The sequence below is a fragment of the Nesoenas mayeri genome, assembly GCF_963082525.1.
Source record: "Nesoenas mayeri genome assembly, chromosome: Z".
In the NCBI taxonomy this organism is placed as follows: Eukaryota; Metazoa; Chordata; class Aves; order Columbiformes; family Columbidae; genus Nesoenas; species Nesoenas mayeri.
In genome coordinates this window covers 75608018-75729913 of record NC_137542.1, presented here as the reverse complement: position 1 = coordinate 75729913, position 121896 = coordinate 75608018, and the positions used below count along the sequence as shown (strand labels likewise).

At 42.3% G+C, this 121896-nt stretch overlaps 1 protein-coding gene across 1 annotated transcript; it reads left to right on the top strand.

The window, feature by feature from the left end:
- Positions 1-22188: 22188 nt before the first annotated feature.
- SMAD2 (SMAD family member 2) lies at positions 22189-70266 on the top strand. Its single transcript, XM_080362852.1, has 11 exons — positions 22189-22225; positions 32909-33201; positions 56156-56245; positions 57417-57610; positions 58089-58223; positions 61315-61389; positions 62592-62645; positions 63283-63495; positions 64905-65042; positions 65206-65350; positions 68853-70266. The coding sequence occupies exons 2-11, from the start codon at positions 32966-32968 to the stop codon at positions 68974-68976; spliced, it is 1404 nt and encodes a 467-aa protein (XP_080218978.1). The 5' UTR covers positions 22189-22225; positions 32909-32965; the 3' UTR covers positions 68977-70266.
- Positions 70267-121896: the final 51630 nt, after the last annotated feature.

The window sequence follows — 121896 nt, the reverse complement described above, 5'->3', positions numbered from 1 at the left end:
AGCCCCAGCTCTCTCAGTGTTTCCTCATCAGAAAGATGCTCCAGACCCCTCAGCATCTTTGTGTCCCTCCACTGGACTCTCTCCAGTAATTCTTGTGCTTCTTAAATGGGGGAGCCCAGAACTGGACACAGAACTGCAGGTGTGGCCTCACCAGGGCAGAGCAGACAGGGAGGAACAACCTCCCTCCACCTGCTGGTCATTCTTCCTCATGCACCCCAGGTACTCTTGGCCTCCTTGGCCACAAGGACACATGAGACGCAGCCATGGCCACCAATGCCCCTAATCTGGCAGAGATATCCAAAGCACAGGACATGGTCATGTCACACACACAGGTTTCTTGCTTGCAGCAAACATGAGCGTCTACCACGCTGAAGCCCGCAGAGGTCCACACCAGCCACTGCTCTAAAGGCCCATATGCTGGGCCATATGCTCAGCCCACATGGGTGGATGCTCGCGTGGGCCTTAAGGGGAGGATAAGGGACATCTGAGCATGTGGAAGGAGGTTTAGAGAGGGCCCTGGGGACCGGAGATGCAGAGACGGGCAAGGATGCTCGGCGGGTGTTGGGGAAGGATGCTCAGCGGGTACAACAGCCCACACGGGAAGATACAGGATGCATTGTACCATGGCCAGTGGCAGCCCCCCGATGTGAAGGAGCTAAAAAACAAGCTGGAAGATGTGGTGGTACCACTGACCCTTTTCCGCTGGAAATCTGAATGTGTTGGGTGTTTCTGCACGTGGGGAGCATGTCCTGCCTGGGTGGCAGCAATGGGGTGGATGAAGGAAAGGGTTTCACTTCATCTAGGTCGGACACCACAGCAGAGATGCTGTCATCTCAGCTTGCTGTCTACGTTCCTCCTGTAATCAAGGAAGAGAGCAATCCCTCTCGAAGTAAACATCTGAAATGAGTCAAATAAACCACATGTCCAAAGCGTCTGTTGCTCTTTGGTGGCTGGGAAGGGACAACCTCTGTCCCAAGTGTGCCCTCTCAGCCTCCTGCCATGCAGTCTCCACCTGGTCCTTTGTACAGAGACATGATTATAAACTCTGCTCAAAGCTTTCACTAATCACCACCGGAGAGCCTGACACATTCATACACCTGGGATGGGATATTTCACGGTACTAAAGGCAAAATTTCCTGTGTGGATCAGCAGAGCAGAGAGGCAGGAGGCTCCGGGTGTGCTCGCCGCTCATTAGGTGCCAGATGAAGGGCTAACGAGGGCCACGACCAGCTGAAGGTCCACAGGTTCAGCCCAAAGCACTGAAAAAGGGCGCTAGGCTGCCCTGAGTTAATCATAGTTCTCCAGGGAAAGGGAGGGTGGGTTTTGCACCTCCTTCAGCTCTCACCATGGGGGGAATGGGGTTTCTCCTTCACCCTTGGTAGCTCAGCCAGATTCATGTGATGAAGGATACCTGCATCATTCAGAAGGTTAGTTAAAATGTTTGAAAAGCTGCTCTTTTTCCTTGGAAAAACTCATAATTTATTTGGATGAACTCGAGTCTTGTATTCAGACAAAGCAGGGGACCTAAGCCAGGTTTAGAACCTCCCATTATGTTTAATGAACTATCTTGTGTCCTCTCTCACCAGCCTACCCCAGGCATGGTGTGATCCCAAGCCACATCTCCTGCTTAGAGAGAAACTCATTTCAGCTGAGTTCAGGACTGAGATTCAGGTTCCTTGAGGGAAGGTGGTTAATCTTTCTGCCTTAGCTCCTCTATTTGTAAAATGGAAATGATGACTTTATCCATCTTTGTGGGATGCGGTGAGGATTACTGCTTAATCTGAGTCTCTGCTGCACTGTGATGAGGGAGCTCAGGGTAAGAGCGTGTATTAGCTGTATTGATTGGGATGCTGCTGCCCTGCTATGGCCATAATTGTTCCGAGGACGTGGTGGGATTTGCAAATTGAGAAGGGGAGGGATTTGGGAGCTAATTTGGATGTCAGGGTGAGCAGCAGAACTGGCACTGGTGAGGCCCCACCTTGAATCCTCTGTTGCATTTTGGGACCCCCATCATAAGAAGGACATTGAGGTACTAGAGAGAGTGCAGGGGAGGCGACAAAGCTGGTGAGGGGCTGGAGCACAAGTGTGATGGGAGCAGCTGAGGGAACTGGGCTGTTCAGCCTGGAGAACAGGAACTGAGAGGAGATCTTATCGCTGTCTACAACTGCCTGAAAGGAGGTTGTAGAATGGAGGGTGTTGGTCTCTTCTCCCAAGGAACAAGTGATAGGACGAGAGGAAATGGCCTCAAGTTGCACCAGGGAGGTTTAGATTGGATATTAGGAAAAAATTCTTCACAGAAAGAGTTGTCAGGCATTGGAACAGGCTGCCCAGGGCAGTGGTGGAGTCACCATCCCTGGAGGTGTTGAAAAGATGTTTAGCTGAGGTTCTTAGGTACATGGGTTAGTGCTAGAGTTAGGTTATGGTTGGACTTGATGAACCTGAGGGTCTCTTCCAAACGAAATGATTCTATGACTCTACAGGCTCATCCTGTCGCAATAGGACAAGGGGTGATGTTTTTAAACTAAAGGAGGGAGATTCAGGCTGGACATGAGGAAGGAATTGTTGTCCCTGAGGGTGGTGAGAGCCTGTCCCAGGTTGGGCAGAGAGGTGGTGGATGAACCATCCCTGGAGACATCCCAGGCCAGGCTGGACGGGGCTCTGAGCAACCTGAGCTGGTGAAGATGTCCCTGCTCATGGCAGAGGGGGCACTAGGGGAGCTGGGAAGGTCCATTCCAGCCCAGCCTATCCTATGATTCCTGTTGCCAGCTGAGGAGCATCTTGCTTAGGCAGAGATAGCGAAATTTAACTATAAGGAGACCTGAGTCTTTCTGTGTCCTTAACCTGTGTGTGGGTACTGATGCACAGTGTGTGACTCTATGATCTGCCAAGACATGGGAAATATCTCCAGGTGCTGAAAAGCATGAGAAATGCAAAAGCTGAATTGAGGAGATGACAAAGAAGCTGTAAGAAAAGGCAATTAGGGAGCTAGTGGGACAGCAGGAGTTTTAAGAGCCTGGAAAGGGGAAAATATCAGGAGATTAAGGGAATGGCAATGATGTGCAAAGTGTCCCAGCTTCCTTTTAGAAAGTTTAAGACTAGGTGTCCACAGTCCTTTCTGTCAGGCTTCTTTTTGGAGCTCTCTCCCCTTGGAGAAAAGCTCAGCCTGCTCCAAGATTGTTAATTCCTAGGAGATGCTTAAAATCCTAGAGATGCCATTGTGTACCACTAAGTGAAGCCATAGAATGGTTTGGGTTGGAAGGGATCTTAGAGATATCTAATCCCAACCCCCATGCAACAAGCAGGGACACCTTTCAACAGATTGAGTTGCCAAAAAGCCCCATTCAACCTGGTCTTGAACACTTCCAGGGATGGGGCATCTGCAGCTTCTCTGGGCAGCCTGTTCCAGTGCCTCACCACCCTCACGGTCAATAATTTCTTCCTCATATGGAATCCAAATCTCCCCTCTTTCAGTTTAAACTGCTACCCCTCTTCCTATCACTATACTCCTTGATAAAGAGCCCCTCCCCATCTTTCCTGTAGGCCATCTTTAAGTACTTGAAGGCCACTATAAGGTCTCCACAGCCATTGTTTGTTGTTTGCAGGGACTTGGACACTTTGCAGAAACTGACCCCAGTATGGGATTCTTCTGGTTTGCTTCAGGTTTGGAAACCTGATCAGCAAGGAGAAGGTGAATTCTTTTAGTAATGCATTAACCCAAGATGTGTAAATTCTGCACTCAGTTCTCTGCCCTGCCCAGACTTACAGCGTGAGCTGGGCTGTGTCCACCTCCAGCCAACAAGGCCTTTGGGATCTGACCATGCATCGTTGGGTTGGATGGACAACGGGGCTGGATCATCTGAGCTCATTGCTGCGGCCTCCCCAGGTAGTCACTGTAAATAAATAGGCATTTTTAGGGCATTGTTCTTGTCTTCATTTAAATTTAAGGGATCCAGCTGGGAAGTTTGGCCTTGCACACATGAGCATGGAGGAGGAAGAGTCCCCACAACACTTCGAGCGTGTAAACACCAGTCCTGCCTGTGTGAGAGATAAAAACGACAGAAAGCAGAAGGACACAAAGATGCTGAGAGGTCTGGAGCATCTTTCTGATGAGGAGAGACTGAGAGAGCTGTGGCTGTTCAGCTGGAGAAGAGAAGCTGAGAGGGATCTCATCAATGCTGATAAATATCTGCAGGGTGGGTGTCAAGAGGATGGACCAGACTCTGTTCAGTGGTGCCCAATGACAGGATGAGGGGCAATGGGCACAGACTGAAACACAGGAGGTTCCATCTGAATATGAGGAGAAACTTCTTTCCTTTGAGGTGGCAGAGCCTGGCCCAGGCTGCCCAGAGAGGGTGTGGAGTCTCCTTCTCTGAGACATTCAAACCCGCCTGGACACGATGCTGTGTGACCTGCTCTGGTGACCCTGCTTGAGCTGGTGGGTTGGACTGGATGATCTCCAGAGGTCCCTTCAACCCCAACCAGTCTGTGAAAGTCCAGCTGTGTAAGCCTTGAGCTTGGGTAAGGCAAGAGGACAGAGCTGCAGTTGTCTCTGTTGATGGAGGACCAAAGCCTAGGAGCAGCATCTGCATGTTGTCCTCTCGCGTCTTCATAATTAATCATGGTATGTCTGAAACAAGCTCCCGGCGATGTTTTTGTTACTGCCTTTAAAATAGGATGAAGAAGGAAAGGTTTATGGGAGATAATTCATTTTATTGGCTCTTCTGCACCAGAATTAATTGCAGCCATATTTATTGCTCAGGAAAGTAGAGATGAGGTAGATAAGGGAATGTCTTTGTTTAGGGCAATGAATAATTCATGTCATAAATCCACCAGAACCTTGAAATTTGAAGGGCTGATTTTTGCTTCCTTCTGTGTCCGTAGAGTGAGACTGAGCCTTTACCCTTGTGTGTGACTGATGTTTTATGACTTTCCCGTCACTGTGATCATCTGCTCAGCCTTCTGTAATGCAGAATGTACAATGTCCCTGTGTAGGGTGGCTTGGACTATCTATAGGGTTGGCATCCAGGCGACTTGTGTGCAGTGGTGAGAGGTGTATCCACGCAATAACCCATCCTGTCCTATGACAAATGTCGAAGGCAGAATAAAACATACAACTGGCTACAGAGGGAGCTTTGACAAACAGCTTTGACGTCTAATTTCCCATCTGCCAAGACAGGAGTTATGTGTCAAACCCATTCTAGTCGAGCTGGAAAAGATGGTTTTAGAAAGACACCCGGAACAACATCCACTAAAAACCTCCCAAATGTTACTAGAAAGTGGCAGCTTCTTTCCCAAAGTGACTTTCCCCCAGGCTGTAGGCTCCTGATGAGTATTAGGATTTGTGTCCTAGGAAATGCCTCATATCTGCAATGTCTATTTTTTTCTAAGAGGACAGATATGTCAAGACCTATTCTGTCCCTGGGGTGGACGCCACTACCTGCCCACCGCTCTGAGACCCTCCACAGCTGTGCAGATGGCACATGTCCTGCTTCCCAGGCTGGGAATGAGACAGTTTTGTAAAGCTTTTGCCTCAGAGACAGAGGATGAATATTGATTTATTAGCCTTGCCTGCTTGTGCTCTGGAGCAGAGCTGGAAGGCTCTCGATCATGCGTGTGTTGGTGTCCCTTGGATGATCTCTTGCTTCAAAATGAGAGGGGTGAGAGGGAAAGACAGTGAAAATCAGAAACTGTAGCTTCAAAGACAAGCTGGGAGCCCGTGCCAGCTTATGAGGGGAAAAACAGGGATGTTTTCAATTAATGAGAAGGTAAAACACATGGTTAAACTGAACAGCAGTGTCCTTTCATAGCTAAAAGAAAGGACAGTTGTGGGGGACAATGGCGTTCTGAGTGGAAACTGTTGTGCCTTGGGAGGAAAAAGATACGTGTTTATTTTAATCAACTGGGAAACAGGTCTATAAATCCTTCTGCTTTGGAGAGGCCCTGAAGCAGCAATGATAGCTGGACCCTCTGCGTGACACCAGTGTTACCACCTCTACAAAGGAAACGACACTGGTAGCAAAATTGGGTTAAAAAGGGGACTTTGGGGGAGGAAAAAAAAATCTCTGTGACTCAATCCTCCCTCCAGAGAAGCTAATGGTGTGCTAAAAAAATACCAGCTGCAGAGTGGTTGTCCAGGTGTCCCAGTCTGAAGGGAGGTCACCAGCAGTCCTCTGTTGGATCTTGTTCCATTCAACATATGCAGAAGTCTCTTCAAAGCATGAAAATGAGGTGGACAGGCCTTTGCAGGGAATATGTTTTTCTTTTTCAAGGTAGGTGAATACAAAAAGTAGCAGAGGGCTCATGGTGAAGAGTGAGCATGCCACAGGATGGCAGAGGAAACTCAGGCTTGGTAAATGACAAGTGCTGAATGTCACGGTGGGGAAATACAATCAAAGCAACTTGGCTGGTTCAGCCAGAGTTGGACTGATGATGATAAAAATCAACAGTGGCTGAAAACAGGTATTCAAGGCTTGGATTTTGGATGTGGACACCTCAAAGGGGATTCTACTGCCTGATTTGGTAGCAATTCATCAAGAATTGCCGTAAGTCTGGAGCACAAGTGTGATGCGAGCAGCTGAGGGACCTGGGGGGTTCAGCTGGAGAACAGGAGCTGAGGGGACACAGGGACACACAGAAACGGCCTCAAGTCGCACCAGGGGAGGTTGAGGTTGGATCTGGGGAGCAATTTCTTCCCCAAAGGGCTGTGGGGCATTGGAACAGGCTGCCCAGGGCAGTGCTGGAGTCACCATCCCTGGAGGGGTTGGAAATGCACAGAGATGAGGTTCTCAGGGACATGGGGCAGTGCCAGAGGTGAGTTAACAGTTGGACTTGATGATCTGCAGGGTCTGTACCAACCAAAATGATTCTGTGACTCTGAGTGTGGCCCCTGTAGTGCCAGTTCAGTAACTCAGGCCCCTGTGTCTGGTGGTGCATGTTGCCCTTGCTCTGGTCAAGCCTGACCTATGTCCTGAAGCCCTCAAAGGTTCCTGCTTCTAATACCCATTCTCACGTCTAAGATACAGCTGCAGCAAAACACAAATAATGAAGGGGAAAATAATCTTGCTGTTTTCTATTTTATTTTAAAAACAAGCTTCCAGGTCTTGCTTTCCTTACTTGGAAGAACAAGGAAGGCACAAACATGTTCCCCCTCCTTGCCTTCAATTTGCAGGTCAGCATTCATCCAGCAGTTGAACTTCCAGCTGTCACAGCGGTGGGGAGTGGGGGACTCAGATAACTAAAAAGTCACCTGTGGATCAATCACAAGCAGACAGCCAGAGATGGAGGCTGCTGGGTGAGTAATTCTCACTGGCAGAAGTGACCAAACAGTAGGCATCATTTTCTCTTGCTTGGCATTGAGGGTTGTCAGATGGATGGTGAGATGGTCTCGAGATGGTGCTGGAAACATCTGGGACTGGAGAGGTAATTCTTCAGCTCCTGCCGTGTGTCAGCCCTCAGCTTTTCTTGTCTTCCTGGACACGGCCTTGAAACTCATCTTCTGTGGACATGTTAAAGCACCGGATCCTCAGGAGGATACACTGCAAGAGCTGAGTGTGTGTCAGGGTCTGAACACCCAACTCCTAGCTGTGCATCTCCCAGACCTGCTAACCACATCCATGCTATTAGCCTTCCCTTCTCCTTCAGGCCTCAGTTTTACCTTCAGTATTTTTAACTCCTATTTACTCTAGTCTTCAAACCCAATAATTACCCCTTCTTGGCTACATAGACAGCCAAGACTGGGTTATGTTGCTTAGGAAATAGTAGATCACAACTTTTTGGGCCAGTTGGGAGATGGGGAAACTGGAGGAGGGTCTGGGAAGGGTTTGAGGACTCCAGGTTAGCACTGGAGCTGGGCAGCAAGTTCTTCACCTTGTCCCCAGCTGGGGAAGGATGTGGTTGGAGGGCATGGGAAGGCATGGATCATCACAGGTAAAATGGTGATAATATCTGTTCACCTCATCTCAGCAGGCTGTGGTTTACACAGAGGCTTCAGATTGGCAGGAGGATCATAGAATCATAGAATGGTTTGGGTCAGAAAGGACCTTCCCAGCTCCCCCAGTGCCCCCCCTGCCATGAGCAGGGACATCTTCACCAGCTCAGGGTGCTCAGAGCCCCGTCCAGCCTGGCCTGGGATGTCTCCAGGGATGGTTCAGCCACCACCTCTCTGGCCAACCTGGGACAGTACTTTACCAACCTCATCTTAAAGAATTTCTTCCTCGTGTCCAGTCTGAATTGATGAGCATGCCAGCTTGCCCCAGGCTTAGATTTTGGTCTAGGGGGGGATATTCCCCAGCCTTAGGAAGCACCACGTCACAGGCACAACCCTCAAGTCACCATTCTTTTGGGTTATAATTTATTTTTTCTTCCTCAAACCTGAAATAATTCTCAAGGGAAATCATGACATTTACCATATTCTTGTATAGGCTGACACAGGCTCATGTGCTCCTTAGCAAAGCTCAGACCTGTTTCTCCCCCTTCAGTGCCCAGCCAGCCATGGAGAGGGTCTGCAAAGCCTTCCACTTGATGCGTCCATCCAAGGTTCTTCAAGCTCATCTAGGACAGAGAGTGAGGGCTGAGCCCAGCTGTGCTGTGGGACTAAACTGCAGCCCCCATTGCCAATGGCCAACAAGGTGGTCTCATTGTGTTGCATGATGTCTTGTCTGGTGGGCTGCAACAAAAACCTCCAGTGATTGCAGGCACTGAGGAAAAAGAAATTTGGAGTTACGATAGCGTTGTGTGCCAATAAGAACTTCATCCACAGCCAAGTGCGTAATTTTGGTCCAGCCACTTTGCACAGCTTGGATCTGGGGCCAAAAAAATGGTCCAAGTCCAGACAGGTCATATGAACTTTGGGTCTATCTTAACACACACCCTGATTTCCACTCCTCCTGGTGACTGCAGAACTTAAACTAAGTTTAGAACCAAGCATAAGCAAGCTCAGTCTCGCGCTTCATGGCTAGCATAGCATCTCCTCGCTTCTATTGTGTTGTACTGGTCCTCAGCTGGATTTCCTATGTGCTGCCTCACTAGAACTAGTTTAACAGTGTCTCTGGACTAAGCGTTAGAACAAGCTTTACGGTGTCCATCAGAAAAATGGTTGGCTACAGCCTCTAACACAACCCATCCATGTCTGTCTATTTTAATACTTGGTGCCTACCTGGACCTCTCTGAAGTAGCCAAGATGCTAAATTCACAAACCAAGGTCTGGTAAGGAAGCAGTTGGCGTTACATTAGCACCAGGCTGTACAGTGGCATGTTTTGTTTGTTTGTTTTTGATGTTGGAGACTAAAAATAGAGACCAAATTTGGTTTCGATCAACCAAGACAACAGATATTTAAAATGCCATAATTAAAATAATTGCAGTTTAAAGTAATACTCCAATGAAAGTTAATGGCAGATAAACCTATTCTGAATGATACAAAGGAATAAAGGGAGTAATTACTTAGCTAAGCCATAATTTCATTCATTGTTATTAGGTGGATTTAGATTACTTGCTCGCCTGAGATTAGAGATTTGAGGTACACAGCTGAAATCCTCTTTCGAATGCAGAATTGCTAAATCCTTGGCTATCTCTCCATTATGACACTTTGATTTGCATCTGTGCTCATGTTCAGGGTATAATTTCATTTCTCTGCCAAATATTTGTTCCTTTCTGCTCCCCCAGACATAGTCCCCTGTTTTGCTGATAGCAAACACCATAGCCAAACCAACAGCACCAACTCCTCCCAGGTTCTCCAAGGCTCCCAACACTTCATACCTCGCAAGGTGCTGTAATTACAAACTTCAAAGCAAACGATAATTAAATTCATTGAAATAAAAGATGCCAACAACATGAAATCACATGGAAAAAGTCCTTTTTATAAAACAAAACAAAACTTTAACAAACTTGTGCACAGACTTGATGGCCCTCCTTGTTTGGGTTGCTGCTACCAGAAATTAAATCAAACATTTGTGCCCAACTTCTTGGTCCCTTTGGCCTTGCCAAGGGTGTGTGGATGTGGTGAAGGAAGGAGCGAGAAGATGGACCTGGTCCTCTAAGAAACAGGGAGCTCAGCCAGTCAACTGGAGTGGCCCCAAGAAGGTCAGCAGAGTTATGCCACCTTCTGGTAGGGAAAGACTTGGTCCTTCATTTATTTGGAAGACTATTTCTAGACCCTGTTCCTACCGGTTCTCGTATAAACCCATTCCTCTTGGTGATATAAGCACTTGGGGAGCTCCACGAGGTGCTGTCTGTCCTCATCCTCATGAGGAGAAGTGGTGAGTTATCTCTGGGTGAGCACTGAAGAAGACGGAGTAGGTGGTGAATTCAGTTTGCGCAGTCAACGGAAAAGCACCATGTCCCTGATTTTGCTCGCTGGTGTTCAACCCACGAACTACTTTGCGACAGCAGGATGTTGATTGGTGGTCATTGCTGCAAATGAATCTCTCATCAAGACTGGGAGCGAGGAGCTAATGAGGTGTCAGAGCAGAAATGGGGGGATGGTGTTCAGGCAGCTCTTGAACTGTGGCACTTGCTAACCTGCTCCTTAGTGTTGCTGGAAAAATAATCCATATTTTCCTATGTAAAATCAATAATTGTATGGGAGGGGGAACAAATAACAACCAAACCAACCCACAAACATTTTTCAACTACAAAAAAAACCCCAGTCCAGTGGAGATTTAAGTCTAGTCCTTTTGGTTTTGAAGCTGTTTCAATGGTTGGGGTGCAAAGGGAGTGGTTGGGTGCTGCCCATAGACGTAACCACACCAGCCAATGTTTCAGTGCTCAGTCACGTCTGGTTTCTGGCTGTTACCTGCTCTCGCTCAACTGATTTTTAACTCACTTGGCGTTTTCTGTGCGTGCAAGATGTTTGGTTAGATCCCTTCTGCTGCATGTGTGGAAATAAAAGGCCAGCTAAGAACAGACAAGCGATTAGGCATTAGGTGAGGTATAATCCTTCATAATCACATTTCTAAACCCGGTAGTTGGAGGTAGGATTAGAGTTATTAACATGCGGATGCTAAAGCATATAATTTATTTAACAATTACTGGCTCTTTGCGAAGGGAGGCTCTGCACAAGCTACAACCACACATCAGCTCCTCCATCTCATGCAGGATGGAGCTGCTGTCAGTGACGAAGGCAGCAGATATGGCTTGTTGTCCACCAGCAAAAATGCCAGCAAAATAGGAATATAAGCAGAAGTAAATCCGAAATCGCCTCGAAAGACCCCTAGGAGGAGCATACCTGACATCTAGATGTTAAAAAATAAAATATCACAGGGTGAAAAAAACTTATCCAGTGTTTCTTCTCTTTTCCTGAACATACTGTAATACAAATGTACAATAGCTTTAAAAGCTGGAACTCATAGGTTGAAGAGCAGGAGGCAAAGGCAACAACTGGCAAGTAGCGATGTTGTGCAAGAGCAGCAGGGAAGGGAATTCCAAGCCCTGTCCTGAGCATGCCGTAGTTTTCCAAGCTCAGCCGGTGTTACACCAGTGATTAACATGCCAGATAGACACCCTGGTAGTCAACAGATTTGTATTTTAGTTCTTCAGTCTATCATGCCACTGTACCTGTCTGCCTTTGGAGAACTGAGGTTTGACCTTGTGGTTGAGCTGAGGATGTTTGAAACAGCAGATTTTTTTACACAACTTATCAAATAAAAAATAAAGCTCTGTGCCTCAGCCTGTTGCCTGGTAGGTATTAACCTACTGAATGATGGTTCCAAGTTGCTCTAAGAAGGGTGTCAGGTCTGCTCTGCAGCAAAAGGACAGGATGCCAAAGCCTGGGTGGAGCTCAGTTTGATCCCAGGACTATGTAGATGCAGATGAGCAGACCCAGGGAAAGCCCAGCACATGCAGCTCCATTGTCCGTGCTCTTCATCTGCCGTGGTCACAGAATCACAGGCTGGTTGGGGCTGGAAGTGACCTCTGGAGATCACCCAGTCCAACCCACCTGCTAAATCAGGTTAACCTAGAGTAGATTGCACAGGAGCCTGGCAAAGGGCCTGTTGCATCTTCCAGACAAACCTTGGGCATGGTTTGGGATTTAGGTCAGGCCAGGGACCATCTGCAACAACATTTTTTCATCTGCCCGCCCTGTTTTGAAAGCCGAAAGTCTAGTACTCTGGGTGTTGCTCATTCCATGGCGGTTGGTGTGGTACGTACACCATGAGCTGCTCCACACTGGTGCGACAGATGCTATGGACAGGTTTAGAACAGGTTCCAGGCTTAGGCCCCACAGGTTTAGACCTCACGTGCTCTGCTGGGGGCCTTTGATCAGGCTTGCAGATCTAAAGTGTTCTGAAGGACCTAAAAATTAAGAGGATCCCTGTAGAGTCAGTGCAGAATAAAATAAACTATGGTTGGACTCGATCTTAAGGGTCTCTTCTAACCAAAATGATTCTATTCTGTGACTCTATCCCACCTTGAAACAAGTTCTAAAATAGGCCACGTGGACTATCCTCTAGAGGGACCTCTTTTCCTGATGACTGTAGAAAGTTTAAGGTGACTAACTTGAACTTCAGTGTCTAAATTCTAGCATTTGGTGAAGTGCATCCAACAATCCATCTGCACGGATGAGGGACTGGTGTTGGAGGGGGCCTCAAGATACCATAGGCCTGTAAATCCATCAAATACCTTTTCATATGTACATTACAGAGCAAAACCATCTTCAAAATATTATTTTCTGGGCTGTATTTATACCTGCATAGCTGGAGAGGTTGCCCTCGTTTCTACGATCTCCCTCCTCTGGGCTTTGTTCTTGCCCCAGACAGAGGTCATGAGATGCAGGTCCTGGCTCAGAGCACGGAGATCTTCCATATAACACCTTTTATGAGCCATCTGACAGCTTTACTAACATTTCCAGCTGAGACTGTAGCTGGGCCATGTCACAGATTTGAGTCATATCACCCGCTGTTAAGTCGTCATGCTCAAAAAAGGGCAAAAAGTCAGGGGAGGGGAACGGCAGGATCCCTTCCTGGTGACAATCTTATCTGTCTGGAATTGTAAATGGTGCTGAGATTGTTCTCTTACTCCCCTCCGCTCCTCACTCTTTTGCTGAGAAGCAACCTAAGAAAAGAAACCGGTGATCTGTTTCAAAATGGATGTTTTTTGACTAATCACTAGCCTTCATTTTCAAATGTATGCCAAGTGTAAAATGGGATGGCTTTTATTCTGGCTTTCTCTACCAGCAGGAGACCATTATCTACTGATATTACCAGTTAAATAAGTGTAAACTACCGGTAACTGCAGCACTGCCTGTGCCTGGGGAATTTATGTAAACCTGAGCTGATACCAGGGATGGACTTTGGACAAAAAAAACCTGGAGCATCTTGAAGAGCCAGAGTTGATTAATTAAATCATGGCTTCATTGGAAAAACACTGTACCTGCCGCTGGCACAAATAACCTCCGAGATGATGACTGAAAGAAGATTCACGGGGAAAATACTCTCCCCTCTTGTTTTGTTAACTTTGTGTGTTTGACAGCCCATCGCCCCACGGGGATGGGTTCAGGGTGGGCTGACAATCAGATGCCCCACACATGCTCTTCCTCAGGATCAACCAGAGGAGAAATAACAGGAATATCAGCTGAGGGATGAGAAGATAGCAGCCAGGAAGGGATAATCACAAAGAAGGCCATGCATACGGGCTGTCAGTTCTCCGAGCGTTTCCAGGAGAGGACTATTCATTCGTGGAGCATCAGAGCTGCCCACCAGCAGAGTCATTAGGGTTTGTGCTGGAAGACCGTGGGCGGAATGACTCCTGGACTCAAAGCGTGCTCAAGGCATCTCTACACCGTGTTTCTGAAGGGTGGAGAGGGTTCAGACTGACATTCCCCAACTTTCTTCCTCCCCAGACGGTGCAGTCACCTGGAATGCCAAGTTTGGTGTGTTGCAAAATCCACCCGTGACCTGGGGAAAGCAGCCAGCCCCAAACGCCATGTTAGTCTGGTTGCAGCACTGGCAAACCCTGAGATATTGAGTTAAATGAAAAGATTTTTCAACCTGGAGTAAATTATAGACACAGCCTGGAAAGGGCTTTCCAGATGATTCTGCTGTTTTCTTTAACTTCAAGGGCACTTTCTTCTCGCTGGTGGGCCAGAGGCAAGTTGTGCTTCACACACAGAATTTAACAAGAATAACTGTACCCAGCTCAAGGTCCTTCAAGGCTTTGCATTATGATAAAACTCACTCATCGGCGTCACTTGGGGCGTCACAGGGCCAAATTTGTCAGTCTCTGTCCTGCAAAAGCACAAACATGACCCGGGTAGCTGAGCAGGAGCCCATGGTGACATTCAACAGAGTCCAGGTCAGAACTTCACACAGAGGGTGACCTGGGTCTTTGAGTCCAAAAATAAGCCAAAACTTGCCTTAAATCCTTACCATCAGATTTAGCGTTCTGGTTCATGTAAGATACTTGTATTCATGCTGCAAATGAAGACACAACGTCCTCAGGACCTCTCTAATATCACGTCTTGCCAGTGCTTGAGGTGCAAACTACTTTTTTTTAATGTTTTTTTTTTTTGCTTTAATCTTGGGGAACAAGACACAGCTTCTGAGGGTTGTGACTGTTTCTCTTCAGTCGCTGCAGATTACAAATTGCTGCAGATTACTGTTTGTATAGACTTGGGAAGCGATTTATCTTGGAATGAGCACACACAGCGCTATTATTGGACATTAGCCTCTTTCATTTGCTTCTTGCTCTTTGCAGACCACTTTTATTTCTGTTGTATTCTTTTTGTGCACGGCCTGCATCTTATGTGTTTTCAAAGGCTTTCATCTCTTGTAGCTCTTTCTTGCCCCGTTCCTTGCTGTGACATATATCAGCAGGCTGATTAAGTTCTGGATATGACTTTTGCAGCTCATGTGCTTTGCTTCCCTTATCTCCGGTGCTTAGAACTATACGATCTGCAATAAGTTTGCCTGCAGTCCTGTCAAACTTGCAGGAAGGAGGTAACCCAGCTAGACCACAGCTTCAGATTTCATTTGGCCGCACCTACCAGAACACATACCTCTTTATTTCCATTTTCACCAGCAATATTACTCTAAACGGTTTAAGATCTCATTATTGCCTGGCCTTCCTTCACCTGTAAACGCTAAGGTCTGAAAAATCAGCAGCCGTCCTTGCCTGTGGCTGTAAGCTGGGGTTCTTTTCCTACTGCCATGTTTCATAAACATTGACAAATTGCTTTTATAGAGCGATCCACGTGGTGCAGTAAATGTAGTCACCGAGACCGGTGGTTTTAAGACAGCTGTCTCGAGGAATCAAGGCTGCACATCTCAACTTCAAGCGCTGGGACTGTGCTTTGGAAAGCAGCGACTTTAAAAAGGATTTACGGGTCAGTGTTGAAAGCACTGTGAGCATATATCCCTGGTTTTACATAGTACAAGAAATAGGGCCTTTGCATCCATAAGCAGAAGGAAAGGGAATAAAGGCAGAGGAGTGTTATATAACGCTGTAAATGTATTTAAACTATTCGTGATTTCAGTGCCCATAATTGAGAAAGGGATTTGTAAAGGTAACGAGGATTTGGGGTAAATGTGGAAGTTTGGAGACCCTCATTGTGGTGAAAGACTAGAGAAACTCATTATAATTTGCTTATGTCAGAAAACCACTGAGGTGCAACCGGCTCCCAGTCACCAAATATTTATATGCCATAGGGATCTCAATGTAAAGGCATCACACTGGCAAAAAGAAAACCCAATGAAAAGGCATAATGAGATCAAACAGCATGAAGTTGAAGCTAAACAGATCATTTATAGATGAAAAAAAGTTCTCATTTTCAGCACATCACACATCAACTTACCACGTAGTTGGTGGTTCCTTTGCACCACAGGTTTGTAATCGGAGTCGAGCCACCTTTTCCATGGCTGAAATGGAATAGCTCAAAGCTGCAAAGGTTACGGGCTCAAAAAAGGATTCTGGGGGGAAATCATTTGGCCTTCGAAATGAATAACATAGAGTAGATGGTTGTAATGGTCTATCTTAATCATAAATTTGAAGACTCTGGTAAAGTGTTGGTTTTTTACCCTCTCAGTGCTTTAAATCCCACAGCCAGAATGTGGTGATGGGACAATATTCTCCCAGATATTGGTGAGGAGCTGGTCTGTAGTGCCAGAAAGGCACTTCCTAAGTACAACAGGGCAAGATTCACTTTTGCGGAGAGTAAATCTTGCTGTGCTGAGAGACATGTGCCCAGCACCATCTTGATCCCAAACTGGAGGAGGACAAAACCAGCTGATTCTTACCCCAAATGGCTCCTCGAGTTCTTCCCAACCTCTGCTGTAAATACGACGGATGTCACAGTGTCACACCACAACCGTCCAGAGCAAAGAGCTTCTTCTGTCACGCCAGCCGAATAAATCAGCCCGGGTAGTGCATCTATGGATTGAGACACTAACACAGAATTCCCTGTATTTACACACAAAAAGCCATCCGTTGGCTTCAAGCGTTGTTAGAAGGACAGAGATTTTATTTATTTATTTATTTTGCATCCGTTATTCATCATGATAAATGTCAAGAGCTGAAATAAACAACACGACAGTTTTGTAATGATAAAGTCCTGGTATATTTTTAAGGCCTGATTTTTTTATTATGGCAACATTTTTTATTCGGTGACAGCTTTACCTGCGTAACAGTAATATATGGTTTATATCTCTAAACAAAGCTAAGCAAGAAAGGATTGTTCTGGTTCTTTGAATTCTTGCTCGATCTATCCTGTCCATCAGAATAACAATAACCTTTAAAATTATATTGTCATAAATCAACCAGTTTTTGAAAGCACAAAGAGGACGTTCTGAATCTGTAACTGAAGCTTTGCAAGACCAATAATAACAACACAAATAAAACTTTTACCTCAAAGGATTCTAAACCCTTCATCAACTAATATAAACAATATATACAGAGATCACTTCCAACTCAGCTACCAATCTTGCACAGATGGTGTAGAAAACCGGGGTAAATCTCATTGAGACTAATCTATACAAACATATGCTTAATTAGCATAGTGCATCTTACACAGTGTAAAACAGAAACAGACTGTATTGCAATATCTGATCACAGCATAAATTGGTTTATTTTGATCCTTCCTAGGGAGGCAGTGACTATTTCTTATTATTATTTTGCAGATTTCACCGTAATGAATTAATTTCAGCTTGCTGGAAAAAGCAAACAGAAAAAAGAAATAAGGATGATAGAAAAATTAATCATATAAGGTTTGAGTTTATGCTGAATTTTGTTCCTATGACTGATCCCGCTGCCTTCAGCTGGTTTATTCACCCTGTAGATTTAAACACTCACACAAATCCTCTGGACCAGGGCCTACCATTAATTCAGAAACAAAGCTATTGTCCCCCAGGCCTACTCATAAATTACTCTTGTTTATTTAAGTCAATAAAGATAAACTCGTGTAAATCTCTTCGTAAACAAGGCTATTTCACTTTAACGATGGCTTATTTGGGGTTAGCATAATTGTGTTTCTAATCAACTTCGACTAATCCAAAATAAAGGATGTTGGTAGATGAACGGTGTGGTATTTGGAATAATAATAGAGAGGGATAACCTGATAAAAACCCAGAAATGCTGATAACGTGAAATGCTTCTAATATATAAAAATCAGGAAAATAGAGGAAAGAAAAGCCTGTTTTGGTGACTCGGCTTAACAATGCAACCTCTGCTGCAAGCTAACTGTAATTAAAAAGTGTTCGGAGTTCTGGTAGTTTAGGACATTAAGACATCACTTGGCAGTGACTGACCACACCTAAAGTCAGGTTTAAAACTGAGCTTTTGAAGGCAAGAGACTAGTACAACACCTGTGATTGCATCTGAGCTCCCTAGATGGATCCAGGCATTCAGGATTTTCCTGTAGCGAGATCTTTACTGTCCAGTTGTGTGAAAGCTCCCGATTCACTTCAGCACAAAGTCAAGCAAGTTAATGCAGCAAAATAATTCAAAATTCAGGTGTCTGATGGTGCCAAAGTCGTCTCAACTCACCCTGCTTGTGATTACTCAGGGTAACTGGGTTTATGTGCAAATTAAGGTTAGTTAAATCATTTACTCATCAGAATTACACAGCGTGAACGAGGAACGTGACCAGATACCGAGATCTTCTCATTGCGTTATGGATTTCTTACAGATGTCACTTGGAGGGATTACTGTCTAACTCCATTCCATCTGATAAATGTAACGTACTTCATAACATAAACACCAACCGGTTTATGCTACAACAGGTCAGAAGGGCATATCTTTGCTTTTAGAGCTTTATTTTGAATGCCGGTAATTTCTTAAGTCCGCTTTGACAAGGGTATAAGACAGACACAGCGGGCTTACATCAAGGGCTGTCTATTTTATGTGTGCACTGTGGGATTGTTTCCCTTTTTTTCCTTCTTTTTTACTTTGAAATCTCCCAACAGCCCAGCCTGAAATGACAGTGATTTATGTAATATTGGAAGCACACTTCTGCATTTCAGAAGAGGTAGCAGACAGATTTGAGTTTCAACATTTCAGGGAAATTTCATTACTGAGAAGATAAATAAAAGAGCAGAAACACGAAACGCCTTTTTAATGTATTTTTGCTGCTACACCCAGCCCTCAGTCACAGCTTTTTTTAAAGTTTGCGGAGTACTTGGCGTATTTAATCTACTACACACTCGCACGTATTTAATCTACTATATTCTGGCATGACTGAGTAGAAGTTTCTACTAATTTTGACAATTTTTATGCCCTGTGCAGTATCTTCCTTTTCATTTACGATGCTAAAGCTCTTTCTCTAGCCACTTTTAGGCCTATTTGGACAGTACAACACCAGCAGTTAAGTCGTCTTGAAAAACAACGACCACACTCCTCATTATGGATGGGAAAAGCACGGTGTGGTGTCCTCTTTCACCCTCTCCGTGCTGCCACGAGAAGTGGTTTATCCCATATTTAACCCACCGAGGCCAAGGGAGACACAACCTCAATCCTACAGGGGTGTTTTCATGCTGTTACCTACACCGGGGGGATGTTTTTGGGAGCGTTGCGCTATTTGCCTCTGCGGCTCTTTCATCCTCTTTTGCAGATTTGTGGAAGACAAAAGCTACCTTCACGTTCAGAGAGAAGACAACGTGCTCAAATGGCATTTACAGTAAGTGGATTGCTGATGGAAGAGACAAAGCACTTATTGAAATATATGTCAATAGGGTGAGTTAAGAAACCTGGGTGCATTTAGCAGTGGTTCTCCGTGGATTTGTGGTCATTTCTGTCACACATTATTTCCTGTCTTTGTGTGTCGCAACACTGTTCAAAGCTCCTCCTTTTTTTTTGTCAGTTTAACAGATGACTTTGACATATTGGTAATAATGATACTGGTAATAATGATCACTTCACACTCGTCTCCACCTTCACGCAGTGATATCTGATAGTGATATCTGGTCATTTAGAAACCCGAGGTGTCTTTGAACTTATCTGATGTCGGTGTTGTATTTCTTTTATCTCTCCGAGAATTTGGCCACAGCCTTTGGGAAGTCAAGGTGTATTCTCTGTAGCACAGTGCAGCCAGCCACCGTTTCATCATGTTTTCTTTAGATCTTAGATTATTTCCCCTGTTCTTCCTAGCAGAGAAGTGACTATGAGATACCACCGCGCTGTTTCTGACCCTCTGTACAAAAACGTTGTTTGTGGGGACGCTGGTCCCTCTGACACCTCAAAGCACCTTGTGAGAGATGCTGATGCTCTCACACAGCAGCTTCACATCCAAATGGGACTGTCAACCACCTGCTCCCAACCACCCACATCCAAAACACACTGAGTCGCCTGGTTTATAGTACCCAGCTTTGACACCAGGGATTGAGTTTTGCTGTTGCTTTGTTTTTACCAAATCAGGGACTATTTCTGTCGTTGCAGGTGTGTGGCCGGGAGCCTTTTCCGGAGCAGCGTTTAAGTTACAGATGAACAACTTCTCCACGGCAACCACGCTTCTCAGGTAACTTATGGCCCTGGTGATTTGCAGCCCCGCCACCACTTCCTTCCATTTGCTTTATTTCTCCTGCCGCTTGCAATATTCTTCCATGAAGAAAGATTTATACAATTGCTTTAATATATTTTCTTTTTGTCCAGTATAAGCTTGTCAACATTTTGACTTGTTTTGACCAAACGGAGCTTTTGGAAACTCAAGGTCTGCCAAGTTTCACGGCAAACGGCGGCCGCGATAGGAAAGAAAAAGCCTTGTTGGAGCCGTCCCTGGGAGAAAGGCAGGGAAAGCTCAGCCTTATCAGTGCTGTTTGGCTTCCTTGGCAGTGGAAACAGTGGGCAGCTGGCCAGCCCCTGAACTAGCCCTGGCATGTGCTGCTCCGTGCCCCAAACTAAAGCCAAAATAAAGTAGATTGGGGACGTAGAAAGGAGCTTTGGGTATATCAGCAGTCAGCCTTGGAGATAGAAAAGGAGAGAGGACTGTGGGTTTATCGCAGCGGAGGGGTGAAGGGAATGTCTGACACAAAAAAAAAGGAGGTTAATTAATTTGCTGTTCGTAGAAGAATTTCAGTGAAAGCTTCACAAAGCGAGTGCTGTGCTGGCTGAATAGCCTGGACCTGTTTCCAGGTGCAACATGCCTGGAACACCTCCTTATCTTTCGAAAACATGATGGTAATCTGTTAGCAGCTCCGCATTGTCTGCAGAGGGAATCTTCTCTGCTGAGTTTATTTCGTTACCGGCTTGAATCTCAAACTGATGGAAGAAACAAAACAGAAAGAAAACAAATAAGCTGCATGTCTGGGAAAACCAAGGACTGACAAGGCAAGATGGAGGTTTCTGTCAGCCCACATCTATCATTAGCAGGAGGGCCCGGTGGTGGGAGAGGTGTCTCACCTGGCTGGGGACACCAAACCTGTTGAGGTGGGAGACGTGCCCAAGAGGCTGAACCACAAGCACCCGTGTCACCAAGCACAGAGGCTGTTTTGGTCCGTATGAGGGACAATAGCCCTGGAAAGCAGGGTTGTACGTTGGTGAGGTGGGACCTCGGGTAGAAGTGGTCTGCAGGTGAGGTGTGCGGGGTGAGGACAAGGAAAAGTATCGAGAAGTGGAAGCAAAATAACCCCGGAGTGTCTCCAACAGACTAACAGCAAAGCGGGAACGGAGCCTTTCGCCCAAAAAACCCCAAAGGATCCCTGTTAAACACACGTCTTGTGGCTTCCATCCCTGGAGGGGCTGAACAGATGTGGAGATGAGGTTCTCAGGGTTAGAGACGGGGTGGGTTAATGGTTGGACTCGATGATCTTGAGGGCCTTTTCCAACCAAAATGATTCTGTGATTCCCACTCGTCACATCAACAGGGGCTGAAAGCAGGTATTCGGGTCTTGGATTTTGGATGTTGACGCCTCAAGTGGGATTGAGCTGCACAGTTGGGCAGCGACTCAATAGTCTGGAACACAAGTGTGATGGAGCGGCTGAGGGACCTGGGGGGTTCAGCTGGAGAACAGGAGCTGAGGGGACACAGGGACACACAGAAACGGCCTCAAGTTGCGCCAGGGGAGGTTGAGGTTGGATGTGGGGAACAATTTCTTCCCCAAAGGGCTGTGGGGCATTGGAACAGGCTGCCCAGGGCAGTGCTGGAGTCACCATCCCTGGAGGGTTGGACAGACGGACATGAGGTTCTCAGGGACATGGGGCAGTGCTGGGGGTGGGTTGTGGTTGGACTTGGTGATCTTGCGGTTCTTTTCCGTCCAAAATGACTCTTGTCATTCTGTGGAGAAGCGCACTACTTTTTCTCAGCTCCCACCCGCGCCCGGGGCGGAAGGACCCTGGGCCGGTAGCGGTGCAACCACCACCCTCCAGTGCGGCTGCGCGCCCACGGGTCACACAAACCTCCGCTCACCGGCCAACCACCCCTAGCGGGCGCGTGGGACAGTGAGTGACAGCCATCGCAACCAATGAGCGACGCCTCCACGCCCCCGCCGCGCGGGGCACGCAGCCCCTCCCACCCGGCTCCATCTCCCTTCTCCTCGCGTCTTTTTTTTCCTTATTTTTTTTTTTCACCGCGGGCACTCGATTGGCTCCTCCATCCGCCAATCGGCGGCGTGGGCGGGGCCTCCGCTCCTTTCCCCCAATCCCCACTCTGTCTGTTCTCAAGCGACGGGCACCGCAGCCAATGCGCCGCCTCCCCGCCTCCCACCGGGGGCGGGGCGCGGCGGCAGCCAATAGGCGGCGCGGAGGGCGGGCGCGCAGGAGACGGCAGCGCTGAGGGAGGAGGCGGCCGCGCAGCTCGCCGAGGAGGAGGTTGGTCCCGGGGCGGTTTCGGCGGGCAGCTCGGCCGCGGGAAGCGGGGGGTACGCTGGGCGGCCGGTCCGCGGGGACGGGGAGCCTCACGGGGTGTTAGGGACGCCGGGCCGGGGCAGGGAACCGGGGGCGCCTTCCCACGCCCTCCTCCCCCTTTGTTGTGGTGGGCCCGGGCGGGTCGCGGCCGGGGGAGCGGGAGGGAAGGGCGGCGGGAGGCGGGGGGGTGCGGGCTGGGGCTGCGTGACGGGAATCGGGGATGGTCGGTGTCACCCGCCGCCGCTCACACGGCGGAACAGCCCCCAGGGGAGGGTGGGGAGGGTCGGGTTGTGCCTCCCTGTGTGTGTACGGGGGGTAAACGGGGAAAAAAAAGGTAAAGTTCTGCTTCTTCCTCTCCCCAGCCGGCTCTGCGCTTCTTGCGGAGCTCAGGTGTGGTGGGCTGGTGGAGAAAGTTTAGGAGCGAGTTGTAAAGAAGCGTCGAGGGTCGCGAAGCTTCGCTTGAACCCTTTTGTCTGGTCCTGTCCTGGTGCAGAGCCACGGGTGTGAAATACACGCTGCCTACACGAGGAATGGCCACGCGAGTGGAGAGCAGTGGTTTTCTTCATGGCTCTGGTTTTGATGCTCTAGCTGTCCCTATGCATTATAAGATGTCAACAAACACGATCTGTTAAGTGTTTCATCTACCCTGATAACTAGAAGTTGTGTTGTGATAAATGCAAATAGTCGGTGTTCCTGCAGAATTGTAGAGTTAGTTCCTAGTTGCGATTGGTTTTTTTTTTCTGTGGGGATTGGAAGGGAAGAGAAACAGTGACACTGTGGTATTTTTATTTTTCAGTCCTCACTCTGGAGAAATAGAAGAAAAAAAGGGTGAAGAGCCCTTGTGATAGTCTTGGAGAGCTGTTGAATTGAACAGCTGGGATTCAGACTGCAGCCTAGTCTAGTGTCTTTTTGGTTGTCCATCATAGTTTTTGACTGAAAAAAAAAAATAACAAGCGTGTGTTGTGCTCCTTTCAAACACTTAACAAGCAAGTAGATAGTGTTAAGAAAAAGTTTTATGTGCTGGATTTACCAAATGAGTGTTTCTAAAAGTGCTGCAACCGGTTTATATTGGATGTAGAGCTCATGTTATCACAGCTTATAGGTTATAAACGAGTCAGATTCCATCTGTAGCATGAAGTATATAATGACAGCTTATTAGGAGACCGCACGTAACAGCAGGTTTGTCTGTTCTTTAGTGTTCCTCTCTTAGCCTGGAGAGCTGTACTTTCAAACCGATTCATGACATTATTTCTGTGGGGGCTGGACTCTGTAGTGAGAGACTGATTAGTCTTTACTTTGTTTGCCACACTGGAAAAAAAGGAGAAAACCCAAAACAAAACCTCTTGTCGTTAAAGCTTCTCCTAGGCAGAACAAGGTTGTTTTTTAGACTTTCCAGTGTTTTGTCACGGTGTTGGAGCTTGCATGGTGTGTGAATAAATTGTTTGTATTTGTTCTGAAGTGAGCTTAAAAACTGTAGCATTTATAAAATGTAGGGAGCTAGAGGGGAATAACAATGTAAATAAAGAGGAGGTTTTGAAGTTGCTTCCCCCCATTTGTTTAGCACTATCCTGATGAAAGATAACATGAGTTACAAATGCCTTTAAAGAGAAGGAGGTGAGGATCTCATTTAAGGTGGTTTAAACTGAACTCGAAGGTGAGTCTAAACATACATTTGACAATATATTGGGCTGTTTAATAGAGCAACCTGGTAGTTGATTGTTTTTTGCAGTTGTGTGGGTCAGACTCAGAGTATCCTGACAGTCACCAAAAAGAACAAAAATGTTTGAAGTTACAGTTTTCTTCATGGGAGAAGCTGGATGTGTGTAGTATAATCTTGGAGAAGAACTTGTCAACTTCCCTGATGTTTTGTGTGATGATGAAGAACAACATTGAAAAAAAATGAGGTTAAAAAATTGGTCTTTTAACTAATCTCTTCTTTTCCTTCCTCCAGAAGTTAGATTCATGAACAAAATCAAATAAGTTTGAATTACACAGTGAATCTCCAAATGAAAGGTGCTCCTGGGTTCTCCATTTTCCTGTTACACTTGATCTTTCAGAATTGCTGAGCACCAGTTGATATAATTGAATTTATTGGAGCTTAAAGAAAAATCTCTGCTTCTGAGAGCAACTTTAAAACCCAAAACTTGTTTTCATCTCTCTAATCCCTTTCCCACAAAAGTCCTGGGAGAACAGGCTTTGTAGTAGGTTCTGGATAACAATGAATCTGAGCTCTGCTTGAGACTGAAGAGAATTCCTCAGTTTTGTTTGTATAAAGAACAGTACGCAAAGTTTTAATTATTATAAAAAGTATTCTAGAGTTTTCAAATGTATTCAACGCTGCCTTAATGATTGTGCATGTAAATGCCCTGTAATTGAAAGCATCCATTTATGGGCCTGACTTGCTAAGTGAGCTGTAAATTCTGCTTTTCAGATTGGATTTAATGACTTTTATCATAAAGCCACAAACTGGTTGTGAACTGTGCCGAGAGGCAAACAATACCTAAGCTTACTTTGCCAAAATATTTGTAATTGTTGATTTGTTAAACTGAATTGCTGCAGGTCATGCGATGGGATTAGGTTTTTTGTAATAGAATGGAGAGTACAGGCAGCCCTGTGTTCAATCCTCTCTGGGCCAGAAGAAATTGGCTATTGCAGAAAACCCTCCTAAATGCTTTTCTCCACTTCCAGTAGAGAAACTGTGTTACAGGCGTCATTCCAGATGATATTTTATTATGATTATGTGCTTTTGACAGCCATAGTGTGAAGTAAGACCAAGAAGAAGCTGCGGGAGAGCAGCTCCTGGGTTTCTTATCAGTTTAGTCTGGGGCTCAAGCTTGATTTAATTACACTGGAGCAATATGAGCTTAACACAAGATGCTCTTTGGTGCAGAGTGAACTCTGCTTATCAGGGAGTTGGGGGGGCTGGCTTGTTTGAAGAACATTTACCTTAGGCCTGTATTGAAAGTGAACTTTCATTAACTAATGGTTAAATGCAATTGTTTGTGGTTTAAGAAAGTGGAGAAGCTGCTAAGCTATACAGAAAAACTGAAACAGGTACCTGCTAATCAGTTCTGTGAATATTCCTGTCAGATTTAGGCCAGGAGTAGTTTTATTTTCAAAAATAGTGGAACTGACACTTGCCTGTTACACATGGGAAATTTTAGTCAAAACAGATGAGGTGAGAAGGGCTTCAACTGCTGTGGTTTGAAGTGCTTATTCAGTGCTTTTGTGGGGCTATTAAGGTATTTTAGTTTTAAGAAGCAATATTGTGAGGTTGTTCATAATACTAAGTAGGTGGAAGAAGCATGGTGCTTTGCAGAGACAGCTGGATTGACTGACTGCTGTTGTGGTAATTTTCCTCTTTTGTAATTCTAGGAGAGTTGCTAAAATACATTGGTCCTATTAGTAGTTTAATCAAAGGTCAGTAAAATTAACATCTCTTCTTTCTCATGTCTCTAGTTGCATGCAATTTTAGTATACCTTGAATACATGTGTAACAGTGTGCTAATTTTCTAATAGCAATGTAGGGGTTTTTTTATTACATTTGTCTGTAATTTGCCGCAGTCCTTAGTAATTGAAGAAAAATCCAGCTTCTGAAGCTTTCATAACACCACAATGAAGCTTCTTTTAGTTCTGTGTATGAGAAACATGAGTTTTTTCATTTGATTCATAATCAAACTTCATGAAATGAGTGAGAGGAAAAAAGTCTACTTTCAAATTAGGTGGGTAATTCTGCTTTCAATGAGCTGTATAAAGATAATACAGTTACGCGGAGTTTCGAGATGCAATAGTAGAGCAAAATAACCTATAAATTCTTGTGGAAATTGAGTGTGTAGATAGGCTCGTTACAAAATCCTCATGCTAAAGCTGACCCAGAGGAAGAATTTTCCTTGCTCTTGTCCCCACAGATGACAAGCAACCTGCCTTGAACTTCATCAGCTCATGTCAAACCTTCAGAAAAGTATGTATGTGACTGCAGGTTTGAGCTTCTCCACTATGACAAAACCAGGTCTTTTTAGTATGTGTGTGTAGGGAAAGAAGAAAGAATTATCCTTTCTGAAATGTCAAAAGACAGTTTTTGGAGGGGGTGTGGTTGCAATAGAAGTGAAATACCTTGTCTTGTCAGTTCCACGGAGTTATTTAACTAGAGCGTGTCCTATGTGAAAGGGAAAAGACTGGCTTGGATTTTAGTTCTAACTTCATAGAGAATTCAGATGTCCTGTGAGTAGAGATCGTGAACATTGGGAAAACTTTCTCAGATTCTGCTGTGAATAAACTCTCTTCTTGTTGTTTGGAATAATACAGCCTAAGGTATCCAGGAATGGATCATAAATTAGTTTTGCTTCTGTTCAAGGCAAGATGAAATGCTTGTTTTATCATTTCTATCAGTCTTAATGACTTTTGATTAATATAGAAGACATATGCACTGCTGCATAAGCTATGCCCTTTAAAACTTCAGCTCTCAGTACTGTTTAGCCTAACATAAGGTCTTGATACTGCCTTAATTAGATGGTGCTTGAATTAATGTGGCCTTATTCTGAAACCACTAATATCACAGGGATGCCTGTGAAGGGAAAAGGTGGATATTTCCTCCTCTCCTAAAAGATCTGAAATACTGTGCACTGGGTGAAATCAATAAAGAATCTTGTCCAAATTCCAGGACTAATGAAAAAAAAACATAGCCTTTTCAAAAAAATCACAAAACCAGGACTAAAATAGGGAGGAAATGAACTTGTAGACTCTCTCTCAAATGCCACAAATTATTTTCCTCGATCTTCTTTCCTTGGGAGCTTAACTTCTGTCCTCTTTATTCCAGAAGAACTCTTGCGAATGAAATTCCTCTAAGCCAGAATACTTCTAGTAAAACCAGAGAAGATCAGATTTCTTTATTTCAAGTTTAAGACGAATAAGCAGACTGATATGAAATATGTTGCATAAGGCTTTGGAATAAATTAGCCAGAAATCACTTGATATTTTTGGTAGCACCAGTGTATTTGTAGTGTGTTCCAGACGCTCAGGAAAGGAGAATTTCCCTTGAAGATTTTAGTCTACTTAGCATGCTGCCCTTAAGGATTTCTTTGTCTTTTATGCTTAGTTATTGCTGGGATCATGGGCTTAATATTTAATACTTGTTCCAGAGAGCCACAGTAGAATGGAATAATAGCAGACATGACTCAAACTGTGACTTTAAAAGTTGCCAACTATGACACCGTTTGACCTACTATAGAAACACGTGTGCATCAGGAAGCAGAGATACACAACAGAGGCAGAGATGAAACAAATACCACCAAAGTTAGGCAAATTGTAAATTTTCCAGTTTTAATCCGTTGGGAATAACAGCACATGCTCCCTGTGTTCCAGCAATCTGGAGACACACTCGGAACTCTCTGAGTAACAGAGTGAGTCCTCCTTCGAGTATACAAATCTGTATTTTTAAGACATAATCCAGAGAACATGGAAAGGGATAGGATAGTGGAAGTGTTGTTTTTTTTTTTCTTCTCTGTATCATCCTGCTACCTTGATACTAGTAGTTCAACTGTAGTTGAGCTCAGAAAGGGGTCTCAAAAGTCTACTTACAGTTACTCACAGAGTCCCAGAATGTCAATACGTTGTAGTGGGAATAGTACATAGGAAGGTAAAAGATCAGATTTGGGCTGTGATGTTGGGCCTCACTAGAAGAGAACGAGTAAAGGAGAGGCAATGCAAAGAATAAGCAGTGGCAAGGCACATTTAACGTCCTTAAAAGCAAAGGCTGTAAATGGGTACTTGGTTTTTGGAGGTGGTTGACTGTAGAAGGAAGTAACAAAAACTATATTGCAAGGAGGAAGGCATGTTACATATCAAGCATGTATTTAATCTGTGGCCATTTTAGCAATGTGAAAATATTTTTGGCAGTGTTGCCAAAGATTGTTTTCTGGGTGCATTTGGGGAAAAAGCAATCCTTTTTTTTTTGTGGATGAGGAAAGTGTGCATTGAAAAATACTAGAGGAATGTTTTTAGTAAGAGGCCATTGTCAAAAGACAAGGTGTGACAGGGTGATTCTTCAGGAACAAAGATCAAAACTCTTTATATTACTGTATCAATTTGAAGGCAAAAGTTACAGGTGATGAATTGAAACCAGATTTTACTGTTCAAGAATGAGCTGCAACAATGACTCCTGAATCCCTTAGTATAAACATTGTATCCAAGACCATCTAGGTCGATAACTTTAGAACCCAAGGCAAATTTTTGTTTGAGCTGCTGCCAGATGTTCAGCAGCAGATACAAGGTGTCCACCTTCTGTCTCCAAATTCCTTGTGAGGTGTAGATTGCTTTGTGCTTTTAATTGTAGTGTTGAGAGCTTTAGGGTAATATAATTAAAAAAGATAAGCAAAAATATAACTGTAGACTGATAGGGTTTTTCTATGGTCTTCAGATCAGTCCTTATGCAATATCTTCAAGGACTTGTAGTTAAATTGAAGTAGTAAAGCTTTCAGACTTGAGATCTGACCAGAGGAGCTTCCAAAACTGTGTGTGCTGCATTCAGATACTTTCTTTGTGACAAAAGGCTAATAGTCCTCTCTTAGAGAGAGGGACGTGATTCAGATGTACAGAATCCTGAAGCTTGTGGACGATGTGAACACACATGATTCTTTAGCAAAGCTTGCAATAGTAGAACAAAGGCCACTTTCTGGTGCTAGAAAGAGATCAAATTAAAGCAACCAAAAGTACTTCTTGAGACAAGTGGGCAGTTAAACTCTGGTGCTCTCTGCCACAAGAGGCTGTGGAAGCAGGTTCAAAAAGTGGTTAGATGAATTTGTGGACAACAGGTCCATAAACGGCTACTAAAGGGAATAGATAGGAATGGAGCCTTTAATTTCCTGCTGGAACAGTTTAAGATGCTGAAGAATTACGAGGAGAATGGACACCATGTAACAGCCAGTTTCATGCATTTTCCTTGAGTAGTGAATCCTTTTGCCACCTTTGGAGACAGGACTACCCAGTAGGGTATTTCTTCTTAATTTCTTTCTTCCTGCATTTTCCTGGCATAATTTGCATGGATCAAAATTGCTCAGAATTCAGCCTAACTGTGCCTTGTACTTTGCAGTGCCTTCTCTAGGCTTGGAGCAGAGTGTCACTTTTGCAGAAATTAAACTGGCTGAAATATTCTCCTGTAAGCGCTCATCACAAGTGGCTGAAGTATTAAACCAAGTGAAGTCCTGCCCTACTTGTGTCACATTCTCTCTGCTCAGCCTCTCAAAGACATGGGGCCAATACAGGAAGAATTTAGTGAAATTCTTATTGATACCCCTGGCAAAGCCCTGGCATGGCAAAACAACAGCTAGAAGGAAAAAGTTAGTTTAAGCTTCTCAGATTTTTAGTCTACAGCTGTGGTGTATGTTGATTTTTTTTATTTTATTTGATTTTTTTTTAAACAGCCGCTAAGCTGTAATAATAATTGTAATAAAGAGCTCTTTAAGCATGTCCTTTTGTTTTTTTATTTCTTAAAATCAGATCAACTTGTGCTTTCTGACAGCTTCTGCAGAAACTGGATGAGCAAATGTCTGTGGGGGAACTGGTTAAAACCAAGTATAATATTTGGAAATTTCAGATTAGTTATGTCTGCATGGACAGTCTTTTGGAGATGGGAAAAGAAAGATTTTTATTTATTCTTTTTTTTTTTTTTTTTTAAACCTCTAAGTATGTCAAAATACTATGGGAATTCAAATGTAAAGGAAAACAGAAACGTATGGAGTTTCTAAATTTTCTTCCCTGCTACATGACTTAAAATATGCATTTGAAGCAGGAAAGCAAATCTTAGTTAAAAAAAAAAAATAGAGCACCAGAGAATCCAGAAAATTGTATATAGATCAGTGTTATGTCTTAGGGGAGAGAATACTGCAAAATTGGACACCTCATCACGAGGGGTGTTGTAAAGCTGAAAAATTAGATAAAAGCAATGAGGATGTTTAGAGGGCCCAGAGGAATAGTCAATTTACCCTGGTGGTAAATGAGGCCCTTCTGAAGTGTGTATTTTATAAGGCTGACAATCAAAGGAGTATTCTGGGGAATTGAAAGGTGTCAAATTTGAAGCTAAGGAGTAGGAAATATGTATATTATGTGTCAGTGAGCTCAGCAAACAGGAGAAGAATTGGTGTGTGGATAAGCAACGATACTGGGACTTGGTTGCATGTGTCTGTCATCATTGAATTCATTGTTCAGATGTTAAACCACCAATTGGTGGTGTTCAAAGCGGGATCTTTGCTGCGGAAGAAGTTATCATCTTTGATTTGGTGTTTTTTAATTTCTTGCCTCTGAAGCTTTCATGTTGGCTTTGCTCACTCAGCCAAGTCTTTATAAAGTGACCGTGGTTCATTCAGGGAAAAACAAAACAAAACACCAAAAAACCCTCAGTTAATTAGTTTTTACTTAGTTATCTACCTGAGTCTTTCTGGAAAGGTGTTAGCACTAGTGCTGAGGTGGAAGGTATGGGCACCTGGGCTTCTTATGGCCAGAAGCTGTTGTATTGGCTTGGCTCTCCTTGAAACCGTTCACTGAGTGTCCTAGTCAGTGTTTAATTTGAAAAAAATTGGATATTGAGTTTATTTTTCTTGTGTTAGTAGCAACCAGGGCTCCTGTGCGACACTTTTGTGATCTGCAAAACCTGTAGTCTGAAATATTTGGGACATTTATGTAATAATGTAATATTACTCAAAGAATAAAGGTTCTTTTCATATTATAGTCTTGTGAGGAAGCTTTGACTTTTTACCAAGGCCTGTACTGACAGGACAAGGAACAAAGGTTTTAAACTGAAATACTAGGTTTAGATTGGATATAAGGAAGAAATTTTTTACTATGAGAGTGGTGAGGCATTGAAACGGGTTACCCAAAGATATTGTGCATGTGCCATCATTGGAAGTGTTGAAAGTCAGGCTGGACAGAACTTTGAGCTACCTGATCTAGTGATCCATGTCAGGGGGTTGAATTAAATTATTTTTAACCTAAACCATTCTATGGTTCTCTAATTTGGAATAAATTCTTTTGAATGACTTGCATAAAGTTAGTGTTAATCTTGACTCCCTCTTAATGGGAACCTCTCTCTCCTTGACCCCAGAAAACTACAATTCTTGCTTCAGTCATATTTTTAGGTGCTCTCAGAAGCTCGTTTTTGGAGGTATATTTTAGTTGAAACTGAAATGTCATTGCTGCTGAATGTTCTGTCTCATGGAAGTTGGAAAGTTATGATTTAAAGTTACCTGTAGAATATGATTTAGTGTTAGTTCGACCTGTCGGTCCTCACTGAAACTGCGAAGATATGATGAGGCATAAATTAGCCATGAATACTGTAGCCTGAAGTATCCCAAATAATCCATGCTGTTTTGCAGATGGAAAATTTCAATAGGATGAAGTTGGTACATTTTGGGTAGAAATGAGGCACGCACCTGTACATGATGTGGAAATTTGTAAGCTGCTTTCAAATCTCAAATTAAGTAGCCTGAAGGTAGTGTTAACTCTTAGCTAAAACGAAATATTTTCAGGTGACCGAACTAATTTATACAACTTGGAAATAAGGTGACTTTCTGGACATCAAATACCCATTTGCTGCTTGGAAAGAAGGTTGTTTTTGACTTCAACCCATAGGGCCATTATGTCCTAAAGCAATTTCTAACAGCTATCTGCCTGAAATAATACGGTTGATTTGAGGCTTATGTTTTAATACCTCAAACTAGCCTAATAAAAGCTGCAAAACCAATATATGTATATATATATATATTTATTTTTTTTTTTTTTTTCTAAATGGCTGTCATTTTTCTTTAAAATGATTCGAAGTGCAAATTGCAGTGAATGCTAAACATAGCCCAAGTTTTGGCATCCCTTCTAATCTTTCATTTTATATAAACATCCTGATCAGGTAGTTGATACTATCAAAATTGAAAACACAGTTCTACTACTCAGGTGCCTGCAAACTAAGATTTTTAGATATCCTTTAATGAATTTTGAAAAACTTGATGATTTTAAGTGCTGCCAGTTGAGAAGTTTCATTTTCTGTAGGCAGTTGAACTCTAGAGTGCAAGACGGGAATAAGCTTATTACCAGATTTGTGAGAGAATTTCAAATCAGTGTCCTCAGTGAAACAAAAGTTGGTAGTTATTTAAAATATAACAGGCAAAATGAGAAAAGGCTTGTGAAATGGCTGGCTGTCGGAAGACTTCTATCAAGCCATAATGACTAAATGACATTCAAAATGCAATTTGGCTTGCTAAATATATTTGGAGATGGGCAGAATGTGCATATATGTGTATGCAGTGTGTCAATCATGTGGAAATTTTTAATAAATGGCTAAAATGAGCCTGCCTCCATGCAAAGTTAGACTCAAGTTAACTTCTTTGTTTTCTGGAGTTGACTTTAGGCAGAAAAGACTTGCAGAAAAATTAAATGTAATCCAACAATAGCCTTAACTGTTGAAGAGTCTGCAGCAAACTTGCATTTTAACTTTAATGGTGAAATTCTGAACCATGATGAAGACAATTTCTGAACTATTATCTGCCTTGTTTTGGGTTGCAATGTTCTGTGGCATTTAGTAATGAAAGGTCCTAAGCAAGGTATTAATATTTGTTTCATGTGAAACCTCAGTGCTAACGTGTCTGTTTTGTTTTGTGTTTTTAGGGAGCAGACAGGAATCTCTAATTTATTGCTTGCTGAGCGTTCTGTCTGCTGAAAGTCATGTCATCCATATTGCCATTCACTCCACCGGTGGTGAAGAGACTCCTGGGGTGGAAAAAATCTGCTGGTGGCTCTGGAGGGGCTGGTGGTGGTGAGCAGAACGGTCAGGAGGAAAAGTGGTGTGAAAAAGCAGTGAAAAGCTTGGTCAAGAAGCTGAAGAAAACAGGACAGCTGGATGAGCTCGAGAAGGCAATTACCACTCAGAATTGCAATACAAAATGTGTGACGATACCAAGGTAAGTACTGTTGTATTTGAAATTGTTACAACCACTTAAGAAACAACTACATGGATATTTAGGCCATCCCATGAACAAATGACTAAAAAAAACATCAGTTGCATGATTTTGATTCTTTAAAACATGTTTTGGTTTTACATAGTGCTTGCTTTGTAAAGTCACAGTTTCTAATGGTAACTTTATGTTTCAGTTTTCATTATTACATAGATTCCAATTTGTGTTGTATTCTGGTGGTGCATAGCACAGCTCCTAGTTTGTAGTTCTGCCTTATGCTTTTATTTAATAACCTTGTCTGTGTTCAGAGGGGCAAACTTGAATCTATGCTTCTTTAAAAAAAAAAAAAAGACTAGTTTTTCCTTGGTCAATACTTCAGTCATCTAATTATTTTCAGTTGTATATAGTAGTTTTATTTTAAGTTGTACAAGCTGCATCCATTCTCCATTTTGAAGGAGAATTTTCTCTTTAGAGGCAGGTTGCCGGAAGACCAGTTTATTTACTGTAACTATTATTTGTTATTGGTTAACGGAAGTGCTTTTTATTTAATAACCTGGAGTATTTATAGAACTGCTCTTCTGCTCCTGATATGTATATACAACTAGGTGAACGACTTGCATTTTACCCCTTTGAATTTCTCAACTTAATTCACAGCAGCTGCTGTGTGAGAGGCAAGGGTTGTGTTTGTCAGTATAATGCAGTCTGCTCTCGATTCACGCCGTACAGAAATCCCACTAAGGTGCATATGTAAGCTCATTATGTGTGACATAAGTGTTAAATCTCTTCACAGGTGTGTTTTTCTAGGAAAATTTAGAGGATCTGGTGGCACAGGAATATTCTGGGCACTTAGCCCGTTGTCACTTAGAATACTTTCTAGGGGAGAGAAAATGCATCTGGTTTATGAACTTAATTTCCCCATTAGCACATTTGCCCCAGCTACTTTTAAACTTTGTATTAATCATAGCGCAAGCTAGATTTGACTAGTGTAAGTAGTGATTTCCATATATCAAATGTGTTATAGCTGTTAGATCTGATAATGGTTTTAGCATTCTCTTTTAGATTTGACACATCTTTCTGGGAAAAATCATAAGTACGTTCTGAATGAATGACGACTTGAATTCTGTTCTCTCTCTTTTCTACTCACCTTTTGTTTCCTATGCTGCCCTCTGCTTGCATTTTCTTCCCTAGGGTAGTCCCAAAATTCTCTGGGTTTTCCTTCTGCTTCCTTCTTTTTGCCAGCTGGAAAAAAAATCAGAAATAAAATATTTGAGTTTTCTCGTCTTAAGTGTATATCAGCAAACTGAGATTGGAACCTGCAGAGACAGGGACTTTCTGAGTTGACATGCTATGACTTTATGATTTTTAGCAAGTATCTACTATGACAGAGACAAAATGCTTAATTGGAAGGCATTTCATATGACAGAAGGTCCATGTGTCATACAGCACTTCACTTGATATAAAATGTATATCTAACTTTTAGAGTTCTTAGAGAGACTTCCTAGAGCTCTCCTGCAGAGGTACTGGGGCAGTAAATGTTACTACTTCAGAGGAATTCTTGTTTAAATGTAATTTTGAAGATGATGTTGGGAGATACAAACGAAATGCCAATTTCATTGTTTCCATAGTCTACTTGTCATCTGTATTTGACTATCTCCTCCCACATGCGTGATTGTTTTGCGTTAAGGTAAATATAGTAAATAGTTCTTTAAAACAGACTACAAAACTCAGTTTTACTCTGTATAGGCTCCATATTGTGACCAGCAATCCTTGCTGGGCTGTGATGGATGATCTTCCTCTACCCTCTAGTCCACTGTACAAAGGACTGGACCTGCATTTTGTTTTTCTTTACTACCTCAGGAGAAGCTGGTAGCCTAGAGAGCTCTTCGCATGGTTTTAGTTATTACACAAGGTTTAAAATTAAACTAAGAAATGGCTTTGGTATTAAGGGGTGAGGTATCAGCGTTGCCAGCAGCACTACACAGAATTCTTGAGTTTCATGGTTGTCTTTTGGACTGTTGATATAATTTAACTTTGACAGCAGTAATCTGGGTTCCCAAGAAAGAGCAAATGTCAGCTCAATACTGTAATGACTTCTGGAGATTCTTGGTCTTGGATTTAGTAAGTTAATGAAACTGCTGCTTGAGACCAACTTTAATGAGTGTCTTTAATGATCTGCAGATCAGCAGGTTTAAATAATAAAATGCTGAATTTGAAACTTTTTGTTTTCTTCCTAGTCAGCAGGAAGTTTGAGGTGCTAAGCTGCTGAGATGTGGTTCTGATGTGACCGACCTTTCCACATGTTCTGCGTGGGGAGGGTTTTGTGTTTAGTTTTGTGTGTGTGTGTGTTTAGCCTTAGATTTAATTACTAGTACTGCATAACTCAGTGTAGATATTGCCAAATGTTGTGGGATGCTTCTGTTTGCAACTGCTGCATTATTCCCTCAACAGAAGTTTCAGTCCTCTTGGAGATTTCCAGTGAATTTGATACAGTACTTTATACTTTATAATTGAAACCTAAAACAATGCCTACAAGCTTTTTTTTTTTTTTTTTTTTGCTTAGAAACTGAGAGCAAAAATTGAATTAAATTGCCCCTTAAGAAATCTGAATATTGTCATTGATAACCGTGCTGCGATTGGGATTGTTCTGTTTCTGCGCTGTTTGTCCAGGTGACTACGCGTTCAGTGAGGCTCATACTGTGTGTACTATGCAAAAGCTGCTCGTTTAGTAATTAACACAATGCGGGCTAATAGAGGTTCCGAGAAAGCAGAGGCAAACAGATGGAGTGGGTGTTGGCATCGCGCAGCAGGGGTGCTGAGCTCTTCATAAGTGGGTCAGTAATCTAGAGCAGAGGCTAAATAAGTACAGAGGTCCTTTTGACACTGGCCCTCTAAGTAATTTGTAGTTATCTTGCTGAATCCTTCCAGCGAGCCAGTGGGATTCTAATTGCATAATCCCTGTGTATCCTGAAACTAAATATTGGCATGTGAGTTCACTTTTCTAAAATTTATGATGAATTTGGTAGATTTTAAGATGACGTCTTTGCACTCTCCCTTGCAGTTTCGACACAAATAGAGCACAAGAAGAAGTCAGTGAAGAAACAGAGCATAAGCATCCGTTTATGAAGTAATTCTTAGAAGGGAGCAGTTTCTTCCTTATTAGCATGGGTTGTTCTGTTGAAATAAGTACTTTGTAACTGGGAATAGCTAAAATCAAGCCTTTAACCAAGCAAACCACGTAGTGAATAGTCAACAGGCATATTCATAGTCTGTCTACATTATTTAAGAAGTCATTTCAGTGGCGACAGTACAGAGTATTAGAATCCAAAGTAGGGAAACACAAATCCCTCTTTTCAGTGTCCCGGTGTTTTGGTATTTCTGTCTTAAAAAGAATACAGACATGCTTCATGCTTGCTTCTTGCTGCCTTTAAATGAGACCAAAATGCACCTGTTTTTGTAAAATGCCTGATACTGTACAAGTAACAAGAGTTTAGTGGGAGTAGGTTTGGGATAATGTTGATCTGGGATGTTGTAGCTCTTCTATTTTTAAAATGTTAAAAAAAAAAAAGCTTAGGGAAGCATTGAGTTTTAAGACTCCTTTGTGATGTTTTATGTTCCTCTAGAGCATACATATCTGAAATCTAATGCAGAACTGTGTCCTTCCTAAGCTGTCCATCCATATCACATGTAGAATTCTCCTTCCATGCCAGCATTTGGGAAATTTGACAACTGTGGTAGGGTCTCTTAAAAGATGTGTCTATAACATTTGTTTTTCTCTTCCCAGATGTTTGTGTGCTCATGTCAGTACTGTAGAAGGGTTTAACACAGCATCAAATGACATCCTGATTGGTAACTTCAGAAACTTTCTTCTTGAACAGATAATTTTTTTGTTGATGTTAATAGTAGTAGTTACATTATAGTTTTTACATAAACTTTTGATGTAATGTGTGGAACGGTACTTAACACCTGAATCTGAGCTTTAATGGGAGATCCTGAGTTTATATGAGGAAGTTAAATTTTATCACTACTTTATATTAGAGGAAACTACAGCGCAAAAGCAGAGCAATGTTGAAGGTTGACGAAAAGTGATCTGGCAGTTCACTGGCAGAAATAAGGTTTTTAGACCAACCTGCTTGAATTTCAGTTCAGAGAGTCTTTGCTGGAGCACTAGTACCATGCAAGTGCTTTAGATTCTTAGGTGGAAAGCAGCGGTTGCTTCCAATGCGGAGAGAAGAGTAATTGTCTGTCAAACTCTTGCTTTCCAGCCTGCTGTGCAATAAGAGTTTTATAAAGTATTTTCTGAAATACACTTTCTCTTGCTTAACAGTTCAGTATGTATGTAGGAAATGTAGTCTTATGTGTGCCCTCTGTCCTTCTTGCTTAACATGAGGACAGCACCCCTGTGCTATGTTTCCTGTTTTTCAGAAGCTTACTTTTTCTTTATTTTCTGCAGCCGCCCAATTCTAACTTAAGTGGGAGTGCGAGAGGGGCTCAAATCCTGCTATTGTTTTTTGAAGAGTGTAGTTGATTTGTGGGACTTACTGTCAACAATTAGACTTTGGAAGCATCTGACTTCTGCTTCAGAAAAGTTGAATTCTGCATATTTTCTTATCCGGAGAGGAAACTATACAATGGGTTCCATGGTTTTGGGAATATGGAAGATCTTCAGGGAGTGTTGGAAATGTGAAGCAGACAGACAGTTGCAAGTGAAGTGATTGGTTGACATTGAAAGCAGGAGCTAATTTCTGACCTGCTTCACCATTATTGCTGTTTCTTTGAGCTTGTTAGGATGAAATGGTAGTATTTTAAAGCCATAACTGTTGCGTATCTTTCACTTCAGCCAATAGTCAAAGTGGATAACTTTTAAAATTGCTGTTACGGAATAATAAATCACACCCTGATTCTCCCAAAGAAATAGCATGGTGGTAGTTTTTAAGCATTGTGTTCAGAATGCCTTTTTAATATTTTTTCCTTAAGAAAGTAAAAATGTGATAGTCTGTGTTGACTGCTTCTGAAGGCTGTAATGTGGTGGGTTTTTGTGAAGCAAAAATCTGCAGGGGTTTCTTCTCCATGTGATTTCTGAGGCTAAAAGGCTGTTACTGGTGTTAAAATGAATAGTGCCATTGGCACTTGACAACTTTTCTCATACTTGTTTAGGAAACAAATCCAGTACATCTTAATGTTGTTGTATTTCCAATGTACCCTACAAGGATTCAGCTATTAAGACTGCAGAATCTGGTGAAGGTTCATCATACATGTGAGGGCAAGACCATTTGGCATGGTCAGAATTCCCTACATAAATGTTTTTCTCTGTTATTCTAGTGTTATTCCTTTGCTTGCTTGTCCTGTAACCCCTTGTTCATTCCTTGCAGTGAATTAATGCTATGGATAAGACTTAACAGCCTAAGCATAGTTTACAGCACATGTTAAGATTGTTTATTGAGGGCTGACTCTCTTTATTAGTGTAATAACAAGCCTTCATACGTGGAACTTTTTTTTTTTGTGCTGATTGAAGTGTCTACAAAGGAGTTAAGAGCAGAAGTAAACTGGGCAGAGAAAATACCTTTTTCAAAAAGGGACAGTGGGCTTGACTCTGCTGTATAAAAGCAAGCAGATCTTTTTAAATTATGGCACTTTGACGCCTTTTTCTTCACATAGCTGAGTAAAAAGTAATTTCTAATTTAGGTGTACGAGGCACAGTTTTACTTGAATATAACCTGTGCTACCAGTTAACATGTCTCTTTGAATTCCTTGGGAATATTTGTTGGAAAAGTGATCACACAGGTGTATGCAGTAACCTAGTTTTAAGGATGCTTTTGATCACCCATAGAGCAGAGTTGACAAGCAAATGTGGCTTCTAGAATAGATTGTTTTCAAGCTTTAAAATCCTTCCCCAAAATAGGTTACTTCAAAGGATAGCAATACAGAAATTCCTTTGTTCCTTCTCAGGTTAAAGCCATAGGAGATGGGTGATTTTGGAAATTACACTGCAGGGGGAGATTCTTCTGGAAACTGTTTGAGGAAAGTTCCCAACATCTGCTGCTAAGCTGTGAATTAATTTAGCTGAGCTAGTTGGATTGGCACAGCAGATCCTAAAATAACATTGTTATCCAGACAGAGGTGAAATCTCTTTTCCCAGAAACAGAATTTGACACTGTAGGTTTGTAGCAGAGCTGGGATAATTCACTCTTCAAGTTGGGGCTGGATGTTGATTCTTAATCTTCGGTCACAAGTTGTGAACTGGTATGTATTAGAATATAAATATAAATAATATAAATATAAAGAACGTCCTCAAACCGTATACCATATTTCAGTCTGGATGCATTTGCTTAGATGTAAATTGGTTCTATAAATGTTTGAAGACTATAGCTGAACATCTTAAGCTTTCTAAAATATGTATAGATATGTATATGTACATTAGAATACACCAAAAGCACAATTTTTATTGCTGAGATTACAGGAAGAGCGTGTTTGCAAATTGTTTTTTGATAAGCTGACTCTTTTTCTCATAGGATGCAGCAGAACCCCTTCTGCTTTTCTCTTGTTGGAATTTCAATAAAAATAATGCTTTAGAACAAAGCGAGAGGGATCTTTCCTGGAAGGATGTTTGAGATTTTGAGGAGCATTGACCCAGATTAGCTTCAGAATCCCCTGATCCTCATGACACCTGGTGCTGTGAAGACTGGATGGTTCACTGTGTTCCGTCCTGTAGTTACGGTGGGACTTGAATGTTGTTTCTACATCCTCCATAAAAGACTAAAAGATGTTCTTGGTGCTTTCTAAGTGTCACGCCAGGCTCTGGCCTCTGCAGAACAGTAAGGACAGAATGATGGTGCTTTGCGGTGGTTTCCTGTTCCATGTGACATCTCCTCATCTCAGAGTTGGCCCGGTGCGTACGTACTCCTCTGACAGATTGCTGTGTACCTTCCTCTTATAAATGGTTTTGAGCCTAGGAAAAAGCCAGGTGGCTGCTGGCCAGGTGAACAAAGTACACCTGCATTGCCTGAAAATAAAATGTGAGAAGATGATCCTGCAAGAGAAACAGTCTGTTGTTGCTGAAAGTAGCCAGTGGAAAGCAGTTGACTCCAGAGGTGTTTTTCTGACTTTTTGCAGTGCCTTCTAATCTGAGTTGAGAGTTTCTTTCAATAATTTTAGAGTGACAGCTTCCAACTGGTCCATGTTCTTTAGTGCAGAGAGAGAACAAAACAAAGGGATTCTGAGAGATTGCACCAACTTCAATGAAGTCTTTCTCGGAGCTGGTGTGGCACAAGCAGGCACCTGGCTTTCCAAGACCTTTTCCTGCTTAAAGATAAATGGGGCCAGGTCTTCTTAGTTTCTAAATGTTCAGGATGGTATGATTGTAGACAAAAGGATGCTGGACTTAATTAAATATGTGTAAAATGATGTGCAAACTCTAGGTTGCAGGACACCTTTAGGTGCTGCATGGACATATAATGCGAAATTAAAATTCATGTCAAGTTTGACATCAAGGCTCTATGAAAATCAGTTTCTAAACCTGAGGTTAGCAATAAGTAGGACAGTGTTGGTGACGTTACCTGTATCTGTTTAAAAACTACTTTTACACATTAACTACAAAACTATATTAAAAATTGTACCCTCAAGTTATGTTGTGCTTGCTCTCTCCTGTTTGATTAATAAAATCAGTATATTTGATATGTAGAATAGGACACAAGATTAATATAAGCATAAGATAATGCTTTTTTTTAATACCTTTTTTTTCCTCTACCAACTGCCTTCTAATGCAGTGTTGATTGAAATTAAGAGGAGTGATTGTGTTCAAGTGTGAGATTTTATCAAAGGTACTAAAACATAATCGTTGTTTTGGTTTTAGTTTAGACATAGCTCAGGTTACAGCATCTTATAAGATTGATGTCATCCTGAAAAAGGAAGTCTTAGAGTATTAAACAAAGAAACTTAGGGCTGCCAGTTTTAAGCTCGTGCAATTCAGGAAGCCACGTGACTTACCCACATCATTTCTCACAGAGTCGGTGTGCCAGGCAGAAAGTATTGGCATGTCATTTGGGGTAGGTCAACGAGTAAAAAATATAAGTGTGCAAGATATTTAGCCAATAGCAAAGTGCTGCATAGTTGCAAGAGCTTGCCTGGAGTCAGGAGGAAAAATTGCTGTCAGTTTTCAGTCTATAAATTGAGATTAATTTTTCTGATAATGCCTTCACCTCCCTGATCTAAGCTGAATTATTTGGTTAGGGAGTGTAAGTTTAAGGCATTGTTCCCATCGGAGTATCAGTGATATGGAAAGCAAATTTAGGGGTGTTGGAAGTTGTTGGAATATGTGGAAATTCTTTAATTTCAAGGTGCTGTTGCTCCTCGCTAGGAATGTTCTAATGGTAAGAAGCAGGAAGAGTTGGAATAAAAATATAAGTGTTTAAACTTGGTTGGCTTTATATGCCATTAATTGTTTGGTAGGAAAACAACTGATGCTGGGGCTGTTGAATTTTAAAAAACTGAAAAATATCTACTTGTGGTTAATTTAGAAGTGTATCTGCTCAGCGGATCCCGCTACTGAGCTCTAACTAGGGATGGTAGTATCTGTATCTGACATTTCATGCTACTGTTAAGAAGACACATTCATCACCCAAGAAAAATAAGTTGACTGTGCTTTATTGTCAATATTGAGCCCCAGATTATCTTGGAAATAGTACTTATTTTTCTCCAATAAAAGAATCAGGGCTTTAGTCAGCCTAAGTCAATGCTAAACTATTCCCTGGCTTACTGTGGTAATTAATGTCTTTATATATGGTGAAGATTACTCTCTTCATTATATTGTGGTTTTGTTTTGTGGTGTGATTGTGTTTTGGTTTTTTTTTTTTGGTAGAAGTCAGCCAATTTCGTTTTCTTGGTACTGCTTTTGCTCATGTGAATGTTTTATGACAACCAGAGCAATTTTACAGGAAAAACTTCCCAATTGTGTTGCTCAGGCTGTTAGTTTGGTAAGAATTTGTAGGATAAACAACATGCTGCAGTTATTTAACTGCTGCAGCTTTTGAACACAAATAGCTAGTTAACAGGTTCCCTACTGATTTAATCCTGTTTGGAAGCGATACCTCCTAATTTAATAAAACTAATTCCCCATGTTTTGTTTACTGCTTGTTTCTGTTCACTTACTCTGACTTGGTTGCAGTGCTGTTTGGCGGAAAACTTCTAAAATTTACAGTATACAATGCCATAATATCATCACGAGCGGCTTTTGTTGGCTTCTGTCACACTGCATTGTTTGAAGCAGACCGGCAGGATACGAGAGAACAATTGGGAGCTGGAGTAAGTTCACATCTCGCTGTGTATGCTTCAAAATTGGCAGAAGAACAATGAAATTGGGGAAATCCCCGCGGACAAGTGCTGCGCAGTAAGCCGACTTCAACTTTTGTTCAGAAAAGATGCCCCAAATTGTGGTGGTTTTTTATTCTGAAATGTACAAGCGAGTTTCAGTTGGTCAAGAACTGCAAGCTTTCATTCAGTTGAGTCTTTTTTCCATAATTGTAGCAAAACTGATCATTTATTTGGATGCTTGGGTTATCTTTTCTTAGGTACTTGATAGAGAAAAGCTTGATGCAAAAGAAGTATACTGAGTTTTGCTTAAATGCAGAATTTTGAACTTACTGTGTGGCTAAATTGGAGAGTTACATCCCAGAACTGGTGTTCACTTCCTCTTAGTTTTGTGGGAGGCTTCAAGTCAAGTTCCTCTGTTGATATTTGAAATAATTTTAACTCATGCTGTAGTTTTGAGATTTTGACTCAAGGGTGTGAAATCTTTTAGCTTCGTGGCCTGGAAAGTTGCGTTTAAAATGGTGTTTTGTTGAAAAAGTCTTTTCTTTTTAGTAGATAACTCAAATATAATGTCATGGACTCCAGCTACAATTTTCAGGAGCACCTTGCTGTGTTTGTGTAGCCTATAGCAGCGCAGCTTCCAATCACCAGAGCTTATTGATAGTTCTTTACTGTCCTTCTGTAATAAATCTCCCCTTCTGTTATAGTGGGAGGACTTAAATGTAAACTTCATCACTGTATCAGGGAAAGAATTGAAGTGTGCCCATTCTGATGAATTCTGAAAAGCTAATATGAAAATACCTTTAGTTCCTTTATATCTAAATTTTTAGTGTTTTGCATCCTGTGTACCTGTCTTGCGGACTGGCGCCTTGTCTAAGCACGGTAAGTAACCAAAAATCAATGTTTTGCTGTCCCCTGTATATCTCTATTGTAAGCTGCGTTGGTGGTGGCCATTTTAAAAATGCCGTAATAATCTCTTCAATGGTAGGAAGACATTTTTACTGGAGCTCAGTGTCAGCATGGTTGTTCATCCTGTGGGAACCCTTCAACGTTTTGGGCAATAACCACATACATTCCAAGAAGGATTTAAGCAGCTCTCCTTGTGAGAAGCCAGGTAACCATTTACTTGAATGCTAATGGTCCTAAAGCCTTTGGAATTCTCTTTTATTTTTGGCTGCAATGGGAGAGAGAGTGAGCAGGGCAACTGCCACCTCAGCAGAGTGCATATGGTGGTAGATCAGAGTTGATTCTTTTTAGGTGGAGTGAAGAAAAGAAGCTTTTGGATCTCCTGGGAAAGTGCTTCAAGTGTTAAGCAATTGCATGTGAAGTAAGAGGGCTTGTGGGCATCGTCTTCAGGTGCGTGTTGTGGGTGTGGATCATGAGCGAGATGCCGAAAACTTCAGGACTTGATCTTAACACATCCTTTCTGGCCAGCTCTAGGCAGCAAAAGTCTGGAAATAGATTTTAATTCTTCTTTTTCTAATAGTGTACCCTGCATACTCAGATTTTCTGTCAGTAGTGTCTAACATGGGGTCCTGTATTCTGCTCTGGGCCTGAGGGGAGCAGACGTCTGTAGTTGGGCAGGTTGGCTATTAAGTTAGCTTGCTTGATTTTTGCTTTTGCTAAGCACATAAGGCAATATAATGTCTCAGCAAAAAGGCTAGGTTAATTTTAAAAATAAAATACCAGTTGCTTGTATCTTTGTACCAGTTGCTTGTATCTGAAGACTGAAGCTCTTCAAGCCTTTTAATGCTTCCTTGCTAGTTGTGAATTTTCTTTAATATTTCTCATAAAATATGGACATTGCTGTGAGTGGTGGTAATGTCATCATCTGATTGAAGTTTTTGCTTTTACTTATTTATGAAAATGGCACAAGTGCCGTTCAGTTCTCTTCCCCAATATGTTTCTTGGGGAACTGTCCTCTATGGCTCAAACTTAATTCGAAATATCTTATGAGAAACACTGCATGCCTTAGTTATATAACAGTTGATATTATATATTCTGTGTTCATTTTTCCTCCTGGGTTTCTTGAGACGGGTGTGTAATTCATAAGAAGCTTTCCAGAGGCAACTTCAGTTTGAGAGGAGATATTAAAGGTTTCTGTAACTGTTGTTCTAAGAGTAATGTTTTGCCAAGTTAGCATAGTTTTCAAGCAACGTGAACAAGATAAATGTCTTGCAGAGCTAATTCCTCCCCCTCACTCCTGCAAATACCTACTAGTTGGAGAAGGTTAATCAAAATGTCACATCTTTTTTCAGCTGTCCATTAGTTGCAAACCAGCCCACTCGTGCAGTAGCATCAGCCACTCGCCCACTTGGAGGATGACGGACTATTTCAGAAAAATTATTTGACGTAGCCCTTGGTATCTGTACCTTTTAGCTTGTGGGAAAAGCTTTCACCGCACCTACTATGACTAATAGTGGTTAGAGAACTTGAGATAAAGGTTGTTTTTTTAATATCTGTCTGGTGCTAGTCCTGAAATGTGTACGTTTATGTCTTTTGAAAGTATGATCTTCCATGAGATTCCTTTCTGCTGTTAACAAAGCAATTTGTTGTGGATAGATCAGCCAGTATTGTGAGTATATCTTCCTATAAAGATCCTCTGTCCTTTGATACTTCTGTTTAGGGCTGTTAAGGATGATAGAGAGTGTTAATCTGCGAAACTGCATTGGGTGTCATGTTAACCCACTGCGTGATACCGCTTACTAATACCAACAAGCAAAAAAGAAAAAGTAACAACCACATGTGGTGTGAAATGAAATTGAGATTAATCTGTTGGGTTCTTCATTCCTTACGTAACTTATAAAGACGATATTAACAGTTTGACGTTGTTCCTGTCTGGAAGACCGTACAAGTCATCTGTCTCTTTAGTTGGAACTTTTCAGTGGTAATTCAAATATTAGAAAGAATTGCTTGATCAGCTGTTTTCATAGGCATGGCATAATGAGAGTGGAAGACAGGTGGTTATTTCTTCGCTAGACTGAGTTGCTGAACACACCTGCTTCATAACTGCTTGGTATGTGACATGGTGCAACATCTCACTAGATATCCAGAGCTCTGATTCTTTTCCTAAACGGACGTTTTTGGAGCTTGTGTTCCTGGTTATGCTCCTTTTGCTATGATAGTATAGTTTTGATACTTTATTTCTTTCAGAAGGTGGTATCTTGTGTTCTTTGGAAAGCTTGTGTAAGAAAGTCTGAAGACTTCTTCAGGTGTGATGTTCTCAGATGAAATACAGATAATTAATGTTGAAGATAAGTTTGCTCAGACACATAATGAACACAGTGCTTTCAGCTGTGGGAATTTCAAACTTGGAAGCTTCCATCCCAGTTGAAAAGCTGTATTTACGTTTCTGAAGATACTGTGAGAAATTGAAAAATAATGCAGCAATCAGAAAGCCCTTATTGGATATAATAGTGTAAAAGAAGAAAGCAGTAGGAGCTCCAGGTTATCATTTCAAGAACGCCATCTTAAAGTACAAACATGCATGTCTTCAGAGCTTGTGAGCCCACATGACAGTCTTTGTTTTTAAATTAATAACTCACCTTGTTAGTCTGGGGAGCTGCCATTGTGAATGATGTTGTACTTGCCATCCTCACTGGATGCAGGACATCTAGAATCACAGGATGGTTTAGGTTGGAAGGGACCTTCCCAGCTCCCCCAGTGCCCCCCTGCCATGAGCAGGGACATCTTCACCAGCTCAGGTTGCTCAGAGCCCCGTCCAGCCTGGCCTGGGATGTCTCCAGGGATGGTTCAGCCACCACCTCTCTGCCCAACCTGGGCCAGGCTCTCACCACCCTCAGGGACAACAACTTCTTCCTCATGTCCAGCCTGAATCTCCCTCCTTTAGTTTAAACCCATCACCCCTTGTCCTGTCACAACAGGCCCTGCTCAAAAGTCAGTCCCATCTTTCTCACAGGCCCCTTTTAAGTCCGGAAAGGTGCACTAAGGTCTCCCCGTAGCATCTGTTCTCCAGCTAAACACCCCAACTCTCTCAGCCTGTCCTCCCAGCAGAGCTATTCCAGCCCTGCATCATTCCTGTGGCTCCTCTGGCCCCTCTCCAGCAGGTCCATGTGGGTCCTGTGCTGAGGACCCAGAGCTGGACCAGCACTGCAGGGGGGGTCTCACTGGAGTGTCACTTGTTTAGATGGCTTTTTTTGAACATGTGATTGAGGGGAGAAATAATGAATCAGTGTTGTGGTTCATCCTATCTCCACTAAGACTGTTTCAGAGTTTGTGTGACAGAAACTGCAGCTGCTGAAAGCTTTGGTGTTACGTTGAGGGTAGGGAACTCCAGGGCATGTTTCCCAGTGAAGCTCTTAGCTCATGATTTGCATAGGTGTCTTTTGCATGCTCCTTGTCTTCAGTCTCTCTCCATAAGACTTGTGACCAGCTCCCTGCCAAATCTTGAGTGAGACTGAGCTGTGTTGCATGCCTTTTAGTACTCAGTCCTGAACATATTTCTGTGCTGCTTGACCTTGCCATTTATAAGCATAAAAGTTTGCAGGCTGCCCTCCACCTGGCCTTGAACAGAGAGTAAACACTCCGTGGTAGGATCTACATCTGAACAGACCATATGGACAACAAGAACAGAAAGAAATATTTTACTTCTGCTTGGTTTCCATGGCATCCTGGAAAAATCACTCTTGAACTTTGAGGTGCTATCCTTCCAGTATCATGTAGTATTGAGAGAGAAATCAAGGTAACACTGATTGTTGGCTGATTTATTTTGTCTGACAGCACTGGGGTAGCGTGTCAGGATTTGGGAGAAGGAAGGAAGATACTGCAGGGTCCCTCCTACTTTCTATATTTTTGCTTTTGCAAGCAGTTTGTCGCACATGTGACTTAAGAAGTGTGCCTTTAGAAAAGGCAACAGAAGCATATACTGTTTGTCAGGACAACTTGTTGGCGCTCTGCAAAACTGGAAGAAACCAGCTCCTGGCCCTAAAATGAGCAATGGGCAGCTCAGATGTTAGGCTTTAACAGAGTATCTTTTGTACCTCATGTTCCACTTTTGCGTCCCCTGTGGACATCCTTAAAGTTTCAGCTGAAGCAAAGGGGAGTTGTGCAATGACTTTTTTTTTTTTATTTTCCCACAGTGTTAGAGAGGTTAATTGTATCCTGTGCCTCCTGCTTTTCTGCCTGTTTTGATGTGTTAATTTTTTAGCATACATCCATTTATAAGTAGGTTACTTAAGTCATTTTCTTCGGTTCTGATGCTCCATTTTGTATTTGATGTAGTAGTTTTGAATGTGTTGTGTAAAATTCTATGTAAACTTTATGTGTAAAAGGCTTATGATTATGAGGAATTGTGCAGTGGTTCCTGGTTTATAGTCCACTGAATATGCACATACGTAAAGATTTCTTTCTTGGATCTAGTATGTCCTGAATGTGTGTATGTGGGGAGGAGGGAGGCAGAGGGAGAAGGTACAGTTAATGTTTTGAGCAAATAATCTATGTTGCATATGTTTGGTAAAAATGTCCGCTTTTGTATTACAGGGGAGAGGGAAAACTAAGCGCTTTTTTTTGTTGTTATGTGTGTAAAACCAGTTGCTTAAATATAAGTAAATGTAAGGGGTTGGGGATGCATTCAGAACTGTGGGAGCTGAGTGTCCCAGCTGCCAGTTTTACTATTGTTTTGTTGAGTTTGTGCTGAGAGAAACCTGGGCTTTCAGTTCTGTGAGAGATTTCTTTTCTGGAGTCCAGGGCTCTTTTAGACATTACTTAATATCCTTTTCCTATTTTTAACAGGCTCTGTTTCTCCTTTGAAGAATGGGAGAATCTTTTAACAAGCTAACTGCCCACCTGTGCTTAAACATGTGTAAATATCCATTTACTCTGGTTGCTTATATTACCCTTTAACAGAACTTTTCTAGAGATTTGCTTTTCTACACCAGTGTTTATTACAGAAAGGTCTCCATGGAAGAACCTTGTCCAGCTCCTCTTAAAGATGAGTTTTTCAAAAGAATTCACACTTGTGCTTTTTATTTGGCATGGTTAAGATATTAGCTTATCCCTCTAGTAGGTGCTTAGAAGGAAAATTATTTCATCCTGAATTAGTGACTCTTTACATTTTCTGTGGCAAGAAAATGAGATCAGGACCTCTGTGTTCGCATAACTCACAAGCAGAAATGAACTGTTGTAGCTTTGAGTCATGCCATTTGATGAATGTGCGTGCCTGGTTGTGTACATTTAAGTAGGTAAATGACATTCTGCCACTGTAATATGGGATGATGGAAATGTGAGTAAATAGATCGGTCATTTCTGCAGGGATGCAAAATGCCGTGAGATTCAAAGAGCAGTAGGGCAGATATAAAAGTAGCTTAACATTTGCATTGTTATTGCAGATCTCTAATGTTTTCTAGGTGAGCATAGTGCAAATAACCTTTTCCCTGCCAACCCCAGCATGGGGCAAAAAAAGAATCAGTAATTGAGACACTTAGGCCAGCAAACCTACATTTTATAATAAGCTTTTGTTCAGACAACTGGCTGTACAGCTAACTGAGGTGCTTTTTGCAAAGACAGGTAGTATAATTCACATTGCTACTGGCTGGTGCAGAGACATTTTAGGCTGTAATAGGGAGAAATGCTGATTGCCAGTACATAGAAAGGTCTGTCAAGTCAGAATATAAAAGCAGCTGCATGTATTTTCATTTGAAATCCAGAATTAAAGAAACCATTATCAGGCAGATTTGGTACGATCTGTTGTCACTACTGAATATAATACTATATGTAAGCCAATGAACTTCTAAAATTGTTGACTTTGTTTCATCTATATTACAGCTAAGCCTTTCAAATCAGTCTGTCTTATTACTGTTTTCTTTGAGACCCTCTCTGAGCTAGTTCCAAAGGTTTGGTGTATCTCCTCCCGTGCCCCCCCAGCTTTTTGGGTTCTTGAACCCCACTTGCATCAGGAAAAAGATAATTTATATGAGAGGAAAGGTTCTGTCCTTTCATCCATCAATTAATTGCTCCTTTTCTCAATTTGAGTATCAGTGGAGTGTAATGGACAGTGTCTTCACAGGAGTTTAACTTCAATCTATCTACACCAGCGATGAAACAGAGCCTAAGGCAATATTGAGGTGTTCCTGCCTTGGGTTCCTGTTCCATATGTAGCTGTGTGAGGTCTTGGATCTTACATAGCAAGATTTGGGCAGGGGGGAACAAGTTAGTACACAAGGTACAGGTCTTCAATCTGCAGACGTTAACCTGCTTTCTCAGGCAAATTTTATAGAAGGAGCCATGTGCAATGCTAAAGTGATGTAATTTACTAATTTTTAATGAGAAAATGGGATTCCCTAAATCTAGTGGCCATTTTTTACTGCTCTAACTCCATTTTTGATAGCTTGGTGTAGTAATTGAAGCAAATTCTGCACCTTTTTTCTGCCCCCCTGGCAGAATCTCAGTCAAGGCAGTAAGTCCTATAAATGTTAGGCTGGTGTAAATGTGCGTGTGTGCCTGTGCTAAGTGACTTCTCTAGCTCAGGTGAGAACCTGATTGCTTCTCTTATTGTTATGTTTTTCTTCTTTACTCTTTGAGTGAAAACATGAGTGAAAAAAAGAAGTGAGGCTCACATCTGTAAGGAAGACTTTGTATGCCAAGTCTAGAATTTGAAAAGTAACTTTCATTCTTATCCCCCACTTTAAAACGGATACTTGGGGTTCTGTCTCAGTTTGCTGAAATTATTTTTCAGCTCCAGCGCTACAAATGCCTCTGAAAACGTCGTGGTGGTCAAATTAGACTAATTGGAAGAAAGGCTCGTGATGCAGGAGACAGATAAATAGAGAAGATTGCCTTGAACATGGACTTGCGAACTTGTTGGAAGCTGTAGATTCTGAAAGACGAAAGATTCAGGAAAAATGTTAGGTTTTCAGTGTAATACTTCACAAATAAGTGAGTTAAATATCCAAGACCATTCTATAATGATTCCTATATAATATGGGCTTTGACTAGCATGATGATATTTGTGTTTTGGATTTTATTTGTAATTTTTCTAGTGCTGCCACTTCAGGTAAAGAAGAGGCTGTCAGCCGAATTCTGTGCCTTTTAGCTCCTTTAGAGCTGTTCTTCTTTGCAGGACTTTAAAGAAGAAAGTGGGATCACAGTTATGTATGAATTGTGACAATATTTAACAACTTCTGTATAGAGTTTCTGGTACTTCATATGTCTTTGAAGTGGTTCTGCTTACTTTAATCTGATGGCGTACTTGTTGCAAGCACTTCATTTAGTACAAAAAATACCTGGAGCGTGCAGCGTTGCCAATAGTGTAGCTAGCACTAGTGGCAGGATAGTTGTTTGATTCATTCTGTCTCGGTAAAAACTGGTAATAAATTCATATTAGCAACAACCTGTAGTATGTAAATACCAGCCTAAGCACATGTGTGACAGTTTTGGTACACACAGCGTACTGTTTAAAACTCTTCTGTCTTCAGGTTCTTTTGACTACAGCCTCAAATAAAACTGCTTCTCTATAACTGAGTATTATTGACAAGACCTACCACCTTTATCCCTGGTTGTATCTTCTTTTTGGCAGATGCACTTGGAGAAAGTACAGGGACATCTTAGAGTGTGTGCAGTGCAGTGCCATGCTTGTTTGGACAGTACTTGCTTATGTGTTTTTGGATCTACAAATCCATACACCTGCCTTTTAACTGTGCTGAAATTAATTATGATAAATGGTATGGTCTAGATTGAGTACCAGCCTGAGGTGGCTTTATTAATTGGCATTTGGACATCAGTGAGGGGACTGTGGATCATTCTGTGTAGCTGCACCTCCATCTACTTAAGTTTTTAATTCAGAATTAGTGCCACTGCAAGCCAGGCTTTTCTGTATTCAGTAAGATGAGGTTGTACTGTCACAGATTTAACACTAATATGCTGCTTGGCAATGGTCATTTTATCTGGTTCCTTTTTTTTGCCTGGATAGGTCAGCATCCTTTGCAAATACAAGAATTGTTTTTTGGGTAGTGCGTTCCAGTTGAGATGTTGTCCATCTGTATTTTTGGACTCTTGAAAATGACTATGGTGTGTTCCTTTAGACTCATTCATCCCATGTAGCTTATATCTGGTCATTACAGATTTTGATAGGGACTTTGATTTCTCTAATAGGGATATAATACATTAAAGCAAGCAATCATATTGCTTACTTATGAGTTTCCGATGTTTATTCTTCACGGGAACATCAATAATTCATTTGTATTTTAACTGCGACTTGATAGTCCAGTTTTGTAGTAGACTTACAGATACCATGATTCCACTAAGATAATGTTCACTGATGCTGATTGAGAACATAATTCGTGATATGTAGACGAGACAATACAAATACTTTTTTAGTTATCTTTGATATTTAGGTTTTTCCTGTGTCCACATTTTTCTTGCGTGTGTCACTGTTTTCTGTCTTATTCAAGAAAGGCAGTTTTGGCACTTGGTCTCAAAATTGTGCAGCATTGCTGCAGCTCTTTGCTGTTGAGGTAATTTCTTGCCCAGAGTGGGGTTTTTTTGGAACTCAGATTTTCCTGTGAAAGGAAATGATGAAATGGAAGAAGTGAGGGCATACCGTGTGCTGTTGCATGCTGATAGCCACATTAAAGATTCTTCTTGCCAGAGTTATACAATATCACCCAAGATACTGCTCCTTATAAGCAGATAAAAAATCAGGTTGAAACACCAGCTCTCGCAACCCTTATGGAAAAGCTCCGATGGAGGCGGCTTTGATTCCACCCGTTAATAATTTATCTATCTGACCCTTTCTTTATGACATCAGTCCTCTGGTCAAACCCAACATAGGGATTGCGGGTAGCAGCTTAACCAGATGTCTGCTAGACTTCAATTTTCCTTGAAAATCCATGGGTCGCAAAAAGTAGCTGTCATTCCTTGCAAGTATCTTTTGAACATTTCTTCTCTAGAAAAGTTTTCTTTTGTTAGGACTTCAAAACACCTGGGAAATTGAGTCAATTTGATGCTTTATGTCCCTGAAGTCCCTTATAAATTCACTTATTTTGTGGGGTCTGCAAAAGCAGCAATCTAGTATTCAAGCAGGCTTGCTCTGGGAGTGCTAGAGGCCACAGAACACCGTGATTTGCTAATCCAAGCTAGTGTTGAAAAGATAAAAATATTAGCTTTTGTATAGGTGACCTCGTTTCTGTCAACAGACCAATTGTTTTGAGAACAGCAGTGAAAATGCTCCTTGGAATGAAAGTGTCCGCTCTGGTTAGAGGAAGTATATTAGCTTTAAGCTTGTATTTTTGAGTGTATTTAAGTGCTGTCTACACAGGAAAGATTTAAGTAGAGCTTGGATGCAGGAGCCAAATTGTATTTGGAAACAATGATGCCTTACCAGTGCTGCAATATACAGTGAGTTTGAAACCAAAAAAAAACCCACCCACACTGTATGGCAGGAGAATGTTCTAGCTGCTTTCTTGCATATATGATCATGTTCCAGGGGCTGCGATTGTTTCCAGACAAGATGTAACTTCTGAGTATGTATCTTAGTCCTCAATGGTTCTGAATTCTTTATGGACTAAGGCCCAGAAGGACTTTTCATATTACAAGGAATTTGGGACACTTCAGAAAGGTAGGTTTAGGAGAGAATGCTTCTTATTTATTTTTGAGGCAGTAATTCTGCGCTACTAAAAAGTCTGTGCCTCCTGTCTTCCTTTTAGATGGCTTTAGTGGTTGTCTAAACATCTTTCAGAATTCAGTCACCTTCTTTCCAGCCACAACCTTTCTGGGATGTGTAGGAGTGTCTGCCCTTCCTCCGTCAGGGTATTGCTTGCGTATGAATGAACACACTGTGGCCTTTCATGGAAGTACTGTGTATGAAATATGCTTTTTATGGTTATGAGGAATTCAATTCTGATTTGGTGTGCGTGTGTGTGAATATCAAGAGTCCTAGTTTACTGTCTGGGTGAAGTGGTGGGGCAGTCTTGCATGTTTTAGACTCTAATGTGAGCAGGAGAGTGAGGAGGCCACTTTATTTTCTCAAATGTTTCTTCTAGTGAACAGTAAAAACTGTGTTGAGCGGACTTTATTGATCATACAGGATGATTTCCTGCAGGCTCTTCAGTGTTTGGTTGTGAATTATAGGAGTTGGTGTATAGTCCTAGTGTAGGTGAGCCAGTAAAACACCGTTATGAATCCCAGCTCTAAGCAGACATACATCCTGGAAGACAATGTCCTGTAAGCTACTGAAAACTGAAGCAATTTTGCTCTAATTGATCACTTTTTCTGTCCCTCCTGGCCAGCCCTCCCTGTGTGGTGTCCTGAGTTTCATTGCAAGATGTGGCTCTGTCACATCCCTCCGGATCCTGTTTGTCTCTCCGTAGCTTATGGAATATGCTGTCACCTTTGATAATTTGAATATTTATAAAGAGGTTAGCAGTATAAAATACTGTTCTTGTTTTTTGTGCATGCTCAAGGACTATGAAATTTTACTTTTGCGCGTATTGGGAAGCAAACACGTGGCATGTCATGCTCACACCAGTGGTTCGCCCCACAATTTTGGAAACGTGTAGTCTCAACTTTGGAACACAGCTTTGTACGAAGGATCCGTTTTTCAAAGGTCGTAAGCTGTCGGAGCTGACTGTGCCAATTAATATGCAGCAGGCTTTGTGTCTGCTGATTGTTCTTCTAATTTAATGTGCCTGATCTGTCTTCCCAGCGGTAGCGGTGCGTATTTAAGGACACGGTTCAGCATGGGGATGCTCCCTGGTGTCCCACAAGCTGCCTGTGTGTCTTCAGGGCAACTATTTCAGTTCTTAAGCAGCTTCTGGCAGTCCAGTGTCCTGGAGGCATCTCAGGAATGTGAACAAGAGAGGTTTGCATGCTCTGCTGATGATCAATATTACTCTTCTTGCCCACTTGGTTTCTGGAGAGCTGCGCTGCTGCCCGTGTCCGAGATGGATGTGTCTTGTCCAAGACAGTCAACTCTTTTGAAGAGCTGGGTTTATGTCACAGAATGTGCCTCTCTGCAGCTCTCTTCTAGGAAAAAAGTCATCTGCTGGAAGGTTTTACCTGTGTCTTTAATCAGTAAAATGTCAAAAGGCATATTTTGTTTCATGTTTTTGTCTGTTGCCAAAAACGATGCTCTCAGTCCTGCTTTGTAGTGCTCGTGTAGCTCCATGGTGGACAGAAAAACTGATATGGATGAAAAGTAACTTTCAAAATGTTAATTTTTCAGCCATGTTCTATGGTCTGGCAGCCAGCTTGTTGCTTTGGGTTGCTGCACAATTGGATGGACATTTCAGCCTCCCTGGGATGGCAATAGAAATTAAACGTGTGGGACCGGGCGAGAAGTGGGCAAGAACCATTCAGTACCTTTTTCAGTAGCCCACACTTAATGTTTTATTAAAGTCACCATGGAATTGAGGTGGTTGTTGGCCCTGAAAGTGGTTTTAAGTACAATGCTGTTCTCTCTCCTCTTTTGTTTCTTAACACTAATTAATTTTATCTGTGTAGGGGCCTGAAATTCAGAATACCTGCTACATTTCTCTTCCCTGTACCACTCAATTGAAATTTGTGAGTGCATCAGCTAAGCTTAGTAGCTTATATTTAACTAGTGAAACCTGTATTTAAAACCAGGAGTTTGGTGAACTTGGATTCTTTTTATTGCGACTTTTTGGAGCTGTTAAATTTAATGCAGCAGCCAAACTTCAGGCTTTTTAAGTAGGGAGTGGAGTTTTAAGTTGCTTGTGAACCCAAATTCTATTCATTTCTGAGGTATGTTACTTATGTAAAATAAACTGTTGGTCTTCAGTGGTCACAGAGCAGGTCTGTGGTAGAGCTGAGCTTAATTTATGCTTCTGAAAATGTTCTGCCTGTTTACAAGTCCGTGCTGTTTTCTTGCTTTGCCTAAATCTACTGCTGCTTTTATGCCCTGAGGCTCCTTTTTCTTTCCTGTTGTGATCTTGTCATTCAACCAGTTTGGTCAAGAATTAGTTGTCTCTCCTTTCCTCCTGCTTGATTTAGCAATTAAGTTTTGTTATTCTATGGTTAAGTCTTAAAATACTATACTGTAAAACTCGGTTAAACATTCTGTTTTGTATACAGTGGAAAATAATATTTAGTTCTTAAATCGAGGAGAGTATAGAAAACTGTGAGAACTGTCAGCTACAGTCTCCTTTTCTTCGGAGTCTGAATTCTACTGTTTTGGGAAAAGCAGCAAATCAGTGTGTGCATGGAGAAATTAGAATAATACCTAAGTGGGTGTACTGAAAGTTAGATTGTGATGTTTGGTTTCAGGTACACGTGGCCTTTGTTTGAAGTCTTAGAGAAGCTTATGTTTAAAAACAAACAAAAACAAAAAAACCCAACCCAGAAACTACCCTTTAAAATCTAATTTTGTCAAGAGCTAGGCTGAGGAAGTTTTGCCTGTTTTAAGGAACATTACAACTGTATTGACTACTTAAAAACCAGAGAACTTGTTCACCTTTTAAAAACATTATCATTTACCTTGAATCACGTGTTCCATTTTGATAGCCTCCTTCATATAGAAAATATAGCATGAGATGTCAATTCAAATGCGAGTCTTACAATGCTCTATCTTCTATGTGAAAGGAAGTATTCTGTACATTTTTCCATGTTTGACATCATGGTGTTTTGAATAACCATGTTCCATATTCATATCAATTTTTTGTTTTTGTTTTCAATTTATGCACAGCACTTGCTCTGAAATTTGGGGACTGAGTACACCAAACACGATAGATCAGTGGGATACAACAGGCCTTTACAGCTTCTCTGAACAAACCAGGTGAATATTCCGCCCTCTCTCGCATCGTAGAAATCTTGTGGGAGGGATTGGCTTTGGAGGGTCTGCAAGGGGATGCTTTAGCTGTAAAAAATAGCCTAAAATGCTTCCTAGGCCTCTCATGGTATAGCATTTTAAAATATTTGCTTGCCAGTGTAGAACTCTGAGTGTTCTCAGCTGATGTTTTGACCAATGAAACTCTAATTCTGGAATATTCCTTTTTCACACCAGTGCCGTTGAAAGAATGGGAAGACTTGTTAAATGCAAGCTCTAATGTGATTTGGTATTTATATTAACAAAGTTGGGATATTTAATTCTTTAGACCTAATCTTACAAAGTGTTTAAACTGCTTTGTATGCCACAAGCTTTCAGTTAAATCTCGCTAATTGGCTCAGATAGGAGCTACTAAAGAATTGTTTGTAAATTCTTCAGTAGTTAATGGTGGGCAAATTATAAACACGGTCTTTATTTTTTTTCATGTCACATTACTTGATTTGTGTACTGAGGTTTGTCTCCCATCCCATAACAATCATAAACATCTGCATTTGTGTAAGCATATGCAGTCTGTCTTTAAAACTAGCAAAATGTTTTCAGCTGGTAGCAAGACAGATGAAGTCAAGAAGATAAACTGTCCAGCCCTTACAAGATGTGTATTCACACTTTTTTGCATTACAGTTATACTGCCATGTGGATCACTTGGGCAGCTGACTGCTTATAGGCTTATTTGCAGTCCTGTGGGAATTCTTATGCTTAAAACCATAAAATATCCATGCCACAGCAAAGCCTTGAGGTTTAGCAGTGCAATGGGACTATTAAGTGTGTGATTATTTTTATTTATTTATTTTATTTAACAACTGTCTTCTGCACTTAAAAAGATCAGTATGAAGCAATCATCTTAAATACTTGGTTGGAGGTAAAGTGGCTTTTAATGAACTCTAAATTCACTGGCAATAATCTGAACAGCTCAAAAATAAGTTAGACACTGCTTGATACCATCATTTTTATCACATTTGAAGCCTTTCAACAAGAATATACATAAATGTCGCTAACAGTGCCATTCCACTGAATTCTCAGAATAAACAAACTACCCATCCCATGCGTGTACATTGTTGCTTGAGTGATTTAAGAGGCAACATGCGGTCTGTAAATACCTCTCCAAATCTTTCCCCTACAGATCTCTCGATGGCCGCCTACAGGTATCTCACCGTAAAGGGTTACCGCATGTTATTTACTGTCGTTTGTGGCGCTGGCCGGATCTTCACAGTCACCATGAACTTAAAGCAATTGAAAACTGTGAATATGCTTTTAATCTTAAAAAGGATGAAGTCTGTGTAAACCCTTACCACTACCAGAGGGTGGAGACGCCAGGTAGGAAGAATTCTGACTTTCTTTAGCAGCATCTCTACGTACTTGTTCAGAATAACATTTTAAATGAAAAACAGAGAAAGATGATGGTTTCTCTTGCTAGAAAATTCTTAGAGATACAGCTTTTGAGAATACTATCTCCTGGAAGTTTTTAACAGTAAAAATGCTGAAAAATCTTTACAAATGTGTTGGATACCCCTGATAAACACTTCCAGTACCATTAGCAGTTTCTAGCTGGTTAAGTATGATCTGGACTAAACCTTTACTAATGTGGAATAGTTTTACTCAAGAGATACCACAGAAATCTGTTTATTCTATGAGCTAGCAGTATATTTGTAGTATCAGTAGTGCTGAAAGTCAAAATTTCAAAATGTATTAAGAAATTGTTGATTTTTTTTTTTTTTTTTTTGGAGGGTTTTTTTTTTGGCTCTTGGTGTGTATTTTGAGGGTCTTACTAATGCTTTGCATTTTGCTTTTGCAGTCTTGCCCCCTGTACTAGTGCCGCGGCACACTGAGATCCTAACGGAGCTTCCGCCTCTCGATGACTATACCCATTCAATTCCTGAAAACACTAATTTTCCAGCTGGGATTGAGCCACAGAGCAATTACATACCAGGTATTTTCTTAACTCCCACAGCAAACAGTACACTTAACACATTGCCACGGGGACAGAGATGGTGATTTCATCCTCCTGAGTGATTGTAGTAATTGAAAGATGTACCAGTGAATTAAATCTGGATTGATTTTGTGTATTTATTCCAAAGGAAGTACTTGAACGCTCACTGTTTGTAGAACATGATCCTGTGTGAAACCACATCGCTGTGATTTCACCATAGCTTACTTGGTTTCAGTAGCTTATTTGAGATTCAAAAGGCTAATGAGTGCAGAGTAGACCTTCACCTTGTGCTTTAAGCCTGTTTTACAAACATATAAGGGTTGCCAAATGCTATTTATTGGAGATTTGAGGAGTAAACAGTCAGATTTGAGGAGTAATCAATCTTACCATGTATATGTGGAGAAAACTTAGTTGCAGAACAGTGACTTAAAGTGTTTTGTTATGTTGTTCGCAGTTAATCAAGGTCTGCTTTATGGATTTGTTACTATAGTTTGCCTATAGTTTTGTCTTTTAATATGAAAGAACAACCCAACAACATTGAATGTTTAAATAATTACTCTCCCTCACCCCAAAGCAAATGCTTCTATAGTGGACCCAAAAGCCTGTACACTTATTGGAACATAAAATCATTGACTTTTGTTTCCTGCCCAGCTTCCTGTTTCCTGTCTCTTCAGGAAGTTGCCTGGAGTGCAAAACCAAGCAAAGCTGAAGTTTTCTCAAAAACATTTAACATAGCTTCATTACAAACAAACTGAAAATTCACATTTGGACTCTTCAAGGCAGTCATATTATTCTTCAAACTAAGTTATATGCAATGTACAAGTTGTATCTGCGTGTCTTAAACAGAATTTTGCTTATGTTTTCTTTACATGTATTCAAGAATTTAAATGGCATCAAAAATTTTCAGTTAATTTGGTCTCTTCAGTTTAATTTGTGGCACGTTTGTTGCTAGCAGATCTTTAAAGAGCAATTTCAGGTGCTAGAAGCTAATGTTGTTTTCTTCACTTATGTGTACTTTTTTGACTCAAACTGAAGGTTTTTGGAAGCATTTGCAAACAACTTACTGGAAAGCCGCCATTGCTAAAGCAATTGAGTGGTTATTTGCAGGAAGTTTCTTCAAGTTGATTGTGGGTATTCACAAAATCTTCAAATATTTACAGAGCTGAGCACACCTTGCCTCCTTTTGTCACTTACACCCTAATATTGTATTCATATAACGACATCTTGCTTTATTTGACCTGGCTAACAAAATCTTGAATACTTATCTAGTTTCTGTTAAGTCTTGTGTCTTGACAGCCTGCTTCAGTGATCCATTTGCTTTAGGCCAGGCTTAACAGCCATTGTAGTTTTGCACCGTAAAACTCTCTACGTACTTGGTCTACAGAGAGGTTGGTTTCACCAAAAGCTGGGAAGAAGATTGAAGGTGCAGAATGTGGCTTTTGGGGCTGTTTGTTCCCTTTTGGGTTACAGATGCACTGAACTGCAATATTCAAACTTTAGGCAGTGCTCAAACTTGGCTAAGAATTTTGAACGCTGCACTTGAGCATTGATTTCCAGCTGTGGTGGTGCTCAACCTCTGGCCTTGAAACAATATTAATAGTACTAGGTGGAGGAAATATCTGTTCAGACGGAGACTAGATATGGAAAAATGTGTGCCAAAGAGCTGAGATTAGCAACTGGAAACAAGAGGTGTGAGTTGGGTGGGAAATGGTTATTGACCTTTTACCATGGCTGTGGGCTTAACTATAATGAATGATTTGGAGAGGGGTAGAGTCCTCTTTATCACAATAAATTCTCTAAAAATGTTCAAAACAAGTGTGATTTTTTTTCATCCTACTTCTTGGTAATAAAGATTTCCCTTAATCTTCCTTTAAAATTCTCAGTTCAATTTTGTTGCATCTCTCTTTAGCATGGTAGTTTTATAGAATGAATCGAAGATATAATTATTTTGATTCATTTTTATTTAATCAACTGACTTGATCCAGTTTCCTCTTGCTGACTTCCTTCTGATCTTAGTATATTCCTGTAAATCTCAGACATGATATTGGATATAATTGGATTTTAATTCTTAAGCGAAAGACCTTATCTTTAAATTTCTGCCGTTTGGTAATAATGTAATTAAATGTGTTTAATCTCTCAGATGTCTCAGAGACAATTCTAAGGCGATTTAGAGATAGTTTAACTTCAAACACTTTCACTAAAGAAATCCAGGTTTTGCATTTAATGTATAGGAAAAGACATTTGCGCAGTTGAAAGAAAATTATTTCCTGAAAGGCAGTTGGTTAACCTGTTATTTGGATTACAAAGTACATTGTGAGCGGAGAAAAGGAACAGCCACATTCTTCTGGGTTTTGAGGATATTTCTGTGGAATTAGACAGTTTCTGGTATCAAAATGCTTCAAAATTGTTATTGAGTTTAGTTTGGTCTATGAAACTCCATCTTTAAAGAAAACTAATTAAAAGAGTAGATTGTTTTAATAGAGCTTGGAAGTAAAAATAATTATAATATACCTTGTATATTGTAACTAATTAGATAAAATAGTTATTATTAATGAGTGAAATCAGCTGTTGGGTATGGAAGAAAAATGGGTTTGGTGACTGAACTAAAAAATAACCTTTAAATCTAAAAACTTGTATAAGGTGTGGGAGGGTATCTGATCTGATGGTTATTCTACATAAAGGCAGCTCACTCTTTTTTTGTAGAAGTCACCAGATGGGTTTTTTTCATTTGTAATTCTCCTAAATGTGAAAGCTGTTGATCACAATTGCAAAATTGTTACTCATTGTAGTGAAAGTATCTTGTATTAAATGGAACAAACAAGGGTCATGTGTTAATTATATAACATATCTGAGCAATTGACTGGCAGACAAGAGATGATACATTTTCCATAGGCAATAAGACAGGTAATGGGTTTGAAGTACTGCTGGAAGGCAAAAAGGAACAGCAAAATAAAATTCTAATTCAACATTCAGGTATATGGAGCTTGTGAAGGCTTGAGGACAAAAACCCCAAATGCTAAATATTAACACATTTCCCCAATCATTGAATCAATACGATCAATACTTGGATTTGTTTTTTCCTTTGTGACAGAAACACCACCTCCAGGATATATCAGTGAAGATGGAGAAACAAGTGACCAGCAGTTGAACCAAAGCATGGATACAGGTAACATTTATTTTTTACTACTTTCAAGGCTTGGGCATTAATTCAGCCCAAAAGATGCTGGCAATGGCTCTCTATACAATGTGGTGGGTTTTGTTTAAAAATACCACTTTCAGTCTTTTGTGAACCAACTAATTTTTTGTGAGGGGAATACTTTTAAAACATTCTGTGCCATATTAAGTACATTTTGTTTTGTAACAACAGGATAGAGATCTAATTAAAGTCCTCATCAGAAAGCCTTAAAATAGATTTTAATAGCTGGCTGGTTTCAACCTACCCCTGTCTTCACGTTCTGAAAATAGGTTCATCAAAGCAAAATGTCTCTTGACCTAAAGTGACAGAAATCCTGCGTTTTGAGAACATCTTAACTCTGACAACCTTATCGCTTCGGCCATGTTTCAAATTAATTCTTGCATGGAATGGTTTCTGGGTAATCTGGTTGGCCTTAGTTGGACAAGGCACATTGAATGTGCTGGGTAAGAACCTCCTACATGCTGGCAGACTTGAGTGTCTGTTTGGTTTAGCTAATGTTAGCAACCTTTTTCAGTTAAACTGGAATCACCGCACTTATTTCTGTAAGAACTGCAATATTTTCCCCCATCTGACAACAGGTAGCTTAATTAAAAAAGCCTGATGTCAGCACTCATTGTAGGAATGTTTCTGTGCTAACCATCTCTATTTTCAGTGCAAAAATTATGTTGGAGAGTTCATAGGGTTTTTTTCCGAGTTTTTTTCCTTCCTCCTTCCAGAAAAGAACGATTTCCTCAAATTAGGAAATAAATCCAGCTTGTTCATTTCTAGAGATAAACCTCTCCTTTGAGAATAGAGAGAGATAATATCTTCATTGTCTCAGCCACTCTTTCCTAGCTATTTTTTCCACTGAATTTGGGAAGAAGTCACTACTTTCTCACATGAGTAAAGTTATGTGCACAGAGGGTGCATGAAGCGAGAGCTCTGCCAAAATACAACGCTAAGATGTTAAGCGAGTCTTTACAAGGAGGGGTAGGTTCCCAGGAGTCTGGAACATTAAATGCAATCTTAATTCAGAATAAGCATGTGACATGCTGGAAAACTGGTTGTAGGATTTCTGAGGTTTCTTATTCCAAAGAATTTTAATCTAAACCTGTGTCTAGATAATGGTGATACCTACCCACCTGAAATAATGAGAATTATTTGCTCTGAAACAATCTGTGTTGCTTCAACAGGATCTCCTGCAGAGCTGTCTCCTAGTACTCTCTCCCCAGTTAATCACAGCCTGGGTAAGCTGGAAATACTTTTAATTGTTTCTGTGTGTGGTGACTATTCTTTATATATGTAATTACATTAAAAATGAAAATGTACTTTAAAAAAATAAGAGCTGTATTAGGAGGAGACTATTGGGTTGGCTTCCTGATGATAAACACGGTAGGGCTGGGTTAATAGCTTGTTAGTAACTATTTCTGTAACTATTGAGCTACTAGCAAACAAAATAACATAGTGGTGTGTGCAGGAATAGTATTTATAACATAAATATTTTAAAGGATGTTAGCCTATCCTTTATGTGGTTCAGTGTTTGATAGTTTAATCTTTTCTTTGACGTTGCCAAAATGTTTGCAAGTTATAGGAAGGCAACAGAAATGTCTCCATGTCTGGCACTCACAGTAACATCGGCTTAATCATTTTGTTGAGCAAAATGCAAGTGCTGAAGTACATGAGCTGCGGTCAGATTAGCTCACCCCTTCCTCTCCCCCTCCTTCCTTTGTGTGGAATCTTGAATTCCATTCTGTTTACTGGGGTAGGTAAAAATGACAGCGAGCAAAATATAATTGGAGTAGTTTGAGGGAGAGACAAAGAGCAGGGCAGATTTCAGCTTCAAATTCTATGTTAATCTTGTTTTTCAATTATATTTTTTTTTAGACTTGCAACCAGTTACTTACTCAGAGCCTGCGTTTTGGTGTTCGATAGCATATTATGAATTGAATCAAAGAGTGGGAGAAACCTTCCATGCATCACAGCCTTCCCTGACCGTAGATGGCTTTACAGATCCATCAAATTCCGAACGATTTTGCCTAGGTCTGCTCTCCAACGTTAACAGAAACGCTACAGTGGAAATGACAAGGCGACATATAGGTAAAAGTCTCCCATCTTTTAAATGTTTGGTTTCATCTTAGCCATTACATTAGCTGGAATCATCCAGGTAGGATGAACAGATCTGTGTGTTGGCATCGTTGTGGAATTTCTTTCTTTCAAACCAAGTCATCCCAAGGGGCAGGTTTTTGGTTTTCAGGCTCCTACTCTGCTTCAGGTGGTATTTATAGTCTGAGTTGCTTGTAATTGAAATATAAGCTTTAATTACAAATCATTCACATGTTGCTTACTTATTCTAATATATAAAATGCAGGATGGACATTGATAGTACTTAATTTAAACCTAAATTTTCTTAAATTTTCTGAAATGGGAAGAGCTGCCATTGAGATAACACGTGATCAAGATTTTCTTTGTAAACTGTTTTCCACAATGCAGCATCTTGGCTCTAAGTTCTTCAATAAACTACTTTTATTTTTCCCCCTCCTTTTTTTTTTTTCTGGGTTCTTTTAGTTAGCAACATTTGCAATATTTTTTTTTTATTTTCGCTGTTAGTAAAAAAATAAAGTTTAACTTCTTCAGTAGAACCTTATGACTCCGTCTATGCCAAATCCAAATATTCGTTTAATAAAACTTTAGATATACAGAAACCCAGGCTATGCCTGTGATGAGTGATCAAAATGGTCAATGTTGAAGAAAAGCAAAAATATAAGGAGCACTCTTTTTTTTTTATAGAGCAGCCCATATTTCATTTGAAAAATAGTTTTAAAGAAAAAGAAGAGAAGCTGGCCTTTAAAGGACATGTTCATTATTAATAGTTTTTGGGGGGGGATTAATTGCACATTATTTCTCTTGTGATAGAAGTAACTCACACAGACTTTTTTCTACTCAGAGAGGAACAAGATCACATTTTAAGAGTGAACAACAGGATTTCTTATGGGTATTTTTTGCGATAGGGCTAAATGAAGTCCTGTTGGTGTCATCCACTCAGTGGGTTGTGAAATAGTGTGGTGTGAACATTGAAGTGATATACTTGTGTTTTCCTTTCCTTTCCTGTGCTACCTGACATACACTTTAATGTTAGCACAAGTTTTAATTCTGTTGGATCTCAACTTTTTTATTTCCATTTCGGTATTTCTTCAGTAAAAAAGTTATTTGGTGATGAACTTGGAGTTGGTTACAAGTCATTACATGGCTAGAAAATTCTGTCTCACTCTTGACCAAAAGTTATTCTGCTTCTCCTTTAAATAGTGTGTGTTCCTGGGAGAAGAATGCAAGTTAATTGTGTTCTCTTTCTACTACAACTGTCAGCCCAGCAGTGTGGTCCTGTAGATAATTGATTTCTGTTTCTGTTTTAAAGAAAAGCTTTGGCCTTCACTGAAACAAAATACTCCCTTCTTTGTTAATCTGCTCTGGCCGTATCGTAACAAGAGTTCCTTTGAATTTTGCTACAGGAAGGGGAGTGCGTCTCTATTACATCGGTGGAGAAGTTTTTGCCGAGTGCCTAAGCGATAGTGCGATTTTTGTTCAGAGCCCCAACTGTAATCAAAGATATGGCTGGCATCCTGCAACTGTGTGCAAAATTCCACCAGGTTAGTAGCCTACAAAAGAGGTCACATAAAAATATCCAGTGAATATATGCTTTTTCTTTCCTTTGGATAGTTTATTCATAGTTTATTCATAGGTTTTGACTTCTTTGTAGCAAACACAAGCATTCATGGATTGTATCCTTTTGGCATTTTTTTGTCTTTATAGGATGCAATCTAAAAATCTTTAATAACCAAGAATTTGCTGCTCTTCTGGCTCAATCTGTGAATCAGGGTTTTGAAGCAGTTTATCAGCTTACTAGAATGTGTACCATAAGAATGAGTTTTGTTAAAGGATGGGGAGCTGAATACAGGTAAGAAAACCTTTGTTTTTGAATTTAAGTATTAGTAGTTTTCCTTTTTTCATTAATATACTATTTCTGTGTGACTTCAAAGCCATATGGACAGGTTTCTTACTTGTACTTTAGAAATACTGTCTCCAAGTTGAACCCATATTTTCCTTTTTCTGCCCCTCCTAAGTCATAAAGACGAATAAACTGATTTTAGCATTGCATTGAAGTCAACTGTTGAGCAACGAATGTCGTCAAAATTCTGTTTCCTCACTCAGTCCTGCTTGCTTATTGTGGTGGAAACGCTGACAACATCTAGAAGTTACACAGCTTGTGCTATGAGATTATTTCTAGTTTATTAGACGTACAGTTGTTTTGGTCCCTGTTGTGTTCTATATGGAGTATAATGAATCCATTAGGTTGTGGTGTGGGATAGTACCCAACAGAAAGAATTGAAGTCACTCAGAGTGCATTCTGCAAAACAAACCAGCTGAAGAACACACATTTAAAGGACATTTTGGAACTTGTAGTGGAAAAAATTTTTGAGAGAGTAAGATGACTGTGTAAAACTGCTAAAAACAGCTTCCTGAGTGGAAAAAATAGGTTTTTTTTTTTAGTCTGCCTTTGAATAAATTCTAATTGTATTCTCTATTAGCATAAACTAAAAACTGTAGTATAGAACTCTGCCTGTTTTTAATGTAGTACAGTAATTTGGGAAGAAAAAGCATTGACGTCTGAGCACCATTAAAGATTTTGTTATTTTGGAGAGCTAGAGATGTAGTTTTAAATAAATCCCTTAAACCTCTAGAAACTGACATCTGAAAGAAGTCTTGACCTATACCCTGTTTCCATTCAGAATGTTGGGGCTTTTTGTTTAAATCCTTATCATTTCTGAAGTTGAATAATGGCATGTAGATTCCACTGTAAATCCTTGGGTTCTTATTCTTTTATCTGCTCTTGAAATATGTACATGTAAATAGTGGCGTCACTATGTGGGGGGAGGCTTCTCGGCTAAATGAGGCCAATTTTGTGAAAGCCTAATTAGATGAAATGAGAAATTTGAGTAATGGAATAAATTGGTACCTCTTTGTGAGCAAGAGGTACATGAGAAAGAATCTGGCTCAAGTTTAAAGAGCTGTTGGATTTGGCTCAAAAGGAGTATGTATGAACTTACACATAATTAAATACAACATTCAAATCGGAACAGAAGAAAGGCTTAATCAGTCAGATTATATGGAGACAGCTTGAAGTGAATGGAGCGTAAGTGCTGGTTTAAAACAGTGGGGGAGGCTTTGGGTGAAGTGATTTCTAATGAAAATGTTGGCTATTAGTCCATAAACCTTTTAGAGATCATTGGGTTGAAAAAAATCCACTGAAAACTCTATGAGAACAGCACAGAAACCAATATTACTGGCATAATGCTGAACTAGTTTCTTTTCATCTCTGTTTAAGATGCTGCTAATAAATTATTGATGCACAAAACTTGTAAGTTTTGCTGCAGCTGTGATTAAAGCAAGAAGAGGCTGCTCCTTCAACCACAACCTAGGATGTAAATTAATATAGTTTAAATTGCCAAAATAGACCAGGAAATCCATCATTCTTGTTAAAACTTCCATGCTGAATTATTATGTCAAAAACATTTCTCATAGAACCGGCTTTGCCGAAGAATTACTTGCATTTTTGGGCATATGTGCATGAGTATGGCAAGGTGGTAGATTTTATAAGCTTGGTAGACAAAACGGTTTATTGCTTTTTGGTCAATATTTGTTGTTTTGAATCATGGTAAAAGTTCAGATCAGCAGATAAGTGTTGACGTTAACACATGAACTATCTAGGTTGAGGGTCATCTTCTGAAGAAAGTTAAGCAGAGGTAATTACACCAGAGATTTAGTGATACACGAACTGGAAATTCACAAGTAGAAGCTTTGACACATCTGCTAAGTGACTGTTGCTATTTTAGCAACTTTTACTGGTGTAGCACAAAGCCAAGGTTGTTGAACAGATCCAGTTAGAGAATTTTGAGGAAGTGTGTTGTGGAACACATGGGAGGGGAGTTGACAGCGGTGGAATAATGAGCTTCCTTCTTTGGGAGAGTATTCAAAGTTAAATGGAATTACATTTCCTGTGGTTTAGATTGTTCTTTTATTGGATCACTTTGTTTTGGCATTGGCATTCAGGGCACAGACCCTCGCCACTTTCTTCTAGAAAAATGTGAAACCACAGACAACTTTTGAAATCCATCCTTTGAAATTCATCTTCTTAATCTTTCTGCCATTTCAGTTCCTCTGTTTACATAAACAGATTTTCTTCAAGCCAAGGGTTGCATTGCCAACAGTAAAAACGTGTCCGACTAATCTGCTTGCCTTGAAATCTTAACACCTCTTTGCTTTGGCTTTGGGATAGCTAGAATTATTTGGAAAAACTGACTTAGCAACACTAGTCTTGCCAGTCTTGTGGGAAAACTCCCATGCCTCAAGTGGAAATAGTGAAGTAACAGGATTTCTCAGGCAAGAGGATGGCCAATGCCAATTTATTGATTTTAGAGATGAGCAGGAAGATTTTCTTTGAATAACAGGTCTCTGAAACAAGGATATGTGGCAAAGTGAGTAAAGCTTCAGGGTTGACAACTATAAAGCTTCACTGAGGCTTTCTAGATGGTGTTTGATTAATGGCTTCTGTGGTGGAAGATTATGTGCAAGTTTATATAGAAGACAAGGGAAATGCAATTTTTACTGAAATTGATTGAGCGAGGATGTTACAGTGCAAAACACATGTAGAAATGTAAGATTACAGGAAATCAGAGGTGAATTTTTGAGATAGCATCAGTCAGCGCAGCTCAACCACGCTTTGACGTAGCATTTCTGACAACATCTGCCAGTTTCCTCAGACGTTTCTCTTGTACATTGCTTCAAAAAGCCAGACCCGATGGCTGCAATAGTGTTGTGTTGTTTGGCCACAACGACAGTGCAGAGCCAAGTGGTTTATTCTGTATTTCTCGGTAGTTTTCTACAAAATTCAAACTCTGTTATCCATACAGGCCTTTCAAAGGCTGTAATATAGCTGCATACAGCTATCTCCTCTTGTGTTAATTTTTTTCTTTCTTTTTCCTCCCTCCTTCCTCCCTTTTCCTCCCTCCTTCCTCCCTTTTCCTCCTTCCTTCCTCCTTTTTCCTTCCCTCTTTTTCCTCCTTCCTCCCTCCCTTTTCCTCCCTCCCTTTTCCTCCCTCCCTTTTCCTCCCTCCCTTTTCCTCCCTCCCTTTTCCTCCCTCCCTTTTCCTCCCTCCCTTTTCCTCCCTCCCTTTTCCTCCCTCCCTTTTCCTCCCTCCCTTTTCCTCCCTCCCTTTTCCTCCCTCCCTTTTCCTCCCTCCCTAGACTGTCTGAAAAAAGCTTAGGAACACTTATGGTAATGGTTGCAGATTTTTATACTCCTAGGTCGTAGTTATGAAGGGAAACATATTTGGTCGTATGATGAAGGACTTTTTGGCAGCCGAAGCTCCTTTCTGACTCTCCTATTTTTTATCTCCTAGACGGCAAACGGTAACAAGCACTCCTTGCTGGATCGAACTTCATCTGAACGGACCTCTACAATGGCTGGACAAAGTATTGACTCAGATGGGCTCCCCTTCAGTACGCTGCTCCAGCATGTCGTAAAACTCCTTCCTCCCTTACCAGTGGGCTAAATATTGAGTCCAATCAACAGACTTAATATAACAGCTCGTCTGTCGTTAGTATTTGTGTGTGGTCCCCATGAACTGTTTACTATCCAAAAAGGTTTTTAAAAAAAAAAAAAAGAAAAACAAGGAAAAAAAAAAAGAAAAACAGCACTTGAGGTCTCATCAATTAAAGCACCTTGTGGATTCTGTTTCCTATACTCTGATACTAGATGAAAATTTAGTGTATAGAAATGCCTTCTTCAGAAAGAAGAAGGGACAGTTCTAAAGACTCTTAATGGTGTTTTTATTGGGTATATAATTGAGTGTCCTAATGGTTTATCAATAACATGGATAGCTAAGTATATGTACAGGTAATGTATCATGATCTCAAATATCACAGTATTGTGCTGTTCTACATTTTAGTTCCCATAAATAGTTGTTTGTTTTTTTGATTGGGGCAAATCTCTCATAAAATTCCAAGACTCTACTCCTTTATTCTTTTATATTTTTTTATATAAGCAGATTTTCGAGTTGTCCTAAACATAAAAAGCAGACTTTCCTTGTAGAAAAGCTTAACTTTTTGCTGCCTTCTTAAAGAAAAAGAAAATCCCTCCATTGGAAGGGAAAGAAATGTCTTGAGATTCATCTGTGAAATCTTAAGATGCTTTATATGCTTAATGGGGCCTAAAATGAATTCATATTATAAATTCTGAGTATCCATCACACTAGGAGTCTATTTTTCCCTACCCATCTGAGTTGATGCGTCTGTTGCCAGCAATATTGCGGGCACTGATGTAATTTGTGACTTTTTTTGTACCTCGAATCATTGAAATCAGTGTGTTTTCTCATGGAATGAGAATTTACTGTAGCATTTTGGATACTGGATTAAGTAGACAAGGTTACTGGCTTACCCCTTACATCTGTGTTTTTTTCATTAAACAGATGTCACTAAAAATAATGGATTTTTTTTAGTTTTTTGGAGCCATATACCTTGAAAAAAAAAAATCCTTTCCCAGGGTAAACTAGACTCTTTCGTATAGGTTTTAAATAGATGCAGCTTCTTAACATATTTCAGTAACAATTTAAATTTCTGATCAGAGTGGCTTTGTCTAGCTTACTTACATACCAGATCATACGCATTCATTACGTCATAATGGGCCTTGTTATTAAAAGTAGTTGCTTCTGCAAAACCTCTAGGATAGTGGTTGCTGAGGTATGACCAGCGAAGAAGGACTTCTAGGTTCTTCGTGACAGTGCATGTTATTGTGAACCCTTGGACACTACAGCTGCACCATATTAAAAATATTCTGAAATATATTCTACAGATAAGTCTGGGTTGGGAAAGGGTTGGGAAACTGTATAGAAGGGTTATTCTGACTTGAAAAAAAATATCTTACTAACAATCTTGTAATCTAGCTGTCTGTCATTCTTTTGTTATTGTGGCAGTAGCGGGATTGCCTTTGTCTGTTTTTTTGTTTTGTTTTTTTTTTCCCCCCATTGTTTCATCCATTACACTAGTTCTGTACTTTGTAAGTACAACTAGTGAGAACTTTAGCTTTGAGAACAAAAATGTGGCCAGTGTTACAGCTTTTAATCAGTCGACTGAATCGATGATAGCGATGGATATTTTTATGCCATAATGACTAGGGCATAGAAGCAATACCAAAAATCAAGCCTTGAAAAAACGGGCCAGACACCTTTAAAAAAATTTGGCAAAGCAGTTACCAGTTTGTGTTAGTTTTACCAGTAGACTAATGTATTGGTAGAACTTGTGAACCTAAGAAATATGCTTCATGCGTGTTGCATTTGCCTAATATGTGAATACACTAATAAAAGTTTTAATTCTCATGATGGTTGGGTTTTTTCTTAATTAATTGCTATATGTATATATATATATATATATGTTGAACGTTAGGAATCATTCTACAAAATAAATGGCACCAGTGTCCTGCATGTTGTGGCTGGAAAGCTGTTGTTTAGATGGTGAAATCAGTCTTACGCATCTGTCATGGAGGTTCTGGGTCCATTTGTGTTTAGTGATAGACTTCTACTCTAGATCAAGTTTACTAAAGCTGGTGCTTTTCTCTACCACAACCCAGTTCTGTGGTCTGCATCCTGTGGATTTCTGCACGAGTCCATTTGGGGACAGTGACGTTAATTGCTTTGCTGTGAACATGGTAATAGCCTTGACTGGTCCGTGTTGTGTTTTTTATGGTGGGCACATCCAAGCCGCGTACAAGGACACCGCGGGCGTTATCTGTGGGCCTGCGGCGCTGCCGGCATGCGAGGCCATTTCAGTTTGTGCAGAAGTCGCTTTTTATGACTTTTTTTTTGTACCACTGAAATATTCTCTCCTGCCATTACTGTTTCAGCCACAGCGCAGTGCAACAAGGGAACTTTATCTGTGTTTGAAATGTTTGCGTGCCTGTGTTTCATTTAAATGCCTTTGGCAGTTCTTGGGTAACTTTAACCTACTCCTGTTTCTTAATCCAGTGCCCTTCTGACTTACGCCACTGCTGTTCCACTCTTCTTCAGGATCTGACCAGTGCCTGCTCAAGCATCTTAATGCCTGTAGTACATAAGGAATGTGACTTCATCCCTCCTCTCTTCTGCCAGTCAAAGTACCAACGTCCAGAATACAAGTGAAAAGTGAACTATTTTTTTCAATTAGGCTGTTTTGTTAAATGAAATACGTACCAAGCAGGGAGTAATCAACTTTAAGTGTGGGTAGCCAGCTGCTTATCTGTATCATGAAGCTGGAAAAGCTCTACATGATGTTGCCTCTAGTTTGCACAGGGATTCCGTGCACACGGGTTGTGATCTCTCTCTTGTCATTAGCCCTGAGCTTGGTTTCTATAGTACTACCAAAGCCAAGTCATCAGAAATCAGGTACTGTTAACGACCGAGCCTAAAAATCATTTTTGAGTTGCCTTTTAGCAGTTTGGCTGCACTGAGCTGACATTTCAGAACCATTCCCCCTCCAAAGAAAAACCTGATTTAGTTTAGAAGTTGTTCCAGGTCTGAGGCTTTGAGAACAATGTCGAATGTCTGGACTCCTGCACCTTTGAACTGTGAGAATTGATAGTAGAGCATCATCTTTGTGTATTTCTTCCTTCCTTTTGTGCATGTTTCTATTTATGTGGTAAACTCTGCAACAGGAATTTTCTGCTGTTACTTTAGCATCTTGCACAGAGTCCCTTGACTTCCAAGTGCTGTTCTACAAATCCAGAACGTGGTGAGAGCTGTGGTGGTTTCTTGTTCTTATTCAGAAGTTGAGACCGATTGCAGGCAAACACCATAAATAGTTTTAACTTCAGACTCCCTGTATACTCAGCAGGGAGAGGTAAAATCTGAATTTGGGGCTCTGAATTCTTCTCTGCCTGATTTAAATACATAAAGTACAAATATCTGCCTTAAAATATTCTTGTGTGCCATCAAAGTAGTCAGCTTAGATGTTTAGGAATAATAGCTTTAAACTAATTTACACGGTGGAAATTAGAAATCACAACTACTGTTCTTCACTAAGATTTTTATGTTTACGTGTCCAACCTGATGTTTCTTGTTGAAGTGGGGAGGGTGTGATGTTTGGGGGTTTGATAATCATCTGCAGCTCTAAACTGTTGGCACAGTGAACTGTAAGCGCTTTGTGTTAACCTTCAGACTTGTCATACTTCATTGTGGTTACAGCTTTTTTTAGCATTGCAAACTGAAATTTTACTGCAGCTGGGTTTTGAGTTAAAATATTGTGAAATACAGGATTTCACTACACTCCACCCACACAGCATTTTACTTGAGTATGAAGCTGTGTTCCTTTTACCAAAACAAGTTCGACTATAACCTAATTTTGGGGACACTGAAGCTGCATTAATAGCTCTGAAGAACACTGGTGTTCTTAGAAGAATTACAGATATTGCAGGTAACACACCAGCTATATCAGAAAGGAAGGACCTGCTCAGGGAATTACATTGCAGCTGGTCTGAAAGTTTATTACTATTAAGAAAACATTAATGAAGTGTGTGTTTTCATGACTATGTGACTAGGAAATAACCATCATAAACTGTGTATTAAAGGAGGCTGTTTAAAAATAAACTTCGGTCACGTTGGTCCACTTTTCCATCTCTCTTTTGGGTAAAAATTGCTCCAAATAAGGTTGCTGTTTTCTTCTCCTGGGAAAGCACAGTTGGTGGAGTAAGTTTCTAGAACCAGACTGTCACAGCTACGAAAACGAGAGTCAAGGCTTCAAAGCCAAGAAGAGTCTTTGATGTTACATTAGCTGTTGCTTCATTACCTGTAATCAGGATTAAATCTAGTTAGTTGGCAGAAGAAAAATGAGTGACAAGAAATGGATATGTAAAGATGTCAGAGCTTGATGCTCTTGATTCTTTTCTGCCACGTAGAAAATTTAGTCAGGATGGATTCAGTAAAGCCCAGTTGCTTGTTCTGTTCCTTTTGGAATAGAGTCCAAAGTGACAATGGATAAATATATATTCCAGCCCTACTGTTGTGGGTTTTTGTATTTTAATTTGCAACGGGAAGTTGAAACAAAGCTGATTTTTCTGTTAACAGCATCTAGATATTTGCTCATCTAAAGCTGTTAAGGTATAATAAAAAATTAATGTATGCCTCATGAATTAATTGAGCTTATGCACAATGCATACCTGAGGCTGCAGATTCCATTTGCTTTTCAAACTGATCTTTGCTTTAAAGTCTTACTTACTTGCCTTTTTGTTTTGAAGTAAAATTTTAAGAACAGGTATTGCGGCACCAAGCATAGAAAAATCATTAAATTTAGGCTGCCAGCAGATGTAGTTTATCTTTGTGAGAAGGAGTGCGTGCTGCCCGTTGGTTCTTATTTAAATATATGAAATCTTTGTCTTGGTGGTGGGTCGCCTTTGATAGAGGAATAATGAAACAGGGACGCTGGAGCCTAAAACATGCAGCCAGTTTACAAGAAGCAGGTCAAGCTGTAGAAACGTACGTTGGACCAGAAATTGCAGAATCCGCGGGGTTATTTGTCGTGTGCTCCAAACTCTGCAGAGATGTGAAAGAGTTAGGGAATAGAATACAGGAAAGCTTAGTTTGTCTAGGTTTATGAATTACTTTGAAATAAAACCCAAGCATAATGAGTTTAGAAAACACTTCAGAAGTCCTGTCTTTTCTGTTTGTGTTGCATCTCCTTGAAGAGTTGATCTGTGGGATTCACAAAGCGAAGCTGAGAAAAAGATGTGCTTAAGCTGTTGAGATTTGGGTAGGAGTTGTTCAGCATGGACTCATCAGGACTTTCACAGCTGGGTGTTGGTGTAACTTCTTTTTCTGTGATGAAGCCTGTGATTTAAAAACAAGCCTCAGGCAACAGAGACAGGCTTCCCAGGAGAGGAGCAAGACTCGATCCTACTGTAGCTCTGAGAAGAGCAGAATTTATCTTGCCAGGAAACAGTGGCAGGTAGTGCCGAGATCTGTGAGCTGGTGGAAATCCAAGTGACGCCACATGGAGAAGGACCGTGGACTAACCCAGGGGATGTCAGCTCAGTGAAATTCCTTGGGGACCTGAGCCAGGTTGTGCTGTATGTCGGTGCTGTGACCTCCTCACATCCTTGGTTCCCAAGCCAGGTCAAGCTTGGGCTTGTCTCTGCTGCTGGTGGAGATGGGTGAGAGCTCCACAAGGTCCACCAGAGAGTTGAACAAATGTTCACTACCCGACTGCTGTCTGAGAGTGGAGAAAGTACTTTAGAATTAGCTGTCATGTATTTTTATGAGTGATCTAGTGGAATAGCAAAGAACATCCACTTTGGCAGAAAAGGATCTGGGAAAAACGTGATTTGTAGTGGGCAACAAATGAAATCGTCTTTTGGATGAGGACTGTGGTGCATCTGAGGACGTAAGTGATGTCAGAAGTGAGAAAGGCCTGTTGAGCTGTGGGTTGGGAAGGGCTGTGGTTGCTCTGGAGAACATCAACCCTCCAGGCTGGACATGCCTTGCAAAAGAGATTCATACATATACGCCAACATAAGCCCTGTATTTTCTTTTTGTAGTTAAACTTTGCAAATGATAACATTAATTTAGGAACAATAATCCCCTTCTAGACAAGTTCACTTGTCTTTTCTTTTCCAGCTTCAGAAGTCTGAGAGTCCAATGGGAGGAAAAACCACAGCTATTAGCAATGCTGAGGTTAGTACTGATGTGAGGGGAAAATATCTTCGTAATGTGCTCAGGCTTTGAGGTTTGTATAGTGTGTGAAATTAAAATGGGCGAAGAGCCAGGGCTGAGAAATAACTGCGGTTTGGTAGAACAGGAAAAGTGGTAGAGCTGAAAAACAAAGTGGCTGATGCTCAGCTTCAGCACTGGTATGTGGTCACCAAAGCACCCTGACCAGTTATCTGAACGTTCTTGATTATGTATCAGCTAGTTAAAGGTCATAAAACTGGTTTTCCTTTCGTTTCAGCACTGACACAGGAGCAGGCTTAATGGAAATTGAGCTGAGCACAACCCTAGTTTTGCATATCTTTTTACTGTCAAAGCTAAGACTTAGCTTAGTCCCTTGAGGAGCAACTTGAGCTCAAGACTGAAGAACTGAAATAACTTGTTCTGCAGCCTGGTACTGGATGGAAGAGACTGTTACCTGACCCACAAGGAGAAGCAGTATTACAAATAAATAGTAATAAAAATCCCACAAGCCTTGTGAGAAGAGATTTACTGTAATATCTACATGAATTTTGATTTCGGAGAAGAGTTTTGCTTGTTCTTTAATGAGAGTGCTTGGACAATCCCTGCAAGTGTTCAAGTACTCCTCAGCAAATAGCACATCTCATCATGTGAAGCAAAAGTGTTTTGTTTTGGGAGTTTTTGGTGGCATCTCTTTTGTTAGGGACTGAGCAGAAAGTCTGACTAAAGCTTTGCAAGACTTCTTTGTCACCTGATTTCACTCTAAAAACACTTAAATCCAAAATCAGTGGGGTTTTGCATGACAAACAGCAGCCATGCCTGTCAAATGTGAAGAAAACACTGTGTTCTTCTGAAGAAGAATATTAAAGAGGATTTTTCCTTTCCTAAATGCTTATTTCCACAGGAAGTACTATTAGAAGGAGGAAGGAAAAAACAGCTTCAAAGTTATCTACTTCAAAACGGGGGGAAATAGGAAAGGAATTAGCATGCAAGTAACAATCTAAATATTTTAATTGTTTGGTTTTAAGAGTACTGGGTTGAAACCTGCCTGGCTGATGGACTGAAGTCTCACTGAACTTCAGCTTGCGAGGCTTTATTTCAAGTGCAGGGCACTTGATCACAGACTTGTATTATTTTTAGCTTGTCATATGAACAGACCCTTGTTTTGTGCAGCTTCATTTGGCTGACACACAGTATGGCAAAGGTGTCCTGTCTCCAGTGAAGACATCAGAAAACAGGTCAACCATCAGTTGAGTTATTGATTTGGTTTGATGTAATGAACTTAGTACATCTGAGAAGGCAGTTCTGGTCTTGTTGCCACCCCAAGGGCACAAACTAAAGCTTAGCAGTTCCATTTCTCTCATACCTTTCAGAAGGTGCTTCCTCAGGACCTTATTTCTGGTCATCCAGTTGAAATCAAGGGGAACTACCAGTAATCTCTGCTGTGGTAATACCATAATTACATGATAATGACCAGAATTTATGTTTTCTCTCTGAGTTCTACCTTCTGTTAGTAGAGCTGTGGCCAGTTTACATGTGAGTGGATGCTGTAAGGAGTCAAAACCCTTGAGCGTTGTCTTTGTTAGGGAGCCAAAAGGTGACTGTAAAGTTCTGGAGATCTGTTTGTACCCAGTGCTTAACGAGCAGAAAGAATCATTTATTAATATTGTGACATTGGGGAGGTTGAGCAGGATTTTGGGAAATTGAATCTCTGACCTAGGGTAAGCAAGGATGCTTCTCCTCCTGCCTTCCACCAGCACCCCGTGTCTGGTGCTGTCAAAAGATCTGGGTACATTTAGAAGGCCTAATTGTGCTATTAATTAGCACTGCAGTAGGTAGCACTGGCCACACTAATTGCTACCATCGGGTCTGTTATGTCCAACTGGGTGGCTGACAAAATACAGACGGATGGCGATGGATTAACTGACTTTTTGACCACGGTTCAGATGCTGACTCGAGGAGCTCCAGTCTGCTTGCAGAAGCTACTGGTGAGCCAAATTTGCTAAGACCTTGTCAAAAGCCAGCTTAATGACTTAGCTAGGTATTGAAATGCATTTGTATTTCTTAAATATTAGGCTCAATTGACATCTAGTTAGAAAAAGCCAGTCTAGCTGGATTAAAACATAAGGGGAGGAGGGAAGAATTGGTCGACTTCTTCCTGTGGTGTGGGATGTTTAAGTCATTCCAGTTCAACCCAAAATTCATGCATTTTGTGGTAATCTTGGCATGTCTGCACCCGTGGAGCTCTGACTATGATAATTTCCCCAGCTGTGATTGAGCTAATTCCCAAACTACTGATTTCTAAGATCTTTTGAGGTGTACAGGAGCTGTTGCTTGCCTCGATATTCATAAATGTCCTGTGCTGTAGCTGGCATCTGTGAAATCTGGCCTTTGACGAGCAGTCTGCGATCTTTTTTGTGTTCTTGTTATCCGTGTGTTTAAAAGATGCATAGACAAGGTTCTTAGGGACATGGTTTAATGCCAGAGTTAGGTTATGGTTGGACTCGATGATCTTAAGGGTCTTTTCCAACGGAAATGATTCTATGATTCTGTGTGGTTAAGGTGTTATCAACTTTTACAAGCCAAGTCCCTTTGGGCCTCTTTCCTACAGAAAAGATCTAATGAAGTGTGAAGATTAAAAAGGGATGAAATGCTGATACTGAGTATGATAAGAGGTAACGTGATCGTAATTTCAGAAATAAATTAAAAAAAAAAAAAAGGTAGTAAGTCTCCTCTGCCACTCTCCTTTAAAAGGTGCTTGCGGGAGTTGTTCTATATAGCAGAGGCATCAGGTTCCCTCAACGTGGGCGTCAAACCTCCGCAATGATGGAGGAGGAGGGGAAAATGATCTGATAGAGGTTTGTGTGGAGGAATGTCAAGGGAGCAGAGCTGGAGAATGATGTGAAGATGGAAAGCAGAGAACTACAGTCAGTGGGTTTTTCTGCCCTTGTTTTCCTGGAGACCTTGGGTGTTTATTGTGTGTGTCAACCCAATGTACTTTCAAATAAGTTTAAGCTCGTGGGAAGTTTTTTGGTCGCTTTTAGCCTGGTGATGCAGCAGCAGAGTTGGCATTAAAACCCCCGTCTTCCTGCTTTTGAGCCTCAGACTGATTTCATTAAGCCACAGTATAGTAATGGTTTTAAACTGAAAGAGGGGAGATTCAGGCTGGACATGAGGAAGGAATTGTTGTCCCTGAGGGTGGTGAGAGCCTGTCCCAGGTTGGGCAGAGAGGTGGTGGCTGAACCATCCCTGGAGACATCCCAGGCCAGGCTGGACGGGCCTCTGAGCAACCTGAGCTGGTGAAGATGTCCCTGCTCATGGCAAGGGGGGCACTGGGGGAGCTGGGAATGTCCCTTCCAACCCAAACCATTCTATGAATATTTTTTTGGACAGGGTACCACCGTTGGCTGGCAGCCCATAGAACTATGGAGTCATGGAAACACTGAAAAGACTTGTGACTACAGAGACGTTTTGCTTTGTTTCCCCCTTCTTTTAGCTTGTGGGAGTGTTCTGGTTCCAGCCCAATGACACCCATGAGGGTGGTTTTCTTGTCCTTAGTTCATGAGGCAGTGGTGGAGGTTCTATGACCAGACTGTAACTCAAGATGGGGTTGGCCTTCTGACCAGCTGAAATAGGAAAGTATCTTCTTCAAAGAGGCAAAATAATGAGAAACAGGTGTTTGATATTTATGAAACTAGTCGTGTATCAGTTGACTGACTATTTTTGTTCTTAGGAGTCTTGGAATTTGCAGATTTGACATTATTACAAGCTGCCCTTGCTTATTGAGAGGGTAAAACACAAGGCCTGAGGACCCTTACTGACCTTGATTCCTTGTGTAAGACAAGCTTGTTTGACCTTGGGCATCAACCCAAAGCCATCTAATAAACAACCTGCTCTTCTCACCTCCCAGAGAAGGTGGGTGAGAATGACCAGTGACACAGCTATCTCACAGCTAGCAGGGTTTTAAATAGAACCTGACGCTTGTGAGAGTGAAGAAGCTTGAAAGAACAAAAGCAAATAAGCACCTTCGATGTTACATTGAGAAAAACTCGATCCTTTGAAATTTACTACTCTTAAAAAAATAAAAAAGAGGGGTACCTTTGATTACAAATCTTTAAGGAACTTATTAATAAAATATCAATAAAGTCTTTGTTGCACAGTATTAGGTGATAATTTTTATCCTATTTACATAAAAGAGGTCACTGAATTTATTAGCTTTGGATTTATTTTTTTTAAAGAGCCAGGCACTTCTGATGGAATCAAAATGTTACATGGAAAAGTGTTGATTACATGGGACTGTTGAATAAAAGCAAAGCAGACAAGTTGGTCCCTTGGTCATCTTTCCAGCCAAGCAGCCTCCCTGAGCTTGTCACCCCATGTGTCTCCAGATATTGAAAAACTAATTTTTTCTGACAAGTCTTCTACTGAATATTTCTCACTTTCAACTTTCTATTCCCAAATAGCATGAAAATCATCCGCCTCCCTTCACATAGGGTAGGCATTTGGTTCTAAACCTTCTCCAGCTGGTATGTACAGCACAGTAACTTCTATATGGATGTGGGCATTTCTCCTTCTCAAAGCTGTTGTCTAAACCCCTTCCCGGTTTTCACACCTCCTAACAACAGGACTGTCTTGTCTTCCCAAAATTTGCTGTGCTGTTATTTAACTCCCTAGCCTCATTATCTTACAATCCAGGGAAGCAACCTCTTGAGCTGTATGATGGGGAAGTGTCATTTTTCCCATATCATAGAGTAATTTTCTTTGGAAGAGACCCTCACGTTCATCAAGTCCAACCATTAACCCAACCCTGGCACTAACCCATATCCCTAAAGAACCTCATTTATGTGTCTGTTGAACCCCTCCAGGGATGGTGACTAAATCACTTCCCTCTCAAGATGGTTTGTGCAAAACCTTGGGTCTCCCAAAGCCTAGGACAGCTAAAATCTGGGAAAAGGCCACAAAAATGTGTTTTGAAGACATCCTACAGTGGTTGCAGGTAAGACCTTGTGGTCTTAGGTAGGTGCCAAGCTTGATTAAAATAGCCTTTGTGAGCATGGAGTTTGTTAGAGAACCTTGTCAGGCATTGGAACAGGCTGTCCAGGGAAGCGGTGGAGTCACCATCCCTGGAGGTGTTTAAAAAACACGTATATGAGGTTCTTAGGGACATGATTTAGAGGTGGACTTGATAGCGTTAAGTTAACGGTTGGACTTAATGATCTTAAAGGTCCTTTCCAACCAAAACAATTCTATGATCTTGTGACTCTTTAGCAAGGTAACGTTAACTTCCTATGGGCAAGGTTTCCACCATGCCAAACTTGATTCTGCAGTTGACATCCCAGCCAACCACCACAGTCAGTTAGTGTCTATTACCTTTGGGCACATGGTCTTTCTTCTTCACATGAGGTTTCATACATAAGCTTTGCTTCAGGTGTTCCCAGATGGAGCTGCACTCTCTTTACTCTCCTGCCAGACTTTCCCACAGCAACCTGGTCACCACTTGCGCTGTGGCAAGACTCGTTGGGTGGTTGGGAACAAAAAGCCCATCTCTCCCCAGGTTAGTGTTAGTGAACCCCATCTTTTCTGGTTGGAGTAGCTCATACAGGCAACTTGGGGAGCTTGGGTTTAGCCCTGGTAGACGCAGAAATTTCACATTCATGCCCTAAAGCTCCAGGCTGTTTTAAAAAGCGTTCATGCAAAGTTTTCTGGTCTGTCAACCGCAGTGTGCTCTATCAAAAAGATTTCCTCCGTCAGGCGGTCCCAATTTCCCTGTGGCTTTGGTGTAAAGACAATGTGATTTGCTTGTCTCAGCAGCTCCCCTCCCGCTCATCCTTGAAGGCTCTAGGAGATGAATTGAGTGGAGTTTTGCTTCTCCATGCCCCCCCGCTCCAAGGTAGGACATCTGTTTTGAAATTATTTTGAGGGCATGTGATGTGGAGTTAGCCAAATGTAAATAAACCCCGCCAGCTCATTTCCCATGTGACCAGGAAACATTGATGCTTCTGCTTTTGAGCAGGTTTGTGCCCAGGGTCTTTCTCAGGTGGTTCAGATTGCACGGCTGAACGCTCCTGGAGTTGGTCTCCCAAGCTTCGCTATTTCTTTGTGAAAATCTGAAGAAGACAGGATGGTGCTCTCATGATTCTGGCCAGTGAAGCAGTTTGGAGGCAGCCTTCATGTTGAGGTCCCTGAAACCCATCTGGGGCAATTCCTGACCACCTGAGCCAGAGGTCTGTCCACTTGATTCATTCCGAATCTAAAACACTGTTCCTCACAGCTGGGGTGTCCTACAGGTCTCCTTGCTTGCTAACTCCATCTCCAACTCTGTAGTACCAGGGGTCAGAGACAGGGAAGGGAAAACTCCTAGAACAAATTTTCCCTTCACTCTGTTACAGCTCCTGACTATTCTGGGATACCTGGTGGAATCAGCAGCCTGGGTTTTCCCTTTGAATCACAGAATGTAAGGGATGGGGAGGAACCTCAAACAATTATCTAGTCCAACCCCCCAGTCCTTTGGCTCATTTAAGATCCGTTTTGTCCCCATGCCTAGTTGAGGGGTGGACACTTGGTTCTTTCAAAGAATCACTGGATTATTTGAGTTGGAAGGGACCTTCCCAGGTCCCCCAGTGCCATGAGCAGGGACATCTTCACCAGCTCAGGGTGCTCAGAGCCCCGTCCAGCCTGGCCTGGGATGTCTCCAGGGATGGTTCATCCACCACCTCTCTGGGCAACCTGGGACAGACTCTCACCACCCTCAGTGTAGATAAAGGAAACCTGAATCTTCATGGCTGACACAGCTCAGGTCTCAAAGGAGGAGTGTTCCTTCAGAGTCTACTTGCATTTTTCTCTAAGACTGTGTCTAATTCAGCCAAGAGATTAATGTTGTTTACTTCTCCAAGCCTCGCACCTAAAAGGAGCTCTCACACCCTTCATGTCAGGGAAGTTCTGCTATTTGAAGGTCTTGGTGGTGGGTCATGGGAAACTGTTGCTTCAAGGTAAGAATTCGGCAATTCCAAGCAAAGACAAGGAGAGTGTGCTGAGTCTTGCGGCCATATTGCTGAGATGCCTCCACCACCAGGCTCAGCTGCCAGGTCTTCTCATTCAAACTGAAGAATCTGAGATGCTTCCTTCTAGAGCTAAAAAGATGCTGAGGGATCTGGAGCATCTTCCTCATGAGGAAAGGCTGAGAGAGTCGGGGCTGTTCTGCCTGGAGAAGGATGAGAGGAGATCTCATCAATGCTGATCAATATCTCCAGAGTGGGTGTCGAAAGGATGGACCAGACTCTGTTCCGTGGTGACCAATGACAGGATGAGGGGCAATGGACAGACTGCAGCATAGGAGGTTCCATCTGGACATGAGGAGAAACATCTTCTCAGGGTAACAGAACACTGGACCAGGCTGCCCAGGGGGGTTGTGGAGCCTCCTTCTCTGGAGACATTCCAACCCACCTGCACACAATCCTGTGTGACCTGCTCTGGTGACTCTGCTTGAGCTGGTGGGTTGGACTGGATGATCTCCAGAGGTCCCTTCCACCCCAGCCACTCTGGGATTAAGTGATCCTCTCACCTGCATCACGAATCATCTTCCATATCTTCTCCAAGCAGTGTTCCATCTCTGAAGCCTTGAGGGTAAATACGTCGTGGGGCTGAGCAGCTTTGTGGTTGGAACTGTGGAGCACTGACCCTCTCCTCTTTTAGTTAACAATGTAAGGAAATTGCTGGGATTAGTTGGGGGTTTTCACCTGAAGATAAGATCCCATGTGGGTGAAACAAGGGTACAGTTGTGATGGACCTTCATCTATCCATGCGTGGAGTTATGGGTGGCTCTGCCATGTCCCTGTCTGCAGAGCTTGTGATGCAAATCCTTCTCACAGCCTGTGAATAAATACATAAAATATCGCCAAGTGCATCATTTCCTCACGAACCACATGAGGAAATTCAACTCAACAGTAACAGAGGGGTAGAAAAAAACAGTGAGTGGTTTGTGAAAACACTTTCAAATTACAAAGTACTAAAGGCCACCAGACACCCCAGGAATTTATAGAGATGATGCACACCAATACGAACTCAATGAAAAGTATCTGGGTCGTGTTTGGCTATTTTATTGTGATTATGGCCAACTGTGTTGGGAATTTAAATCCTGTTTAATGGGGAGAAAAAGTTGTGGTAGCCTCAAGCCGTGAAAATTCAGATTTTTTTAAATTTTTATTTTATTTTTAAAAAGAAAGCACACAGCAAAACTTGAAATGAAAAAGCTAATGAAACCCATACCCTGCAGAGAGTTTGCACTGAAACATTATACACGTGAAAGAAAATATTCCTAAGTAAGCTAATACTCATTGAAAGAGAGAGACTTTCTATCATCGTATTTCGGGCAGTCAGGAAGATCAGGAGATTTTGATGTCAAATGATATTTTTCATATGCGTCACTTAAAGCAATTCAGTCCAGATACCAAAAGGCCAGTTTCTCTTAGTTGCTGTGTTGGTTTTATGCTGCCTGTAAGGATCTGGACTCCAGAATTTCTAGGGTTTGGGGTTTTTCTCTTTTTTCCCTACTTTTATTTTATTTTTTCCCCTCTTTTTTTTTCATTTTTCTTCTTTTTTTTTCTTCCCTCTTCCCCCAACTCTTTCCACCCCCTTTCCCCCTCTCTTTTCCCTTTTGTCCCTCTTTTTTTTTTTTCCTTTTCTTTTTCTTCTTTTTCCTCTCTTTGTCTTCCTTTTCCCTCCTATTTCCTCTTCTTTCCTCTCTTTGTCTTCCTTTTTCCTCCTATTTCCTCTTCTTTCCTCTCTTTGTCTTCCTTTTTCCTCCTATTTCCTCTTCTTTCCTCTCTTCTTCCCCCTCTTTCCCTTTTTCTAATTTTTTCTCTTCTCTTTTTTTCTCTTCTTTCTTTTTTTCTCTCTTTTATATTTTTCTCCTCTCTTCTCTTCCCCCCTGTTTTTTTTCCCTCTTTTCCCCTGTTTCCCCCACCCACCCCTTTTCTCCCCCCTTTTTTCCTCCTTCTTTCCCAGACAAATGTTAATCTAATAGGCAGGGCTTTCATTGCAAGTAACAGGATAAATATGTGAAGGTTTCCCAGGAAATTTACTTCCCTGAAAAAAAAAAAAACACGAGAGATAAGATAAAACCTTGAAATGCACGAATATTATCAGCGTAACCTTATAGATGGGATAAGCCATCAAATATTTTTCATTTTTAAACTCTTGTCAGCTGGGACAAAGTTGTGTCTGAGCTCCCCGTGGCCTCGAGAAGCCGTAACAGCCCGTACGTGTGTCAGGGAAAGACAATTAAAGGAACAGGTTTGCTCATCAACCTCCTGGAAAATATGAGGATATCAAAGCCGGCTGGATAATTAGCATAATTACATCAGAGCGAATGCAAAGGAGATCATCCGAGGGGATATTGTGGGAGCTCGGCTTCGACGGGTGGTGTGTGTTGCACGACAGGCTAATAGACTGCTCGAGGGAACGGAGCAGTAAAATCTTGTTACGAATTTGTTTATCAAGAGCGCAGAGATAGGAAGGAACAATGATGGCAGTTAACCGGCTGAATTATTGCTTTTTTAACCTTGCTTTCTGCTGATAGTCTTTTGTCAATGCCTGAGCATCCCGTTTACTTCAGGGGCAAAGGAAAAATATGAGCTGACAAAGGACTTTCAGGCCATGAGGACTTTGAATACCAGGAAAGTAGGAGCCGATTTCTTTATTTCTCCTCTTTATTTCTCCTTTTCTTTTATTTTTCCTCCTATTTGCTTTGCCGGTTGCTCAGCACATGCTGGTGTTTCAAGAAGCGCTGCGGGTTCCTGCACCAGGGACACTTTCCTCCCTCCTCTTTCCACCGAAATGGGAAGAGAAGTGCTTAGTGACTCATGTATGATCAAAATCTGCTTGGGAAATTTAAGATACCTTCTTCAATATCCTGATTTCTTGCTTTGTACTTTTTTCTGTCTAACTCAAAAACATCTCCTGTGGTTTTTTTCAGCCTGCAAAATCACACATACGCTGTTGTTAGTCCAGGCTCCCCCTGGCCTTTTGAACCCACTCACCAGTTTAGGTCGTATATAACAGGGGGTGCTCAGCCTTGTAGGATCTTCTAGGGCCACACAGAAGGAAGATCCACACCAAGACGTGACGCAAAGTGAGCTTCGTGTTTCTATTCTGTTTGGCCTACCACTGTTGAACCAGAATCTACTGGGAGTGAGGGAGCAGCCTGGCAAGAGGAGATGTGGTTGGTGACAAAATAGTCCTTGGGGATTTCCTCTGCGAAGGAAGGGGTTGAAATGCAATGGAAGGTCTGAGAATAAAGCACCAGAGGTGGATACTCAGGGGTGATCGAGAAATATCATATGTAGTGCTTGCTTTGTATAGCCCTGCGCAAGGTGAGTGAACGAGTTGCAATCGTTGTTGCTGGGTACTGTGCAAAAATAACACATTTGTCCGTAGAATCATAGAACAGTTTGGGTTGAAGGGACGTTCCCAGCTCCCTCAGTGCCCCCCCTGCCATGAGCAGGGACATCTTCACCAGCTCAGGTTGCTCAGAGCCCCGTCCAGCCTGGCCTGGGATGTCTCCAGGGATGGTTCAGCCACCACCTCTCTGCCCAACCTGGGACAGGCTCTCACCACCCTCAGGGACAACAATTCCTTCCTCATGTCCAGCCTCAATCTCCCTCCTTTAGTTTAAACCCATCACCCCTTGTCCTGTCACAACAGGCCCTGCTCAAAAGTCTGTCCCCATCTTTCTCACAGGCCCCTTTTATGTCCGGAAAGGTGCAATAAGGTCTCCTCAAGCTTCTCTTCTCCAGCTGAACACCCCAGCTCTCTCAGCCTGTCCCCCAGCAGAGCTGTTCCAGCCTCGGATCATTCCTGTGGCTCCTCTGGCCCCTCTCCAGCAGGTCCATGTGTGTCCTGTGCTGAGCACCCAGAGCTGGCCCAGCACTGCAGGGGGGTCTCACCAGAGCGGGGCAGAGGGGCAGAGTCACCTCCCTGACCTGCTGCCCACGCTCCTGGTGATGCAGCCCAAGACACAATTGGTTTCTGGGCTGCAAGCGCACATTGCCGGCTCATGTCCCATCTCTCGTCCCCCAGCACCCCCAAGTCCTTCTCCTGGGGTCTGCTCTCCATCCCTTCACCCCCACCCTGTGCTGATACCGGGGGTTGCCGTGTTATAGGTAACACTTCATATCGTACTGCATCCGCACCAAACATCTTGGCAGCATTCTGGATTTCAGAAGCATCATTTTGGTTGATTCTTCCATTGAAATACCAAAGTTTTTCTGCACAAGCATGTTATCTGTCCCAATTTCTTTACTGAGACAGTACTCTGTGCTTTTGGTGATGCCGCTGTGATGTGGAAAACAGAGATTTGCAACTTTTAACTTAGCTACTCCTTTCCATGTTAAGTGCAAAACAATTCAAAAAAGGTTTACAAATGCTGCAGTTTGAAGCAGTTCTCAGAAGCCTTGTGGCACATCAGGAACTAGATGCATTTGTGGAATTACATAGAAGGGGTTCTTGTCTGGGGCAGAGGTGGTTGCTGGATGATTGTCTCTCAGCAAAGCTCCCTGGGAAATTAAGATGTGTGTTGTTTTCCTATCATTAAGATGTGTGTTGTTTTCCTATCTCTGCCAGCAACTTCCAATACATTCAGAACCAGCAAATCTCCCAAACGCTGTGGTGCCCCATTGGACAAGAACACTGCTCTGTGTTATCTTGAGCATCCCGTGCCAGAGACTGCTGACCCCTAAACCAATGAGTGCAGGAAATCTCCAGGCCCTGAGGATGTGCCAAGGTGGATGCGGCTGCTAAATCCCACCAGTGCTTGAACTCTTGCCTCTCCTGGGGTGGGATTTGCGAGGGAGATGCTGGGTACGGGGACCCAGTCTCACAGGTGGGGTTGGAACCACACCAGTGGCTTAGAGACAAGACAACAAGGGTGGTGAGAGCCTGTCCCAGGTTGGGCAGAGAGGTGGTGGATGAGCCATCCCTGGAGACATCCCAGGCCAGGCTGGACGGGGCTCTGAGCAACCTGAGCTGGTGAAGATGTCCCTGCTCATGGCAGGGGGGCACTGGGGGAGTTTTGAAGGTCCCTTCCAACACGAACTATTCTATGGTTCTATGCTGCCTGTTGGGTCTTGCCAGCTCTTTGTGGTGTTCAAAATCAGCTTGTTCCTGAGAAGGGGAAAAATATCAAGGATTTGACCATGTCTCCAGGCTCCCACGGCTTTGCCTGCATGACCAAAGCCAGGAAGTCTACTGCCCATGGCCGAGATGGTTAAACCTGAGGGAAACACGCTGGGATTTTTCAGCCGCATCCTGAATAAAATCAAACATCCACCTGATGGCAGCAGAGAACAGGGAATGGATGAGCGGCTGTCCCTCTAGTGCTGAAAGAATACCGAGTATTTCCAAAATACAGAGTGCTTTTCAGTGATGTGGCCTTCCCAAGGTGAAAGACTATTTGTCCAAGGGAGAGTTCACCAAAAGCATCTCTGTGCTGTCCTGGAGAGGAAAAGACCCGGTGGGGCTCGGGTACCACTTCTGAGGATGCCACAATGTGATGAGCAGGGGGAAGTGCCCAGCGCTTCTGCCAAGTGTCGGCACCTCCGAAAAACAAGCGGGTAGGGCTGTGGTGGTTGGGTGCCCATGGTTGCCCCTATGAGTGGTGCCAGATTTGGCTGCTGTCCCTCCAGCCATGGGCACTGCTTCTGGTGGTGGCCAGAGACGTCAAGAGGAGAGTGAGAAAGGAACATGGGTGGTTGTATTGGGGAACTTGGGGGTTTACTGTGGGGTGTTCAAGTGTGGGAGCTCCTGAAGCAAAACTGTGGAGCTGTTTTATGAGGGACAAAAGTACCTGATAGCAGAAGTCTCAGTACCAAAGTGCATCTCAGGGGAATGGGTGAGACCCACCAGTGACCACAATTTGGAGCGAGTACTTCTCCGCGTAGCCCAAATGGCATTTTCTGTCCATTCCACCACCATCTTCCCAGGCATTGCTGGAACAGGTGAGGACATGGGTTTTCCCATGGAGATGCAGCCATCCACGCATGTTGCATTAAAGGAGACCTGCAGCAACTTTCTTAACTGAAGCTCTTGATAAATAACCTCAATCCTTTGTTTTTTAGCATCTGCCAAACTGTTGGGGTCACAGGAGGGGAATTTAAGGAAAACCTTCGGGAATATCTCAAAGGAACACTCTCAAAGCAAAGTAAGCTTTTCTCTTTGAAATATTTTTTTTATTTTGAATTTAATTCTATTGGGGAAAATATCCTTTTAAATACACCAGTTGAAAAAAGGCTTGGCCCCCAATTCAACTCTTAAACTTATTAGTAGTTTTTGCTGTTATTCTCCCCATTGTGTTGTCTTTTTCAGTTGACAGTGAATGAAAAAATCTGCCGTATATCTGTAGTGATCAATGTTGTTGCTGGGACCCTGTGGCATATTCAGCACTAAGCAAATAGATATTGTGGCAAGAAGTGAGATGAAGATACGTGAAAAATGAGGGGGGAAGAAAAGAATGATTATTTTTTGTTTTAAATAATTTTTCGTTTTAAATAATTCTTCTTTCCTCTTGCCCTGTGCAGATCCCGTATACAGGAGCAGCATCAAGACAGCAAAGGGGAGGTTGGAGCTTTTTCTATCACACCCAAGCCTGATCCTCCTGGCCCCTTCCTACCCAACTTCTTGCACAACGTGTTGCGACAGCAGTCTCAAGTGGCAATCAGCATCATCTCCGCCAACCTGTTATATATAAATACATAACCCTCATCATCATAAAGGCAGGTACTGTGTCTGCACCCCCATGCCTGGATTCTCCTTTTCGTACCTTTCAAAGGACCAAACGAAAAAAAAAATAAAGACAACACCTAACATCATCTTTTGAGAACTATTGCATGCTGGTAGATTAACCCAGGTGCTATATGAACTTGAAAAACTAAATTTGGATGGTGATTGCTGCTGTTGTTAGCTTTAAAGAGCTAGCTGGTCTTCGCGTGATTACTGACCCATTTATCTAAATAACTGGAAAATAGTATTTAGATCCATATGACCTTTCGGTGACCAAGTAATCAAGCAACAGCACGTTCAATGATTTGGTGTCAGGTGAAAAGCTGCTGACACAAAGAGGTCTGTGCTTGGGGAGCGCAAGCTGGGCTGGAGGGCAACCTTGGTTGAAGACCAAGGAAAGCTGGACAAGATGAATTCAAAGAGAACCTCATTCTGCATTCAAAGCAAACCTTTAGCTAATAATATTAAATGCTCACAAAAGAGACTATGGTCAGTTATGGGTAATAAACTATTAATTAGAGCTTTGTCATAAACGACTCTCGACCTTGGAGCCAAGACAATAAGCAATTGGGGATCCTTTGTTTCCGTGCTCTTGACTCCAGCAGTGTCAAATGTTGGATACAGGTGAGTTATGTTGTTCTCCCCCTTTGGGAAAGGTGATGCCCCGTAATTTGAGGATATTCAGCAACTTAGAAACTAATTAGTTTAAAATTAAATTTTCCACTCTGCCAGACCAAGGACAATAAGACAGGTCTTAAGACACAAGAGACCACTTTGGCAAGGAGTAAAAGGTGAATGGGCACATGAAAGAGCCAGCACGTGTTTCAGGCATATCCAGGCACCCTAATTAGGTAGAAGACAAAACCATAGCCCTGCTTCTGCAGCTCTGAGCTGCTGCCAGGGTCAGGGAAGGCCCCTGTGGTCCCCTTGATGTCCCCAAATCCTCCCTCTCCACCTCCTTCCCATGGGCTGATCTCTGCCTACCTCTAACTTCTGGCTCCTTTTCAACCTTCTCCTTTGTGCTGGGGCTCACCTAATGCATGGCAGCAAACTGGAAGCATAAAATAAACTCAACTGACCAACTGAAGACCACTTAAAAATAAAAAAAATATATAAATTAATTATGGGCTGAAGTGACAGGCTTGCAACAAACTGCCATGCCCGAGACATCTTGTTGCTGATCTAACCGAAATCTGCTTTTGAAAGGTAGTGGCCCAAACCCCATCTCTTCCCTTGCATTAGGTTTTCTTTCCTTGTGCCTCTTGCCTGCAAAGACCCTCTTTGCATAAATACGTTGCTCCCCGTTCCCAAGGTGCCGGCACAGCTCCAGTTTTCTGGGAGGGCATTTATGAGCTCCTTCCCACCCCATGGCCACCCCAGGGCTGAGGACAGATGAGAACCAGGCTGTTCGCCACAAGCACCAGGGCCACATCTTCCCTTCTTGGCCAGACACATGGTCATGGTGAGACGTTCTTCAATGTGCGTGGCTGGACGCACAGTGTTTGCGATGAGGAAGGTGAGGTTGGTTCATGGGTTGTGTTTCACCGCCTGGAGCCTGTCCACAGCATCAAAATTTTGGAAGTATTTGCAGGATTGGACTCCAGTTGAGTAAACCATACCAGCTAGGACTCCCTCTTCAGTGGGACCAGGTCGTAATTAAGGTGGGTTCCTACAAAAAGTGGTTATTTTTAAAACAAACAAAAAACCCCACTTCAGAATGTCATTGAAATATGATTTTAAATACAAAAAACCAGAAAGGGTTACATTAATGTTGCTGAAAATCCTTTTCCATACCCCTATAAGCCCCAAGCCCCTACTCCAAGCCAGCTCTGCACCATGGTTGGCACCACTGAATGCTGGAGAAACTGTAATTGTTCCTAAGCAAAGTAACGCTTCCTGGAGTACAGTATTTGTTTAATGGATCGTTAAACCAATATAAATAACGCTGAAGCATGCATGGAAGCAATGAGGATTTAAACGTAATTACACAGGGAAACTTGGAGCGTGACTGTCCGCTTTCCGAGGCTGTGGTGCAGCATGAGTAGTATTGTCGAAGTAAGGGGATTAAGCCAAGGTCAGGAGAGGTTTTGACTCTGCAAGGCACTACTTTAGGTTTCTGCATTCCTCTTCTGTTTAAAGAGAAAATCTGGAGAGAGGGTTTGACCATTTAACTTTGTTCCTGGGATAATTTCCTCTATAACGATTCCATCGGGATCAATGAAATTCAATAAAAAAGCAAACAAACAAACCCAACCAACTCTTCTACAGCCATGAGAGCTGATGGAAGTGAATGAAGTTTATCACGCCATTTGGGGCCAGTTTTGAAACATATTTTGGTGTTTTCCTTGTGTGTCTGCCATCTGTAGATTCAAGCTCTGGAAGGAAACTCAATGACCATTTTGGCTGACCTGCCCAGGGCTTGGCAGCACCATCCCTACCACCACCCTGGAAACCCTAACCCCAAGGACATCCACCCATCTATTTATTTATCGAGGACTTTGCAGCACGCAGTGCCAATGCAGATTTATTTTGGAAAGTTGCTCAAACCGTAAAATAATGTAGTGTTCAAAAATTGTATTATCAAAACCAAACTCTGCTACCAGGAAGGTCTATGCGATATAGACCTGTATCAAAACCAGCATGGTCAGCAGGCCAATGATCCTTCCCCTGTGCTCTGCACTGGGGAGGCCACCCCTGGAGTGTTGTGTTCAGTGCTGGGCCCCTCAGCTCAGGAAAGAGATTGAAGTGCTGGAGCGGGTCCAGAGAAGAGCAACAAGACTGGGGAACGGACTTGAATACAAACCCTATGGGGAGAGGCTGAGGGAGCTGGGCTTGTTTAGTCTGGAGAAGAGGAGGCTTAGAGGTGAGCTCAGCACTCTCTAGAACTACCTGAAGGGCAGTTCTAGCCAGGTGGGCCTTGGTCTCTTCTCCCAGGCAGTCAGCAATAGGACAAGGGGCCATGGGCTTCAACTCTGCCAGGGGAAATTTAGGCTGGAGATTAGAAAGCAATTCTGTGCAGAGAGAGTGGTCAGGCATTGGAATGGCTGCCCAGCGAGGTGCTGGACTCACCGGCCCTGGAGGTTTTTAAACTGAGATTGGACATGGCACTTAGTGCCATGATCTAGTCAATGGACTGGAGTTGGACCAAGGGTTGGACTGGATGATCTCTGAGGTCTTTTCCAACCCAGTCCATTCTGTGATTCTGTGATAGGTGAAGTGTGAATGAAAACGCAGCACGATGTGCAGCATTTGCAGTGCAAAATGCATATTCAGACTACAAGCAGTAGCAAATAAATGTTCAGGGCTGTTTTTCCAGGTGCATCAGTGAGCAAGAACTCAGCTTTGGTCTGGTTTTGGTTAGCCCCACCTGGAAGCTGTACTTCTTGAACACTGTCAGGCTTGGGGCCATGACATCTCCCTGGGGAGCCTTTTTCTGTGTCCAGCACCTCTAGGTGAAGAACCTTTCCCTAATGTTCAACCTGACCCTCCCCTGGCACATCTTCCTTCTGTTCCCTCAGACTCTGTCATTGGTCACTAAAGAGAAGAGTTTGATTCCTGTCCCTCCTCCTCCCCCTGTGATGAAGCCGTAACCACGATGAGGTCTCCTCTTAGTCTCCTCTTCTCCAGGCTGAACAAAACAAGCAACTTCAGCTACTCCTCATATGGCTTCTCATCCAAACCCTTCACCAACTTCATGGCTCTCCTTGTATCTCCTCAGCCCATCTCTGGACTTCAACGTTGTGCTTTCTGGACCTCAACGTTGTGTTTTCTGGACCCAGTGACAACCAAGTGATGCCACCACGGGCTGCAGGCTGAGCCCAGGCAGGTTGGGACACCCAAGGGTGCCCAGGGTGGGGGATTTCCCCCTGTCTTTCCCTGCGATAGTGAGAGGTGACATCTCTTCCACCTTCCTGGACCTGGAGAGGGCAGTAGAGAAAAGCTGGAGCATCCTTGGCTGCGAGCTCCTGGATGGAGCAGGAGCAGCTGCGCTTCAGTATCCAAACCCACTTCTCTGTGAGGAGGGTAATTTAGAGCAATTACACCGATTATTATTGCTTTTCTAATTAGTGCTTTTCCTGCAGAATTAGCTGAGTGTTTATTAGGAGCCGCTTGTTGCCAATAGCTTAACTGCTTCAGTCCCAGTTTTTATCAAACATTAGAGGGGCTTATTTATTTTTTTTTTCCCTGTGTGTAACTGGTTTTGTTATCTAGTTTCACATAAAAGCCCCAATTAAATATTCATTTTGCTTTGTTACATATGGCATTAAATTTTCATGAGCTGTATGTTCTCCTTGAAATTTGGGAGGGGAGGAGAGGAGCGAAGAAACCCGCATTCTCTTAAAGACAGGGATGCGCTTGTATGTGTTTGCTTTAGTGGTAGGGAGCAAAATGCCACAAAACAAACAAACAAAATCGAGAGGAAAAGTATTTTCTTACGTATCCATTGCGAGGCAGGTGGAGTTTTTCATCCCTGCCCTCTTGCTTTGGACCGTGAGGCTGTTGCATTGAGGCTGATCCTGGGGAAAAAAGGGTTTCCTTGGGGGCCGAGAAGGAAATTTTCACTCTTAGTTCTTTTTTTTTCCACCTTCCTAAGCGCCTTTGAACAAGTTTTGTGGGCCTGTAGCTCATGCAATTCTTCCTTGGTGCAGTTGGGGTTTAAACTTGTATTCCTGGGAAGGGTGACCTTCCAGTGATGTTGATGGAAAGCGTTGAGGTTGATGGTGACTTGACAACGGGATTAAAAGAATTGCCAACAAATTATAAAAGAGATATCGGCAACAAAACTAGCAACAATTAAATCCTTACCTGCCTCCCTTGCATGGAGTAAGGATTTAAAAAGCTTGCATTTACCTTCCCCAGTGCATGAAATCTTAATTTTACAGCAGTTGATTTCTTCCATGCAGCTGTAAGACTGGATCACCTGCTGCCATCCTCGAGTATGAGGTTGTTGTGTTGTTGTTGTTGTTGTTGTTGTGTTGGTGTTGTTGTTGTGGTGGTGTTGTTGTGGTGGTGGTGGTGTTGTGGTGGTGGTGGTGTTGTGGTGGTGGTGTTGTGGTGGTGGTGGTGTTGTGGTGGTGGTGGTGGTGTTGTGGTGGTGGTGGTGGTGTTGTGGTGGTGGTGGTGTTGTGTTGTTTGTTGTTGTTGTTTGTTTTTTTGCTTTTCACCTGGGGTTAGCTGACCTGCATCAAGAGCTTTGGGTTTGTACCAAGCACAAGATCAAGCAAAACAAGTGGTTTTGTTCCCTTGGGTTTTCCTGGCTTCCCCCAGAATGTATTTCATGGAGGAACAGTGAAAAAGTTTGTGCTGAAAGTACAAGTTTCTAAAAATTATGTTGTAGTGAAAAGAGAAAAAAAATACAAAATCCAGACTTTTAAATTTTTTAAGCCAGGAAATTTAAATTATAACAGCGAAGACAAAACTGCATTTGAAGCAAATGTCTTTCAATATATCCCATAAAAATCCAATTAAATGTTTTCCCTGAAAACGCAGCTTGTTCTTAAGACACCTGAGAGGTTTGAGGTTGGTCTTTTGTTTGTTTGCTTTTCATTTTTTGTCAAGGGGGAATCTTTGTATTGATTCTCTTTGGTCAGTTCACAAATAGTGCCCGTGACTTTGATAGAAATTAAGCCCCCTCCTCTTCATCCATAGAAAACAGCAGCACTTCCCACCTGTGTTCGAAATTAAAAAGGGAAACAAAAATTGAAAAATTAGGAAAAAGTATTATATTACATGTTTCTTCCCCTTCACTTCAGAGGGCAGGTGGAGGTGGTGAGACATGGAGAGACAGGAAAGAACTGTCACATTATTCCTCCTTCTGCCCTCAAAAGTAGAGAAAATAATCCAGTTGTTTTCAATAAGCTTGTAGTAAGAATATCTCCAAAGACTTTTAACAGTAATATATTGGGCTTCACCATAAGGTACAGAATTCCCGTGTCCCACCCACTACAGCAGGTGATGAGATGAGTGTGTGGGCTCCAGCTCTGTGATAATGGGATGGAAATTATTATCCATAATCGAAAAGTTTCTAATCGGCAGCATTTCTGGGTGGCACAGTTGTGCCTGGCTCCCTTGAACAAGGGAACACGTTTGTGCATATTTTAGGGTAAAATAGGCTCAAAGCGCTTGTCTGGCATAGATCGGCAAACCAAATATCATGTTTCTTTCTGGATGTTTATGTTTTTAATGATTCTGATTTTACCTGTATATAAGTAAAATTATATATATATCTGTATATATATATGTGTGTGTATATATATTTATTTATAATATAATTTTATATATATAAAAATTATCTATATTTATATATAGATAAATATATATATTTTTTATATATATATATAAAATATATATATATATAAAATACATCTAGGAAAAAAAAATTAAGGACATTTTTCTCCACAGTATCAGGCCTTGCAGAATAACTACTTTACAAAACATTGACCAGAACATGAAATCCTCCGAATTATGTCCTACTTATGGGTTTCCAAAAGCGAGCTTTAGAATAAATTCCCAGGGATAAGTAGGATGGGAAATACGCAGGCTAATATGTGTCCATGCATTGTGAGTGATGCTGTTGCAACTGCTCAAATCAAGAAAGGTGGGAAGATAAATTAAATTCATAGTCAATAGATCATTTCTTATCCCCCTCTTGGGGCAAGGGGTTCAGGTTTTGTTTGGTTTGGAATTTTATTTTATTTTATATTTTATTTTATTTTATTTTATTTTATTTTATTTTATTTTATTTTATTTTATTTTATTTTATTTTTATTTTATTTTATTTTATTTTATTTTATTTTGTTTGTATGTGGCAGTAACTGATGTTCAGAGTAGGGGTACCCTGAGGTACCCAATGGGACCATCCCGACCTTCCTAGGGTCTCCACGTACATCCACACTGCTTGTGGATGGCACCAAAAGTCCTATTTTTGGATAATACAGTAAATTCCAATTTTATTTTGTTTTCCCCAAAGCGAATTACTCATTCTCCTCTTTGTTTTAAATAGCAAATTTTAAAACAAGCTTAACTGAAACAGAACTATGGAAGTGTATTACAGGCAAAGGAATGGGGGAGGAGGGGAGAAGACAAATGATTCCCATGTCAAAAGGTAGAATATTGGGGTGATAATATCCATTTATAAAATGGCATCAAATTAATGGCATTAAATTCTGTCTGAGGGGAGGAAAAAAAATAAAAGTACCCTAGAAATTTAGAGAGAAATCATTGTTATAAGTTAGTCTAAGAGGGATAATTACTCATTTTTAAAAATAGTACTTTGAAACTACCCAAAATTAATTTGAAAATGTGAAACCTTTGCCCACGCTTCTGTCTTGGAAAAAAAAGGGTTTGTGTAAAACAATTAGGGTCAAATTAAGCATTGATTAAAATATGTTTTCTTAACTTCAAGAGAAAATTAAAATATATATATATATATATGTGTGGGACAACCTGTTTTTCTCCAAAATTTTGCAAGAGAATAAGGGAGAACAGGTGAACTTGATATATGGGACAGTCAATGGTGGGTGGGAAGTTCGGGGGTGCCTTGAGTGGCTCAGATCTGCCCCATGGAAATGGGGTTTTGCTGCCTCGATTTTCTCACCCCGTTGGTTTAAAAATGGCTTTTTCTGGAGTTCAAACACAGATGCGGCGTGCTTGGAAATTTAATACAGGTTTGGAATTCAAATATTTTCTCTTATATCGCGTGCGCCCACTTTTAGCTTAATCCTTGGTAAATTATCCTAAAGTCATCCTCAGCCTTCCAAGCCTGTTTCCACCAAAAGGTGAGAGGTTTTCTCTGCACAAACCATTTTCCAGGGCGATTTTTGCAGTTCTGCCAGGTTTTCCTCGTGAAAGTGGGATGAATGGGACCCTGGCATTACAAAAAAGCACAGGAGGTGGCTGGGAGTCCCCAAAACAAAGGGATTTTAGTTGAAAACTGCCCTTTTTTTGAATGTGGAAAAGCTAGCTGCCTTTTTTTTTTTTTTGTCTTTTCAATATCATTTTGGTCTCTTCCAAGTTTTGTTTCGGGCAGGGAAAAACACAAACCCTGTTTGCAGGCAAGTTCATTGCTCTGAAAAGACGGTCATTGCCATTTGTGATAACGGTTTCACAGAATCACAGAATGGACGGGGTTGGAAAAGACCTCAGAGATCATCAAATCCAACCCTTGGTCCAACTCCAGTCCATTGACTAGATCATGGCACTAAGCACCATGGCCAATCTCAGTTTAAAAACCTGCAGGGCCGGTGAGTCCAGCACCTCCCTGGGCAGCCATTCCAATGCCTGACCACTCTCTCTGTAAAGAATTGCTTTCTAATACCCAGCCTAAATTTAAGTTTAAGCCCCTTTGTCCTATTGCTGACTGCCTGGGAGAAGAGACCAATCCCCACCTGGCTAGAACTGCCCTTCAGGTAGTTCTAGAGAGTGCTGAGCTCAGCTCTAAGCCTCCTCTTCTCCAGACTAAACAAGCCCAGCTCCCTCAGCCTCTCCCCATAGGGCTTGTGCTCAAGTCCGTTCCCCAGTCTTGTTGCTCTTCTCTGGCCCCGCTCCAGCACTTCAGTCTCTTTCCTGAGCTGAGGGTTTGTGTTCAGTTAGGTCAGTAACCATTGGAAAAGTTAATTCTGGGCATTTTGTCATGAAAATGGTTTCAGTTTTCCCACTGCTGTTGCAAATATGGGGACCGGGGTCTGTTCAGCCCAAGAGATCTGCCCACCCCCTTCACTCGCAGCATTTTTTGGAGCTGGCTTTGAATTTTGTGTTTTCTCCACTGATTTTCATCCCCCTGAAGTCCTTGATCTCGTATCTTGTAAAAAAGATGGTTGTGTGGGAAGAAGAGGTGACAGAAAAATTACTTTTAGTCTGAGAAAATAAAAACAACAAACGCAGCTCCATTTCATCCATTAAAAGGTACGTGTCACTTAAAAAATTAAAATATGGTTTCCTACAGGAAACAAAAAAAAATTGGAATCAACCAAATTTTGCATATCTAACCAAAATTTTTCAAAGTTACAAATTCAAGGAAAGGCTTGAAGCTTGAAAACATAAACCTGCTTTCCCATCCAGTTAATCTCTTTCCTAAGCACTAACGTGAGCAGAGCTCACTGCTCCTCTGCGCAGCACAAGAGGCGGCGTGGCTGCATCGCAATGTGCGGCCGTGCCGGCTGTGAAGCCGCATCGTACGTAGGGGTCTCCAAAAACCAGCTTTTAGAGAAAATTCCTAGGGATAAGCGGGATCGAAAAATACACAGCCTAGTATGTGTACATGCATGGGGAGCAAAGCTGTTTTCACAAAATCACAGAGTGTCAGGGGTTGGAAGGGCCCTGGAAAGCTCATCCAGTGCAATCTCCCCACGGAGCAGGAACACTCAGATGAGGTTACACAGGAAGGTGTCCAGGCGGGCTGGAATGTCTGCACAGAAGGAGACTCCACAACCCCCTGGGCAGCCTGGGCCAGGCTCTGACACCCTCACCATGAAGGAATTTCTTCTCATATTCAAATGGAACCTCCTGTGTTCCAGTTTGTACCCATTGCCTCTTGTCCTATCATTGGTTGTCACCAGAAGAGCCTGGCTCCATCCTCCTGACACTCACCCTTTCCATATTGATCCCCATGAATGAGTCCCCCCTCAGTGTCCTCTTGTCCAGCTCCAGAGCCCCAGCTCCCTCAGCCTTTCCTCACACGGGAGATGCTCCACTCCCTTCAGCATCTTGGTGGCTCTAGCACATTCTCCTAACAGTTTAACTAGTGTGAGGCAGCCGGGGATGAATTTTGATGTTTGCGGTTCATCTTCATCCATGATGCTCCGGTGCCCTGGCTGAGCCACCTCTGTGGCTCGCTGCTGGTGGGAGGACCAGGTCCAGGATGCTTTTGGTAGCCAAAAACCAGCTACCAAGGAGGGGTTTGCTACTGGGTTGGTGGGGTAAATCAGCCCAGGAAGGCAGAGCTGGGGCAGTGCTGGTGTGAGAGAGGACGGCTAATGAGGGCTGTGCCTTGTTTAGAAAATGAGTACATGGAAAACTGTGGGATTTTTTTTGAGAAAGTGGCCCATTTGGGATGGTTATCAACGATTCCCAGCCACAAACCAGCAGTGGAAATAACAGCTTGTATGTAGCACCTTGCATGTAGGACTCTAAACTTCCCGGGCCAAATTTCACTGGGGAGCAATTAACTACAATTCAGGTCAGCCCGATGTTCTTGCCAGAGCTGATGAGGGCTGTCTGCTCTTATTTCCCTTTTCTTATTTTCCCCAAAATGGCTTTTCTGGCATGGAAATGCAGCCCTGACTCGGGAGGAGCAATGACACCTTCTTCCCCTCCATTAACAGCCACCTTGCAGGGATGCCGAGTGTGAGGAGCACATTGTCCCCTGGAAAACCCAACCTTTGGAGGCTGGTGTGAAATTACTTGACCTGGAAAGCAGCCAGGGCTGGTGAGGGAGCCCTAAAAAGCATCATGGGTCACCTCTTAACCATACTTGTTCCACTGGGGACAGATGACCCCAGAAAGGCAAGGGCATGGGGTCTTGATCATCTAGCATGAAGATCAGACCAGGTCCCTGCAGGGTTTGGGCTGGAGGGTGGAAATCGAGCTGAGTTTTCTGGCCCGTGGCATGATGGCATGGAAACAGAAACGCCCCAGCAGGTTAAGAACAGGCTCTTACACCTAAAGGATGAAAAGAAAGCAAAAAAAAAAAGCAGAGAGAGAGAGAGAGAGACACGCTGCCATTGAATAATTGATGAGTTTCAGACCAATCAATGCGACAGCAGAGCAGGGCTAATTAAAGGTTTCTAAGGAATCCCTGTAGTAATTTACTTGAATGTAAGAAGTTCATTCTCTCTCTCCCTTTTTTTCCCCTCCCTGTTCCTAGGAATTCCAGTTTTAGGCTTCGGCGGTCTCTAACCACCGCTCACTTTTCCCCTCTAGGGGGGTGTTTGCGATGGAAATATGCAATTAATATTGCAGTGATCATAATTGCTAATTATTAAAACAATGCTACCCCCTTTTTCATGGCCTACTTTCTTGCTCAAAATCATTTAAATAACAGGGAAAGAAAAAAAAATAGCAAAGACAAGGTGGGTGGGGCTCATCTGAGCCAGGATTAAGTGTTGAGCGAGGCTGGGTTTGGCTGTAATTCGGTGTGTTCCCACCACAACTGCCTGAAAACTCAGGGCAAAATGTGGCTGTTAGTGGGTGCCCCTTGCTGTAACTTTAGCCCAGGCCAAAAAAATGCCCTATGATGCCGGAGCGACCCTAAGTCATTTAGGAGTCAGGATATCTGCATGGTCCACCTGCAATTCTGAAGCAGCTGTCGCAGTGGCGTCCCTGTGCTGGCTGCTGCTATGAAATATTAATAGTCAGTGATGAAGAATGGACTGTCAGAGGTGTAGGCTGTCAAGGGAAAGGCGAATCAGGCAGGGGAGAGGTGCTTAGTGCTGGGGACCTGGCTCAAGGAGGGGATGCAATTCCCTCCCATGCCCGGTCAGGTCCTGCCATCCCACCAAAGAAACATGGGGCTTTCAGGTAGCCCAGATGTTGGAATCCTGGGGGAGCATGGCCAGCTTCTGGTCATAGAACCACAGAGTCACAGAATGGTTTGGGTTGGAAGGACCTTCCCAGCTCCCCCAGTGCCCCCCCTGCCATGACAGGGACATCTTCACCAGCTCAGGTTGCTCAGAGCCCCGTCCAGCCTGGCCTGGGATGTCTCCAGGGATGGTTCAGCCACCACCTCTCTGCCCAACCTGGGACAGGCTCTCACCACCCTCAGGGACAACAATTTCTTCCTCATGTCCAGCCTGAATCTCCCTCCTTTAGTTTAAAACCATCACCCCTTGTCCTATCACAACAGGCCCTGCTCAAAAGTCTGTCCCCATCTTTCTCACAGGCCCCTTTTAAGTCCGGAAAGGTGCAATAATGTCTTGTCAGAGCTTCTCTTCTCCAGCTGAACACCCCAACTCTCTCAGCCTGTCCCCCAGCAGAGCTGTTCCAGCCTCGCATCATTCCTGTGGCTCCTCTGGCCCCTCTCCAGCAGGTCCATGTGTGTCCTGTGCTGAGCACCCAGAGCTGGACCAGCACTGCAGGGGGGTCTCACCAGAGCAGTCCTTCCTGCAGCCTTTAAAACATCAAGATCATAGTCTGACAAGTGAGAGCTGAAATGTCTTGGGGCTGAGCCAGGAGAAGAACGCTGGGGCTGGCTCTGTTTGCCCCCCGCACTTTGCACGCCAACTCTTTCTTAGCTTGACTCATGTCATGGGACACCTGGATGAGGATGGGATGAGATGGGATAGGAGGAACACACACATAGTGTCATACAAGCTTGTGTGGTTTTGGGCATGAGCGAGGTGCCACTTTAAGAGCTGCCAGCACAGGGAGCTCTCATGGATGTCCTTGGAGGACCTTCTCCATGCCTTGGTAGCTGCTGCAGTCATGAAAGTAGGGGACTTTAATAGACTGCACTTAAAAATAGCATGATGAAAAATGTGAAGAGCACTGCCATGGTTTCATCACCCATGTGAACACAGAGCAAGAAAGGATGAAAAACCTGCTCCCAAGGGTGCTGCTGGGCTGTCCCTCGCAGCCAGAGCATCAGACCACGGTAATCCAGAGGAGATCTGCTGGGGGTTTCTGGAAACAATGTATGTGGAAATAAGGCTAAAAGAAAAGTCCCCTTGTGTGTTGAAGCCAGCAAAGCAGCCATTTTTTTCCCCTCACACATAAATGAAAGCAAAAATCGGCAGGGTTATAATAAAACATGAAAGGCTTATGTGTAAGCTAGGAAGCAAGGCTTTGAATGGGTTCCTGGTGGTCTCAGGTGGTTGAAGGTGTAGCTATAATACCGCAAGCAATTAGAAACAGGTTTTCTATTAACTGGCTTACTTTGCTGGCTGCTTTGATGGAGCTGACCTTTCCCTCCCAGCCCATCCTAGAGCAGGCGACAGGTTGGAGACTGCCTGGCCCTCACCCCTCTGTGTCACCCACAGGATTCCACCCTACACATCTTATCTTTTCATGCTGTAGGGGAGGGAATTCGCCTCTGTAGAGCCCGTGGTGTGAGGGCTGAGTCCTGGCTCTAATGTGGCACATGGGCAGTGCAAACCTGTGATTGAGAAGGCAGGAGGAGTGGGCTGGGCTCCCCTTCAAGAGAACAAAACATACCAGAACAAAAACTGGAGGGTCCGAGAAGTTTTTAGGAACATTTTTTTAAATTTCTCTCATTACAGTACATACTTCACTTCTAAAAATCTCTATTTTGTAACACTGTCTAAGGTTCATTACAGGTGTTAACAGCTGATTCGCCTGGAATTCCCTCCCATTTATCCCAGGAGTGAACTGGGGACTCTATTAAGAGACAGAAATTCTCATCATTTGCTGAGATTTCATTTTCAAAGGACTTGAACTAAGTAATCTTTTCAGGCAACTCGCAAAGCTACCTGGAACTTACCTGATCTAGTTTCAAACCCATCACTGGTCCTGCTGGGATTTGAACCAGTAATTTGAAGAATTATTAATACTTAGGTGTGCTCTGCTTTCCGTCACTGACCGTCTTGTTGGGTCACCCGTGATGAGCAGGCAGAGCGGTCAAGCAGTGGTTGATTTCAGCAGAGAGAGAAAGGGAATTGCTCCCAGGTCCGGTTTGTAGGGGCAAACTGGTTTTGGAGTGGGCATGGTGGAGGTGGAAGAGCGGGCTCTGTTACAGCTCCAGCTACGTGGCTCCTGTCTCTGTATTGATGTTCATCACACCTGAAGCTGCACCTTTTTGGCCTGAAAAAATACCAAATACAGACGCAGAAGCAACAGTCAGGAGTCACTTGAGGCTGCTGAGAAGCCAGGTGGGTAACTGAGTCTGCTTCAGGTCTTTTAACCTTGTGCGAGTCAGAGGTTTGACTGATGCACCCTGTTCCCCTGAAAATAAGCACTAGCTTGGCTTTTCAGGATTTTTGAGGATGCTCGGAATATAAACACTACTCCAAAATCAAGTCCTAGTTACAGTGCATAAAAAAGTCAATTTAAATAGTGATCAGGCTGCTGTACATGTGAAAAACTAATAAGTTTTGGAGCAAAATTAATATAAGACCCTGTCTTATTTTGGGGGAAACAGGAAATATTCCAAATCTGTTCCCCACACTTGGTGTCTTCCTCATCTCCATCACACTGAAAACACCTCAGTTGAAGGTCTTTGCATCTGCAGCTTCAGGGAAGGTCCATAGTCAATTATTTAAAATAACTCCCACTGCTGGAGCTTGCAGGCTCAAGCACTTCTCCAAAACACTGTCAAGAAGATCCATACCAGACTCCAAGTGTCATGTCCAAATCTTCTCCTTCTCAAGTCAAACCATTACATCTTCACCCAAAGTTGCTAGGTGAGGAGTTCAGACCTACCCCTGACTTCCAAGTGTCTTGGAGCCCATTTCTGGTTTTTGGGTGAAAACCAAAGCATGGAGCAGTTCATCCCCACCTTGGCATGGAATGGTGGGACCATGTGTGCCAGGAACCAACGCTGCTCTTGGAGAGCAGCAGATGGTTGAACAAACTAGACTGTTAATCCAGCCGAATTATGGCAACAGATGTTTGAAGATGTTCTCATTCAAATTCACACTGTTTGCCCTCTTGGGTGAACTAGGTGGGATGAGGGTGTTTGTTAATTACAAGATCAAGAGAAGGAAAAATAAAATAAAACAAAACCCCCCCTGTGGTTGTGCGAAATTGCTGGAAGATTTTCTACCACCTGTAATCAGTTGTAAAAGGAGGAGAGATGGGCTTTCTATGATCAAAAAGCAGCCCCTGCCCTCTCCCTGTGACCCTCCTGGGATGGAAGGAGCATCCCCAAAGGAGAGGAACTGGTTAAAACCGCGGCTCCTGTGCAGCAGCAGGATGCGTGTGGTGAAAGATTGGTGGGCTGTAATGATGCGTAGGGGCCGTATGGAAATGCCCACCAGCTCTCGGCCCCGGCACAGACGGGGGGACGCGGCACCGAGAGGCAGAAGGGAGCGTTATTGATGCGCTCGCCTCGGGGAGGGAAGCGGATAATGGATGTGGGATGTTGGCCGTGCTTTGTCATCAAACGAGGGGCCTGAAAGATGGTCTGCTGGAATATTATCAGTCATTCCTTGATCAAGATGTAATGCTTTCAGGGTCCTTCTCTTTTTTTCTTTTCTCTTTCTCCCCCACCGCACTGGCAAATGCTTTTGTTTCTCACACTTTGACCTTTTTTGCTCCAGCACTCAGAATGCTCGGATTCGTTCCCCTTTTAACCAAGAGCATGTTGCCCTCCGCTATCTTCTTCCCTCCCTTCCCCCAGGCCTGAAGATACTGGTGTGAACTCGAGGAAATCACGTTTCCCAATCGGCATAGCCTCACCTTGAAAAAACCTCTTGCTTTTTATTCCCCCTTGTCATACCGTTAATAGATTATGTGTATGCATACACATACTTAAGTTTTATTTCTACGGTACTATAGGTAAGAATAGTGCTTCATAGACAAATAAAAAGGTCAGTCCCTGCTTTGAGATTGCCATAACACAGCAAGAGATGGCAAATAAGGGGTTTTATTACATTTCACCTGTATTTAGGCAAATCAAACAATTGCATTTTTTACAGCCCTGTGTAATGGCCTGATGCAACCAAATGAGACCTCTCTCCCGGGGAGTTTAAGCAGCATATTAGCTTTATCACTTGATGACCCATAAAATGGTTGTGCACCCCTTAGTGATTACCTGACTTACTCAGCACAGCTCTGCAGGGGGGATATTTAAACATTTTTTGCATTATCAGTTTCACAATGTCATAGTTCCAGTCGTCAGCCTGTTAAAGGCAGTGGCATTCCTCTTTATCTTTGTATGGGGTGGTAAATCAAGGAAGATGGGAATGAAAAGATCAAAACAAGGTTTTGCCTCATCTTGCAGGTGGAACTAGAATCTGGGGCATCTTCTCTTCCATCGTGTCTTCTCTGATGAAGTTTCATCACGTGAGAAACTTGATTGTCATGAACCTAATGGTGATGATGGACAAGGTAAATGGAGGAATCTTCCCTCCCATGGGACGTGGCAGAGCATCAGTGTTTGTTGGAGAGGGACATAAGATGCAGAACAGAATAGTGGTGATAATTCATCTTGCATGTCATCTCTACAGGCTACACATGGCAGTAGAGCTCCAGCTCGTGGGGTGGTCTTCTAGGCTGTGGAGTATTTTTGCAACCGATTTTTGTGTGTTTATTACCATTTCTTCTGATTATCTCTAAGCATAAGGTGCCACATCATTGTGTTCATGTGGCTCAGTAGCTTGGCTGGGGTTCATTTGCAGAAATTCCAGCTTAGGGGCTGCTCCCAGGTAAAAGTTGTCCGCAATTGGAGCAGATGTTGAACAAACCCTCTCCAACATCCCATTAAATTCACCTTTTATAAACGAGAAGCGTCGCTTTTCTGTGGCTGACAGAGAAATTTATATTTAGAGAAACTGCCTGGGTGGGCATTAGAAGGAATATTTCAAAACACTCATATCCCCTTTACTCCATTTGGGGTCATTTCTCCTTTCTTGTGAATAACTCACACTCTGAATATTCCAAATAAAGCATGTAAACCATGACAGCACCAGCATTTTTTCCCCTAAACTACAGCTGGAAATGTGGGGAAAAGCAATGCAAAAGGAAATGTGCTTCAAAGCAGCATTTGAGATAACAATAGTAAATGAGGAGGAACAAGATCCAAAATCAGGATCTTGGAACAAGAATTTCAAATGACAATGGTTCTGAGCATCTCAGTTTTGGGGTGCTGCTTTGTGTGTAAAGCAAGTTGAAGAATGTTTTGGTTTTTGTTTTGTTTTGTTTTGTTTTGTTTCGTTTTGTTTTAAATCTTGTTAAAAACTTCAAGGTTTCAAAATTCACATTTTACCAAATTTGGGTGAAAATCCAATATTTTGGTACATTTTTGAAATTAGATTTTGGGAAAAAGTCAGTCTGACAACTATTTAATTGGAAAAAACCCTAAATTTAAATTAGTTTTTTGTTGTTTTTTTTTTTTTCTACTGAAAAGATGACGTGAAATTAAGTATACCTCAGGATGAAATGAAAATGTTTGGTAAGTAACTGAAGTGAGATATTTCAGTATTGTAAAAAGTTTTTCAATTTCTTTATTAAAAAATCTTGTTGCGATCAGTAAAGACAGGAGAAACTCTTTGGTATTGCCAGAAGCGCCCTGCTTCTGGGAAATGTCTTCTAATTATTAACTTATAGACAACTCTGCTGTTTAGGTAAGCACTGGAGGCCCCTTTCTTGCTCCTTCTCTCTAATTCAAGTATCCCAAAATTCCACTGATCATCTTTGAAAACCAAAGTCTTTACTTTAGGAGCTGTTGGTGTCGAAAGGAGATGAAACTGCAAACCAGAAGGCTTGGTGTTGTGTTAGAAGAAGCAGTTGTTTGGAAGTGGAAAAAGCATATTGTAATTATGGTTCCTTTCACCATAAATGTTGCCAATTTTCTAAGTTTTATTCAGTAAGTTTCCAAAGTTTGTTCTGCTCTTGTTTGCTTTTGTACGTGGACAGTCAACTACACTAGCAATGAAGCTGAAATGAGTAGAGCGTCCAGATCTCCCCTCTTAGGTCTGCTCAAAGAGCCAAGATGAGAGCTGCTGACATTGTGAATGTCACTTTGCTTCAATGGAAGGTTCGTTCATTGAATCTTTTAATCTCTACATGGGCTTTTTCTTGTCTGTAGTCACCTGGAACCTGGCCCTGGTTGTCCCAGTCACCACACTTACGTGGGCAACGACTGGACTCCAGTCTGCAGGGCCTGGAGTTGAATTGAGGTGAAAATACAGATGCTCATTCACATCTGAGATGTCTCAATGCACCCAACATGATCACAAGCTTCTGTGCAAGATGCATCTCTTGGAGGTCACGACTTCAATTTGCCATGCCCTTAGAGATATTTTGGATAATCTTAAGGAATCTGGCACTGTTTGGGAATTTCATTCCCACCCTCTTTGCAGTTTGGCCAAGAGCGGTTGTTCTTTGTTGGAGCATATGTTAAGACTCATTGAGACTCCATCCAGCTGAATGACATCATTGTGGGGTGGATGAGATGTCTGAGCATCAAAGCTACCTAAAGCTCCTCCCAAAAGTCACCAAGCTTGAATTTGAGTCCAAAATCGCACTACTTTTGGGCTACAAAGGAGGTTAAGAGTGGGAGCTCTCCTGTTGGCCTCCCAGCACAGCATCTCCTTCTGCCCATGGTTTGAAAAGAATCAAATGCCAGGTCTGAATGACAATCCTCTGGTCTTTGTGGAAAATTTTGAGGGCATGAGGTGAGCTATCTTTTCTTAAATAATTCTGAAACTGTGCAGATGTCCCTATTTTTACTGATTGTCTTTCATCAATCACACTGAAAATTCATCTGTCTCTTTGGAAATTCAATAAGTAGATATCACAAAGGGTTTGCATGGCACAGTGATAGATCATCTATCCTGAAGTATGCACACTGAGCATATCAGTAGTAAGATTTACTCCCAAGAACAGCCCCCAGAGATAGATCTTAGGCCTTAGTTAAAGACCACTGTCTCTATTCATTATCTTGTCACTGGTTCCAGTGTTGATTTGATCTATAGATGGTTATATAGGGAGCAGAGCTTAATAACAGGAGAAGGAGAGCTATCTGGGGTTCTGTCACTGACTAGGTGGAGTCACCTTGGGCAAGTCACTTGCTGCTAGAACCCCCAAAATGCATTAGCACTTCCATCTTGTTGACGTGGATGGGAGACTGTGGTTTTTTTCAGGATGTGGAGCTTGTGTTGTAGAGCAACATCAGGATGCTGCTGTCCATTGGATTAACACACCTTGGGACAACTGTTGGGAAGGGGTTTGTAGGGAAAAGGGGTGGCAAATATGTGTTGGGGTTCTTATTTTACTTGGAGATTTCCTGCAGGCGAGGTGGAGGAAAGATGTTATCTACTACTTCCATTTTTTAATGATTGTTTTCTTAAAATCTTCTCTAAGTCACAAGGAAATAATCTTTGCAGTCCTAACTTGATTTGGTAGGCAGTAGGACTAGGTGATCATTGTAGATCCCTTCCAACTGAAGTATTCTATTATTGTTTAGATTTGATCCTATCTGTCATTTTCATATCTGTTAAATTCATGGTACACAAATGACCCATCCAACCATCTTCATTTTTCCTTCCCTGGAAAAATTTCAAGGGACTGAGGACTGCTATCTGTAAGTCATCAAATGGAAAATCTTCTGGTAAGTAAAGGGAAAACTGAGGTAGGTATGACTGACCCATTTATAATTGGCTCATAATAACAGATATTCTCTTTCCACATGCGGAAAAGACTGAAGCTTACTTGCCTTTTTTCATTTATTGCTGCTACACTGAAAGTGCCTGTCACCTTAGAAATTACATAATTTTTCAGCTTGTTTTTGGATGTCATAACAAAAAAACACCGCAACAGTCTTCTGAGATAAATGTGTCTTTTTAAGAAATGTTTTTGTTAGTCTTTATGATGCAAATTCACCCAAATGCTTCCTAAATCAGGACTCAGCTTTGGCTTTGACAATTCTTCAGTGATTTCTGAAACTTATAGCAAATAATGCAGCTGGCTGGTGGGGGGGTCTGTTGTGAGTGTTAGTTTGTGGAAACAAATTCCTAACTATTCTGGTCTATAAATCCTGAGCCTAATGCCGTGAGACTTTCATAAGCGAGTTCGGTCTCGGTGTATTGGCATTTAAAGTTTTGACAATCCCATTTAACCATCTATATTGATTGCAGATTTTGGTATATACAAAGGAACTTTACGGGGGGAATTTGAATTACATCGGAGTAGAAGGAAAGCCCCAGATTGCTTCAATGCACTTTCGTATTTAATTTGCAATCCCGGGATAGTGTAAATTCAATTACAGTGAAGTCATCCCACGTATCTGCCTACTGACCTGAGTTCCTGCGTGAACATGACAATGTTTGACAATGAGCAAGGAGAGCACAGAGTAAAACAAGCCCAAGGTATCAAGTCTCTTTAAGACACTCTTTCCCTTTATTTTTTTTTTAATTATTATTTTTCTTCCTTGTAGTGGCTTTACCCACCTGTAATTGCAAGAGAAAGAAGGAGCCAGGAGATATTTCTTTGCAGACGAGACAGTGGTTGTATTATTATGGTGTATTATGTTACTTTCCATTAGACCAAAAACTTTTCATCTCTAACCCTAGGAGGTGACCTACAGTAAATACAGTGTCATATTTAGCTTTTGTAAATAGCTTAGCTCTCATGAATGTTTTATAGTGGGGTAAATATCACATTCTCTCCACTTATTTACATCCGTACAGCATCACAGAAGACTTGTTGCTATTAAATATTGATTCTGAGCTTCACTGAATCTATGCCTTTGTCAAGCGTGCGCTGGGCCACACATCTTTTTTGGCCTCACACATTGAGAAACCGCATGATCTTCTGAAGAAAGAACTGGAAGTGCATTATCAGTGTTTTTAACCAAACTGCCGATCAGCTTGATGGCTCCAGCTTCCATTACTTATCCTTGGCTGGGAGGAGGGAGAGAAGTCACGGACGAAGATGTACATGGCTGGCCCAAGACTTTGCCCTTAGTCTATGTGCCTTTTGCATCCCAGGGCAAGTCCCTGTGGAAGGATTTTGGAGATTTATGAAGACCAGAACAAATCAGCCAGTTTGGCTCATTCAGTATCTTGGTCCACTGACCCCCTTGATTGAGCCAAGAACTCGTGTCTGCCTGAAGTACATCTTCCAGGGAGCAACCACACTTTTGGCTGGAAGACATCAATCAATGGGGAATCCACCATATCCCTTGGTACATTGCTATTACTTGATGCACGGTTAATTAATTTTAGAATTACCAATGATTTCTAATGCCATACTATGATTTTCCTGGCTTTCACTTCCAGCTGTGGGTTTTTGTTGTGCCTCTCTCGGTAGATTTGTGGGTCTTGCTTAGTACCTTTTTCCCTGGGAAGGGCACGTTCTTGATCTCATGATGAAAAGTAACAATTCACGTCTTCTTTTTGATATGCTAAATGCATGGAGCTCTTGCTCGCTGTTCCAAGTTTTCTTCAGTCACAAATTGTCCATGGCGCTTTAAGGTATCTCAGTAAATTTTTGCATCTTGTCTGTTTTAGAGCTGAGGGACATACTCAATACTCCAGGATCAATTTTTCCTTTGAGGAATTTGGGGCTGCTTTTTCTGTTCTGTTCCAGATTGACCATAACTCATTACAGATATTGTTTGCAAAGGATTTTTTTTTAATCAAGTCCATCATTTTTCATAGATATATTATTGAGAAACTACTCCAAAGTGAGACCCAACGTTGCACATGAATGGGACTCTGAGAGGTGCTATAATTATTGTCTATGAGCACAGCTTAAGCTCCCCCTCAAATTTCAGAATAACTTTTCTCCGGCAACGAGCATGGATTATTAATGATCTACATGCTTTGTAAGTTTGCACCAAGGTGTCATTCCAGTCATGTCAGTAGGGATGCTGCCAACATCTATGGTGTTGATTGACTTCCGTGTCTTCTCACTGACCCAACGTTCATTGATTCCATGTTCACCCACAATGGTGCATCTCTGTTGTCTTCCCTCAAGTCTCTGCTGAATTATACAAATTTGGGAGAGTAGAAAATAGGCAAATTAGGCAGAGGAGGTTAAAGAACAGCTCTCAGTGGAGCAAATGAAGACCTTTTGTGCCTTCGAGGTATTCATTTTTAAATAACCCTCTGGAGCGCTTCATGTGAAAGATGACTTCTCTCCTGGCTATTGCTGGTGCCAGTTGGGGTCACAGTTTATGGTCTGACTGGTATTGGTTACCTAGGCATGGAGGAAAGCTAGTGTAATGGTGTTTAACAGCATTGATTTTACACAGAAGGCTTATTCTACACTTAAACCCCTTCCTTTCCCCATGGATACCTTATTTAAATGGTTGGTATACCACTTTTTAATGAGAAGTTCCCTATCTATCTGACCAATGACTAGGAAGACTATGACTATACAAGAGGGACAAAAAGCTTCTGGTTTTGTTAGCTGTCTGATTTTCTCTTTCATTGACTTTGGTGGCCTTTATTTGGCAAGAAATGCCTTTTCTGTCCCACCTGACCCCCTACCAATGAAAATGACTGTAGAAACCAAAGAGGTTGCTCGTACATGCTGGACTTTGTGAAGTGACTCTTGACCCAGAGTAGCAACCCAGTTATTTTTAATCAACACAAATCAAGTTTCGAAGCATCCATTATGTCCTGGTCCAGGGGCAAACTAAACTACATTACAAAACACTTAAGCCCTGTAAAATTCCCTGACCTCTGAAATCTCTTACGACCTAGTTGTGCAGCTTCACAATGTCTAGCGCTAATCTCTCCATTAAAGCCTTTTCACCTATTTCCTAAACTGCTGCACAATGTGTGTATTTAGACAAAAGCAGCAGCTTTCAGAGCCATTAAAGGCTCAGGCCAAAAGTAAAGATGATTTCTTATGGCTGAGGATGTCTGACAGCCCAGGGGGGTTGGACAACACCATGTTCTTCAGCTGACCCTTATTTAAGATAACTTGTGAGTGTCAGGATTATGGTGCTAAGATTACTGTGGTATTTAAATATTATGTTATTAGTCAAATACTGGCATGTATAAACCTAAGATAATTTGGTGGGGAGATATAACTGGGAAAGAGAAAACTCACTGTCAAGGCTCAGATTTAAGCTGTTAGATTCAGCTCACAACCAAGTCTTTAAAAATACACTCTTCCCCTCTTAAAAACTGCTGTTTATATTTACGGCACCAAATTAAATCTTTCTTTTTGAGTTTGGTGACCCTGATCTGCCTGCTTTTCATTTACTAATCACCAAATTACCTTCCTAATTAAATGAAGTGTGTTCCATTTGTAGGAGGGTCTGTCAAATCTGCCTTCTTGCTTGGACAGAATCATAGGATCATTTTGGTTGGATAAAACCCTCGAGATCATCGATACCAGTGATTTAACTCACACTATCACTAACCTGTGCCCCTAAGAATGTCATCTCCGTGTCTGTTCAATCCCTCCAGGGATGGTGACACCACCACTTGGTTCTGCATCCAAGCTCTTCACTGAGCCACTTGAGGCATAGAATCACTTTGGTTGGAAAACACCCTCAAGATCATTAAGTCCAACCATTAACCCACCCCTGGCACTAAACCATGTGCTTAAGAACCTCATCTCCGCATCTGTTCAACCCCTCCAGGGATGGTGACTCCACCACTGCCCTGAGCAGCCTGTTCCAATGCCTGACAATGGAAGGAGACTCATCCTGATCCTTCAGCCTTTCCACGGGAAGAGCAAGGACTAGTGAGAGATCAGAAGAGTTACCCCTATGAATCTGTTTTTCTCCATTGAATGGGCAGAGTCATCAGTCCGTCTCTGGGCAGCACAGTCCTTGGTGTTTGAAGGTAGGTAGGGAGTTTTCCACCTTGGCCTGCACAGCCCACCTGCTTTGTAAAATACCTTTGCAAGAAAACGCAACCCCATATGTCCTACAGGTTCAAAAAATTATGAACCCACATGGGGTCCTCTGGGTCTGCACCACCTTCCCCTGTAGAGAAGCAGGACCTGCCTGATCCCTGAAGAACCTTGTGAACTTCAGTGCCTCTTTTCTTTTAGCTTTGATATCACCCTTCAGGTCAACCCTAGTTTTGATGCTGCATTTGTAGGAGCTTTGGATTCCTCCTCTGTAAAAAAAGACTAAAAAAGAATGGTTGCAAAACTCCTCAAGACCTACTGCTGCAAAATGCAAGGATGAGAGCAAGCTATTGTGGAGCAGCAGACGCAGCAGAGGGGAGGATGTTTCCCACGGGAAGCCCCTGGCATTGCCTGCACAGCCTGGCGTTGTGTCATTCGCCTTCCCTTAATCTCCCCATTTTTATTGGAGATTTTTAGTTGTCATTCTTCACAGCGCTGTGGTCTCAGGATCCAGTTAAGCAAACCCTGCATTATCCACACTACCTAACAGTGTGACATCTGTGAATGGCTTTCTAATTACTCAAATAAATCAGCATGATTGGAAATTCTTGAGATTTTATTGGGAAGGAAATTTATAGTAATTAAACCCAATTAATTTTGTATTTCTGTTAATCTAAAGAAGGCTTCGGAAGCCTTAGGTTAGACCTGCATTGTCCCCAGGAAGTGATGTGGGTGAAAGAATGAGAAATTAATTGATTTTGGACATTATGGTGATAATAGGAGAATGTTTCAAATGAGTTTGTTATGCATCTCGCATCAGTTGCATAGTCTCTTTTCCGGCGTCTAAAAATATCGTTCAGAGCTTTTACTAAAGATTCAAACAGACTGAAAGGAATCTTTTTTTAATCAAAATAAAGAACCCTTTTTAATTACTCAGACTCCTTCACAGTTGGAGGTAATAATTGTCTTACGTTCTTAAGTAGTGCTGTTATTAGCCTGCCCTGGGGCTCTTCTATTTTCCAGAAGTTGAATGCCACGATAGAGCGTGCGTCAGCTTAAATATTTCTGTATCTTCGATGCTGGGAGTGATGTGGATTGAACCCAGCCTCTTCCTTTGGTGTTACTGTTCCCAAAACGTCTGTCCACCCCAGTGGGAGCCTGGGAGCAGTGGTAAAACATGGAATGGTAAGACCATGTTTTGCAGAAACGTATGTCACTAGGTCCACTTGTAAGGCCATCAACATATGCTTTTTCTTAAGTGTCTTTTTTTGTAGTTGGATTAGAGGGGTTTTTTTTTGACAAGTAAGTGCCAGATTCAGGTGAGTGAATATTCTCCCTCTCTGTTTTTTGCTCTGCATTTTAAACCTTTTGTCCAACACTGATGGAAGGGGAAGGAGAGCATCCAGGCGGTGTGGTGTTCCTCCTCTGCAGCATCAACAGTGGAAGTCTGCAGACTGTGCTGCATGATTATCAGGACAGGAGTAAACATTTTATGTGGAAAAATAGGAATTTATGGGACCAGAGGTTGCAGTTCTTCATGAAGACCTGCTAGATGCCCGCTGGAAATGTGACTTCAAGAACTGACATCAAATTAACAGTTTCTCATTGAGGGAGAGTACTGCAGACTCTGAGAAAGGCTTTTGACCATTTATGCAGGTGTCTCTTCATTATGTCCTTGGCTTTTGACATTGCTTCTGCATCCATCTGCTTTTTGTCAACACACTTTTCAATTGAGACTTTTGGTGTTTGTTTATTTTTGGGCACTTGCTTCCAATGTTAATTTGCATGAAACTGCTCTTGATTACAATTGAGATTGGTGAAAGCAGAAGTAGCCACCAAGCTTTATAATTCACCATACACTGAAATATATAAAATAGTTATAATATAGATAGATTTGGATTCTGTCACTTTGGCAGCTGTAATATCTTTTTATTCACCAGAATTACTAACCAAGCCCTCTCACCCCTTATTCTGTAGGTGAAAAAATTAGGTTAAATAAAATGAAGCTCACCTCACCTTAGGACAAGAGGAAATGAACCAGTTGTGCCAGGGGAGGTTCACGTGGGATCTTGGGAACACTTTCTTCCTGGAAAGGGCTGTCGGGCATTGTAACAGGCTGCCCAGGGCAGTGGTAGAGTCACCATCCCTGGAGGGGTTGAACAGATGCAGAGATGAGGTTCTTAAGCACATGTTTTAGTGCCAGGGGTGGGTTAATGGTTGGACTTAATGATCTTGAGGGTGTTTTCCAACCAAAGTGATTCTATGCCTCAAGTGGCTCAGTGAAGAGCTTGGATGCAGAACCAAGGCATCCTAACTCCACCTTACTGCTGTGAACGGATCATCTGTCCAATTCGGTGCATCCTGCAGTCTGTCTCCTATAGAGTGCCTTAACATTACAGAATCATTTTGGTTGGAAGGAGCCAAATGTGTTTCATTGCTATGAGAACAGAAGCACCCAAGATTGTCAAGGAAAAGAAGTAATCCATTCTGTAAAGCAAGATCCATGGACTATATGAAGGTCTCCTGAGAGAAAGAAAGAGAGAAAGAGAAAGAAAGAGAGAAAGAGAGAGAGAAAGAGAAGGAAGGAAGGAAGGAAGGAAGGAAGGAAGGAAGGAAGGAAGGAAGGAAGAAAGAAAGAAAGAAAGAAAGAAAGAAAGAAAGAAAGAAAGAAGGAAAGAAAGGGAAAGGGAAAGGGAGAAGGAAAGAAGGAAAAAAAGGGAAAGGGAAAGGGAAAGGGAAAGAGAAAGGGAGAAGGAAAGAAGGAAAGAAAGGGAAAGGGAAAGGGAAAGGGAAAGGGAAAGGGAAAGGGAAAGGGAAAGGGAAAGGGAAAGGGAAGGAAAGGGAAGGAAAGGGAAGGTGCGGGAAGGGAAGGAAAGGCAAGGTGCGGGAAGGGAAGGGAAGGTGCGGGGAGGGAAGGTGCGGGAAGGGAAGGTGCGGGAAGGGAAGGGAAGGTGCGGGAAGGTGCGGGAAGGTGCGGGAAGGCGCGGGAAGGGAAGGGAAGGTGCGGGAAGGTGCGGGAAGGGAAGGGAAGGTGCGGGAAGGTGCGGGAAGGGAAGGGAAGGTGCGGGAAGGGAAGGGAAGGTGCGGGAAGGGAAGGGAAGGGAAGGTGCGGGAAGGTGCGGGAAGGTGCGGGAAGGTGCGGGAAGGTGCGGGAAGGGAAGGTGCGGGAAGGTGCGGGAAGGGAAGGGAAGGTGCGGGAAGGGAAGGTGCGGGAAGGGAAGGGAAAGGAAAGGTGCGGAAAGGAAAGGTGCGGAAAGGAAAGGAAAGGAAAGGTGCGGAAAGGAAAGGAAAGGTGCGGAAAGGAAAGGAAAGGAAAGGAAAGGAGAGGAAAGGAAAGGAGAGGAAAGGAGAGGAAAGGAGAGGAGAGGAAAGGAGAGGAAAGGAGAGGAAAGGAGAGGAGAGGAAAGGAAAGGAAAGGAAAGGAAAGGAAAGGAAAGGAAAGGAAAGGAAAGGAAAGGAAAGGAAAGGAAAGGAAAGGAAAGGAAAGGAAAGGAAAGGAAAGGAAAAAGAAAAAGAAGAGAAAAGAAACAATAAAAGGTTTTGATGGAGGTCCAATGTCTCTGAATTAATATTTACCAAACGTCTTTTATTGGGAGCTCATCACATTGCCTGACTGCAGCGACAGGCTGAAACAGTGGCTTTTTTAATATATTTTTACCATCAAAAGCCAAGAAAAGCCTTGTTCCATATTACTGGAAAGAAGAAACTGGCTTGGAAAACATCCCAGATTTCATGCGCACCAGTAATTGGTGTAACTACTGCTTTGCAAACTCTCAGTATAGCCAAGCAAAGACCTTCCACTGGGCAACTTCATAGGGCTTGAAAAATCGAACTTTCAATACCTGTCAGAGTTTGGCTGAAGACTCAGGAGTCAAAGAGTTAAACTGCTTTCCTATTCCAGGTATTTTCAGCTAAAGAAGCCCCATATCAGAGAGCTCTATCTTTCTGAATGTGCGTTTAGGCTGGTTTTGTGCTAATGCATTTATATTGTGATTGTGAAAAGCTTTTTTTTTTTTTTTTTTTAAAAGAGGAAGATAAATCTTACCCAAATCTGATAATCATTTTTAAAAATCTCTGCTCTGAGATTTATGTTGATTTTTTTTTCCCCCCTCCCCCGAAAAAAAAAAAAAAAAAAAGGAAAAATAACCACCCTACTGCATCAAAGATAGAAATAATGGCTTGTAAGTACTTAAAAGCTTATGGATAGGAAACTTAAAAAACTGGTCGGATTCAAAGCAAATCCTATCAGATTTTCTTGGTTCTCATAAACCTTTAATCAGCTCCTGTGGGGCATTTTTGCTAACCATAAAACATGTGATTAGAAGACACATGAACTACTGGAATTATGACAGCGAGATGGGCTTTGACTTTAGTCCGACTTAAGAACGAGAATTTAAGAAGCCGTTGCAGCAGAGGGAGCACAACACACTGCTATTTGTCGTGAGAAGCCAAACTGGTGGTGAGACCCTCATTCATTGTGTCTCAGACCTAGGAGGGGTTTTCAGAGTCCAAACATCTTCCTCGATGAAACCCCGAAGTGTTCAGCATGGGATGTGATTGGCAAGGTACTGGCCATTGGTAACTTACTGGTGTTAATGGGGTACAGGAACTGGACAAACCCGAAGGGGAAACAGCACAGTATTTTCAGCAGAAGACTGGGGTTATCCTAACTGTAGAGTCAACCTGGTACTTTTCACCCATGCTTTCTATGAGAGGATGTCTGGCTGACAAAGGTGGGGTATGTCCTGGGGTCCCTGGTAGCATTCTGCTCCATCCAAGTCCTTGTCCTTGCTCTAAGACCAGCTCACAAGCTTGGCTCAGTTTTTTTCCCATCTCAGGGCTTTGTTAGTTTAAAACACCAGTTTTCTGGAGCATGAATTCCCTCTTATAAGACAGCGCTTAGGAGCTGAATGTAATTCAGTAAGGATCTCCAGGTGTTTTGGGCATATTTTACATGTCATGTTTTACACTGAGGGTGGTGAGAGCCTGTCCCAGGTTGGCCAGAGAGGTGGTGGCTGAACCATCCCTGGAGACATCCCAGGCCAGGCTGGACGGGGCTCTGAGCAACCTGAACTGGTGAAGATGTCCCTGCTCATGGCAGGGGGGGCACTGGGGGAGCTGGGAAGGTTCCTTCAACCCAAACCGTTCTGTGATTCTATATAAATATTGTCTGTTGGAGCAAAGTCACTGAGCAGGCTACAAGAAGAGATTCCGAGTTAGACTGGAAGTGGATACTTGGTCCCTTTATGGGAGAAGATAAATATTTTATAATCTATGTGTAAAGGTCCCAGACATAACAGGATAGAAATATGTGGTAAGTATGATAGAAATTACCAGGCCAATAGACACAGGCTGACATTTACCTGTGTTAGATGTCACTGACAAACATGTGATTGACATGAGCATTTGTATTTCTGTCGTTCAAAATACGCTTTATTTGGAAAAAGCAGTGGCTAGATAGAGAAGAATGGATCTTTGTAGGACGTGGCAAGTTTGCCATGGGGTACCTTGAGATGAGGGACTGTTTTGAGGGGCTTTCCTCTTAAGCAACTAGTTGTGAAGTCTCCATGAGGTGTTCACAACTGGAGCAGAAGCAGTTTGGGATTATAGTAGCCTGAAGGCCCTTGAGTGTATCATCAAGCTGCTTATGGAGCCTATTCTGGAAGGACCCTTGTTGCTTTAGAAGACACGATTCACTCTTGAAGGCGATTATGTTCCTGATTTGTCAGTTGGGAAAACTCTACTCTGAGGTCCCCGCCTAATGAGCTAGGATGATGCCAAGTGGACACTCGACCATCAGAAAATAGATATTCCTTGTGAGCGTCAAGAAACTTGCACAGAAAAATGGAACTTTATCCTGAGTCCTGCTGCTTCGAGATAAACCTACACAGCTCTCAGACACCTGAATGGGCATCAGAAAGCACAGGGCAAAGTTGGAACTTCTTATGATGAACTGGCTGAAGGAAAGAAGCCAGAGAGTTGTGGTCAATGGGCAGAGTCCGGTTGGAGGCCTATATCTAGTGCAGTGCCTCAGGGGTCAGTGCTGGGGCCAGTACTGTTCAATATATTCATCAATGACTTGGATGAGGGAATAGAGTGACTGTCAGCAGGTTTGCTGGTGACACCAAGCTGGGAGGAGTGGCTGACAGGCCAGAGGCTGTGCTGCCATCAGAGACCTGGACAGGCTGGAGAGTTGGGCGGGGAAAATGTAATGAAATAGAACAAAGGCAAGTGTAGAGTCTTGAATCTGGGCAGGAATAACCCCAGGTTCCAGTATAAGTTGGGGAATGGTCCATTAGAGAGCAGTGTAGGGGAAAGGGACTTGGGGGTCCTGGGGACAGCAGGGTGACCATGAGCCAGCACTGGGCCCTTGTGGCCAGGAAGCCAATGGGACCTGGAGTGGGTTAGAAGGGGGTGGTCAGTAGGTCCGAGGGGTTCTCCTGCCCCTCTGCTCTGCCCTGGGGAGACCACACCTGGAATCTTGTGTCCAGTTGTGGCCCCTCAGTTCCAGCAGGACAGGGAACTGCTGCAGAGAGTCCAGCACAGGGCAACCAAGGAGCTGAAGGGAGTGGAGCATCTCCCGTGTGAGGAAAGGCTGAGGGAGCTGGGGCTCTTTAGTTTGGAGAAGAGGAGACTGAGGGGTGACCTTATTAATGTTTACAAATATACAAAGGGTGAGTGTCAGGAGGATGGAGCCAGGCTCTTCTCGGTGACAAACAATGGTAGGACAAGGGGTAATGGGTTTAAGCTGGAACATAAGAGGTTCCACTTAAACTTGAGAAGAAACTTCTTCGTGGTGAAGGTGGCAGAGCCTGGCCCAGGCTGCCCAGGGGGGTTGTGGAGTCTCCTTCTGTGCAGACATTCCAACCCGCCTGGACACCTTCCTGTGTAACCTCATCTGGGTGTTCCTGCTCCATGGGGGGATTGCACTGGATGAGCTTTCCAGGTCCTTCCAGTCCCTAGCATTCTATGATTCTATGATAGAAGAAGTGGAAGGTGGTAACCAGCCTGAACTGGCCACACAGTGTAGATACTGGAAAACGAGCTACTGGCAGATTTTTCCATAAAGGACATTGTATTTTGTAATTGACTTCATTGGTTCTGAACTCACATCATTTTCTCTTAGCATTTAGGAAGTGTTGCATGACCTGTCTTTTTAGCTGGGTGAATACTTAAGGCTGGTGTTTTAAAGAACAAATAACTTTAGTACAGACAGACTTGTTCGTCTGGTTGGGTAATTTCAGATTAGGGGAAACTGCTGATCTTTTAACTGATACCATTGCAATTTAAAAATTACCTCACAAAGCACATTTGTTCTTTGTATGTGGATATGATAAAAATTCCACTTAAATAAAAAGAGACAGTATAATATCTCTGCCAGCAAGCAACTTGAGCCTATTACCAAAACCTAGCTTAACATGATCATTTTAGCACACCATGATAAAATAATTTTATATAATTCTGTATATATGGCAGTATTTTAGCCAGTTGCTATAACACTGCACAAATAATTTAGTTCTTCACCTCTGGTCTTCTCCAAATTCTGCAGAACTTTCCTGAGAGTATTGGGGAGGATTACATAGGTTTATGTTACACAAGCTATTGCAACGCTCTTTAAGATAAATTTGTAATTCCTAATGCTGTAATGTCTGCCGGAGGATTATTGTATGTTAATGTGATTGAACTGTACACTGGCTATAGAAATGATAAAAAAGCTTGATATTGTGAGTTACACAATATGGAATTACTGGTACAAGTGAACCCCTAAAAAAAAATACCAAACTCTGCAAGAGTTACTTAGAGCAAAGATAAAACTGGAAACACAAGGTTCATATCCAGATCAAAGTCCAGCTCAAGTACATCCCTGTATTGGATATTTATCCTTAGGAATTTGCTTTGGCCAAGCAGAAGAGGCATTGTGGCCATCGGGTGGGTCTAGTTAACCAGAGAAGTGGTAGATGTTCCATCCCTGGAGACATCCCAGGCCAGGCTGGATGGGGCTCTGAGCAACCTGAGCTGGTGAAGATGTCCCTGCTCATGGAAGGGGTTGGACTGGATGAGCTTTGAAGGTCCCTTCCATCCCACACCGTTCTATGATTCCAGGGGATGTATGCAGTATGGAGCTGCTAGGATATTTCCTTCCTATGACTGGATGGTCTGAGGTGCTGAGATGTGATCTGCAGCCCCTTGAGCCAAAAGTGGGACTGCTGTTTAAAGAACAGCCCTCTGCACCTCACCACCCATTTTGCATGCAAAGGGATAACGGGTTGTTTGTCACCAGCTCTTCACACCATGTGGTTCTTTTTTCATCTTAGGGGACACAGGGCATTGATCTCCGTGGCTCTGCAAGAAGTGATCTCAATTCTTAGCCTTTTAAAATCTTTTTCTCCAGAGTTTGCAGACATTTCTCTGATTTTGCAAGCATTGCTGACCTCTTAGCACCAGATAGGAACCGGTCCCCCTGTTCCAGGCATGTGGCTAAGAGCAAAGCACCATCACCAGCATCCTTTGTGGGATGCTGGGGCCAGGCTGGAGCATCACCATCAACCTCTGCAGATGTTTCAGGGAAGACGCTGTGTCAACATACCCTATTATTCCCAATACACAAGAAATTTGGGGTTTGCTCAGAAAATGCAGTCCAGTTCTCCAGGTAAGAAACAGGTCCTCCACCAGGACCACAAAACAAAGACCACACACGTGTTTTCTGGGAAATCACAGAAAAAGACCCCAAATATTTCATTTTATTTTCATGCAGTCACGTGGCAATTGCTCACACGGAAATTCTTAGGTCACTTGGACTGGAGTCGTCAGCTCACAATGACTTTTAACAGGCAACATCTGACAGTAGCAAAGCCCTTTGCAGCCCTGGGTGAAATTATGATAACAAGAGAAAAAAGCTATTACTGCCACCATGCTTTCATTATGCAAATGATATTAAGATAGGCTGTGCAGATCGCCTGTGGCTATGCTATAATCTCCATGCAGTGATTATAATGTGTCAAACTTAGTCATTTTGATTATGACATGTTAATTACATGCCATCCTCATGCAGACATGAATATTACTCGCAGTCAAACAAAACACAAATTGGGGGCATTGTTGTTTTTTGTTGTTGTTGTTGTTTTGTCTTTTTTTTTTTTCTGTTTGTTTGTTTGAAATTTTGTTGATTAAATGGATTAAAAGATAAAGAGATACGTAACATTGTAAACTCATTAAACATCAGCCAACTCGTCCCTGGCTGCCTGGCTGGAGAGGGAAGCTTCTATCACAAAACCAGTTTGCGACATTGCGGTGGTGTTTTAAAAAAATGTATATTTTAGAAACTGGAGAGCCGTGTGGGGTTGAAAAGTGTTTGATCTTTTAACTCTTTCAGGTGTTTATCAGAAGAGGGAGCAGACGGCTGGGTTGTCCCATCTCCATCGTGGTGCAGCGCCCATGGGTCACCCTGCTATGGATGTTCCCCTCATCATCCCCATCCTCAGGTACCTTTATTTCAGCTTTTTTTTTCCTCTTTTTTTTTCATTAAAAAATATTCCAAAGCTTTCTGAGGACA

Excerpts from the sequence above, each read along its gene's own strand:
- SMAD2 (XM_080362852.1), top strand. The coding sequence starts at position 32,966 with ATGTCATCCATATTGCCATTCACTCCACCGGTGGTGAAGAGACTCCTG. Across the intron at positions 56,246-57,416 it reads AGCTTCTCTGAACAAACCAG|ATCTCTCGATGGCCGCCTAC; the intron begins GTGAATATTCCG and ends TTTCCCCTACAG. Across the intron at positions 65,351-68,852 it reads GGATGGGGAGCTGAATACAG|ACGGCAAACGGTAACAAGCA; the intron begins GTAAGAAAACCT and ends TTTATCTCCTAG.